This window comes from Marmota monax, unplaced genomic scaffold, assembly GCF_021218885.2.
Source record: "Marmota monax isolate L192 unplaced genomic scaffold, Marmota_monax_Labrador192_F-V1.1 WCK01_AAM20220418_F8-fsc00001, whole genome shotgun sequence".
NCBI lineage: Eukaryota > Metazoa > Chordata > Mammalia > Rodentia > Sciuridae > Marmota > Marmota monax.
The window spans coordinates 46,706,228-46,845,976 of NW_026693777.1; the positions used below are offsets into that span (position 1 = coordinate 46,706,228).

Genomic DNA, 139,749 nt, shown 5'->3' on the forward strand with positions numbered 1-139,749 from the left:
TTGGTGGAACCAGAAGATCAGGATCAGGGGAACAGGATGTGTTGCATATTTTTCTTCCCCTAGAACTGTCCCCTGCTCATGATGTCAGTCTAGGCTTGGGGCACAGAGGCCAGGTGACAGGGAAGAAATGCCCTGGGCAACTGGTTGGGACAGAGGCTGCACTCGGCAAGTCCTGGTTAAGGCCCACATCCCTGGGTGGCAGAGAGGTCTCCACCATCCCCATTTCCATTTATACATCAAATTCTTTAAGGGCTCAGAGAGGAGCAGAATGGAGAAGAGGCAGCAGTCTAATGGCTTGGTGATGAGCTTATGGCCTATGGGAAGTGCCTTCAAGATGTCAATAGATGTTCTCTGACACAGCTGCTGCCATAATGACACCACCCAGCAGCACTCTCACAGCTTCTGCCCCTCCAGCTTTCCTCTTCTCTTAAAGCCCTGGCTGAGTCAGATACTGAGTGTCTCCCCTGAAAGTGGCTCAGGTAGTTACCTCCCAAGATATTGTTCAGTAAGTCTTCTAGTTAGTAGGAGATGCTTGTTACAAGTTGGGGTGGCTGAGCAACCTTTGTCCCCTGAGAGGCAGCATGTTGTAACATTTAATAGGGATTCCTGGGTTCTGTCTAATCCTGGAGCAGTCACTAACTTACCATGAAATTTATAAGTCCCTTCCCCAATCAGCCTGTTTCCTCCCCTTGTTCTGCTTGACCATAGCATCCCTGTCCTAAGGGGTCTGCAGAGCCTAGAGATGGGTGTAAGCAGGTCAGGCTCTTCACTGCCATGGTCATTTACTGGTTTTCTATGCTCCACATAAGGTGAGAGGCAGAGACACAGCCTTTCTGGGTTGGGTCCCTTCGTAGGAAGGAAGGAGCTGTGGGGAGAAGGTAGGCCTTCACATAGGGTGAGCCTGTTCTGGGCCCAACACCACTGGGAGGCATGAAAAACAACCCCTTAGGAGTAAGAGAGAAAACCTCTGAAGACAGCATGGTTAACTTTCAATCTTATGGTGTTAACAGCCACACTAGAAAATTAGGAGATGAAAGTGTAAGTAGTCTTCAAGGCTATGGAAGGGAGGTAACACCCCAAGAGATAGGAGGCTGGGACACTCAGTCTTCTGAGAGCATGTGGTCTGCAGAAATGCCAGTCAAAGCAGGGTCTGCATTACTCAGAAAACAATATTAGAGACTTTCCCAGAAGATAAGGACAATTTCAGTGACAAGGGAAAACATATACATATACTACTTCACCAAAGTGACCCACAGTAATCCTTTACCTTATTAGCATAGTAAAATGCACACCCCTGGGTGGACACTTAGAATAGTAATGAGACATGCGATGCATGAAGAATGATAGAAGGGAGTGTAGGCCCAGCTAAAGCCCCAACTCCACATGAGATGACATCAAGAGATGGAGTTCACCCTATAGATGTCACAAAAGCTATTCCCCCTTTGTTCTTTGCTTGAGATCAGCCTGGGAGCTTAGTCCCTCCTGTGCTATCTCCCTTTTGCTTCAGGTAGAAAACTCCCCCCACCTTTTTTTTTTTTTTGCTGAAGCCGGCCTGGGGTCTCTATCCCTCAAAGCTGTGTCCCTTCTGACTCAAAGTCCTTAATAAAGGCTTGCCCGTGCCTAAATTCATTCTGGGTCCATTGTTCATTTCTACACCTCTGGATCCAAAAACCCAAGTTGGGTAATAGTATGAGTGCAGTTCTTGGGCCAGCCCAGGCTTCAGGTAGATGGTGCTGAAACCGCATGGATTCTACTCGGACCTTACAGACTCATGAGCATGAGACTATGGGCTACTAACCCTCTTGGGCCTCTCCAGTAGTCCTGCCTCACAGCTCTTCCCTGGTGAGAACTGGGAATCTCAAGAGGCTCTTCAGATTCACTGGCGGTAGCCATATTCCCTATCACATAAGTTTGTGCCTTGTAAGAAAATTAACAAAGGCAGATAAGTAAAAAAATAAAAATAAATAAAGAAAAGAAAGAAAGCATTATCCATTCCTCCCATTCCTCAATAATAAGAGTGTGGGATACTTCCTTCCAGTTCTTTCCTATGCATCTCTACACATATAAAACACAAACATGTATTTATGAACATAATAAAAGTGTACTTTTACTACTATTTTTCTATCACCTGTAATAAATGCTTTAAAAATAATCACAATTATTAAATAATTCCCATTATTATACCAATGAAATGAACCATTCCTTCATATCTCATACCAAATCAATTTTCCCTAATTAAAAATAAAGGTTACTTTTTTATACTGCTTTTCTTGGAATTTAAACAAACACCTTACTGGTGATTGATATGGTTCCTTCAATCTGTGATCATTCTCCATTTTGGTTTAAATGCCATTAATGTTGAAGAAACTGGGTCTTTTGTTCTCTTAGATACTATTTTGTAAACCTACCTTTTTTCTTTATTTAATAAATTGCTAAATTTCTTTTTTTTTAATATTTATTTTCTTAGTTATAAGTAGACACAATGTCTTTATTTTTGCTTCATGTAGTGCTGAGGATTGAACCCAATGCCTCACGCATCCTAGGCGAGCTCTCTACCTCTGAGCCAAAACTCCAGCCCTAAATTGCTAAATTTCTATGTCAACAATTATCATCATGTAAGTCACATGTTTAAACCACATCATCATTTGTAAGTTACCATATCCCATTGTATGGGTGTACTATTATTTATAAAGCAAGTCACAGTAATTTGGGCATTTGGATAGTTTGTAGAATTTTGATCTTATGATAAAATTGTGATGATGATCTTTGTGGTGAGACTGTGCTTGTGCTTCTGATTTATTTTCTAAAGTTATACTTTAGAATGAAGAGAGCTGGGTTGGAGGCTACACTCCTTTTTTTGCAGGGCCTCACATATGCTAGGCAAGCACTCTACCACTGAGCTACATCTCCAGCTCTGGAATACATACTTTAAAATTAACCTGGATAGGCAAGAAAACAGAGTATTGATATTGAGACTAAGAAAATCTCTGGGGGTGCCTCTGGCCATGTACAATGTGGGAGGACTCTGGGGTCTAAGGGAGCTCTCAAGGTTTGCTAAAGATGGGGCTATGAAGCCATTGGCTTTCTGGCTTCAGGCCAACCAGAGAAAAGCTGGGTTTGGGCTTCATTATCCAAAATTTGGACAGGTCACTATGTCTTCAGGCCTTTCATTATTGGTAGTATCAGTGGTTGCTTTGGGCTCTGGGACTATTACCAAGATAGGACAATAAACAGCCCCTTTAAAGGGCTGGCATAGGATTCATAGGAATCTGTAGTCTAATTACTGTGGAGAAGTGGGCCACCAGGAACTTGTACTGGAAGCCTCCCCACAACAATGCCAGGAAACACTGGTTAGCATTTGTTAACTTTGATAACATTGTAAGGCTGTTGTGTGTAGAATATTCTTTTTCAGTTCTGGACTCTTTGAAGTAGGTACAAATTCATGTAGCATAGAATGAATTGGACTAGGTTTTAAGCTACACATTTTGGATTCTCCAGGCCCTGAGAGGCCTGGAAATTTATAGGGCCCTTAAGAAATGTATGTTCTGAGTGATTCAAATATAATTGTCTCATGCTATTTTATTTTCTTGCTACATATGTATATTTAATATTTGCCTACATAGCTTAACAATACAGACTTTCAAGTGTGCTTGCATATTTGTGCTACTTTCAGAAACATCAAATTGAAGCATCTCTTGTCACTCATCAAATGGGATGGGATTGGGCTGCCAGCATGGAGTTTATCAAGGGTTGATGATTCTGAAGAACTTCTTGGGAAGACTATTAACAGTAAGTAGGAGCCAGCGAATGATCTGATAGAAAGTGAATGAGGAAAAAGCTGAGAGGCAAGGAACTACTACTAATCCAGGGCAGAGTGAAAAACATGACTCAACGTGACCTTTGGGGGCTGGGGCTGCAGGTTCTAGGAAGCGGCTGGGCTTTCAGGACAACACAGGGACAGACAGGCTCCAACCAGAGTTTCCTGGGCAAACCCCAGCTTGGCTTCCCCTGTACCACAGACTGAATTCCACAACTTACTGCACACCCAACTAAACGAGGTCCCCAGGAAGTCCTTGCTTGCCTTCATCATGCTGCCTTCAGGATGGGGATCCAGAAAGATTGATGATTACAAGGGGAAGAAAGACATTGCTGGGTGATTAGCCAGAAACACCTGTCATCCAGTTTATGTCTTGTGGCCATGAAGCTGAGTGGAGGAAATGCACCCCTGCACTTGGAGGAGGTGGTAAAGGAAGAGGCCACTAGATGTCTGGATGTCTTGGGCTCCACATAGTAAGAAAGAGGTGGGTGCACATTAGGCCTTATGACCTTGAGAGACTCACTTGACTTCTTTAAAAACTCAGCTTTCTCATCCTTTAAATTGGAAAAAATAATACCTACTTCAGGGACAAATGAACCCTTTTTAAAGTAATTAGCATCAAGAGTGTCACTATGATTATGTTTATATGTGTTCATGCCCCTGTCCTCCCTTCACCAAACCTTATCTCTTTTCCTATTAAATGGGCAGGGTGGATGATCCCCAAGACTTTTCCATCTCAGATCCTGGAGCCTGCAAAGGTGCTTGAAACTGAATGAGAGGTCCCCAGGGCATCAGAAAAGATCTAAGACTGGCCATCACCCAGCATCCTCAGCTCTTCCATAAATGTGCCAGGGCATGAAAGATGGCATCAGACCTGGAAGCCAGGCAGTGTAGAGGAAACGGACCAAATAACAACCAGAATCTACTCTTACCTGCCTACCCTCTTACCTGTTTTGGGCAGAAGAACAGGAAGATTTTCATTTTTCACTATTTGGATTCCCCCATTATTTAAAAAAAAATTTTTTGCCATGATCATACATCACTTGTGTAAATTAAGAACATTAATAAGGATGTCAGTGCTCCCTGTGGCTTTCAGGCTCAAGTGCAGAAAAGTAGAATTCCCATTTCCCCCCCAGAAAGCCTTTGGGACCACCCAGAGGAATCCCTGGGCCCAGGAGGCCTGTATGGCTGGCCCCCACAAGACAGGGACTGTTAAAAGCTGTGGCCAAGTCTTACACTGCATTATGGAGAAATCCCTCACAGACTGCCATGGTGCCTAGTCCACATGGAAGGTGTTCTGGAATGTCTGTAGCCTCATAAACAGCCAGCCCTCATCCTTAGCTCCTAGCCATTCTCCTCCTGCCCATCAATCTGACCTGACCCAGAACATCAGGGTGTCTGTCCTTCAGAAACAGTTTCAGTATCTGGTGACTTATTTATAGAGAGGAAGCCAAACTCTGAGGGCTAGGAGTGGCAGGTGCAGAGACCACAGCAAGAGGAGAGTTTACCCGGCTAGCAACCCCTCCCCTGAAGACCCATCAGAGACAGCCTAGGGTCCAAACAAGATGGGGATCTCACTGAAGGATCAGAAATAGGACCAGTATCTCCCTATAACCTCTGGTTTTAGGGAGAGTTGTACAGACCCTGTAGTGTTGTAAGAACAACACTGGATCAGAGGCAGAGTCCTGATTTCTGGGTCCAACCCTTCCAAATTCAGAAGAGACACTTAATTTATGTTTTTGTTGTTGTTATTGTTTTGGTGGTGCTGGGGATTAAACCCAGGGCCTCCCACATGCTAGGCAGGTGCTTTACCACTGATCTGTAGCCCAGCCCTTTTTATTTTGAGACAGGGTTTCATTAAGTTGCTGAGGCTGGTCTTGAATTTGCAATCCTGCCTCAGCCTCCCAAGCAGGATTGGAGATGTGCACCACCAAGCCCAACCTATGTATGTTCTTGACCATCTGCAATGCAAGTCATTGGAACTTCTCCTGCTATTGTTGTCATCTATCAATAAAATACTAAACTGCTAAGAGAAAGAACGAAGGAGTGATTACAACTGTTATTCTTAACAATCTGACTTGCTGTGAACCGGACACTCTTCTGAGATGCTAGATATCTGAACTCATTTAACTCTCACTATAACGCTCTTAGATTGATATCATTCCCCCTATTTTATGGTTGAGAAAATTGAGGTATTAAATAACTAAATAGTTAAATTATTAGTTCTAGATTAAATAATTAGCTCCAGGTCCCATCCCTTCATCCCTGCACATATACATATGTTTGAACATGTAAAATGTCTGCTACAATGAACAGCAAACCGAGTTGTTAACTCTGGAGGAGAGGATTTGGGGGAATTTGTGTTGTCAGAAGGCAGGAGAACAGGAAGACTTTCATTTTTTACAGTTCAGATTCCTCTAATATTATTTGAAACTTATTTTGGTCATGACCACACATCACTTGTGTAAATTAAGACAATTAATAAGAATTTCATAGTTCCCTGTGGCTTTCAGACTCAAATGCAGAAGAATATAAGTGGTGACATAGACTCCCAGGGCAGAGGACCATTTTTGTTCCCAGAAAGCCTTTGGCTGCAGCCCCTGTCTCGGAGCTGACAGAGGGAGAGAACCAGGTTCTCACATTAGAACCCCTGCAGACCTTAGGCAACCAGCCAGTACAGGGCCATCTGCTATGTCACAGAGCCCACAGGCCAGTTGTGAAGCCTCAAAAGCCATTATAAACAATGTATATTTAAAAATATGGTAAAAAGTATGGTAAACAAGTCCCTAAAAATACTGGCTGAAAGGGGTCAGCTGCTTGCAAGGCTGCATCTTCCACTATTTCTTGATCTTTTAAACGAATTTTCTACTTTATTTGCTCACTGCTGAGTAACTACCCACAACAGAGCAGTCCTTGGCACCTCCCTTTAGGTTAGTGTGTCTGCGTTTCTGGACTCAGCCATGTTTTGTGGATTGTGTCACTAAGCTTTGTTTTTAAATCAAGTCAATGATCCTTTTATTTTCGGAGGAATTTGTTTATGGCTGTGATTATGATGTTTGTACTTCTGTCGCCTCTGGACCTGCCTTTGTTGCTTCCTTCTTTTGCTTTCCTTTCCCCTGTGTGTGGTTTCTGTAGAGGACTTCTTTTTCTGGGTCCTTTTAAATGAGCTCAAAAGAAAACTTTACCTTATATTTTTAGTTTTTAAAATTGTTTTTACCATTAAAAAATTGAAAAGATTTAAAACAATGTTTCCTACTATTAATTTTTTTTGCGGGGGGGGTGCAGTTGTGAGGATTGAACCCAGGCCTGTCTAAATACACCATCGAATCTCCCCATTGACTCCCCTGGTGGTCCTTACAATATCATTTCTAACATACCATTTAATTAGCTCTCATATCATTAGACCTATTCACAGTGAGCTTTTCAGATCTTTTTTCTGTATTCATGTTCCCACTTTTCCTAATGATGACTTCTGCAACTGTAAACCCCTGTCAATAGATTTTTCCTGCCCCTGCTCCAGCCCCACTCTATCTTGGAAATTGAACCCAAGGACCCTCTACCACTGAACTATATCCCCAGCCCTTTTATTTTATTTATTTATCTTTTCTTTTTATTTTATTTTGAAACAGGGTCTCACTAAGTTGCTTAGTGTCATATTAAATTGCTGAGGCTGGCTTTGAACTTGTGTTCCTCCTGCCTCAGCCTCCCAAGTTGCTGGAATTACAAGCATGCACCACCACACCTGGCCCAGGCAATGATTCTTTCAAGAATTCTGTTTCTTGAAATATTTTTCCAAAGGGGGAAAAAATAACTGGGATTCTTACTTCATGTTTCTAATTCCTTTTCCTCAGATTGTGGGACTTTTCTCTTTTTCCAAGATTTGAGAAGTGATACCCAAAGATGTTTTATTCTAGTCTCTTAAAAAATCTTTTTCTAGTCATCATCACCCCCACTTCCTGTAATCACCAAATACCACACCCATGTTTATGATCCTATTTGATGGCATCTCTGAATTCAGAGTTGGCAAATAGGTTTGTAGGGAAACGTCGTAGAGGATCATATTGCTATCTGAGCTTTACAAATATATCATCTTACTCTCACATTTGGCAGAAAATTGAGGCTCAGAATAGTAATGGAACCTGAATAAAGACAACTATCATAGTAGGATTTGAGCTCCAGGCTGATGGAGATCCACTGGCCATTCCCTCAACCACAATGATGCTGTACTTTTTTCATAATAGTCTCGGTTATTCTGTTGCCCTGTATCTTGTTATTCTCTTTGATTAGTTGCTAGATGCATTGGGTTTTTGTTTTGTTTTATGAGCAAATCTTTGTTTAAGTTGGCTCTATTTAGATTTTCTATGCTAGTATTCTTGGCATTTCTAATTATTTGCTCTCCTCTACAATAGAAGAATTAAAAGTCCCTACCTTAACCTCAACCCTCTTTACCTAGAGGCCTCCATTGATAACAACATTACATATGTATATACACACTCTACACTTTACATGTACATATATGCATGTGCATAGATTTAATTTTACAAAAATAATATCATATCCTGGTTATATACATTTTCATATCAGTACATATGGATCACATTTTTTTTGATGATAATATGTTATCATAACATCCATTGAATGGGTACCCATAAAATATAATATGCCTTGCACACAACATCCATGCACTGTATATCATCATGCATCTATGCTGAAAGCTATTAACGTAATTATTAAACATCACCCAAAAGCTCCCTTGAGGTGTAGGAGTTATTTTCCTTTATTCTTTCTTTCAGGGTAAATGCTATCACTTCTGCTGGACATGTGTTTGTAATTCTTCAGGACTCCCCCCAATATTTCTTCCTTCTTCAGGTTCCTTTTAATCACCTTTCTGTGTTGGTGATGAGACATTGATTTTTAAAATTTTATTTTGACACAATCAAAATGAAAAATTAAAAAGCAATAAAAATTAGAACTCAACAACAATCATCCCCATAACATATCAACTTTGGGTTTTTCTGTGTTGGCCTTTGCACATGTATAATTATAATTTTAAAATATTTCTATTTTTAATCTATGGTTATGAAAGCAATATATATTTATTTTTTAGTTGGACACAATATCTTTATTTATTTATTTTTATGTGGTGCTGAGGATCAAACCCAGGGCTACGCATGTGCTAGGCGAGTGCTCTTCCGCTGAGCCACAACCCCAGCTCCTATATACTTATTTTTTAAAGATCAGAGATATGTGTAACATAGATAACTAAAGTTACTCTTAGTTCTACTCCACCTCTAGAGATAAACACTGTTAACAATTTACAAATACTTTCACAGTCATAATCAAAACAAAGCTACAATTTATTTTCACGTAATTATAAATCTTTTTTGTTTTTTAGTACTGGAATTGAACTAGGGCCTTACTGAGCTACATCCCCCATTCCCATAATAGTAAGTCTTAACCATTTTTATATGCTCATAAAATCTTTCTCACTATATTTTCTCCAAAAATACTTTTGTTTGTATTGGAATCCATTTTTGATGATTATTTCTTACTTTTTACTATGAATATTTGTATATTTTTGAGTAAACACTACAAAAATATAAAGAGGAAAATAAAATCAACCACATTGTCACCTAGAAATAACCAATATTACCTTTTTGGTGCATTGTCATTTATAAACACAAATATTTGTCTAAATTTATAATTATTTTCCTAAGACAGTTTCCTACAAGAGGAATTAGTGAAAAAAAAAAAGAGGAGGGGCTCAAACATAAGACTTTTAAGATATTTTGCCAAATTTCCTGAATGAGATTGCCCATCTAATAATTTGCACTGTAAATGGTTATATAATATTTCATTTGATTGAATAGTTTACTTAACCATTCTCTTACTGTTGGACAACCAGATGATCATGGCTACCACATAAGATTGCTGAGAGAATTCAATCAGAGAGAATAATAGTAAACCCTACTTGGATCTGACTCAGAAGGGATCTCCACTGCTGTTCTCTTGCTTACTCACTCCTTCAACCACTCCAGGTAGTAAGATTCCTGTCCTCCAGAAAACTCAGCCCTAATGGCCTCCCCTCACCATCTTGGGGCCACTGCAAGATGCCTTCCAAAGGTGTCAATCTCTTTTGAACCCTGATGGGGTGACACTTTCCCCTGTCCCCCAGTACTGAGGATTGAACCCAGGAATACTCTACCACTGAGCTACATCCCCAGTCCTTTTTTATTTTTCACTTTGATGCAGGGTCTCATTAAATTGTCAAGTCTGGCCTCAAACTCACAATCCTCCTTCCTCAGCTTTTCAAGTTGCTGGATTTACAGACATGTGCCACAGCACAAGGCCAGCTCAGACTCTTATTTCCAGAAAGTGGTGTACTGAAGGGATGACCCTTCATCAGGGTTATAATACAGAGGTGTTTCACACCAGGTGTTGGCAGATCCAGAGGTAATAGGAATCCAGAGGTGTTCTTTCCTTCTGAATATGCCATCTTTAGAAAAATCTGGCTGTGGAGGGAGAACATAGTTCAAGTGTGGGCCAGTATAATATAGGCTTTAGCCCAGAAATGAATTTGAACAATGGATCTTCTTTATCCTTCAAGGTTAAATTCAAAATCTCCCTCTTCCAGGGATCTTTTCTGAATTCCTCCAGCCCCTACAGCTCTCCCACTCATTTTGGCATTAATCAATTGCTTATCACATAATATAGCTTATTTACCAAATAGCCCATGAGAATCTGCTCTGTGCCTGACATTATACTAACAAGTGAAGAAGGAACAGTGAACAGCAAAGGCACAGGTCCTACCCTTCAGGGCCTTATAGCAGAAGTGGAAAGAGGGCCATTGAGCAAGCACTGTGCTGGCCAGTCACTGTACTTTCTCTCCCAGAGCTGGCTCCTGGAAAGTTCAGAATGTGTCTTGCATTCCTTTGGGGTCTTTTAGGACTTAGCATGATCTATGTTCACAATAGTTTTGCAATAAGTAGAATCAGAGCAACTAACAATAGAAAACAAGTTATGAAAATGTTTGATTTCTTCTTGTTTTCCTTATGAGTCTGCATTTTTAGAGGTATGAGTTTGGAAAGAGCAAATACTGAGATGTCAGAGGGCCTGGGTTCAAATCTTGATTTTACCTGTTAGTAGCTGATTTTACCTGTTAGTACCTGTTAGTAGTTACTCTCTGAGCCTCATGAGCTTTTTTTGACTAATGGGGGCAAAGTTACTTTCTTTGAAGAGTTATTTTAAGAATTAATGAGGCTATTCATGTTAATATATTATAGGATCTAATACAAAGTAAGCCTGTAAATGTTAGTTTCCTTCTTGCAGACTTTGGATAAGAGGCAATGCAAGCTTTTCCCCAAAATAGAACTTCTACTCATTGGTGACAATGGGCATAGAAGGGAAGTATGAAATTTTAGGTCTAGAGGGGTGTTAGCCAAAATTCTTTATTTTCTTGGTGAGAAAGTTGAGGCCCAGATACCTTGGGGACTTTCCTTAGTGGTGTCAGTAGCCGGGCTGGGAAGAAAACCTGGGTCCCCTGAGTCCAGCATTCAGTGCATGGTGGGCAGTCTTTCCTAGAATGCACTGCTAGCCTCTCACTTGCAGAGAAGGGGGAAACTTCATGTTAAAGTACATGAGGTCACTGTCTAAGAATGAGCCTTCCTCAGAGATCAACTGGAGAGATTCCCAGGCCCTTTGCAGCTTCCTGAGAACTAGGCTGGGAAGCAGACTGGTGTGGAGAGCGGTGGCAGAGAATGGGAGAGCAGTGTCTGAGACTGGGGTCTCTGATAACTTCATGGCTGTGGCATGCTTGATGCCTTGAAAAGTTTCTGTGCAAAGGTGCAGGATGTCTAGCTGCTACAGTAATGCCCTTCATGTGGAAGCTCTGTGCTAGAAGTCTTATCAGCCTTGACCTTGAACTCAGGCACACAGCTCCTGGGAATAAAGAAACTCTTTTGCTAGACCACCACAATGTTTCACCAGCTCTGCTGCTCCTGAAACTGCCCACATAAGAGTAACTTCAAACAATGGACTTTCTTGAGAGCTACACAAAGCTCCTAACATTGCACATTGCAACTATAGAATGTAACTGAGGAATAAACTGCATAATATTGCTAACTCTGTAACTTTCGTGAATACAAAGAATAATGCTTGCATAGTCTTTAATCTGATTAATGAAACAAATATGAATAAATATTGCTGGCATAATTCTTTAGACCTGCCTTATCCATTTGAGAGCAGCGCTCTACCGAATCCCAGCTGTTATCTTAAAAATCTGCTTATGTGAGTCTTTATTTTTTTAATTTCCCATAGTCTCTCACTAGAATCTGCTGGTTTGGCTGTGCTGGTCACAGCAGACTGCTCTCCCTGCCACCTTCCATTCTAGACCAGGCCAAGCTAGGCGGCAATGAATGACTTTCAGATGATGGGTGTGGGGGGTGCTGTCTCTGCGGGGTAGAGCAGGCCTCTTCCTCCCCCTCCATAGAGACAGACCCTGGTGGGACACAGAGGGAGTAAGTAGGGACCTGGTCAGAAAGGGGAATAGGCCTAGTCTAGGATCAATTATCTTAACATCACTCAACACTTCCAGACTCCTAGAATACGGAGTTCTGCCTTCAGAACCTCAACTTCTCTTACTCATAGTAAAATACTAATGACAATATTCCAGATATAGTTAAGGACTGCCCATACATTATCTTTGCCTGAACACTCACAACCTGCTTTTGAGAGACAGGATAAAGTGGTAGCTAAGGGGCATGGTCTTTGGGTAAGCTTTGCAGATTCAATCTGTCCTCTCACATGGGTAACTTTGAGCAAACTGTTTAAACTTTCTTGTGCTTTGATTTTCTTAACTGAAAAATGGTAATAATGATAGTAACTACTTCATAGTTTGTCCTAAGGACTAAGTGAGCTAATACATTCCAAGCACTTATAAGAGGCTGGGTGCACAGCAAGCTCTGTGTACATAGATTGCTATAATCTGATTGTCATCTTCTTAGGGGTCTTCTCTTAATAATTTTATCTTAAGAGTATCCCTTGGGTTGGGGATGTGGCTCAGTAGAGCACTTGCCTAGTATGTATGAGGCCCTGGGTTCAATTAGAAAATAAAAAATCCACCTTTAGTCACTCACTATCATTAGATTATTTTCAAAGTACTTAGAATTGGGGATCTTCTCCTCCTAACTTGTTTATTGTCTGTTTGCTTCCATTAACATTTAAGTTCCATAGGAAGGAACTAGAGAATATCATGCTAAGTGAAATAAGCCAGTCCCCAAAAACTAAAGGCTGAATGTTTTCTCTGATAAGTGGATGCTTATCCATAAGGGGGTGAGGGGGCATGGAAGAATAAAGGAATTTTGGATTGAACAGAGGGGAGTGAGGGTAGGGTAGGGGCTGTGGGAATGGGAAGGACAGTGGAATGAGACAGACATTAATACCCTATATACATGTATGATTATACTACTGGTGTGACTGCATCATGGACAGCCAGAGGAATGAGAAGTTGTGCTCCATTTGTGTACAATGTGTCAAAATTCATCCTACTGTCATATTTAACTAATTAGAACAAATTCAAAAATTAAAAAAATATATATTTAAGTTTCATAGAAGCTGGGCCTGTTGAATTGAGTTGAATTATTTCATTGGATCTTCCCAAATCCTATGAATCAGATACTCAGGTTATTCCCATTTTATAGAGGCACCAAGTTTCCTTTGTTTGCTCAAGGTCATCTGTCCTGGACTCAAACCTGATTTGATTCAAGAGCCCTTGCTCTTAAATACTCTGGTGGATTGGCTCCTCTTACTCAAAGTTCTTAGCAAGTTAAGTAGGAAGGATGCCATGTCTTGTCAACTTTCTCCTCTATGGTTGGGGCACAAGTTTGGGCTGTAAAGTTGGAAAAAGAGACAGTGTTGGGGCCTCCATTTCTCTCCACAGAGCCCAGTGGGTCCTCACACTCTCCTTTCCCACCTGGCCCTAAAGCCTTGCCATCCACTTATCCTAATCCTCATCCTCATCTTCTCCATTCCCAGTCCTATCGTTGTGCTGTTTCTTCTCCATCTCATTCTCATCCCTATCCCTATGAGGCAGGGTTGAGTCGGGCTTTATCCCAGGGCCTGAGACCAACATCTGTAGAGAATGTTTGCTTCCTTTTACACTATTACTATAATATGTTCTGTGAGTCATCCTCCCCATAGCTTCTTTCTTTGGACATTTTTTTGGGGGCGGAGGGACAGGGGATTGAACTCAAGGGCACTTAACCACTGAGCCACATCTCCAGCCCTCTTTTTGTTTAGAGACAGGGTCTCACTGAGTTGCTTAGGGCCTTGCTAAATTTCTGATACTGGCTTTGAACTTTCAATCCTCCTGCCTCAGCCTCCTGAGCTGCTGGGACTACAGGCATGAGCCACTGTGCCTAGCTTTCTGGACATTTTTTCAGACCACCTTGTTTACATATTTTCCAGAGTATAACTTCTTCTCCCCACATGTTTACACAGTTAATAACTTTGTTTTCTCAACCCAAGTGTGAATTGCCTGATGGTTACCTGATCCTGGGCCTTCCTGACTGACCAAGGAGAATCTGTCTCAGGCTCCAGAAAGGATGGGACCTGTTTAGGATTCTGGCAAACAGACAGACTGAAAAGACTTCTATCATCTCTTTAAGGCCTTAACTTTAATCCTGCTCATTTGGTGGCTCTCTGGGAATCAGCATGGTGTTATATAGTACATCCAGGTTGTGAATAGACACTTTGGGCTAATATCTAAAGCCTGGCTGGGAATGGAGCCAGGACTGAAGTCAGGCAGTCTAAGTGCTACCGGAGGCTATTCAAGATCATGGTGGCATGTCCCTCTGTCCAGCTAGATATGCACTTGACATTGCCTAGAGTCAGGGCAAAAGTTGACTAGAGATTCATTCATCAGTGATCACTTCCCCTAACATGGAAGGGAGAACAGGGCTGAGGACAGAGTGTTATAGATTATGGATTATGTTAACATGACAGCCATGTTAGCACCATTCTCCAGTCTGGTAAGGACAAGTGAATTAGGATGGGACAGATAAATATTTTGAACAGTTTTTAGAAAGGCATGGGAGGACACTGATAGGTAAGATCTGGGAATAAAGTTACTGGTGTATACTTGGTGAGGGGCAGGAAGGCTGGAGGCTGGGAGGCATGATGCTGTTCATAAATGGATGGACTAGTAATCATCATACGTTGTAATTAATATATTCCTACACTTTTTCTCATCAATATAATTGTTTGGGACTATTGCTATCTGACTCCCCAATACCCTTCCAGACATTTGAATAAATGAAGAAAAAGGGAAATTAAGGGATTTTTCCCTCTGAAACATTTACAGATAAAATTGGCACTAAAATCCTAGGTCTCTTGGGTCATGATCTGTTGTTTATTCAGCTTTGTCAGAGAGATACTTTTAATATAGAGGGATAGGAACCAGAGACATCTGACCTCTGAATAAATTCAATGAGGAGAAGAACCTGATAGGTTTGTGGAGATGGCCTGATTACAAATAATACTGTCTAGAGAACTCCATGACTCACCAATTCCACTCCTAGATATATCCCAAGAGAAATGAGTGCATCATTTTCACCAAAAGATAAGTATAAGAAGATTCATAGCAGCTTTATTTATCATCACCCAAATACAGAAACAATTCAGGGTTTATCATCAGAAGAATGGATAAACAAACTGTGGTACATCTCTCTAATGGAATACTACCCAGCAATAAAAAGGATCAAACTACTGATACAGCAGCATGAATGAATCACAAAGGCATCGTGGTGAATGAAAGAGAACAGTCTTAAAAGAGTACATTCAGCATGACCCAAACAAAGTGACAGAAATCACATTATAATTAGAGTTATCTGGTCACCTAACTCTTCTGGAATTGGGAAATGATAGAAAGTCTTAGATATGTGGCAGAGAGGCTAGACTCCCTTGGTCCCAGAGCTCAGGAATCACTCCCATAGCTCAAAGGGGCCTGCCAAGGGGTTAGGGCAACCAGCATCACTGACTTTGCAAACATCAGGGCTGATGAGGCATCTTTGTTCCCTGGTGTTCTAAAGGCTCCTGACCCTCTAGGAGTGAGACACGTGGGGGAGGGGTTGCACTTTGGAGCTGGAGGGGAAAGGCCTATGCTGAGCTGAGGCAGTCGGGCTGTTCAGGCTCTCAAGCATCACAGCTTCTGAGTTGAGCTCTGGGAAAATTCTCACTCAGAGGTACACCCACCTTCTCTTCCTTCAAAATGGTTTGGCCAAGAAAATACCAAAGCAATAGAGAAATGGGATCTATCAGAGGTAAATGATTTTGTATCTTTTCACCTCCATAGTTGTCACAAGCAGAGGCTGTCCCCTTCCAACTTTGCTTTCACATGCTGCCATGGCTTGAGCTGGAGGTGTGGGTGGGAGGCTTCTCTAACTTCTCAGAACAGAGGACAGATGGGGCATTGAGGGGTGGGTTCTTCTAGCTCTCTGGGTAAGGCCTGGAGTGGATTCTGTGAGAGAAGTTGCCAGCAGGGTTGGGGAACTGAGGTCCAGAGAGGGAGAGCAGGATACTGGAAGCAGGAACCAGGGAGGTGGGCTTAGAAGTTCTCATAGTGGTGCATGAAGTGGGCTCGGTCCTGCCTGTTGACCAGCTGACAGGCCTTCTCTACATTCTTGGTCATGCCAGGAGGGCCACAGCTAAACACCCCAATCTTGCGCACCTGTTAGGCAATTAGAAAGAGAAGGAGAGGCCTGGAGCCTTGTGATGCTCACTCTTTGAGGAAGAAACTTCTCCAGCTTAGCCAGAATGACCTGAGTTCTACCCCAGGCCCTGAGGAGGAGGCTTGAGCTGTGGGGGAAATCCTCCTCTAACACTTTACCCCATCCTGGGGTCCAGTGGAATTCTCTATTCAGGATAGAGCTGCAGGATGCTTCAGGGCCAAGACGACCAGAGTCCCAGAGAAGGAGGGGTCAGACCAACCTGTGGGTGGACCTCTTGCAGGGAGTTGAAGAAGGGCTCAAAGGGGGGGCGGCCAAAGTGGGTGACAGAGCGCAGGCCCGTGAACAGACTCCGATTCAGCACCTTCTGGAAGTGTCGCTCACAGATGTACTGAGGAGGGAGGGATGGAGGAAGGTCACAGCCAGGCACACCAGGGTCAACTCTTAGCCCAAATGGTGGCTCACCTGGTCTGCCTGGCTGGCCCTGACCTTACCAACATGGTGGTCCTGAGGTCAAACTTCTCAGCCAGCTGGGTGATGTAGATGTGCACAGACACCAGGTCCTGGCAGTCATTCTCCTCTACCTCCCTGATGATGTCAGCCAGCCACTCGAACTGCCGCTGGGTCCGTGTCACCCAGATGAAGTAGATCTGGGGGCACAAGCCAGAGCTCAGGACCAGCTCAGCTCAGGCTCCCTGCATCCCTGGGACCTTCACCTGAGAGGCTGGGAAGCCTCAGACTGCCCACATACAAGAAAGCTCTGATCCCAGCCAGGCTTCTGAGGATCTGCTGGGGACAGATCCTTCTGGCTATCCCCCTACCTTCCCTCAGTTAGCAGCTGGAAAATTGGGTATGAACGCTTTTAGACTTGCACCTAAAAGCCAGGGCCTTTCCCTCATGCTCTTCTGCTGAGACTCTGGAACACAATCAGGATGCCTGTTCCCCATTTGAAGAATGGGAGAGGGACGCTCACCTTTTTACAGAGCATTTGGTTGCCCAAGGCTGATTTAAAGATCAGGTCTTTGAGGATGGAGGCAAAGGGGGTGACCCCAATGCCCCCTCCTACTAGTACTGACACCTCAAACTTATGCCACTCCTGGTGGCCCTCTCCGAATGGTCCATCCAGGTACAGCTGTCAAGAGAAGAGGAAGATGAGATGAGCCCAGCCACTCTCCAGCTCTGAGACCAGAAACAGATGGTGGAGGAAGCAGAAGAAGGATGGGGACAGAGCACCTAGTGTCTTCTGGGACACCCCAGCCCCCTCCCAACCCAACCTTCAAGTGTCTAGAGTACCTATTCTCAGGATAGGGAAGGCAAGGACCTTCTACTGATGGCAAAGGCCTCAAAGTGGGGTTCCCAGTGATGGGTACCTTTGGGTATCTGGCACAGCCTTGGCTTGTCAGGGGTGAGTAGATCTCCCTGAGGCGAGTAGTCCAGGGCCCCACAGCCCGAATGTGCAGGCTGAGTGTGTCCTCATGGGGCGCAGAGGTCAGCGTGAATGGGTGGTATTCATTGGTCCCCAGAGCCAGGCAAGCAATGCGCACCCACTGCCCTGACTTGTACTCAAAGTCCTGGGGCCGCTCAAACTGCAAATGGGTCACTCCTGGAAGTCATGGGCAAGAAAAGGCATAGATGATAAGGCCTGCTCCTAGTACCTGAGGACTGACAGGTATCTGTTCTCTACATGCTCCTAGGCCCAGGGAGTGTTACATGGTCACATGATCTGGGCGAATGGGTTCTTGTGTCTGAGAGTAGGAAGATTCCCTTTTCTGTTTTCTGGTTAACATAAGAGTTGGGCTTCTCTGCTCCCTTGTTCCAGCCCCTCTCTTCCTCTCACTGCCCTCTCCCTGCAAAGGCCCAGGCCCTGAATTCTAGCTGGTGGAGTGGAGGGACCTTAGGCTCTCCAGGGACCATCTCAGTGTTTATCATACCTCCTCCATTTGAGGGTAACCACTGTGATGAGTCCTGTCTGCGTGCCTGCTACGTATCATTTATCTAATGTTTTTCTTTAAATTGACTTATTTTTCAATCCAATTTATCTTGACGAGAAACTTTATCACTAAGGTAAGGTGCTGAGTAGAAAGCCACGTGTTTTATTACCAAATCTCAGCTGGGTACTGTTTGTTGCCTGGCTACAGTTGAGTCTCAGGTCTGATAAATCTTTATTGAAAAAGGAAGCTAGCAAATACTGAAGCATATCAAAGGCATACCTACACCACTTCCAGACTTGGTCCTAAAATAATCTTGATTGAAATGAGATTAATTTTCTTGCAGTATGAGTCTTGAAGGTTAGACAACCTGGGACACCTAATATCATCATCCACCACCCTCCACGGTAATATGAATCCTCACTTAGGCTAACCCTGACCCTCAATAACAGGCTGGCAATCAGGGCCATTTGGCTGTCTCTGAAGGTGCTGTTCTAAGAGGACATATGGTTCCCTGCCCTGTACTTCTGCACCCAGGCCACACATGTGGGGGTTATTCTCATTCTTAAACCCCTCTGCTTCTCTTTCAGGCATCTTTTCCCATAGTCACTTCTCATTGTCTGCAAGTCTCTTTTGGAGATAAGCACAGCCCTTTCTGAGGCTGCATTTCTATCAGGAAAGCTTCAGGAATCCCAAAGTGGGTATCAGAAATGATGATGGGGATCAGAAGGACTAGTGTGCTTCTCCTGTATTGGGGAGCTGGAGTCAAGCTGGGCTGGTACCTGAAGGCAGCAGTTCCACTTTCACCACGCTGATCTCCACCTTCTTCCGGCTCAGGCTCACCAGCTTGTCTCCCCCATAGATAATTGCTGGGACCAGGAAGTAGATGTGGAAACTGGGCAGCTGGATCAGAGCGTAGCTGCCATGGATGATGAGCTGCAGACAGGGCCAGTTAGTATACCTCAAGCCTAGTCAGGTCCCCACCCTGCACCCCGCCTCTTGCCCGGTTACTTCCCTCCCAGGCACCAGGGTAGATGGGGCTGCAAATACTTGAGTCTGGGTTTCAGATCTCAGGGTCTCAGTCTGAGATCTTGGATCTAATTTCCCAGCTCCATCCTTTACTGCCACTCCCATCCTGAGTACTCTCCTCCATGCCTGTTGCTGCCCAGAGAATCCCTCACCAGGGCATAAAGCAGGACATAAAGGTGGTGGGTCAGCCAGAAGCCGCGGAAGCTGCGGTGGCGGAAGTGGTGAGAAGCGAAGACATACATGATGGCCAGGATCAGGAGCAGGAGGACCCCTGTCATACCTGAGAACAAGAAGACAAGTTCAGTGACTAGTCAGTATCTCAGCCTGGGCTGAAAATAGACACAGAATATTCCCCATTCTGCCCTCCTTCCTCTCTCATCCTTAGAATGGCCTGCCTGGAGAGGCTAGAGCCGGGGCTTGTGCAGCAGGCTAGAAAATGAACCAGTGGCCAGTAAAGACCCATGTGTATATAAGGAAATGGAGGCAAAAGTAGAAGCCCTCAGACAGAATCCCCAGATCCCATATAGAGCCCCAGTCCCTACCTGGAACTGTCTCAAAGAACCACCAGTAGTACTTCTGAGGAAGCTTAGACCTGTGGGGCAAAGACACATTGAGCCTCTGAGATACACTGAGGCAGGAGGGGCTCCACCGCTGTCATACACAGTCTAACTGTTCCTGCTGGCCCTGACTGCTGAGGTTACTAGGCCTCCACCTAGATGACAATTAGTATATCTCAAGCGATTCTTCCAAGGAACATGGCACCCAGCCTCCCCCAGTTCTACCCTTTGCACGCTCAGCAAATTTTCCTCCCATGTTATCCTAAATTCTCTTACTGCAGTTGATTCTTGTTTCCTTGAGTGCTCGGTTCATTATTTTGTATCCATAAAGACAGAGATTTATGTTTTTGTTTTTGTTTTAAATTTTGTTAGTTGCCAGTGGATTTTTTACTTTATTTCTTTACTTATATGTGGTGGTAAGGATCGAACCCAGGGCCTCACACATGCCAGGCAAGCGCTCAACCACTGAGCCACAACCCCAGCCCCTAGATTTATGTTTTGTTCACCACTCTATCCCTAGGTTTACAGCTATACCAGGCACACAGTAAATTCTCAGTAAGTATGTGTAGAATGATTACATGTATCTTAACATCCCTACTCTTTGGCACCTGGCTGGATACCCAGGACATGGTCCATAAATGTTTGCCCAATGAATAGATGGTAAGCGGAAATGGCAAGCTGTGTGTCAAGTACATGCACAAAGAGTATCCAATCATCTTCTAAACATCTTTCCTGGCCAATCATAGTCAGCTTCCTTAAGGCAAGGAAATCACCTTTCAGTTTCCCTCAGTGGGATAACTTTGCATCTTCACTCAGTGAGAATCTGAGGATCTTTGGCTATCTCTTTTCTATTACACCTTCCAGCCCACCCAGGAGACCCAGGGAGCACCTTCCCCAGAACTGACCCATCATTCACAAAGACGTTGGGGAATACACAGGCCATCAGGCTGAGAGGGCTGATTGAGAAGATGTAGATATTGACCGCGTGGCCAGCACTGTGCAAAACTGAAAAAGACAATATCAGAGAGAGATGCCAGCCAGGGCTGACTCTACCTTTAGTCCAGAGTGGGAGAGACAGCACCAGAGGAGAGAGAGAGGTATAAAGAGCTCCAGCCTTCTCACTGTTTCCCCCCAAACTAGACCTATGGGGATGAAACAAAGGGGAGAAGGCCAGGAGCCACATACTGGCCAGGATAACAGCACCCATGGCAATCCAACGATGGAAGTCCACAGCAGCATCAAAGGGCACGTATCGATTGAGGAAGGTCTCTCTCAGGAAGGTGATGAGGTTGCGACACATAGTTAGCAGTATGTAGGAATACATGAAGGAGATGCTGGCTGCTGTTCCTCGTGACAGGATGATGCCCACATAGGTGGTCTCTTCAATGTCCGTGGGTGGTGAGGCAAAGGCATAGTCTGGGGCCAGAGATGGGTAGATCAGCATGGCCCAAGATGCATGGTCATGAGCCCAAGTCAGAACACTTGGCCTCTTCCATCCAGGCACTGAGGACCAGGAAGAACAACCAGAGGGCTCTCCATTCCTCCCTGAGGGGCAGGGCCTGCTCCCTGCCCACTGCCCACAGCCTGAAGCTCTTACAGTAGGCACGCTCTGCAAACAGGCCCACACAGATGGCTGAGAAAACTGTGATGCAAACAATATGGCGCCGATAGTTCTCCACAAAGCGCTTGAATTGCTGCAGCTTCTGGGCCAGGAGGCCTCGTGGCATCTTCTCCTGTAGTGCCTCTGTGTACAGCTGGGGAGAGGACCCCACCACCCTGTACCGGTGGGAGGCAGGGTGCTGGTGAGAGAGGAGTACCCTGGCCTTCCCTCAGTGCCTATGAGAACCAGGGTCAGGATGGACAAAGGAAGAAAGGCAGCCTCCCACTCCCCCAACTCTACTTCCATCTTCACTTGCTCTATCCATCCCCTCTTCTGTTTCTCCATAACTCTACCTCTTCTTCCTTCTCCTCTTTCTTTTGTCCTTCCCCTGTCCTGCTCCCTATACAGGCCCACCACTGTGCCCAAGGAGTCAGGAGTCAGGTGACCCCTTACTACCATCTTGGTGTTGCTTCTGAGCCAGGGCCCTTGCCTGAAGAACGGGTATAGAGATTGACACTCTAGCCCCAGTCATCTAGTGGGATAAGTGGAATGAGCCTCAGAATGATCCCTTTTAGTCAAGGAGATGTGGGCAGGACCCAGAGGCCCTGAGACTTCTCTTCATGTCTTTTTGGCCCCAGAGATCCAGAAAACACTCACTTTTTGCCAAACCTCTTCTTTATCCCAGAGCCTCCCAACTCTGGAGCTTCTGAAGCAGGGAGTCCCGGTTCCTGGGAGCAGGAGCTGAAAAAAAGAAAATGGAGCCTGTGTCTTAATACCCAGGAGAAGAAACTGTCAGTTCAAAGCTTGGGGCAGAGGCAAACCAGGGAGCAAGGGGAGAATGACTATAGTCTTCTCATCTGTTCTGTAGGATGACTCCAGCCTGGAGTGGCAGGAAGAGAGACAAAGTCCTGAGCAGTATGGGGTGTGGGAGGAAGCTGTAATTTGGGCTGAAGCTGACCATGGTGATAAGAACTACTTTCAGAGGGCAAATATCTGACCCTGGGGATTGATTGGCCAGCCCTACTTCCTTCATTCTCTGCAGGAGACCTAGTTAAGGAGACCTCCCTGTTCCTTATTCCTGTTTACCATTTCCTAGGATTCCGAGTGATGAATGAGACTCGACAGTTGATGTTTTGTTTAAAGATATCTCCAACACCTGGAAAGGAGAACAGAGGCTGGACTGGGTTTCCCATGAGGGCAGTGGGGTGATGGAGGGTGGAAGACTGACCTCTCCTCCCCATCCCTCTGCAAAGGCTACCAAGGCACTTGCTGGTGACTTAGTCATATCTGACCCTGCTCTGCTCTCTTTCCACATAAAGCACCCGCAGTACATTGGGAAGACAATGTGGCAACTTTGTGCTATCAGAAAAAGAGGGAGCCTCTGGGCAGATGCAATCCTGTATGTCCTTTGTGTAAAAAAAAAAAAAAATAGTGCTTCCTTCACTGGCCAGATACACCTCAGGTCAATGCCTGTGGCTTTAGCAGTGTGTTGCTGGATTTCAGTTGCCCCTTGGCCTCAGTAAGCATCTTCATGCAGTATACAACTTGTATATCCATATATGATGCCCTGAATACATGTGCCTGGCTCAGAAGGCACCAAGGACTCAGAAGAATAAGACCTAGGTACTGTCCACCATGAGTTCTTATTTTGAAGACTGCCATTTCCTAACTCCAACAATTCCTTACACACTCACATACCTCCACCTCCACCTTTGACACAGAGCTGTGTGAAGCGAAGCTCATTGTCATGGTCCCGAAGCATGAAGTGAAAGTCTTCCCATGTTAGCTCCTCCTTGTCCTGGAAGCCAGACTCTCGAAACATGGACTCCACCACCTCAGCCAGCTGTGCCTTGGACAGGCAGTTGTTGGAGATCTCAATGAAGGACCTGTGGAGGACCAGAGACAGAGGTCAGTCCAATGAGGTCAGACTTGGACAGGTGCAGGGTGAGGCAGCTCAAGATTACCTAAGGTGTACTACAAGTGACCTGGGAAATGGCCCTGAGAAGATGCTCATCTGGCCTGAAATTGACACTAATGTGGTTAGGGTGTTCAAAATATAGAACAGAATTGAAAGTGACCTTGACTAGTAAGAAAAAGCAGCCTTTGAACCAGAGGGCATCTACCACTGGGAATAAATATCCACTTAGTGCGTGGACATATCCATTGTGTGCCACAGCCCTGTCTCATGATGAGCTTTCTGCCACTTCCCATAGCTACCCCTGGGCTCCCACTTTGACGTTCCAGTGAAGGCACCAGACAGTAGGGTGGGGAGATATAGCTGTGATGGCTACTGCTTCCTAGGGCAACACTCTAGGGCACAGGCAGGTGTGTCTCCACACCTAATCTGACAGCACCCAAGTGGTAGCTACAGTGGCCAAACTCTTTCCTTAGGTTGTGCTTTGGGACAAAAACCAACCAGGCGAGAATGTGCAAATCCACCAGAAAAAGACCTGGGCTACATGGCAAGAACTGCCATCACATTAAAAAGCATCATCTCACTGAGGCTCAGCAAGAACCATACTGAGTTACAGGGCAAGAAAGTGGGAACTCAGCCCTCGGTGATCAGGGCCTTCTCCTGCATTCCTAGGAGCTGTGTGAAGCACTGAGGGCTGGGCTGGCAATGACACACAAGGGAGGTACAGACTGAAATTAGCTTTGAGAAGCCTACATCTAGTTGGGGTATCTGGAATTTGGCAGGTAAGGGGCATGCTTAAAGAAAGAAAAGAGTGAAAGAGAATAGAATTGTTACAAGATCTGCCAGGCACAGTGGCACATGCCTGTAATCCCAGCGGCTCGAGAAGCTGAGGCAGGAGGATTGTGAGTTCAAAGCCAGCCTCAGTAATGGCGAGGCACTAACAACTCAGTGAGACCCTGTCTCTAAAGAAAATAAAATACAAACTAGGGCTGACAATGTGGCTTAGTGGTCGAGTGCCCTGTGTTCAATCCCCAGAAACCAGCCCCCCTGCAAAAACAAAACAAAACAAAAGAATTATTACAAGAATCTAGGCTGCTGTATTTATGCTATTTATTCATTTACTTATTTCACTTTGTCTTATTTAGTTAACCATGTGTGGAATGCTTGCTATGTGTCAATCTCTGTGTGGAGGAAGCCTATTCAACAAGGAACACAGAGAGATGAGTCTCACCCTATGGCAAGGTATTATCTTCAGAAATGAGAAATCGATGATACTCAAAGCTGGTCTTTATCAACACACCAAAACCAGAAATGGCTTAAGAAACAGGAAGAAAGAAGGGTTCAAATATAGAGGAACTTTCCTATTGTTTCTTCTCCTATTGTGGTGATTGATATTAGAGAGTGACCAAGGTCATCCTTGCATTATTTCGTTGTGTAAAGCAGTTTTGGTTATGTGGTAAAAGAGTTTACAGAGACCCAAAGGCATCTAAAGGGATTAAATAGTCTTCTGTTGTTGTTCATATTGGTATTAGTTGTTTTTTTTTTTTTTGGCTTGTTTATTTGCATGTCGTTTAAAAGTAGGGAGACTTTCCTGGCTGCTGTTGACAGTGCAGGTATAGACCCTGCTTGAGGCAGGTAAACCTTTGAAGCCGGGTGTTCTAAGAATCTAGCATGCAGTGTCCAGGTCACCTTTCAACATAGATGGCCAGCTAGCTGCCTCTCCTGCCCTCCTCTGACCTGACCTGTTTTTCTGTTTAAAATGTCCAGGACGTCTCAGGATTGGAAGGGCCCACCTCGTACCGCATCATGGTGAAGAATTCATCCTTGGAGAGGAAGCCATTCCCATCCAGATCATACATGGTGAACATCAGGCGGGATTTATCTTCCGGGGAGCCTGGGGGAGACAGGGAGATGCAAACCACCTCCCCATGTAGAGACCTTCGATAACTCAGATGGCCTTCTGTCCCTGGCCTCCTACCTTTCATGAAGACCACCAGGATGTCCAGGAACTCCCGGAAGGACAGGTAGCCATTACCATCCTTGTCAGCCAGAGAGAACATGGACTCCACAAACATGTCCTGGGGCTTGAGGCCCAGGGACTCGGCAAACTCAGCCCTGCTCAGCTCACAGGTCAGGGCCTGCCGCACCTTCTGGGATGAGTCCAGGGGCAGGGTCCCTGCATCTGCCTGGTTGATGTCCAGCACCTGCACTTGGGCAACAGCAGAGGAAGGGAGAGAAGGGCATAAGGCCTGGACTGGAAGCAGTTCAGTGACTGTTCACATTTCCCCAGGGTACATTTCAGAAAGGCTGAGCCTAGATGCTTAGATATATTGACTTGAGCCTCTGCTCTCCTATGGTGGGGGTGAGGACTGAATCTCTAGCATCCTGCCCACTTCTCCCTGGAATCAAGCACCATATGATGAGGGTGGTGATGACAGAAGGAAAGTGGAGAGCAGGGGTGAGTGGTAAAGTTGGGAAATGGAAACTGAAAGAGCCTATGCTGGGGACAGATGTTAATCACAGACAGGGTGAACAGGCAGGAAGAGACTGGGGCTATGCTTTCATGCCAGTTCAGATAGGGCTGCCATGTACCTATGATTTTGTCTCTGCCCATGTGCAAAGAGTTTAAAAGTTACATGTAACTTCCATTTTTTTAAACACCTATGACTTACCAAGCACATCAGCTAAGCACTACATATAGAACAGTGTTTTCCAAAATTGAGCTAGCCCAAGGATCAGGAGAGCTTATTAAAACACAGACTGCTGGGTCCCACCCCCAGAGTGCTTCCTTCAGTTTCTTTGGAGAGGGGCCTGAGAATTTTCATTTCTAACAAGTTCCCAGGTGAGGTTGATGCTGCCGGTCCAGGGGCCAACCTCTGAGAGCATGCCATGTAAACTATTTCACTGGATCCTCACAACACCACCAGAGTGGGATGGATACAATTTTAATCACTCTTTCAGAGGTGAAGAAGTAGAGATACAGATCTAAAATAATGTAACTTGTCTATGATCATGTAGCATGTAAGCAGCTCAGCTGAGATCCAAACAAGGATGTCTGTCTCCAGCCCAAAGAGTGGAAGCTAGTCCACTCAAGTGGGGTCCTATCCAGCCTAGGTTGGCCCCATCCCCTGGTCTGGGCCCATCTCCAAAGGCACAAGGCATGGCACCTGAGCAAAAAGGTGTCTGAAGAAGATCTCCAGGATACGCCCACGCTGCTGCTTGGTCACAGCCTTCCTGAACAGCTCACTCTCTCCCATCTCAGCCACGTGGAGGTCCAGAGCCCAGAACATACAGAGGCCTTGCAGTTGCTGCACAAAGACACCCCGCTCCTCTTCACTGGTAAATAGCAGCACCTGGGTGAAAGAAAGACCCTGCCACACTTGGGAGTTCAAGTTTCCTGTCCAGCCTCTCCTTGAAGGACACCGGGTTGAAGGAAGGAGAGAAAAGCTCTTCCCGGTCTATCTGGGCTGAACCAAGTGAATGGCCTAAGGGGTAAAGTTGAGTCTGGGGCCTCTGAAAGGAGTCCCTGTTCCCAGCATAGCCCTTTACAGGTGATCTCTGTAGTTGAGGATGAGGTGGCCTGAGAGGACTTGCTTATGAGAGGAGAGATGTGCAAAAGCAGCCCAGGTCAGGGAGGCAGGACAAGCTGTACCAGGTCATACTCCTTGGGGATCTTGAGCAGCAGAGTGCGGCACCCACGGTTGCTGGACAGGATGAGGTTGACTTGCTGCAAGGGCTGCAGCTGGATGGTGCGGAGCACAGTGAGACGTCTGTCAAGGACCTGTAGGCACCTGTCTGGAAGCAGCTGGATGGTGATGGGACAGCTCTTCTCCTTGGGGCCTGGCCACTCCATTGCTAGGGAAGGGATGATTTGGCAGTAATTAAGCAGACATCCTTAGGCCTATACTGCTCTACAAATCTGAGCAGATACCCTAAAGCCTGTTTTTTTGCCCCACTTTGTAACTTGGTTCTTTGTCTCAGGCCTCCCATCCTCCCATCTTCCTTTATTTCCTTCAGCCTCATCTCACCTGTCACTCCATCTTTGACTGCTTCTATCTCCACACTCTCTTTGCCTTTCTTTTGTAGTTTCTTGCGCTCTTGGTTCCGCAAATGAGCCACCATCCCAGAGATAACCAAACTCACTGACAGGAATCAGAAGAGGTCAGTGGGGAGGAGAACCCTTCAACTACAGCTTCAGTGGGTAAAGAGGGTGCTGCCCCTACTTTCCTAAGAGCCTTTGAGCATGGCCTCAAACTGTGCCCAGGAGCTAGCCCTGTAGGTCAACAGGTAATGAGGGGATGGGCCAGTCTGTGGGGAAGAGGGGGCCAGACGAAGAGAAATAGGGAGGGGCCAAAAAGCTCACCTAGTGGAAAGCAGCAGAGAGCCACAATGATGAGGCCATAACCAGGACCACTGCCCTTGAAGTAGTCAAGCACGGTAAGGGGTGCACAGCGGGGCAGGCCCTTGGTTGTGAGCTGCTGGGGCTGCGGGCAAGGTGAGCCTGGGGAAGAGGGCATGAAGACCTCAAAGTCCAAGGGTCATACTCCTTGGGCAGGTCTCCTTCTCCTCTTGGAAAGGACCCAGGTGTCCTCCACCCTCCCCAGGCCCACTTCTTTAAAACTTGTTTCCTCTGAAAGATCCCTTCCACGTCCCATTTCTCTGCATCCAAATAGCTTGACTGCAGGGTGCAGTCCTCCTAGCAGTCCTGTCTACTCTATGGGGACCAGCCTAATATAGACCTCTCAGTCCAACCCTGGACTGCACCGAGTGATTCTCCCCCACAATCTGGATCCTTCTCTGGCTACTTTCACTTGTGTTCTCCAGGGCCACTGACCATTATGCCAGACAAAGACATTGGGCTGTAGGACACTGGGGTCCACGTTGGTGACGGCTACCAGCACATCCCTCAGGGTGGTGTTTCTGATGCCTGCAATCTCTTCCTTGGTGAACAACCTGAGTTGGGGAAAGATGGAGTTGGGTGGGAAGGGAATGCAGGCCTCCAGCAACCCAGGCTCAAGGACCCAGAAAAGAAAATAAACCCGAAGGGAATGGAAATGGTGTGGTAGGCCAACTGGGAATCAAGGGCCTATGGGAGCATTCTAAGGCCAGGCCAACATGGAGTATGAGGTGGGCCCCGGGCAGGCCTTACCCATTCCTAGTGTTCTCAAACCAATAGCGGTCGCCATCCCGTAGCCGCACGAACTGGCTGAGAACGATGTTACTGAACAGAGGTCCAGGGTCCCCATAACTCTCTAGGAGCCCACCCAGGAGTAGCTCTAGCCGAGACAGGTCCTGGTTGTATAGGGCAGCTGTGGCCTGCAACACCTGGAAATAACGTGTGTGTATGTATGTGTGTGTGTGCTATATTGGAAAGGGTAACCACTCTTGCCCCATCCCTCAGACACAGAACCCCAGAAGCTGCCTGCTACTCAGGCCTGGAAAGAGGTTCCTGTTCCTAGGCAGCCCCCATCAGGTGGTCACAGTCTGGTGGGAGGACCAATGTGTCCCTAGCCATGGTAAGACCCTTGTCAGGAACTTGAGGACCATACCATTACTACTCAGACTGCCTGGCCACTATAATTAGCAGTTTCATGGCCACCAACCTAATGAGGTAGGACCCTGAAGGAAAAGGACTATAGTACCCCACGGAGGGGCCATTCTTCCCCAGTGGTACAGGGTAGTAGCAAGGACCATATTCTGGAGTCAAATGGCTGAATTTAAATCATGCCTCTAGAACTCACCATTATAATGGGAACATTGATAGTATAGACATTAAAATATTCTTATGTGGATTAAATGAATAGCTTATATAAAGAATTTGGAACAGTATTGCCACAGGAAAGCTTTAGCTGCTATTATTATTATTACTACTCCTGACCTTAGGGTCCACATTGGGATTGAGGCCACTCCAATTCTTTGGGGCCTCCAATCCCAAGGCTAACAGGGCCTGGGTATAGCTGGGTAGCCCCATGTCTCGGCCACGTTGGATGCTGCTGGCCACATAATCCGTGCGGGAGAATTTGCCAGGGCCAGGCCAATAATCTGAGGAGAGACAAGACCACACACTCAGTTCTCCCAGTCCTTCTTTTCCCTGCAGCCTACATCTGGCTGTTGAACCCTCTCTCCAACCCCAGGCTCCAGCAGTCTCCTATATGAAGTCTGTGTTCATACTAATCTTGACTTGATGTGGGGCCAATGTCACCATGTGTGATCAAGGCAGTTTTTCTGATAAAAGCCTTCCTCTAAGACTCAAGATGTTTCTAGACACGAAATGGAAAATTCCCTGCCCTATTCCTCCCTAACTTCAAGACAGGGCTGGATTAAAACCGTTAGAGACCTAACTAAACACCAAAAGATTGTGGTACCATCCCTGTCCCCATACTCAGATATAATTAATTTAAAATAAAAGCAACCCAAAACTAAGAAAAATGCTCAATGTTTGTTTTCTTCTAATGACTATTTGAAGTCTGCATGTGTATCTATGTTTCTGCCCTATGGCTACTGTAGGTCTACCTGTTGATCCCTAGTCTCCCTGGCCTCTAGCCCCTATCCCTTCTGGATCTGAGCTTACCCCTCAGGTCTTCAATTACTATCCTGTCCTCCAGTTCTGAAATCTGGGACGCCATTCCCAGCAGCAGCTGATTCACCTCCTGGACGCTGTTCAGATTGGGGTTCTGGAAGTAAATAATACACTCAAAATAGACTACAGAGCCCCTTCCCAAAAGTCTTCACCCTGGACCACTGCAGCACTCTAAAGGCCCTTGGTCAGTTGCAGTCAGAGTCTCTGTCTGTCTGTCTCTCTCTCTCTCCCCCCCTCTCTCCCTCCCTCCTTCTCTGAGATAGGTTCTTAATATGTTGCCCAGGATGGCCTTGAACTCCTGGACTCAAGGTGATCCTCCTGCCTCAGCCTCCAAGTAGCTGGGATTACAGGTATATGCCACTGTGCTCAGTACTCCCAGATTCTCTTGAGCAATTATCCCAAAATAATTTTTCTCTGCCCTTCACCTTCCACCAAACTGAAGCAGCAACACCCGAAAACTGAAATTGTTTTTTTTTTCTAAATGGATGAAGATTGTCTCCCACCCACCATACTCTCCTTAACCCCAAGCTGACCTCACGAGTCCAATAGCTGTTGCAGACCCTGAGAGCTGGAGAACTGCCAAAACCATTGTTCACGACCTTCCGAAAATGACAACTGGAATTTCTGAAATGGGGAATCAAGAGCAAGTTAAGGAAATTCAGGTCAGAAGCTAAGATGGGGTTGAATCAGGTGAGTGGACTCAGTGGGGGTTGGCCAGTATGGAAGGATGTCCCATTAACTTCATTGAGCATAGCAAGGATTTGGCAATATATCTTTACTGAAGACAGAATGAGCTCTGTCTGCCCAGGGCTGGGAGGAAGGAGGGTGACCCAACTGCTGGACAAATCCTACACTCAGCAGCCGAAATTCTGTCATTAGGAAAGCTGGGGAGATTTCCCTAAGACCAAACCTCCCACCACAGGGTCCTGTGTCAGGCTCCCAAATTCTGCTTCTCTTCCTCAGTGAAAAGTGGAGGTGTGTGAAAGGTCCCAGGCCCAGAAGACTGCTCATTTAGCACCTCTTGCCAGGGAACTGTGCTGCTCCCAATGCCAATGCTCCCTCACCTCATGTAGACACCAGGGGGCACCATGGTGGAGAAGAACTGCTCAGAGGCCACAACGAACTCAGGGGAGATGCTGGGGTCCGTGAAAGGACGGTATCCTGAAGGAAACCGGTCACAAAGGAGATAGGATCCTTACCCCCTCATCCTCCAACCACATGCCTGTACCTATTTTCTTTTCCCCACAATTCTTCAGCCCAGGTATTCCCCAATTCCTTCACCTGCATACTCCGGGGGCGTTTGCTGCAGGAAACTGGGCAGCCACTCATACAGAGCGATATTCTGAGAGAGGAGAGAGGAGAGGTGCGTTTTGGATCTGGTGGGGCCACCAGAGAGCTGAGCCCAAGGAAAACAGGTGCAGAGCTGAAGACTCAGCAGGGGCAGTCCCTGGAGAGGCAACGCAAACAGGAGAAGTACCTGGCCTGTGCCCCACAAGGAACGAGAAATGGGGGTGGGAGAGTCGGTAAAAATAATCACAAGCAAAATCTCTCCTGTAAGTAGCACTGGGCCTCCTTATCATTGATAGGGGCTTTTACTAGACATTAGCTCCCAAAGAAGAGGAGCCTCCAGGAAAGCAGCATTTCTGGGTGAGGGTGGTCGCAGGGTGAAAAACTGTGCCAGGAAGCAGAATCTCCAGTGGACTTTCACGTGGGTGGGCAGCCGAATGAGAGGTTCTGCTGACCTGGTAGGTGGCGATGACCTTCTTGCGTGCATGCTGGAACAGCTCCTCGTCCCCCCAGTGCGGGTGCTCCTGGGCCAGCCTCTGCGCGCACAAATTGTGGTAGCGGAACCAGAGCAGGCCCAGAGCCTGCAGGAAGGGCTCCCGGTTTCCTCGCTGGGCTCCGAAGGCTGCATAGACATGGGGGGTGCACACCAGGAGACAAGGCGCTAAGTGACCTCAGGGAGCCGAAACTCACAAACCCCGGCCCGCCCTGGCTCCCACCAACCGCGGGCGCCCCGACAGCTCCACCTAGCACCCTTGCGCGGGCCCCCGCAACCTCACCGTACAATCCCTGGGATCCGCGCTGCCCGGTAGCGGGGTCGGGCGCCGTCCACATGAGCAGCGGGTCCTGCGAGTCCCGGGGGAAGGCGGGGTCGGGCCCTGACGCCAGCTGTCCTCCAGAGAAGCTCCTCAGAGCATCGCTCCAGGAATGAGAGGAGCCATAGATGGCGCTGCCGTCCAGCCAGCCGGTCACCTGGTTGGTCTACGGGGGACAGGGTGGACGAGCAAGAATCAGGGAGTAGAGATGAGCAAGGAAAGACCTGAGGGTGACGGAATGGGAGGCTTCCCCTGCCCTAGATCCAGCCATTCAGCTGGCAGCCTGGCTGGCCTCACCAGGTCCCGGGGATTGCTGGGGCTACGCCCGGTCTCCGGGTCCCAGCGGCTCCTCTGGAAGGGTATCACCACGTTCCCCCGCTGGTCTGGATCGAACACGGGGTCTCCGGGCGGGATGTGGATATTGAGGAATTCAGCGGGACAGCCGGGCATTTCCACACTCACCAGGTCTGACAGCACGTGGTAACCTGGGAGCGTGGGGCCAAACAAGTGAGTTAAACTGTACTCTCCCGCCCTACCCACGACCAGGGAGTCCTCCAAGGGTTCTCAGGAGCTAAAAGAATTAAGTCACAAGTCGGAAAGCAAGCTCTGCCGTCAGTTTTGAGGCTTAGCCCTAGGGAGCCTCAATTTTCTAATACGTCAATGAAAATACAGTATCCTTTCCCAATGTTTTTGCGTGAACCAAATGAAATGATTAATATAAGTGATTTCCCAAGTCAGTCCCCACCCTCTAGTGGCAAAGTAGTTATCATCATCTGGGGAGGAAAGCGGTAGCGAAGGACTCAGTTCTTAGAGCTATAATGGGGTCCAATGGTGCTAATGTGTTTAGGGTAGGATTAAAAGAAAGATCAGGGAAACAAGTATCCCTGCATCGTCACCCCGAATACTTCCAAGATGAAGGCAGACTCAAATGTTGCGGGTAGGGTAAGGTGGGAGACAAAGTAGGAATCTCGGGTCTCCTTCCGACTTGTACCGGGGACCTTCTCCCCAGGCAGAGCTCCCGGTTAACCCCAGCGGGTTTTTGTTGGTGTTTGCACTCACCAAAGAATACCCCCAGCACTGTGCGGTTGCGGAGCGATGCCAGGCCGGCTCTGCCCTGTGTTGCTGCGTTGCTTAGCCTGCGCGGGTTGGGCAACAGCGGCTCCTCCAGAGCCTGATATACCCCGTCAGCGTAATTGGCAGGTACTAGACGCTGCAGCCTAGACCCTGCAAAACGCAGGGAACCGGGCTCTGTCAAAACACTCAGACCCCCTTCTACTACAACCATTTTTTTTCCTTTTCTCTCTCTCTCTCTCTCTCTCTCTCTCTCTCTCTCTCTCTCTCTCTCTCTCTCTCTCTCTCTCTCTCCTTTTCTGCCTTTCGCCTCCCTCAAACTTCCACCTGTACTGATAGGATCCCATCTCCCCTGGGTCTCCTGATCCCAGCAGTGCATAAGTGTGGCGCGTGTCCCGCTTCCAACACTGCACTGCTTTTTCTCACAGGGGCTGCTGCGCCCCTGCGCTCCACCCACCTGGGCCCCAGGACTTACCAGCAGCACCACGCTGGTGGTGCCTCAGATTGTTGAACCAACCATCAAAACGCTGCACTTCCCAAGGCAGTGAGGGTGCGTCCTGGCCGCCTGTGGGCACAGAGAGCATTCTCAGCACTAGCTTTCCAGTGACCTCTCCAGGACCCGACTGGCTTGGCCATGTCGCCAAGCTCCCCAACGGGATTCAAGGGGCGATACTTGCGATGTCCTGGGTATCCCATCCAGCTGGCCTGGACAGAGATCTGACTCCATATTCCAGCTACTGGAAGCCGCTTTGCCTGCACTTCTTCCTTCTCACACCCCCCTGGGTAACACCTCGCAGCTAGAGAAACCCGATACTTACTGGCTGGATCCAGGAGTCCCGACAGCAGAGCTCCCAGGAGCACTAGTGCCTCTGGACTTGCTCGGAGCATACTGACCTTGCAGTCTGGGAACGGGAAGTGGTATGTGAGGGACATTCACTCTCCTACAGCAGATACTGTAGAAGTTCCAGCAGTTTCCCCTTCTGGAGCAAAACTTCTAGAAGCATCAAGGAGGACCCTCATTCTTTACAGAATAACTTGCAACTATGAAGGCACTGAAGCTGTTCTTCACTTTTCACCCCATCGAAGAGCTAACCTCGACCTCGGAAACCATCCAGGTGTGAGTCCTCTGGGACATGTTAGTTACAGGCAGAACAACCCAACCTTCCAGAGCCCTAACTCAAAGACTGGAATCCCCTACCCCCAATCTCCCCATACTGCTTCTCCAGAGGTGATAGGGAAGGTAAAGAGGCTAATGAGCTGGGAGCCCAGGAACAATAGCCCACTCACTCCCTCCGCAATGAAGGATGAGAGCTAGAGGGGGTCCAACCTCTTAGTTTAGGGCCCCCGTCGGTGACAGACGTTTTATTTCTTCTTGGAATCTATAGTTCTCTACTCTGTTTCCTGTCTTCAGTCCGTTACTCCAGCGCTCCGGATCTTCAGCCTTCCCCGCGGCACGCTCTTCGCCCTTCTTCAGGGTCCTCAGTCTCGCCTCTGTACGGGTGTCAGCTCCGGCCAGAACCGCAAAAGGTGTGAGTATCTAGACCTGGGGCTCGCCCTCCAGTTGTAGAGGAGGGGCTCGCATAATTTGCATAATGACCTCCGCCCCTCTCATTTGCATGACCTCTTCCCGCAAGGACCCTGCTGCCAGGCTGGCTACGCTGCATCCTGCCCACGCCCCTATAAAAGGGGTCTAGGTGCTGCTCGACTTCCAAGCACAGCGAGAACACCACAGAGCCAGGAAAATAACTTGCCTGTGGGAAATAATTCCGCTCGCTGGATAACCCATGGGCGCTTCAGGACAGCCTGCCTCAGTACTTCCTTAGAGGCGAGCACGGAGCTCAGACCTGACCCTCCTTCTCTGGGGTAATCCGAGCTCTCCTGCCCACCTGCCGGCGTGAAGTTCTGGATCCGCTAGCAAGATGACTTTGTGGAACGATGTACTGCCTTTTTACCCCCAGCCGCGGCATGCCGCCGGCTTCAGCGTCCCGCTGCTCATAGTCATTCTAGTATTCTTGGCCTTGGCCGCCAGCTTCCTGCTCATCTTGCCTGGGATCCGTGGCCACTCGGTAAATAGATGCTGGAAGCTCGGGTCAGGGGTTGAGGTGGGGGTCTGTCGTGGGCATCATTTCTCTTGGAGACAGAGGACAGGTAGAATTGTAAAGGGGTTTCTAAGAATAGTCAAGCTGAAGGTCAGGTGGAGCAAATTCAAAAGTCTGGTGCAGCGCTTCTCAAGAAAGAGAGAGTTCCCTGTCCAAGACATCCTGGAAAAGGACTCCAGCAAGATCATTTGGAAGGGTACTGCAGAGAACGGGCACCCAGTGTGTTAATCCTAGAGTTGATTGTAGGCTTCACAGTCTCCCAGGGACTCCTACCTCTTCTTGGACAGCAGCTGCACTCCTATCCTGTCCTCTGGGTGATGATGTTTGGGCCAAAAGGACAAACACTAGTAGCTCAGACTGTTGTTTCTCCTTTATGTTGGGTTAAGATGTATGTGCATGGGTGCCTCATCCTAAAGACTCAGAAGATACTACACAGGATTCCAATTTGTAGCATTCTGGGGGTATTTCCTTAGTCTCTTCCCTCCCCCAGAACCCAGGTTGTACATTTTTCCAAGTCTAGAAGGTCCCAGTCTTTCTTTGTCTGGATCTTTGGTGGTTTCTCAGGGAACTGGCAGACCTAGGAATATCTTTATTTCCACCTCCTCTACTTGGCCTCTATGCCCTGGGGCCTCCCACTTCTGGAAGAGGTGACCCCTGCCTGCCTAGTACTTCTGGACTCACTGAGCCTTACCATGCAGTGATTGGAGTAGGAAGTGGGCAGGGACCAGACTCCAGAGAGCTAGGGGAGTGAAGGTGACTGAAGAGTGTGGGGCAAGTTGGACCCGGAAATGGAGCTGGGGAGGTGGAAGCATATGGCCAAAAAACATCAGAAGTATCAGTGGCCCAGAGGGACTTGAAGGAAAGGCATGTTTGACATCAACCTCAAAAGGTCAAGAATGTAATTAAGATTAAGGTGGAGTGAGGTCAAGGGAGGTCCTGGGGATTGGTAAGGTAGTGTGTTGAGAGCCACAGCCGAAGGGGCCCAGCACGCTTCCCAGTAGTGCCCAAGCCTGACCTGAATGTCTGTTTCTGCAGCGCTGGTTCTGGTTGGTGAGAGTTCTTCTCAGTCTGTTCATAGGTGCAGAAATTGTGGGTGAGTGTGTGGTGCAGCCCATGAGGGGAGAAACTGGTGTAAGGAAGGAGGTGGGCAGAGGGCATCTGGGAAAATGGGGAATGGGTTGGTTTTTTGCTCCCTCTTCCCATTTTCCAGCTCTTTCTAATGCCCACTCTTTTGCCCTCACCATGCAACCCCATTAGACCTCTTGACCCACAGTCTGCAGAGTCTCACCTCCCATCGCCTCTCCTATTTCCTCTTTTCAGCTTTTCCCTCCCCTACCCTGTCTCCCCACAGCTGTGCACTTCAGTGGAGAATGGTTCGTTGGTAGAGTCTGGACCAACACATCCTACAAAGCCTTCAGTGTGGCCCGTGTTCAAGCCCATGTTGGTCTGCACGTGGGCCTCGTGGGCATTAATATTACACTCACAGGTGAAGAGGCTGGGGCAAAGTGAACTGTTGGGGCTGGGAGATAACCATGGTTGGGGGTGTGTGCCAGGGGTAGATGGAAGGACGTCTCAACGTCTCTCAGGCTGGGAAAGCAATTGGTCTTCATGGGTTTGAATTTTCCCAACCATCCTAAACCCATTTCTACCAGCCACAGGCGCCCCGCCCCTACTTCCCTATCTGAATCTTTTAGTTTCCTGGTTCCTGGTCTTACACATTCCCATAACCCTACTGCTTCCCACAGGGACCCCAGTGCAGCAGCTAAATGAGACCATTGACTACAATGAGCAGTTCACCTGGCGTCTGGACGAAGACTACACCAAGGAGTACGTGGACGCGCTGGAGAAGGGGCTGCCAGACCCAGTGCTATACCTGGCGGAGAAGTTTACACCGAGCAGCCCTTGCGGACTGTACCACCAGTACCACCTGGCAGGACACTATGCTGCAGCTACGCTCTGGTGAGCGCTGGAACTAAAGTAGTGAGTAGGGCGAGGTGGGGTGAGGTGGGGGTGCACGCGAAGAGAAGGATGGAGGCCTCCAAGGCATGTTCGGAACTGGAGATACAGCCTTGCGAATCAGAAACTCTTCGGGTCCGCACAAACCGTGAGAATGTGGAGAGGCTCAGCCAAGGCCCAGAGCTTGGGAACCCGCCCTATCCCGGGGATTCCCCGCAACTCTGCCTTCCAGGGCCCGAGCTTTCCCTCCGACGCGGGGCACAAGGAAAATCCCGCTCACTGCCTGGCCTCCCTGCTCCCCTGCAGGGTAGCGTTCTGCTTCTGGATCCTCTCCAACGTGTTGCTCTCCATGCCTGCCCCACTTTACGGAGGTCTGGCGCTTCTGACCACCGGCGCCTTCACGCTCTTCGCTATCTTCGCCTTCGCTTCGGTCTCCAGCGTGCCACTCTGCCGGTTCCGCCTGGGCTCCTCTACGCTTATGCCTCACTATGGCGCCGCCTTTTGGGTCACGCTGGCAACCGGTGAGAATTAAGGGGAACTGCGCAGGGCGACTGGGAGTTGGACCAGATTGATGCTGGGTGGTGCTTTCCAGTTTACAAAATGAGTTCACAGGTATTATGTAATTTGCTCCTCCGAGTGGTTCTCAGAGACAGGCACTGTTATGGCTATTTTATAGATGAGAATAGGGAATGAAGAGTTCAGTATCTTGCATGAGAACCCCTGAATTGTGTAATCCGTATTAGAAGTCTTCCTGCGGTTGTAAATGTGAATGTGTGAGTGTGAGTATGTGTGTGTGTGTGTGTGTGTGTGTGCGCTCGCGCGCGCGTTTGTGTTTGCAGCTCAACGGTTGGGCCCCCAAAGATGGACTGAGGCGGCCAGTTCTGGCCTGGAGCACTGACCATCCCCCCCACCATCCCCTCCCCCCGCGTCTGCATCTTGCAGGCATCCTGTGCCTCCTCCTCGGAGGGGCGGTGGTGATTCTCCACTACGCTGGGCCCAACGCTCTTCGCATCTTTCTGGACCAAAGCGTCAGGGACTGCAGTGGACAGGAGAAAAGGCGCTCACCTCTCGTCCTCAACAATCCACTGCACAAGCAGTTCGGGGCCCCAAACTTAAGTATCACTACTAATCTATAAAAGGAACTCGACTCCAGACTCCTAACCCACCTTGGCACCTTGCGGGGGGGAGGGGGCGGGGGTAGTGCCCACCGGGTGTGGGACTTGAGCTGTGGTGCCGAGAAAGAAGAGCGGCCTTGGACATGCCGCACGCACGAGGAAAGAAGTCTCCGAATGAGCTGTAAATAAACTGTTTTTTAAGAAAAGAAAAGAAAAAAAAACCTCTTTCTTCACTAATTTGCATGATTTCTCTGTGCTCTTAGAGAACAAGCCCTCAGGAGGCTTTGCTGGGCTGGAGACAGCTTAGTACTGTGCATTCTGAGTTGCTGCGAAACCGGATTCTCTCCAGCTGGAGAAACCACAGTAACCCAGGCTAGGCTTTGGGAGAGGGGCGCCCTCTAGTGCAGGCCGAACGGGAACCGACCTGCACCAGCGTTGTCCTGAGCCGCCCAAGGTGGGTGGGTAGGTCTGAGTAATTAGGCAGGTCATGCTCCTACCTGGAATCCCCTTTGCTTCCCACCTAGACTGGGAGGGAATAGGAGTTTGGAGTTTCTTCACTAACTCTTACCATTGATTTCTTTTGGGGTAGTATCTGAGGGCCAAAGTAAGTGCCAGCAAAGCAAAAAATATAAATCCTGGGACTGTTTTTTTTTTTTTTTTTTTTTTAATTTTTATTTTTTACTTTTAGTTGTAGTAGGACACAATACCTTTATTTTATTTATTTATTTTTATGTGGTGCTGAGAATCTAACCCAGCACCTCACACGAAGCCACAACCCCAGTCCCCTGGGACTGTTTTTTTTAAGGTCCTTGGTAAACCCTACAATCTCACTTAGCATATTTGAGAACTGAAGCTCAAAAAGAAAGTGGCACAGCTGGTTAATATTAGAAGTGGGATAAGATGTTTGGCCTCTTCTTTCCAATACAGATCAAGGGGCCACACAAGCCAGGAAAGTAAAAGAAGAACAAAGGGGGCCCAGAAAAAAAAAAAGAGGAACCAAGAGTGAAGGGGTCCCTAGGAGAATGACACTATAACTCCTGTCCCTCCCCACACATTCCTTATGAGTGACGTTGGGTTGCAATTAATGGCACCTTCACGAGGCAAATCATCCAGGAAAGGCTGAGCAGAAATAGGAGCTGCCCCTGATTGGTCTTACATGGCAATAGTGTTTATGGGCCCAACATCTCTTCAGCACCTTAAGACTTTTTTGTTTCATTTTTTTTAAAAAATCAATAGGTACAGGCATCCTTTCCCACTCCACCTGCAGATGGGAGCTGGGGACCTGACAGAACCCACCCTGACAACAGTTCTGTGATTTTGTGGGGCACCAATGAGGTCTGGAGCCAGGTTGGAAATCCAGGTGGCCCCCAGGGAAGAGGAGACTTATAAGGCACAGTTAGTCTCTTCAGGGTGCTCCTCCTTACAGCATGCCTCAGAGGAAGCCTCTGACAGAGGAATGTCCTGGGGCTCAGGACTCTCTGCCATGGACCTGTATCGGGGGCTCAGGAGCCCTCCTTCCTCAGGACTCCACTCCAGCATATGGTCCTCCTCTGCACTCTGGTTGAAGAAAACCTTCAGCCTGTGGGGCTGCATCCTGTGAGCCACTGCCATGACCAGGCCCAGCAGCACACACAGCAGTCCTGAGGGTGAGAGCAACAGATGTCTTGCCTTAGTGCTAGTAACACCCTCCCAAGGACATCTTCTCCCAGAAACATCAAACAACTCGAAAGAGGCCCAGAGCCCTCCTTAAGGGCAACGTGGGCTCACAGGGGTTACATGGCTTAGGGTCTTATGGATATTGTGAGTCTGTTGTCCTGACTTTCCAGACTCCAAGTCCAGTGCTCTTTTAGTTGTATTCCAAGAAGGAGAGAGAGAGATAGAGAGAGATAGAGAGAGAGAGAGAGAGAGAGAGAGAGAGAGAGAGAGAGAGAGAGAGAAGAGACAGGAGGAAATAAAACTGCATGACAGAACAATTTAGGGTTGTGTGAAACAGGGACATACAAGTATTCTAAGATTGGGGACATAGAAAAGTGTGTTTGGGGAAAAGTAGAGGGTGGTTGGAAGATTTGCAAAAGAGAGAGAGAGAGTTAGGGGATGAGCAACATGACAGATACAGAAGATACAGGGAAGGGAGCATATGTAAGGAGGGAGAGGAAGTGGCATTGAGGAAAGCAACGCAAGAGATGAGAGATATAATAGGGATAAGAATTAAAGAGGGCAAGAGCATCTTGGCCCCTAGAAAAGGACCCTCAAATCCATCAACATTATGGTCCCTGGCTCCCTCCTGGGCCCTTCACTGTCTGTCTTGGGGTGGGGAGTCTTACCTGTGGTCAGTGTGATCCAGAATGCAGGCCCGTGGTGAGTATGCAGCACAGCAGTGCCCAGGTGCATGGGACAAGGTGGGGTGAGTGATGTGACCGTAGAGAAGAAGAGCAGGGCCAACAGCTGGAAGATGCCTGTGGCCAGCAGCATGTGCCCACCATATACCAGCACAGGCATGGACAGCATCACATTGGTCAGTAGCCAGCAGAGGAATGCCACCCTGGAAAGCCAGGACCCACTGAAGACTGGCTCAGGTACCTCCACTTGGTGGCAAGGCCGGAGGGAACAAGGTGGAGGCCAAGGGACCCAAAGATACCCCAAATATGTGAAGCAGGAATTCCTGCCCATGAGTTTCCCAACCAGGCACCAGGGTGACAGAAGTCAGCCCATCCCATGTGGGATATGAATGGAGAAGAGATGGGTAGAAACCTTATTTCTGGGTCCCTACTAAGCCAGTAGGGACCCCATCCCATCCCCTTCCCATGCTCACCACAGCATGGCTGAAGCATAGTGTCCTGCCAGGCGGTACCGGTGGTACAGGCCACATGGGCTGCGAGGAGTGAACTTCTCAGCAAGGTAGAGCACAGGATCTGGCAGCCCCCTCTCCAGTGCCTTTGCATACTCCTCAGCATAGTTCTCACCCAAGCGCCAGGTGAACTTCTCATTATAATTGATGGTCTCATTCAGTTGCTGCACTGGGGTCCCTATGGAATAAGGCAGCTGTGCTCAGCAGGGACTCAAGATCTCAAGTAGGGAACTTGCCTGGGTGTGTGCAGCTGTGTGCAGCTCACCCTCACTTGGCAGAAGGCCACAGGAGCTGATCTCAACCGAGAGAAGTCAGCTCTGAATCCACCATACCCCAGCACCCAATACCCTCCTAAACCCTGTGCCAGGCATGCTATAGTTCTTTGGACCATACCAAAATAGATCCATGTCAAAGGTACAGAGCATATCCTTCTCCCTCCTTCCCATGTAAGAGCCCTCCCTCACCTGTGAGTGTGATGTTGACTCCTCCTAGCCCGACTTGCAGCCCAATGTCAGCGCTGATCCACTCGGGACTGAAGGCTTTGTATGTTATGTTGGTGCTGACCTGGCCTACAGACCACTCAGAACTGAAAGTCACAGCTGGGGTTGGGGAGTTGGATATATGAAAACTCAGGGAAGTCTGGGCATTATTGGGTTCATCAAAACGAGAGCTACATGTCTCTATTGGTCACAGTTGTATGCCTATTAACTAGCCTGGGATCTGGTTCATAGTTAGCCTGCCAACCACTGATGTAGGATGAATAAGTGGGTCAGAAAATAAATGGGTCAGAATCTAAGACTTCCCTTGCTCAAATTCTGCTCTTCCCCACCTGCATTTAAAGACAGTTACTCAGGCAGCGGAAGGAGGAAGCATTAACCTAAACCATGACAGGCAGACACAGATAACTTTAACATAGAAACTTTTTGCCTAATCACCAAAGGTAAGCAAGCAGCCCTCCCCTGTTTTCTTTGGACCTGTCCCTTGAGGCTTTCTGCCTATGTTCATTATAACTGGGAAAAAAAAAGTTGAGGACACACATCCTGCAGGGTTTCCTGGCTGGCACCTCAGTGGGCAAGGGTAAGAGGAAGATTAAGGGGATGAGGCCATGGTGAGAGAGGGGGTGTGGGCAGGGTCTGGAGGCCTCTGTGGAGAAACAAGGAGAGGAGAAGCAGGCTGCTAAGGGCACTTCACAGGATGAAGGCAGCTGCCCAAGTCAGCGGTCCTTGGCACTCACCCAGGATCACAGCCCCGATGAATAAGCTGGTCACCACCCGCAGCAGCCAGAACAGCCTCTGAGTCACAGGGTGGGTGGGTTTAGTAAGCAGTGCCCTCCTTCCAAGTCCACCCTTCCTCTGTGCACACTTGGGGAGGGCAGGGATTCTACAACTGAGGCCACTTGGTCAATTGGGACCAGAGCATCTGATACATAATAGGTCTGAGTCTGGATTTTGACCCTCTGGATCCCTTATTCTGAAGGTGAGGTCTCTCTGGGGCAGGGTCTCCAGGTCTGTAATTTTTTCTTACCGTCTTGCCCCGAATGCCAGGCAGGATGATGATAAAGGTGACTAGTGCAGTCAGAAAGATAGTGATGATGACTGCCAGGGCGGTGTCCATTGGGAAGGTTGGCTTGGGGTCAGCATAGAAGGGGAATACGTGTCCAAACACAGCCATTGTGGTGGGGGTTAGTGGAGAAGCCAATGCTGTACAAAAACAGTGGACATTTACTGAGTGCTCTCTATGTACCAGCATTATTCTTGATGCTGGAGATGAAGCAAGGAATAAACCAGATCAGATCTCTCTTCTTTCAAGGTTACCTTTTAGTGCCTTAGCAGTCTCCACCATGTACTGACATTCTATTACCCCTCAGCCATCCATCTCCCCATCTTTTGGCTGTGACAGAATTAGGCCACTGGCAATCAGTCTCTGCTGCCCCATGCTGCCTTCCTAATCCCTTGGTCCCCTAAATCAATGTCACCATTACTCTTGAGGCTTCTCTATTTCTTCTGGGACTGTCTTAAGAAATATAATTCTCCTTTATTTCCCTCAGGCCTCTAGCACAAGCTTAAAGATCACAGAGCATAAAAAGAGCCATATTTACTATCAAGTGATGGCATAAGGGTAAAAGATGATACAGATTACAAAAAAGAAAAAAAAAAAGATTTGCTTTGGACCCCAAAGGAACAAAGGCCAAACAGTTCTGCTACATGTATAGCAAAGGACTGATTCTCAGACCTTGCACTGTCCACATCATTCTATCCAGCTTTCTCAAGCATCCTGGCTCCTGTTGTGGTGACTCCAGAACAATTGAGCTTGAGTCCACCTGAATAAGCACCAAAAGGGCATCTGTGCTCTACCAGGCACAGTGCTGGGCCCACACGTCCTTCTATTCCATTTGTCATCAACATTGAGCCTTCTCTTCAATTCAAATTCCCAGGCCATTTCAGCTCAAGATCTGGCTTTGGATTTCTCTGCCTGTTCCCTGATCTCAGAACTTGTTTAACTCCAGATTGTCTCTTTAAGGATATTGGGGAAATGGCACCTGAGCCTAATGTGTTTAGGTCTCAGACAGAACTGGATGCAAGATACATTAATAGTTTATGTACCACAAAAAAAGAAAAAAAAAGTACTGCCAATTAAACCATGATTGCCATGGTTGGTAAGACACACCTCAATTTCAGAGATGTCAAAATGTGTGTGTGTGTGGAACATCTTAGAATTATAAATCCAACTTCTGCTCACTTTGCTGTGATCTGTATTGCGGTCTCAATTTGCTCAGGAGACTCTGTAACTTAGTCTGCCATGCACTATCTTATTTAGTGATATGGTGAAAAGAATAAGCATTGGAGTCAAGCAGCTTCAAACAGTTTGAATTCTGCCTCTGCCTCTGCGTCTTGCAACTTCTTGACCTCTACAGAGATCTGGTTTTGCTGAAAAATGGAGATAATAACATATACTTCACAGGGTCATTATGAGAACAAGATTGTGTATGTAAAGTGTTAAGATTAGTGTTGATAACAAATAAATTTCTGGATTAGGACATTTTTATTACTCCCTTTATCTCTTTCTCCAATTTTTCTTGGAAAGAATCCTGGACTGGAATTATTTCAGAGTTCAGTTTCAGTTCTTTACTCACTAATAGCTTAACAGTAGGCAGGGGATGATCTCGCTAGTCTGAAGGTTTCTCATCTGCAACTGGATATGATGAACTTCAGATTCCTTCTAGTTGTACTGTTGGGATTCTCTTACAATAAATACACTCCAGCTCTCAACCTACCCCTTTCCTAAGCTGGTTACCTCCTTGTGCAGTCTGAGGGGATTGTATGTTGTCCAGGAAAAAATGAGGGACAGACAGCTTTAACCTAAAAAAAAAAGAAGAAGAAGAAGAAAGAAAGAAAAAACTGTATTTTATTTATTTTTATGTGGTGCTGAGGATCAAACCCACATTTGCTAGGCAAACACTCTACCACTGAGCTACAACCCCAGCCCCAGCTTTAACATTTAATCCTATCTTTTGAGCAAGTCATACAAGCTCTGAGTCTCAGTCTTAACATAAAGTTTTTGCTTTTTTCTTAAATGTTCAACTCTCCCATCCCACAGGAGTAGGTGTTACTTTTCTCTCCATTTCTGCAAATCCACCCTTCTGGGCTCTCCCCACTCCTGCTTGCTTTCTCCACCACCTTGATCATCAATTATTCCCTCTCCCCTTCATAACTTTCTAATTTTTTATCTCTGCCAGCTACTTCTTTCAAAGATATGCTCAAATTTCTTCCATTTTAAGAAAACAACAACAACGACAAAGAAACCTTCTCTCTTGTGCTTCTGGGTTCCCTCAAGCTACTGTTATTCCTTTCACAGCAGGCTTTTTGAAAGAATGGTATATGGTGGTATATCCACTGCCTTAGCTCTTCAACCTATTTCAATGTTTTTATCATCCTTGCCTTTTCCATTAAGTTACTAAGTGATAAACTCAAAGGGAAATTCTCACTTTTTATCCTTCTTGAACTTTCTGTGGTATTTGACTCTGCAGAACACATTCTCTTTCTTCATACTTTTACTCCTTGGATCTCTATGACACCATGTTCTCCTTGGCCTCCTGTCTTTGGCCATCCCTCTTGGCTCCTCTGCTAGTTCTTCCTCCCTATTAAATGTTTATGCTCCCCAGGATTCTGTCTTGGTCCTCTTGGGTATTTTCACTTGGATGTTTCTTTGCTGCCTCAAATTTAACAGGTCCCAAATGGAAGGCACCATGTCTACCTGAGTGTTACTCATTTTCTTTGGCAGCATCACCATTCATTAATCAAATAAGCTAGAACCAGGACTCTCTTACTTTCTAAATAGTTCCTGAAACATCCACATATTTCCTTCCCTACTGCCTCTGTCCTAATTTAGTCATGTCCTCTCCCTGGTACCAGAATATTTTTTTCTAATAAATAAATATAATAATTATTTTTCTTCTCTTCTCTGGGTAAATTCTAATCTTCTAACTGTCCAATAGAAAGTACCCTGTGATCTGGTTGTCACCCCCCACAAATCCACACCCATCTTATCTCCATTTCCATTCTTTGCCCGACTTATTCTATAGCCACTTTGAACTGTTCACCTCTCCCCGGATCTGACATTCTCTTTCAAGCTTCTTGCCTTTGTATATGCTATTTCCTCTGCCCAGAATGCTCTCACTCCCTTGGCAAACACCTGGCACATGTCAAGTCTCAGCTTGTTTTATCTCTTCTGTGAAGTTTCCTCTGATGCCACTGGGCCTATGTGGATGTTCCCTATTCTAACATTCTGAGTGCATTTTGAGCCTATCTCCATGATCACAATAATTACAGTGTACCCTAATTGTTTGAATAATGTCTCCCCATTAGACTCAATTTCCTTGAGGGCAGGGACTTAATCTTTCCATCTTTGCATCTTTCCTGCATGTAGCATATACTAATCAGGCTCTGGATCAAAAGAATGAATATGAATGAGTTCTTCTCACAGACCTCTTCTGGTTTCTTACACAAGGGGGAGCTATGCTCTGTCATTACACTATACTCAGTCCACATTATCACCAATGCAGAACTAAGGGCTGGCAAGAAGGGATTTCACTAACTCTCAATTTTTAGTGATTTCAAAAATTTTTCACAAAATCTCTTCTAATAGTTGGCATCTCCCAAACTAGTGAAGACCCAAGCGTAAGTGTTCATGTTTAATTGAATCTGAAAGATACTAGCTGAAGATGAGTGATTAAGAATTTGTGGATTAAGTTGTTTTGTGAAATATGTGATAGGAACTTTTATTTTGAAGGAGATGTTTATGGGTCTGAGAATTTTTTATTTATATCACCTATAAATAATTTATTTATATCACCTAGATGAAAACATTATATTTTTTATGAAAGGATATAGGAGGAAGGGCTATAAAATGTAGAATATCTTGGTTAACAAGATAGGCAGATAAAACAAGGTTATTGACAGCAAGGAATTCATGTTATATATTGGAAGGTCAAAAACAAATATTTGCAATATAAGCAAATAATAAATAATATAATGCATTTTGGTCAGGGGTGCTTATTAGTATTATTCCTGCATTTATTTTAATGAGATGTTATAAATATTTTACAAGAATGGCTCATCTCTCTTAACATGATGCTTCAAAGAAACAATAACAAAAGGTTTTCTATACCTAAAGTACAGAAAGGCATTGTTAATTTATTTCCAGTTCTCCAAAATACCTATTAAAGATGACTAAAGCAAAAAGACAGTTGGTGAATAAAATTTGTCTTGCTTAATCTCTTCTGGTTCTGGTCTTCCTTAATTTAGATAGCTCAGTTTAAAGTTAAGATTTCATGACTCCAATCCTAATTTGAGTTTCTTTATTAAGTTAACAGGGCTCCTATGTGAAGAGGTAGGACTGAAATGAGAAGTCTCTACACCCAGAAATCCTGCTTTTCTTACAAAGTTTGAGATTCCCTTGGGACCATCTTTCTCCCTGACTGACAAGTAGAGTCTGCCAATAGAATTGATTCTATTCTGGCAAAATCTCCCACTTCTCCCCTAGCTCGCCACCATGATTGCTATATAGCCATAGTGTGTATTGATATAAATAAGCAGACATAAGATACAGTCAAACACACACCTACACCTTTATATAAACAGAGACACAGACACAAGAAGGAGGCACCCAAACACTGACATGTTCAGTAACACAGACTTCTATGTTATTCCATTAGTGGTCCCTGTGATAAAATTGGGATACTTTCTCACTTTTGGATGGGCCAATTAGTGCACTTTGCATGAGAGAGGCACCATTCTCTTTTCCTGTACTCCCCTTAGGTACTAAAGTCTTTCCTCATGCTCAGCTGTATTGCAGATGCAGTTATCCAGTCCTTACCTACCACAGGGTGAAGTGGGGTTTTGGTCTGTGTATGACGGGTGGGTACAAGATAAAGTTACACTCATGAAGAAAATCAGTCTAGTCTGCTCCAGTTTTCATCATTCAAAGTCATGTGCTCTGTTACTGCTCTGTGACCTTTCTTGGAGTTTGATGGGACTTCTTCCTGAAGTCTTGTCCCTGCTGGGAATTCATAGAGTAAGAACTACTAATCCCCTAAAAAGGAGGAGTGAATGACATGCCTGAAGTTGCCAAGAGACCTGATTGGCAATGCATAGCTCCTGGAATGTGATGATTTATGTCTCTGGTTGAGACAGACACCAGCTCTGGCTGGCTAAGGGGACCTGTCAGGAGTTCCTGTCCTGTCTTTTCTCTGAAGAAAGGTGTGTGTGTGTGTGTGTGTGTGTGTGTTGTTGTTGTTGTTGTTGCACTAAAGGAGACATTAGGTGGAGAAATAGAACAAGATCTGAAAAGTGGATTGGGAAGATTCCCCAGAAAAGGCTGATGTGTTAAGAAACTCAGGGATGGGGAATCATGCACCCAACCTACCCAGACTCCAGTTTAGAGAGGACAGTGATTCAGTATCTGTAAACTTTGTGACTTTCGTGATCCTGTGAGGTTTTCCTTGCCTTAATTTCTTAGCAGACTTTCTCCTTTAAGAACCCCCACTTGAGGGATGGGTTGTGCCTCAGTGGTAGAGCGCTTGCCTAGCACGTGTGAGGCACTGGATTCAATCCTCAGCACCACATTTTAAAAAATTAAAAAATAAAAACAACCCCACTTAATGTGAATTTGGTTTGGGTGGACTCGAGAATTGCGCCCCTAGGGGAGGGTGAGGGAGCAGCACTTCAAGACCTCTGAACCCACCCGGACTGCATAGACCTCAGCTGCCACATACTTCCCACCCACTCTCCGACCACGGTTCCCTGCCTTCTCCTCTTCCAAATAGCGCGTGCGTGGCATTGCGTGTCGCTCACCTCTTCCTGTGGAACCTCACACGCTGTGCTCCCGGGGGTAAGAGTAGGGAGAAACCTGATCCAGACGTTCTGTCACCAAAAGCGCCTTTCTCCCGCCGTGACTGTCCTCCAGCCCCCACTCCTTTCCTAACTCAATTAAAGACCAAGTTGTGGCCGGACAAACCACCGAGTGTTTCCCCGCCCTCTACCTCAAGTCATTCCCAAACTTCTCAGACCGCGCCCGAGGCTTTGCATTGTTGCCTCCCACCCGGCCTCGAGAGGGAGGGACCGGCGCGCTAGGACTGTGCTCTCCCAGGGTATGTCCCCTCCGCAGCCATCCTACAACCCTTCCTTCTCTACCACTTCCCTGTCCCCATCCCAGGCACCCAGGTCAGCACCTCCGCAAACCTACAGATGCAGTTCTGGCTCTGATGGGATGCGGCTCGCACCCAGTAAGACCCCCCCAGAGATCACACCCCAAACTATGGGGCAAGGTGTTGTAGCAGAAACTTAGAGAGTTTTAGCCTGGGTCGTGCTTTCCTTTTAACGCTTGACCTGATCTGTGGATGGGCATTGGCTGATACCCAGACCTGACGGTGTGGAAAGAATCTGGGGCCAGTGAGAACCTCCTAAAGGCAACTGGAGATTGGAAGGGAGGAGGTAGGGGCTCAGCCACCGCCCGCCCCGCACCCTCTCCGTCTTCCACCCTCAGCCCCATCCGAATCGTAGAGGCAGACATGCCCTTTTCCGCCCACAGGGCCACACTAGTCGAGCCCTGGGCACCAACAGGACATCCCCCACCTGAGCCCAGCGAACCCACGCTTTCTCACCTCGAGCGCCCGTGTCCCGGCGGAGCACTTTGGCTGGTCCCAGCTCGCCGGCTTCTATCCCGCCCCACTTCGCCCCGCCCCGCCTCAGCGCCAGGACGCGTCCCCTCTTCACCCCCCAGCCCCGCCCGCCCCAGCTCAGAGCCGGAGAGGCAGCCAGTCGAGAGCGCAGCGCGTTTCGCTGGCCCAGCTGGGAGCCAGGACGGAGCCAATCCACAGTCCAAGGGTCGGGGTACGACAAGGCCAAGGTCAGATCCAGGAGGACTTCTCCAGCCCGTGGCCCGGTGGCTCCGAGGGAGGGAACTCCAAGGGCAGGGCGTAGAGGGAGGGAGCCCCATCTTGCTATGTTTTTGAGGGAAAGGGAATTCTTGCCTCACTGCGCCTTCCAATCTTATCCTAATGCGAAAATGGACCCTGTTAGGCCTTGTCCTCTGCCCTACCAGAGTTTTGAGAGACAGGGTTCTTCTGGACCTTGGAATGTTGGGTGGCCTAGTTTGCTTGAGCTTTGAGAATCTCCTTCCTGGCACCAGCACATCATACCAGGGAGGGAACTTTGGGCTCTGAGGGTCCAAGCTTTCCCCCTAGCCCCTCTCTTGGGACTAGTTTGGAATCCCTATAACCTTAGCTCATCTTCCTCTGATCTCAGGGCCACCAGGGTTACCACTCTAGGAAGAGTGGCCATGTGGGATAAGAACCAGGCAGGCCTGTGTTCTCTCCCTGATTATGCCACCGCCTGAGGCTTAACTGCTCTGACCCACTACTGGGAAGCTACTGCACCCACGTTGCTGTGTAAATCTTTAAGGGCTACCCACCCACAAAGAATAGTTTTTAAGCATGCCTGCCCTTCTCTCCAGGATGTCCTCACACCCTGGCCTGAAAACTTACTGCAAGCCCTTTGGAATTGAGTGGTACATTAGTCTTTAGTGCCCAGGAGCCTGAAAACATGATGGTAGAAGGGAAGGAGTAGGACAATTTGGATTAGGGAAGGACCAGTGTGGTGACCTTAGCATATCTAGCCATACAGTTCCAACTATCCTGAGCCCAGCTCTTTATATATTATCAAAGGCCAGCTCTGGAAGACTCTGCAAGATGGAATGGATGGAATACTGAGCCTTTACATTGTGGCAGGGCCTAGGTTTCTTCTATTTGTAGGATATGGGAGTGGGGATGAGGTTGCTTCCTGGGTTCTTTCTTCTGACTAGATGACCTGTCCTACTGAGGTTTGGTTGTAGAAGGGGCTTTCCCTGAGCCCCTACCTCCTCCCTTTCAATCTCCAGGTTGCATTTAGGAGGCTCTCACTGGCCTTAGGCATTCCTTGTGCCACTCAGGAGTCTCAGCTTGAGTCCCTTGCTACCTCTGTTTCCCTGTTGTCCCTGGGTGGTTTGTTGGCCTGCAGGGGGAGAGCAGAAAGCCAACCCTGAAACACGAGCACCTGGCACTGTACCCCTCTTCAGGCTTCTTAGAGGAGCCAAGATCCAGCCTACTCTATATCACATTTGCATAACACCTGTCATTTTTCTTGCTTTGAATTCAACCTTAATCTCACATTTGATTTTGGCAACCATGCTGGAAGTAAATAGTTCAGGTATATTTATTCCCATAACTGAAAGAAGAAAACAGGGATCAAGTCAGGTAAGTGGCTTGTTCAGAAGCCCATGTAGCAGCACTGAGACCTCAGCTCAGTCTCTCAGCCCCCAAGCAAGGCTCTGTCCAAGGAACACACACTCTGTAGGCAGCTGGGTCAAAGCAAGGTTTTCCAACTAAGCAGAAGTTAAAGTCCATGAAGGCAGAGTTTTATTTTGTTCTTCACGTATTCTCCAGTGCCTGGGTCAGTTTCTGGTACATAGTGGGTGCTCATGAGTATTTGTTGAATCAAGGACAGGATCTCGGGAGCAAATTAGTCTCTTGTTCTTTGTTACCTGTTCTAGATTCACAGGGGCCTGAGCAGCCTTGGCTTGATTCTCTGAACAGTTGGGCTCATTCTCTTTGTCCTTTCTTTTTCTAGGGTCTCCAGTTTGAGGTATTCTAACAGCTGAATTTCTATTATCATGGGCTTCTACCTGGCTCTTGCATGGACCCTCTTGATTGGGCCATGGACCCCCGTGGGTAAGTACAGATTGGAGTAGAGTCAAGGTTGTGAGCAGAGGAACCCAGCATCCTCTGGGCTCCCCCAAGGATAGCAGCTATGTAGTGATCATGTCTATATCTTTAGGCCCTATTGATACAATGTCCTGTACATGGTAGGTAGGTGCTCGTTTCTAGCTGTTGAATAAATTGATGGATAATGGAATGAAAATTATTACCAAATATACAGAATTAGGGAGCTGATGTGTCAGCACTTTCTATTTCATTTCTTCCAGTTTTGGGGCCTTTTCTCCCTCCTCTATCTTCTCTCTTTTTTCATAAACTAAGGGTCTCTGATTCAAAATAGGAAAAGATTGATTGATACAAGACAATAAAGGGTCTTGGGATCATATTAGGCCCCAAACTGAAGGGGAGTTACTAGTGTTTTCAAACAATATTTAAAACCAAAACCAATATGACCCAGAAGATTTGAATCTTGTAATCTTCAGCCTTGGACAGTTTCTTACTACAATCTGAGGCTACTCTCTGTAGTCTGGGTGTGTGAGGAGGGAAGTGGGCTTAGGGTGCCACAGGTTAGATTAAAAGGAGCAAATCTGATCATTAGGGATGGGAAATGCAAATATAGGAATTGGAGAAAATTTGTGGCTATGGGGGATATATACCCCTTTCCAATTCCCTCTTTTTGCTTTAATAAGTATGTCTGTATCTAATAGTTGTCTTAGCTTTTTGCATTTTCTATCTGTGTAATACCTTACTTGACATTTTCAACCATTTTTTATCTTGTTTCTATCTTCTAGTTTTTTTTTTTTTTTTTCTAAGGTTTGTATTTTTACCCTTAGTTGCTTATTTTCCTCCTAGTTTTTTTTTTTTTCCTTCCTATTTTGTGGGTTTAAAATTCTTGTCTTCCTACATTTTTTTTATCTTTCTACATATTCTTTATCTTTATTCTTTTTAACTTTCTATACTTCTGTCTTTAAAGTTTTTCACTTTAAATTTTTAATCTTCTTTATCTAAATATCTTTTATCCTGTTATCTTCCCATTTTTTTAAAGTAATGCCTTTAAGATTAAGCCTTTTTCCTCCATCATGAAGGCATTTTAACCATCTTCAATTTAACCTTTTAAGCCTTTTAATTATCATCTATACTGTACTTTAAATGTACTTTTTCACCACCTACAACTTCACTCTTTTAAACGAGGCTTAGATTTTGTTTAAATCGCTTCAATGTTAGTTTACATGGCTGTCCTTCAACCAAAGGCTTTTTTTTTTAAACTCCATTGAGAAACTTTGTCTCAATCTGCCATGTACAAATACCTTTTTTTTCTTTCTTTCTTTCTCAAGCTTTTAAAGTAAGTCTAGTTTCCTCAAAATCTTTTTAAATGGCATTTTACAACTTTTTACTTTACCACACAGAGATTATCTCATCTAGAAACATTTCTTTTTCCTTTAACCTTTTATATTAAAATATATTTCCACATCTTGAATCTTTTTCTATCTCTTTTTTAACCATTAACCCTTTTTATAAATTCATATTTTGAAACAACTCTTATAAAATTTCTGATTTAGACAAATTACTCCACTTTAATAAGATGAAAGACTTTCATGTTTTTTATGATACTATAATACTATAATTGAAACCGAACTGAAAATTCTTATACTCTTTGTATATAAATTACACATGATAGAATCTTAACACTTAGTAACCTTGTTTTAGCAAAGACACAGACAAAGCAATATTAAACATTTTTCCATTTACCAATTTATGAAAACACACATAATGTTTAAATATATTACCTTATGGAACTTAATAAGTAAAGAGTACTTGATCTTATATTTAATGGTTGATATTTTAACACTTTAGCTTTGTAAATTAATCAGATGTCTGTAAAAACCAAGATCTTAGACAAATATAGTAAACAGAACTAGCCATCTCTTTCTTGTTGAAGAAAAATCCTTCTACAGGATTTCATGATGGTCTCATTAATATACTTAATAACTCATCTTTAAAAAGTCATTGGCTACATTTTTGTATTGTATCAACATATGCCCTAATTGTTCTTGGTCTCACTGGGGTGCCTCCTTCCTCTAACAATTTCTCTTGCTCAGAGGCGAACAACTTCAAACCTTGAGTCAACCATTTTCCCCAGTTTGGCTGAGAATGATCTGTGCCGGCTGGAGGTGACAAGATGATGACAATGTCCCCTGAAGTTTCTTCCTTGCCAGAGCTAGTCATATTCACCTTCATTCCAGCTGTCTCCTTTCCTTGGCTTTGGGGTTTCCTTTTCTCCTTATCTTTTGCCTCTTATCTCTAAGAAACACTCACCCTGTATGCTCCCCTAAAGGATGTTCTACCACCAGTTCATCTTATTTTAGAGATCACATGTGTGTGGCTGTCCTCGTCTCTGCCCCTGTGTCCTTTGCTCAAACATCAGAGCCTCAGTCATTTTCCTTCCCTGATCCCCTGGTAAGTGAGTGTGCTGTGGTGGGTGGCGGAGGAGGCACACACGTGGGCAGGAGGGTGGCTTAGAGATCCTGTCCTTGGTCTGAGGATAATCAGAGGAATTTGTCTTCTCTGGCTGATGACAGGTCTTTATTCTGTTTTCTGGGATGAGAAATGGTCTGGTTTACTGACCAGAAAGATCTCCATCCCACACCTGATTCTGGACCCTCCCTTTTCTCCCCTTCCCTTTGCTCTGCCCCCAGTAGCTGAGTGCTCCTTCCTAGACCCTACTTTTTGGAAAGTATTATGGCATCAAGAGCAGGAATTTTATGCAGAACAAAAAGTCCCAGAAGGGGAAAAGGGCAAGGTCATCTACATGACCAGTCCAGTTCAGGTCCCACCCAAGAAACTGGTAAAAAGACCAGTAGAGCAGTACTGCACCCTTGCCTTGGGCTCTGCTGAGCTGGAAAGGGCCAGGCTCCTTTCTAGACTGTCCATGCCCAGTGATGGGTCACAGAATGACTTGTCCTTCCCAGGTATGGGGTGTAACTGACTCCCTATTGGGCTGATGGGAGTGGGGGTGGTAGGGGTGAAAGTAGAGGCGGGAGCATGGAAATAATCTAGTAGGGACTCTTCTGGAATTTTGTTGCCCCACTGGCTCTAGGACAATCTGAAGGAAGTTTCTAATTTTAACAGAGGGGGCTCTAAGGAAGTCAAAATGATTGTTCTCTATGGTGTCTTCCAGCCTGAGAATATTTTTTGTCCTGCTATGATCACCAAGGATCTGAAGCATGAAGGGAGTGGGAGACCCCTGCATCCTCTTCCACATAGCCACTGTCCTTCTCTAGCCTTCTCTTCCTTTCTGAAGCCACCTGTCAGCAGGCACTGCATCCAGCTACTCTATTTTAGTGGTAGTATCTTGTCCACTGAGCAACTTAAAGATGGGGCTTGAGTTTGGCCTGACTTTGCCTTTGTCTCTCCCTCTATGCCCACCTCCCACCTCTGGGGTAGGTCCAACTTCTGCTGTCCTGAGTGCCAGATTCACAGGACCCAGTCCCTGCAGGCCTGCCTGGCCTCTCACACACTGACTTGCCCAGCCATCCCCTTCCTTCCATTCTCACCCAGGAGCCCAGAAACCCATTGCGTGGGAGGTGCAGCGTTTTGATGGATGGTACAACAACCTTGTGGAACACAGATGGGGCAGCAAAGGTAGGTGAGAGCCAAGTGGGGACAGTGTCCCAGGGCCAGGCTGGTACTCACTAGAATAGGGTGAGAACAGGTAAGTATCAGCAAAGGCCATCCATTTCTAAGGTTTTAGGATCCATGGTATGGAGGGAAGCTTAGGAGAGATGTCAAGTATGCTCCCTGAGAATTTACCCTTGTTCTTATCTCTCCTCCATCAGGCTCTCGGCTGCAGCGTTTGGTCCCAGCTAGTTATGCAGATGGCGTGTACCAGCCCTTGGGAGAACCCTACTTGCCCAACCCCCGAGACCTTAGTAACACTGCCATGAGGGGCCCTGCAGGGCAGGCCTCTCTGCGAAACCGAACTGTACTGGGCCTCTTCTTTGGTGAGGAAGTCAGCCTCTCAGGAGGAAGGCCACTGGGAGTTAGCTGGACACCTCTGTGTCTGAGGAGGGGTCAGGAGATGGGGATAGAAGTGATGGAGGGGAGGGTCTGACAGTGGGGGTGAGAGATGGAGGAAGAGGCAATGGAGTAAGAGTAAGGCAGAGGGAGGGATGATCCATGTGAGGTGAAGTCTGATGCGGGGAGGCATAAATCTGTCCCCTGAAGGAAGAGGATGGGTGGGCAGAGGGAAAAGGAACATCCTTCCCTTATTGGGCTGATAGAATAGAGGTGCAACTGGAAGCAGGAGCATGAAAATCATTTGGTAGGGACTCTTCATGGAACCCTGTTGCCCCAGTGGCTCACAGGACAGGCTCGGGAAAATGTTCCCATTGTAACAGAGAGGGCTAACAGAGGTATTAGCCAGCAGGGCCTTAGTGATGTGGGGGAGGGGTCAGGTGGCAGGCCTGCCTCCTGCTGGCCATTCAGGTTGCTCTTTCAAGCTCCCCCATCTAACCTCCCTCAGAAGCTGTCAGGCCCTCCAGGGAGGCTCCCAGCTGCGCATGTTGGAGCTGGTGCTGACACCTTCTTTGCCTAGGCACACTCAGTGAGCACCTCCCAGTTACCAAGGAGAAGGCCAAACCGACAATGACAACATCTTAGATCAGGTGTAGGCACAGGCAGGTCTGGAGAGACAAAGGATTGAAAGGGAATGCAAGAAGGTCAAGGCTTGGACTTGCCCATAAAGGCTACTACTGACTCTTGAAGCTTGAAGAGAGGCAGAAGGACTAGATACCTGAGGCAAGAAAGAGAGTGGCCCTCAGCTGACTCTAGCACTGCCTCCTGCAGGTTACCACGTGCTGTCAGACCTGGTGAGTGTGGAAACTCCTGGCTGTCCCGCCGAATTCCTCAATATACACGTCCCACCTGGAGACCCCGTGTTCGACCCCAACCAGCGAGGGGATGTGGTGCTACCCTTCCAAAGGAGCCGCTGGGACCCAGAGACGGGGCAGAGCCCTAGCAAACCCCGGGACCTGGTGAGGCCAGCCAGGCTGCCAACTGGAAGGCTGGGCCTGGGGCAGGTGGCTCCCTGGGGTTCAGGCCTGGCAGGATGGGCCAGGGAGAGGCTCCCACTCCCCACCCGCAGGTCTTTCCTTGCCCATTTCTGCTCCCTGACCCCTGCTCGCCCACCCCGTGCCCCCGCAGACCAACCAGGTGACCGGCTGGCTGGACGGCAGCGCCATTTATGGCTCCTCTCGCTCCTGGAGCGATGCTCTGAGGAGCTTCTCTGGAGGACAGCTGGCGTCAGGGCCCGACCCCGCCTTCCCCCGGGACTCGCAGGACCCGCTGCTCATGTGGACGGCGCCCGACCCCGCTACCGGGCAGCGGGGACATCAGGGACTGTATGGTGAGGCTGTGGAGGCCTCATAGGGGCGCGAAGTGGAGGCGTCAGGGTGCCCCGTGTCGGTGGGAGCGAGGGTGGGCCGGGGTTTGTGTTTGGGCTCCCCGCGGTCGCGCAGCTGCTCATCTTCTGGTGTGCATGCCAACATCTGCAGCCTTCGGAGCCCAGCGAGGGAACCGGGAGCCCTTCCTGCAGGCGCTGGGCCTGCTCTGGTTCCGCTACCACAATTTGTGCGCGCAGAGGCTGGCCCAGGAGCACCCGCACTGGGGGGACGAGGAGCTGTTCCAGCATGCACGCAAGAAGGTCATCGCCACCTACCAGGTCAGCACAACCGCTCATTCGGCTGCCCACCCACGTGAAAGTCCACTGGAGATTCTGCTTCCTGGCACAGTTTTTCACCCTGCGACCACCCTCACCCAGAAATGCTGCTTTCCTGGAGGCTCCTCTTCTTTGGGAGCTAATGTCTAGTAAAAGCCCCTATCAATGATAAGGAGGCCCAGTGCTACTTACAGGAGAGATTTTGCTTGTGATTATTTTTACCGACTCTCCCACCCCCATTTCTCGTTCCTTGTGGGGCACAGGCCAGGTACTTCTCCTGTTTGCGTTGCCTCTCCAGGGACTGCCCCTGCTGAGTCTTCAGCTCTGCACCTGTTTTCCTTGGGCTCAGCTCTCTGGTGGCCCCACTAGGTCCACAATATCCACACACTGCCCAGGGTGTGTCTAAGTGGGAAGTCTCCTTGGGGGAGGGGATGGCTGGGGTATTTTCAGGCACCCAGATCTGCCAAGGAAGAGGAAAAACCTAGGAGAGAGCAATGAATGTAGAATCACACCTGTGCTGCACAGGTCCCACAGTCTCTTACACAGCCCCAAGCTGAGGGTAGAGGATGGACTTTTGATCATGTCCCCCAGACTGCCCTCTTCACCTCAGCCCATCTCCTCTTTCTGACCCTCAGAACATCGCTCTGTATGAGTGGCTGCCCAGTTTCCTGCAGAAAACGCCCCCGAAATATGCAGGTGAGGGAATGCAAAGGGAGGATGATGGGATATATATATGTGTGTATGTATATATATATATATATATATATATTTTTTTTTTTTCTCTCTCTCTTTGTGGGCTGGAATGGTGAATCATTTAAAAACCGAATTCTAGTGTCCCTCCTTCTTCTCTTACTTCAGGATACCGCTCCTTTTTGGACCCCAGCATCTCTCCAGAGTTCGTGGTGGCTTCTGAGCAATTCTTCTCCACCATGGTGCCCCCTGGTGTCTACATGAGGTGAGGGAGTGGGCTCAAATGTTTGTGTTTTGGGAGGAGTGAGGTTATCCATTGGGAAAACTCCCCCAGTAGCCCTCAAGACAGGGTGTTCAGTCTGAAGTGGAGGCAATGGTGAATATAAAGGAGAAAGAAAATAATTTTATGAACTTATACCATTGTTTTTAAGAATATTGACATACATTATCCTGCAATTGGTGTGTAGATATCTGTCTCCCAACTAAATGTGAGCAACTGAGGCTCAAAAGGGTGTCTGTCATAAGGCCCACCATCTGAACATGAGGTCTTGGCAATATGCTGGAGACATTTTTAGCTATAAACCCAGAACATGGGTTTACAAGCTTTTGGAAAGAGCTTTAAAAATGTGTGCAATCTGAAGAAAAATATTGGTTTCAAAATAAATGCAAAGGGAAATTTAAAATAAAAATACATATTAAAGCAAATATATATTAAATGAAGCATGTTAATTTACTGTACTTTTAATAATTGAATTTTAATTTAAAACAATTGATAGCTTATATTTTCTTACTCTAGAACAATATCTGAGTATGCTTGAGGAAAGCCGAAAAATTATAGACAATTGAATTATCCATAGATAAGTAGTTTCAAAAGAACAATTTTAAAATCTTTTAAAAATGTGTATATAGGGCTGGGGATGTAGCTCAGTGGTAAAGCACTTGCCTAGTGTGCAAGAAGCCCTGGGTTTAATCCCCAGCACCACACATGAAAATACAAATAGAAATGTGTACATATGGGTACAGTGGCTTGTGCCTATGTTTCCAGTTACTAGGGAGATTGAGACTCTTTGGCAACATAGGAGGACCTCATCTGGAAAAAAAAAAATTTGCATGCAGACACACTCTAAGCCCTCCAAATTGGCAGGCTCCCCATCCAAGGAGTCAATCAACCTCAGATTGAAAATATTTTTTAAAAAGATGCTTCCCTACTGAAAATGTACAACCAGACTGCATTTCTTTCCTCTCCTTTTCTTTGTTTCATGGGCAATGCTCCAACAAGCCAATGTATAGACTTCCTATGACTTACTTAATTTTTAGATTTGTGGTCTGATGTGAGGGGAGGGAACTTCCAAAAGTCAGATTGTCTATGACCTTTCAAGGTCAGATGGTCACTACCTTAGGGAAGCCTGGGTCCCCTAGCTATAGTATTGGAGACCAGAGCTAATGCCTGACATTGGAATCTTGTATCACAAGTCACCACTCCCTGGCTCATTTCATTTTAGAAATGCCAGCTGCTATTTCCAGAGGATTGTCAATAAGAACACAAGTTTCTCCAGAGCTCTTCGTGTCTGCAACAGCTATTGGAATCGAAAGGTTAGGGCTGGGGGCATATATATAGGTGGGTATATGTGTGTATGTTGTGTCTGTTTGTGTCTGAGAGTGTGCAGGTAAGGAGGGCAGGAGGGCTGGAGCAGGTAGCAGGGATGGGCTGAGGTGAAGGAGGCAGTCTGGGGGACATGATCAAAAATCCATTCTCTACCCTCAGCTTGGAGCTGTGTAAGAGACTGTGCAGCACAGGTGTGATTCTACATTTATTGCTGTCTCCTAGAGTTTTTCCTCTTCCTTGATAGATCTGGGTGTCTGAAAATACTCCAGCCATACCAGACCCTTAAGGAAACTTCCCACTTAGACACAACCTGGGAAGTGAGTGAATGTGTGTGTATGTGTGGAGTTGGGAAGAAGAAGGGATTCTGAGAGTTATGGGGGAAAATCTGTCCATCCAAACCAGGATAGTGGGTAAAGAGCTTTGACCATTGATTTAAAGCAAAATCAGGTATTTTGTGTGAGTGTTTACAAAGGCAGGAGGAAGGCGGGAGAGCCAAGGAGAGAAGATAAAGGTGTAGAATCAGTCCTGCAGCTAAATTGAAAGAAGCCTCAGTGTCTTCCTAATCTGAGTGCCACCCCCTCCCATTGTGTGTGTGGTGCTGAGGATAAAAGCTAGAGCCTTAGATACTTGGGCATCCTACGCAAGCACTCTACCACTAAGTTGCACCTTTCACCCAAGTCTCTTTATTAAGGGGAGGACATTGAGTTTGGAGAGATCCATTTGACTTGCCCAAGGTCACATGGCTGATTAGTAACAGAGCAAGAATGAAGACCTAGATGTTGTAGAGCCTTTGCAAAACAAAGTTAAGTCTGAGGTAGAAGTAGAGTTTTGTGATCCTTTCTGCTTCTAGAGACCTGTCTCCAGCAACATGGGCTTTGAATAGGAACATCACTCACTCTGAGTAGGGAATTGACTGCAGGAAAGGGTTGTCCCACTAGGAGTTAATGACAGGCCTGGATGGGCCCAAGGATATGAAAGTTGTGGTGGAGGGAGCCTGGCTGTTTTAACATCTGATTCCATTCTCCCATCCCCAAAGAACCCAAATCTACAAAGTGCTGAAGATGTGGACGCGCTGCTGTTGGGCATGGCCTCCCAAATTGCTGAGAAAGAGGACCATGTGGTAGTTGAGGATGTGCAAGGTAAGCCTGCGGCTGTCCCCACAGGCTGTGGATCTCAGTTAGACTGGATCTCTAGAGCGGGGAAGGGAGGGATCCAGAGCTGGGAGCCTGCAGCACAGTTACTGCTGAGAGAGCTTCTGACTCTCCCTCTGCTTGGTTCAAGTGCTCCTGGAGTTGACTGGAGTCATCTGGGCTAGAGGCCACATTGGTTGGCCCTGAGTTCCCTCTAACCCTCTGGTCTTTCATTCCCAGATTTCTGGCCTGGGCCACTGAAGTTTTCCCGCACAGACTACCTGGCCAGCTGCCTGCAAAGGGGCCGGGATCTGGGCTTGCCCTCTTACACCAAGGCCAGGGCAGCACTGGGCCTGCCTCCCATTTCCCATTGGAAGGACATCAACCCTGCACTCTCCCAGAGCAATGGCACTGTGAGGAGGGGTCAGGACCCAGAGGGTGGGATAGGAGGACCAAGGCACATCATTCCCAGATATGAAATGGGTAGTGAGATGAGGGTATCAGAAATAAACACCTGGTGAGAGGGACCGGCTTTCCCAGGTCACTTTTCCCAATCTCACACACCAGGATGGAGATTATCAGAGCAGCAGGACTGACTGGCTTTTGACTCAGAATTCTCAGATCCAGCAAATGTTTATTGAGCATATACTGCATCCCAGGCACTTAGTAGACATTACCTCCTTTTCTCTTCCCAACAACCCCCAAGTGGGAATAGAAAGTCCTTTACTTAGAAACAAGCTGTGCTTTTCTGTACTCATACCCCAGCTGCCTTTTGGGAGTCAGCTCTCACTCCCTGAGCTATCACCTGGGCAAGTGGTGTTGCCTGGGCCAACCTACCAGCTTTGGCTGCCTAACTATCTTGGCACAGCAGTGTTTCTACAGTGCCTCTTTTACTGAACTTTACGCTTACTAATTCATAAAGTTGTTGGAAAGAAGAGAATTGGAAGGCCCATAAAGAACTGATGTGCTCAGGGCGCCCACAAACTTTATAATATCTATGGATATATAATTTGAAAATACCAGGAATGGGTAAGGCCTTCACCTCAGACTTACCTTGGATTGGAATGCCCAAAGGAGCAAATATTTGGCTCCCACTGGGTCTCCTTGGAACTAATCTGGACAGGTGTTTATTTACCTTGTGAAGAAAAGAACTGAAGAAAAAAATCAGGTATAAAATGTCAAGGATATATTATTGAAGATAGTATACTGTTAGGGATTTGATTTTTTTAAAAAAACTTTTTTTTTTTCTCCAAAAAAATAGAAACCTTTTATGACATCATTCTATCATTCAACTTTGTACATTCTAATTTTGCCTTTTGAACATTCACACCTTTTAAAGAACAAATTATGTAGGGGGTTGACTCTCTTGTTTTATACCAATTTCATACAACAGGCAGCTGTGAGTTTCTCATAAATGAGTTAACTTATGCAAAGCACTCAGAGCAGTGCCTGGAGCATAATAAGCACTTTGGAGGAGAGTTATTGTTACTGTCATTTATTATTATTATTCCTGGGGCTAATCCCTGGGAGCCACTTCTTTGCCCAAGGCTGAGTGCCCGGTCCCCTCACATACTCCTGCCCCTATTTGGTTCCAGGTGTTGGAGGCTACAGCTGCCCTGTACAACCAGGACCTGTCTCGGCTGGAGCTGCTGCCAGGGGGGCTCCTGGAGAGTCATGGGGACCCTGGACCCCTCTTCAGCACCATCATCCTTGACCAGTTTGTGCGGCTACGGGATGGAGACCGCTACTGGTTTGAAAATACCAGGAATGGGTAAGGCCTTCACCTCAGACTTACCTTGGACTGGGCTCCAGACCCTCTATCTGGCCTTAGGCAACCCACATTGATTCCAGACCCTCCTATTACCCACTCCCCAGCCACTCTGAGTCTCTTTCCTCCTCAGGTCACTAGGCTTGGGGCCTGCATCTCTTTCCCATCACCTCAGCTCTCCACCTCTCCCACCCTCAGGCTGTTTTCTGAGAGAGAGATTGCAGAGATCAGAAACACTTCCCTAAGGGACATTCTAGTGGCCATCACCAATGTGGACCCCAGTGCCCTGCAGCCCAATGTCTTTTACTGGCTTGCAGGTGAGTGCCCAAGGGGCTGGAGGGGTGCTGGGTCTGGAGCCTGTCTCTCCTCGGTTGTGGGCTTGACATAGTATGCCTGGGCAGCAGATCCAAGCAGGCAGTGAGTTATAGTTCTGCCCTAGGGAACTTTGGTTCCGGGTGCCAGGGCTACCATGTACAGATATGTGGGTTCCTTCAGGAAAGGATCTGAATGAAGGAAGAACTGAATGCCATGGAGACCTGGTGAGGAGACTCACATTCACTTGGGAAGGGGCTGGAGCTGAGTGGAGTATTAGGAAGGCCAAGTGCTGTGAGGATTTCCTGCCCATGACAGGATGAGGGAAATGCTGTGTGTGTGTATCTGTGTGTGTGTGTGTGTGTGTGTGTGTGTATGAGAGAGAGGAGATAGAGCGAGCAAGCACATAGGAAGAGATAGAGGTTCACTTTTTACCCCACTTGTTACTCAAGTAGGCAAATGTGACAACCTTGCTACCATGGACAGGTTAAGCAGCCCCTTCTTCTCTGCTACCCAGAACACCCTCGCTCCCTTTCTGCCACCCTACCTTTCTCAGTGATCCTGTGTCAGAGCCTGTGGCCCAACACCCAGGACTGACTCCCTCTGCCTCCCCAGGAGACCCCTGTCCACAGCCAAGACAGCTCAACACGGAGGGCCTGCCAGCTTGCGTCCCCCTCATCATCCGGGACTATTTTGAGGGCAGCGGATTTGGCTTTGGGCTCACCATTGGAACCCTCTGCTGCTTCCCCTTAGGTAAAAGTGATGAGTGGGCAGTTTGAGGCTAGGGAGTGATTCAGGGTGGTTCTATCTGTGACAATAAACCATACAGAGTACCCCCCTGGGCAGGTGAAGGAAATATTAGGGGAAGGGACACAAGGAGTGTCTAAGCTGCCGATAAGTTGGCTCCAGGGAGATTTGCCTCCCTTTCTCCTGGGATCCATGACCCCTGCAACTCACCAGGGCTCAACTTGGTCAGAAACCTGGGGAAGTTTACAACCCTAAGTTGTTTGCAGAAGTCTGGCCCTGGAGAACTGTCAGAGGTAAACTTCCTTTCAGAACCAGAGCTGGGACAGATGGAGTTGCTGGGCAAGGGCTTGGGACTTAGTCTTTGGCAAGGCTATGTCTGGGTGGACCAGCAGTCTGGCATGGTGGGTCTAGCCTGTGGCTTGAGGACTCACTGGAGGAAACTAAGGAGGCTGGACAGGAATCTTAGAAGCTACCCAAAGCTTACCAGAAGATGCAAAGCAGTTCTTCCCACAGAGCTGCACAGTTTGAAACAATTGATCAGTAGATTCAGGAGTGGAGAAAGCATGAGGTTTTGCTAAAGAAAGGAGATGGGAAGGGAACCACTTCCATCTTCCCAGAGCCTCACCTTCCCCTGAACACCTATTACCTCCACCTTCCCAGTGAGCCTGCTCAGCGCCTGGATTGTTGCCCGGCTCAGGATGAGAAATTTCAAGAGGCTTCAAGGCCAGGAACGCCAGAGCATCATGTCAGAGAAACTTGTGGGAGGTGTGGAAGGTAGGTCTGGGGCTGGCCAGGATGGTGAAGGGGAGGACATGACTCAGGACTGCAGTCCTCATCTCTATCCCAGGAAAAGGCCTCCCTCTTCTAGGGCTGTAGGCTAGGCCAGATCAAATGGGGAAAACTACAGTGGCATTAGGTGAAAGGACCTGCAGTCCTCCAACCTCCATAGCTCCTCCCAGTGATCCCAGTGAAGAGAATGTGATAGACTCATGAAAAAGGTGTAGGACTCTGCCTAGATTTTACAGGTTACTATGATTCACAAATCCCTGAGAACTGCTGTGGCATCTCATACTGGAATAATAGGCAACAGAGCAGTGACTAATGAAGGTCTGGTGTCAGACTGGCATTAGAATCTTGGTTCCACCACTATAGGCTGATTATTTGACCTTAGGCAGATGTTTTAATGTCTCTCAGCCTATTTTTTCTTAAAAGAAATAATAATAACACCTACCTTAAAGGTTTGTAATGAAATGAAATAGTTCATGTAAAGTACTCTGCTGAGTAAATAGTTAACACTAGGAAATGGTATTCACTATTCTCCTCCTGGGTTAGAGGCACAGTAGTACTGTTGGGGAAGGGATGACTCTCAGTGCCCAGGAAGGGGACAGGAAGCTGTGGAGGCCTTGCTCTAACCAGCCTTGAGCTGGCCTTCTTCCTCCCAATGTGCCTCTGGTGCACCCAGCTGATCCAAACCCAGCTGACCCAGCCCCATCTCTCTCCCTCAGCTTTGGAATGGCAGGGCCGCAAGGAGCCCTGCCGGCCTGTGCTTGTGCACTTACAGCCTGGACAGATTCGAGTATTAGATGGCAGGCTCACTGTGCTCCGGACAATCCAGCTTCGGCCTCCACAGAAGGTCAACCTCATCCTGTCCAACAACCGTGGTCGTCGTACCCTGCTGCTCAAGATCCCCAAGGAGTATGACCTGGTATGGCCCAGGTGGCCCCTGCCTGCTTGTCCAAAGCTATAGCAAAGGAAGCAGTCAGATGGAGGGGAAGAAGCACTGGGCCAGGAGGTAGGGCTGCTAGCCTCTAGTCCCAGGCTATAGTAACTGACAGGTGAACCTAACACGTTTATCCTGCTTTGCGCCTGCTGAATGACGGGGTTTACCCTTCTCACTCTTGCAGCCACAGTTAGCTTCCTCCTTTTCTAAGGATGCCCTCACAGATCTTAGATGGGAATCCTTGGAAGAGGCTGAGCCTTCTTCCCTATTCCCTTATTTCAGGATCTAGTGAACTTGTAGATATTTTGGAGGGAAGCTAAATTGGAGGCCGAACATGGGCTGTGACTCTGCCTGGCTTATGGTCCCCTCTATCCTCTGGTCTCCCTGTCTTCCCCTCACTTCTTCAGCATGGAATTGAGGGAATAATGACTTTGTACATTTTTTTTTTTTTGGTACCAGGGATTGAACCCAGTGGCACTCAAACACTGAGCCACATCCCCAGCCCTTTTTTGTATTTTATTTAGAGATAGGGTCTCACTGAGTTGCTTAGTGCCTCCCTGTTGCTGAGGCTGGCTTTGAACTCTTGATCCTCCTACCTCAGGCTCCTGAGCCACTGGGAGGTGTGTGTACTGGCTGTACAATTGCTTTTGAACTCACTCTGCACCTGTAAGCAAGCCACTTGAGCCCATATTCTCCTCTGTAAAAAGAGATATGAGATATCTCTTTTGTAAGGGTATGTCTGTAGTCCCTCTGACATAATCCATGTAAAATGTCTAACTTCAAGAGGCCTTAACAAATGGTTATTCTCACCCGCTGGTCCCATAGGTGCTGCTGTTTAACCTAGAGGAAGAGCGGCAAGCGCTGGTAGAAAACCTCCGGGCAGCTCTGAAGGAGAATGGGTTGAGCTTCCAGGAGTGGGAGCTGTGGGAGCAGGAGCTGATGAGGGCAGCTGTTACACGGGAGCAGCGGAGCCATCTCCTAGAGACCTTTTTCAGGCACCTTTTCTCCCAGGTGTGTACATGGAATCAGATCTGTCCATGTGACTGTGTACTTGTGGTAGCATCCTTACCTGCACGAGGTCATGGTGTAGCTCCGGGGAAGTCAACAATTCTGAGTTCTCAAATGACAATCAACTGTTAAAATTTGGGGCAAGTCACCAGACTTTACTGCAAGGAGGTGTCCCTGCCACCACCTGAATCTTGTCCTCAGCTGTAAGACTCCAGGGAGGCAAAGCCCAGGAATGAGGCAGAGCAAGACAGGCAGTGTGGGCCCTTGAGAGTTGTGATTCACTCATCCATAGGGAGCACAGCTGCCAAGGTGCTCTAAGGAGTATTAATGTCTAACTTTCAAACTTCTGAGAGATAGTGAGAGGATCTAAGAAAGAAGAGAGGATGAAAAATTCAAAGACTGAAGTCCATATCAGATACTAAAAATAAATAAATATATAGTCAGCCTTGGATCAGAGGAAGAGAAACATGGGAAATATAAGGTAAATTCAGCATGGTTCCCTCATTGAAGTTTATCATTCTACTGGGAAGATGAGATATGCATAGAAAGAAAGATAACTGGTAAAGGATGAAGGCTACAAAAGTGATCCAGGAGCCAGTTGTAGTGATGCACACCTGTAATCCCAGCTACTCAGGAGGTTGAGACAGTAGGATCATAAGTTCAAGGTCAGCCTATGCAACTTAGCAAGACCCTGTCTCAAAAAAAAAGTACTGGGGTGTAGCCCAGTGGTAGGGCACCTTTAGGTTCAATCTCCATTACTGCAAAAAAAAAAAAAAAAAAAGTAATCCAATAAATACAGGGTCTAGGAGTTCAGAAAAGATAGCAAGCCTTCACTATAAGGTCATGATGGAAATGAGATTTAGCAAGAACTAAAAGATGGAAAAGTGTTGGCTCAGAAGAAAGGGCCAGAAGGTATATGCAAAGGTGCTCCACAGAAGGGCAAAATATTAATGTTTGAGAAAAATCAAAACATTTTGGGGGAGAGGATTCTTGTGGGAAGCTACCATTTAATGAACATTTACCCTATGGCAAATTTAACTCTCAAACAAGTTAAACATTGATTAGACACAAGAACTAAGGGACCCTCAGGTAGGGGGCTCCTTGCCAGGGCCAAAGTGGGACCTAGGCACCTCCACTCAGTCCAGGATCCATCAAGCTATGGAGGTGCTTGGAGGTGGGAGGACTGCTATCTCCCTGGAGGTGGCTGACAATCCCTGATAGCTGCACGGTGCTTTCGGCTTTCCAAATACTTTCCACACACCCTCTCTTGTTGATTCTCATAATAACCCTGTGAGATAAGTAGGGCAGGTGAGGAAATGAATCTCAGACAACTGAAGAGACTTGCCTGGGGTCATGCAGCAAACAGGTGGCAGAGTTAGCACATGAACCCAGGTCTCTTGCCTCCAGCTCTGGGCTCCTTCCACTAAAGTATCTTGTTTGAAGCTGCAATGTTTGCCTCACAGAACCACAACCAGACTTGATCTAAGCAGCCTAGTTGATAGGCAGGAAAGTCAGGTACTGTGGCCTGTGGCTTGCCTGTTTCCCTTACTGTTTGTTTTCCTGCTGGGGCAATCCATGGGTGGGCTGGAGATGGCATGTAAGGAGAATTTCCCTTTCCCAAACCCAGGTGAACCCTTGTCCTAGTTACAACTCTTTTAGATGTAAGAGAAACCCATATAAAGGAACAGTTGTCCCAGAGGATCCAGGTTGTCTTGGGAATTCTACAGGGAGGACTTCAACCTGGCCTGGAAGGCCTGGGGAAAGGAAAGCTGTCAAAAACAAGGTCACTCCTCTCTCAGACTGCCTCAGTTTTCTCTGTGCCTCTACTTTACCCTGTCTCAGAGCACTTGGAAGAAAAGAATAATCCACATCTTCTGAACTTTCTTGTGCTCAGGACAAGACATATCTGGGACCTCTTAGTTCCAATGCCAAATGGCCAGCTTGGGTCAGGTGTGCAATCATAGAAGGCAGAGGTCCAGGACTCCATAGTACAAACATGGCCCCAGGGACCACTCACAGGGCTGTTCTGGAGGCATGCTGGATAAATTCCTTCAGGTCAAGGAAGCCTTGTCTCCTTCTCTCCCTCCCTCTGCTGCTGCCCAAGTGCAGGTGCTGGACATCGACCAGGCAGATGCAGGGACCCTGCCCCTGGACTCATCCCAGAAGGTTCGGGAGGCTCTGACCTGTGAGCTGAGCAGGGCTGAGTTTGCCGAGTCCCTGGGCCTCAAGCCCCAGGACATGTTTGTGGAGTCCATGTTCTCTCTGGCTGACAAGGATGGTAATGGCTACCTGTCCTTCCGGGAGTTCCTGGACATCCTGGTGGTCTTCATGAAAGGTGAGGGAGGAAAAATGATTGTTCAGATAGGAGAGACTGGACAGAGACTGGAATGTGGCTGACCTGTTCCAAGTTGGGAGCACTGGGGCCAGGTCTCCAGCCATGGTCACACCTAGGAATGCCCAGATGCCAGTTAAGAAGCAGAGTGACCCTTACTGTGTCCAACATGGGTCATTACACCAGTGTATGTCCCCTCTGCCTGGCCTGGGGGTTTAGGCAGATGGGCCACAGCCTTCCTCATGAAATCCTTCTCCCAGGCTCCCCTGAGGAGAAGTCTCGCCTTATGTTCCGCATGTATGACTTTGATGGGAATGGCCTCATTTCCAAGGAGGAGTTCATCAGGATGCTGAGGTTGGTCCTCTGGGACAGTCAGAAGAGTAAGCTGGGGCAGGACTGCCAGGGGAAGGAGGGGACATGAAAGGGAGAGCAAAAAGGTAAAGGGTAAGTAGGGACCTACTTCTTACTCCTGAAACCAGAGTGTATTATAACTTGTAGGGCATTTGGGCTTCAGCCAATTGGGGGCCTGGTGGGATGGTCAGCAGGCCCCTGTGTTTGGGCCTGATGGTGCCCTTCCCCCAACTCCAGGTCCTTCATTGAGATCTCTAACAACTGCCTGTCCAAGGCCCAGCTGGCCGAGGTGGTAGAGTCCATGTTCCGGGAGTCAGGCTTCCAGGACAAAGAGGAACTGACATGGGAAGACTTCCACTTCATGCTGCGGGATCATGACAGCGAGCTCCGTTTCACACAGCTCTGCGTCAAAGGTGGGGCTGCCTGGAAGGCGGGGCTGCCTTATCTCTTAGGCACAATGTTCACATACTTTTGGAAGTTCACAAAATTGTTTTCATTTCTTTTGAAATCAGAAGAAAAGGTGACCATAATAATGAATGTATTATAATGTGTCCAGCCTGGATTATATTTTTTTAATACCAACACAAGTATAAAACTTATTTTTTGTTTTTGTGTGGAAAGTGGCCTAAGAAGGTGAAAGTACATGAAAACGATGGAAGTCACGATGCAGCCTTGCTGGTGGTGTGGGTAGGGTCAGGATGGGTGGGAAATGGCTGGAACTCTGCTTCCCCTGCCCCCTGAGCCCAGGGCAGGGAAGAGACAGTGTTTCCTTGTTATAGCCGTAGCTGGGCCAGGACATGTTCCCCTCAACTGAGGTGTCTGGTTGTGGGTGGTAGGGTGGTATTTCTTAGATTTTTTTGCCACTATGTCCTCAGGTTAAGTGCTCAGGAAATGTTTGCTGAGTGCCTCAAGACCTAGTTCTATTGTCCTTCTGCCTAATACCTTCTCTACTGCTCTGACTCAAGCGGGCAGAGGCTAGAAAGAATCTGAGTAAGGAAGGGGCCAGGTAGCAGGCAGGGAAGTCTGTGGCCTGCTCTGAGCTGTTACAGTGTTTTCTTAGCTTGAGAGTCTCACTGGGGCACATTACATTCAGACCAAACCCAGGTCCTCCTGGAATTATGACAAGAGGAGGGCAGGGCAGCCTCCATGGGGGACAGGAGCAAGTTAGACAGCAAACAGATGAACCTCTGGGTAGGGCTTCCCCTGATCCTAGGGTAAAGGGAATTGATACCGGGTGCATGGGGTGGGGGTGGGGGTGTGGGACTAACACTCCTGATTCTTCATCTTTCCACCATTTCCAAGCAAGTAGGGTAGCGGGTACTTGGGCCTGAGGGCTGAGACAAGGAGGGTGCCTGAAACTGAACAAAGCCACAGAATCCCAGGGACATTCATCCCTGATAGGAACAGGCTTGTGGACTGATGAGGTTTAAGTTGAAAGCTAGCATTGTGTATTGTCTTGTCTTGATTGGCTTTTAATCATTGTTATGCTTTATTGTTTCCTCCACATTTTGTTTTATTTTAGGGTGGTACTGGGGATTGAACTCAGGGACACTTGACCACTGAGCAACATTCCCAGCCCTATTTTATATTTTCCTCCACATTTTATTTAAAAAAAATTTTAAACAACAGAAAGGAACAAGAACAGTACAGACAGCTCTTCACCTTTCACCTAGATTTGCCATTGCTTGCTGTTTGCCACATCAACTATTTGCTGAACCATTTGAGAGTATAGAAAGCTATACTTTGTTTTAAACACTCAGATTTCATTTAAATCAGCTTTCTTACTTTTGGCCTTAGCTACAGATGAGAGTCATCTTCAGGGTTGGTGCAACACTTGAAAGTAACCTGGAGATTCGGGGACTCCCCTAAGAACCTGGATCTGCAGCTCAGTCTTGCTCCAGCCTCAGCACTCAACCCAGACAGAAACAATGGGGTGGCCCCTGGGAGGGTTTCCTCCAATATTTTATTATGAACATTTTCAAAAGAAAAGTAGAAAGAATTTTAGAGTAAGTTCCCATATACCTATCACCTAAATTCTACACTTAACTCTTGGAAGAGTTTAAGCAGAAGGGCCCTAAGCAGAGTTTTTGTGGCAGAATGGTCTTAGCAGGCAGGTTACATACAGTTTCTGAACTCTACCCCCAGGAGTGGGACTGAAGGTGACCTACTCTCAGGGAAGCCTGCTTGGCCAACTTAGTTTCAGGTCTTTCTTCTTTCTGCCCACCTATGGTTGGGTCCAGCTTCCACTGTGGACAAGGGCTGAATCTACTGGAGGCAGGGCCTCCACTGGATAGGGATCTGCTATGGTGTCTGAACATGGGAAGGTGGGGTTGCTGTCCATTCGCCATACCCTCTTGGACTCTGGGCTCTAAGCTGCTCACTGGCCTGCCTCACCATTGTAGGTGTGGAGGTACCTGAAGTTATCAAGGACCTCTGCCGGCGAGCCTCCTACATCAGCCAGGAGAAGATCTGGTGAGCCTCCATCTGGGAATGTTGAAGGGAAGTGTTGAGGAGTTGCCATTTCTCTCCCCAGAATGGCCGGGATTGGAGACGCCACTATGTAGCACCTTCATACAAATTAGAAAAAAGGCAACCCTTACTCCAAGTGGACCCAGTCCTGTACCAGGGAAAGCAGAGAGCCTGCTGATTTCAGCACTCCCTTGCTTCCTGGGCCAGACACCCTTGTGCAGGGCACAGGCATATGCAGAGTTCTCAGGTGGGACCTCCAGCTCATTCTCTCTCTGGGTCTCCATGGGAATCCTGTTGCCTCCTCACTGAGTACTCTGATCCTTCCTGGACACAGTGGATTTGGAGGCTAGACAGGAGCTTCAGAAATCCAAATGGTTGTGGTGGCCAAGATCCTATTACTTGCCATTCCTTCCTAGTCCCTCTCCCAGAGTTGGTGCTCGCTGTTCCCGAAACAACATGGAGACTGAGTTGACACCACAGAAACTGCAGTGCCCAATGGACACAGACCCTCCCCAGGAGATTCGTCGGAGGTTTGGCAAGAAGTATGCCTGCTCTTCCTCTTAAGCCCAGGCAGTCCATCTGCCTCCTCAACATGTTATATACATACAACAACATCTATTACTTGATACCAGGCACTGTGCTCAAGGATAGGGGTGCAAGCAGATAAATAGTCCCTGTCCAAGAATGTCATAGTCTGATGAGATAATCTGGTCCACTGATAATTACAATGTCCTGCTGAATGGTATAATGGTGGTAAGAGCAGGGGCTTCAGAGGTCAAGGAAGGTCTCACGTCTGCCTGGAAGGTCAGAGAAACCTTCATGGAGAAAGTTTTCTTGAACCTCCAGTAAAGGCTGACTGTGGGGGACCTGTGGGAACTGGAGCTACAGACTAGGGAGGGAGCTGTCTGAGTGTGAGGAGACACCGGGGAAGATGAAATGACTTGGCCGTCCACTGACACGCAGAGCATGCTAGAACCTTTGGGGTCTGACGTCTGCTTCTGTGTGTCACTGGACACCCCTTCCTGGGAAGTGGGAGTGGAACTGTTCCCTCGCTGCTTGGCGGCTCCCCTTGTGGAAGGGGGAGCCCCACTAGCATTCAGTCAGATGGGGCCAAGGTCTAAGGCTCCCTGTCTTCCAGGGTAACATCATTCCAGCCCTTGCTGTTCACCGAGGCTCACCGAGAGAAATTTCAACGCAGCCGTCGCCACCAGACAGTGCAGCAGTTCAAGCGCTTCATCGAGAACTACCGACGCCACATCGGCTGCGTGGCGGTGTTCTACGCCATCGCCTGGGCGCTTTTCCTGGAGAGGGCCTACTGTGAGTGATGGCCAGCCTGGGGAAGGGGCTGGAGATAAATGATGGCCTTGAAGGTGGAGCCTGTTGTGAGTGACAGACAACCCCTGGGGCGGGGCCTTGGGTTTGACGGCCTTGGGGTGGGGCCTGCCCTGGGCGAAGGCAACCAGTTGGGTGGGGCCTGCTTGAATGAAGACGTCTGGCCGGCCCCGCCCGCCCGCCCGCCGGTGGTGATGGCAGCGGCCCAGGGCCTGTGGTTGATGACCTCCCTAACCAGCTCACTGTCGGCCGCACTCTTCTCCATCCGCAGACTACGCCTTTGCAGCACACCACATGGGTATCACGGACACCACCCGAGTGGGCATCATCCTCTCGCGGGGCACGGCAGCCAGCATCTCCTTCATGTACTCCTACATCCTGCTCACCATGTGCCGCAACCTCATCACCTTCCTGCGGGAGACCTTCCTCAATCGATACGTGCCCTTCGACGCCGCCGTGGACTTCCATCGCCTCATTGCCTCCACAGCCATTGTCCTCACAGGCAGGGCCAGGGTGTTCTGGGGATTCTCTACTGCCCTCCCGCCCCCTACTGGCTTCCCCTCCTCTTTAAGACCCTCCTTTCTACCAGCACTTAACTAATGCAAATCTTGGATGTCCTCCACGAAGATGGAGTTAATCCTGGCTATGGTGTGAAGTAATCCCAGGAGCCCCGTATTGCCCTGAGTGCCTCTTCTCACGCAATTGAGGGCACCTCACAGCCTCCAGCTGACAAGTTACACTCCAGAAAGTGTACATAGCATATCTATCCCAGTTAGTATGTTTCTAAACTTGACTCTGTGAGTGAAACTAAAAGAATGAACTTCTAATGGTATAATTTTGGCTTCATGTGCTGTGTTCATTGAAGTCTTGGGGGAGGACCATGAGATTGATTGCAGGTTAGACAACCAGACCCCTAAGGGCTTTCAGGCCCCTGAAATGTGGTGGGGTTTTCCATCTTGGGCTGACCCTGGCCTCACCACCCCTTGTCTGCTCTATTTTAGTCATACACAGTGCAGGCCATGTGGTGAATGTGTACCTGTTCTCCATCAGCCCACTCAGTGTCCTCTCATGCCTCTTTCCTGGCCTCTTCCATGATGATGGGTGAGTGAGTAGGTGGGACTGGGGGTTGGAGAGGGGAGTCCTTGCAAGTGAAAAGAAACAAATCCTCCTGGCCCAGAGGAGAGTGTCCCCTTCCAGATTCCAGGGCAGACAATAACCAGCATGAGCCCTCAATCCCAGCAGAAGGGTTTACTGGTGGCTGGGTTGGGAGCCTCCTCTGGAGGGTCCCTTCTGGAAGACCCAGAGCACTCTTCTCAGGGTTCTTTCTTGCTGTCCTTTCCACACAGGTCTGAGTTCCCCCAGAAGTATTACTGGTGGTTCTTCCAGACTGTACCAGGTGAGAGCCCTCCCAGCTCTGTGAATTTCTGACCTGGGTTCTACCTGCTACAGGGCAGCCCAGACTTACTCCACTTTCAAGGTGAGCCAGGCTCTGCCCTCTGACCTTGAGGACCCTCCTGGGCAGTAGGAGATTTGGTTGACTCTGCATTTCAGTCCTCCCCTATCTGGGACTAGTTCCTCCCTTAGTAAGGGCCAACTAACTCCTACTGTAGACTAGTTCTCAGTGGAATGGGAGTGGACCCCTCCCTCCAACATACACATCTACTGTGTCAGCAACTTTGAGGAATGCTGTGCCCCAGATAAATGGGAGAGGGATCAGGCTCTTTGTCAAGCCAGACAGAAGCCCACCACTCCTTGTAAAATGTCTTCACAAGGACTGTTTAGAGGCATATTCCTAACTCCCTTAATCACCCATTTTAGAGCTATTAGCTGTGAATTTATTCAAACTCCTCTTGAATCTATTTGTATTTTCAACTGATTCCCTCCTTGGGGAACACATTTTCTATACTGGCTTTACTCTGTGAAACACAGCATGGATTTTTTTTTTTTTAATCCTAAAATGCTCTGCTTTGAACTTCAGAAGTTGCTGGCTAATTCCTGCAAACTGGGATTTGGTGGATAAGGCTGTGTTTATGCTCTCTTCTCCAATCAGGACTTTTACAGGCTTTGGATAGATCCCTTCTTAACCTTTGCTTTCCCATACTGCAGGACTCTAATCTTCCTAATTTCTGCCTCTCTCTCCCTTGATCACCTGAGGGACCATTCTCTGTTCTCCCACCCCTACCCTGGCTCTGGTACTAGCCTCCCATGTACTGCTGGCCTGGCCTGGGATTCTCTATGAAAAAAGAGGCTTCCTACCAACTTGGGGCTAAACCCAGGGGTTCTGGTGATGAACAGGGACAGTGTGGTCCCATAAACACACTAATGGTACCAGTACTCATGCTGTGTGCTATGGCAGCCACATGGAGTGGAACAGAGATGAGGAACAAGCCTTGATCTCAAGAAGGCAGGGCCTGAAATTTCCAGTATCTGGCCCAGAGAGCCAGAGTAGCCTGTGCATTCATTCAGTACATATTTATACAAGGCCTAGGGTGTGGCTGGCCCTGCAGTAGGCACTAGGCTAATGATGAACTAGCCTAGCCAGACCCTTTGATTATGGACCTGAGAGTTAGCTAAGTGACAGACATTTAAAAAAACGTTATGACACAGATGGAAAATGGCCATGGTGACAAGGGTTTTGGAGGATAAGTAGAGTTGAAATGAAAGATTCTGTGATCATTGGTGTGGAGGGAGAAGAACAGAGGAAGATGCTGGGGCTTTCCCACCCCCACTTTTGTTAATGAAATAGAGAAGGAACCCTGATCCTGGATGCCTTAGAACTCTGCAAGTCACTGCTCCTTTGCCCTTCACACTCTTATTCACTTTGCAGGTTTCACGGGGGTCGTGCTGCTCATGGTCCTAGCCATTATGTATGTTTTCGCCTCCCACCACTTCCGCCGCCGTAGCTTCCGGGGCTTCTGGCTGACCCACCACCTCTACGTCTTATTCTACATCCTGGTGAGAGCTTTTGACTGTGAGCCAGGCCAGCAGGGTATGGGCAGGATGTTCCCAGGGAGGCAATGAGGGTTGAGACATTAGTTCTCCACCTCTTAGTTATTTCCAGTATCCTCTTCACTTCTCCACACACCTCTTTGAAGATGGAGATTACAGTATGGGCCTCTCCAGTAGGCTGACACAATTTGCAGCCTTGGAAGATCTTCCTGGCATGGTTTTTGCAGTAGCAGCCCTGCCAAGCTGATTTACATTCCTTGTAAATATGCCCACATCCTTTCTGCCCAGTCTTTCCTTCCTTTAGGTGGCTGGTTTGGACTCGTGGGTAGACAGACTACCTGCACTTTACAGAGCTTCACCATTTCAGTGAAACTTAAATGCATTCTGCCACTTTTGCTTTAACCCTGTTTTGGGGCACATTAGCCATTCCACCCAGATAATTGCCACCATAAAACTCCCTCAAAACAACTTCAGTTGAACTGCTGTTATGACAGATTCTTAAAATACCACCTATCCCCTCTCCTTAACCTGGGTCCCATATCACACTTTCTTTCCATTCCCTCCCTACTCCTGTTCCCTTCACCCTCCCCTGAGCTAGTCACTGACTAGCTCTGCTTACCTGCCTTCCTCAGGGACACAGGCAGTTTCCCAAGGAGCACCCTTAGGGCCTCACTGAGAAGTTAAACCAAGTCCCAAGGCCCCAGCTGTCACCATCAGTTGATGATTTGATTAGCAGCATTCAAGGGGCCCAGAGCCCCTATGACTACCCTCTTTATCTCTAGGCAGAACTACACACAGGGGTCTCCTTTGTTCTGAGACAAAGAGAGTGTGCATCATTGCCTGGGTCAGGCTGGCTCCTGTTGTCTGACCTGCCTCCTCCTAGTAGCTGGGAGGAGGTTCTGTTTCCATCTTGCCTGTGACTCAGCCCTTCACGGTTCTGAGGAAACTACCCAACCTTGACTTAGGGTATTTCTGAGAACTGATGATGTTTGCTTGCCTTCTTTGGGAGCTATAGCTCATTTATTCCTCTATCCCACCTTCCCAGTGATGAGTGGAGCCCTAGCATCCTTGACTACTGCTTCTTAGCTGTGGGGACAACATTCTTGTTCCTGGCAATCAAGCAGTTTCTTTAAACTAGTGGGGAGACCCAGAAGAGTGGCCAGCTTGGCTCCTAAGGCCAAGAACCCTTTCTGATTCATTCCTGGGTTGTGAGCATCACTAGGGTTCAGAACAACCTTTACTGCCAGCAGGAAAGTCAGGGGCTCAGAAAGGCACAGACAGCTCTGCTGGACAGTCCTACTCAGGCAGCTTTTTTTTTTTTTTTTTTTGTACTGGGATTGAACTCAGGGGGCACTCAACCACTAAGCCACATCCCCAGCCCTATTTTGTATTTTTCTTTCTTTCTTTCTTTCTTTCTTTCTTTCTTTCTTTCTTTCTTTCTTTCTTTCTTTCTTTCTTTCTTTCTTTCTTTCTTTCTTTCTTTCTTTCTTTCTTTCTTTCTCTTTCTTTCTTTCTTTCTTTCTTTCTTTCTTTCTTTCTTTCTTTCTTTCTTTCTTTCTTTCTTTCTTTCTTTCGACAGACTCTCACTGAGTTGCTTAGCACCTCACCTTTGCTGAGGCTGGCTTTGAACTCACTATCCTCCCGCCTCAGTCTCCTGAGCTGCTGGGATTATAGGCATGTGCCACCACACTTGGCTACTCAGGCAGCTTGAGAGTGTCTCACCTAGGTGGAGTCAGGGGCAAAGCACCTTCTTGCTTCCCACTTACCCCAGGGTTGGCCACTTGACTTTGGGCAGATAGGACCCTAATGTAGAGTAGGCCCTGAGGAAGAATGTCGGAGCTCCTAATCTGGGTTGTTGCAGGTGGGACTAGCATATCAGAGTAGAGGTGCTCCATCTACCACCAAGGCCCTTTGGCCAGCCAGGGGTCTTCAGCACTTTATGGCATAAAAGGAAAACCAACACACAATGGGGTGTATAACAGGAGGATGAAGTCACCCTACCATTGTACTGAGCCTGGTTGGATGTACAGAGCCAAGGCTTTGGAGCCTTGGGGCTGGGTGTGTGCTCCTTGATGAAAGAGGAAGTTGGAGAAAGCAGAGCCGGTTCAAAGAGCTCAGAGAGGGTTAGTCTTATGGGGGAAGGTTCAAGAATTTTGGAACACTCAGCTGGGGGAAGGGATTCCTGAGTGAGAGACCAGAGTTCAGTTGAACATATACCTGTGGGAGGCCCAGCAGAGGAGGAAATTCTAACCCCTACCCTTCAGAATTTAGGATTTGCTGCAGAGGTAAGTGCCCACACTTGAAAGGATTAGAGTGAACACACAACAGAGGATTAATTGCTGAGCCAAGTGTTCCCAACAATTAGGAATGGGAACTCAGGGAGGAGAGTTTCACTTGGGCTAAACTGATTAGGGAATACTTGGGGGAGAAGCTTGGACTTGGGCCAAGGCTTTAGGAGAGATCATCTAAATGGTGACAAGGCTGAGTGGAAACTCAAGAGTGGCTCAGGTAGAAGGAAAGGCATGAGCACAGGTGTGGGGGTGGGAATGGTGACAGGGTATTCAGAGGCAGCAACAGGCCTGGCCATGGATGGCTGTAGAGCATTAGGTGGTAGGACAATGTAGTGACATGAGGTTGCTGTGGCTCAGCTCAGAGGTCATGACATATATGCTAGAACACAGACAGAAAACAGCAGAGGATGAAGAAACCAGGCTTGGGTAACACCCATGATGGGAGTAGCAGAAGGAACGGAGCCAGTGGAGGAGCTGAAAATTAAGTGACTTGAGAAGCAAAGAGGGAGAACCAGTAGAGCATTGTCACAGAAGTGGTGGAGGATGGGGGGAGGAGCGAGGAGGTGTGGTAGACAGTAGTGCCACAGGCTGCCAAAAATGGGAACAGACATGGTCTGAAAGGATACCTTGGAGTTTGGCCATTTGTGGGGCTGGTGAGCCCTCAGTGAGCAGATCTTAAGGACAAGTGGATGTGGAGCCACACTGACCCAGCCAGACTCAGGAGCAAGTGAGTGGGAAGAATGGGGGCACATAGTGTCTAACCACAGAAAAATTTACTAGGGAAAGGACCAGAGCTGGACAGTAACTGCCAGTCATTTCAGGGAAAGTAGGGGACCAGTTAGTGTTCTTAGTGTCTAAAGGGGGGTGGGTAACCGGGCATGGTGATGCATGCCTGTAATCCCACCTACTCAGGAAGCTGAGGCAGGAAGATTGCAAGTGCAAGGTCAGCTGGGTAATTTAGTGAATTAACAACAACTTAGTGAGACCCTCTGTCAAAAGAAAAAAATAAAAAGGACTGGGAATGTACTCGGTGATAAAGCTTCCCTGGATTCAATCCCCAGTACTACCAAAAATAAAAAATAAATAAATAAATAAAAAATACTTGAGGATGTAGCTCAGTGGTAAAGCTCCCCTGGGTTCAATTCCCAGTGCCAAAGGGGTAAAATCTTTTCTCCAACAGTTGTTGAGTACCTACCACGTGCCAGCCAAAATGCTAGGAGCTAAGAGTATACTGGCAAATAGTCACTACCCCTTCAGTCCAGTGGGGAAAACAACAGTAAACCTATAAGCGATTGTGGATGACTGTGGATGATGACAAATGCTCTAAGGGAGTTGGCAGGGAAATGTGATGGTGAGGACCAAGGGAAGGCCCTAGAAGGTGGCATTTCTACTGAGACCTGAAAAGACAGATGAAGGTAGTCATGGGCCAGGGGAAGGTTAGCCCAGGCAACAGCACAACAGGAGTGAAAGTCCTGAAGCAGAAAGGACCTGCTGTGTTTGAGGAACCGGGCAGGGAACTGACTGGCAGGCAGATATAGAACACTGCAAAGCCTCAGAGTGTAGTGGAAGGTCACTAAGGCTTTCTAAGCTTTAGTGCATTCCAAAAAGTCACACTGGCTGCCTTCAAGAGAGTGGTTTGAAGTGGGGTAAGACCAGTTAGGAGGCTACTGCGTTTGTCCAGGTGGGAGCTGATGTGGTTTGGTTTAGGGTGGTGACAAGGACATGGAAAATAGTCTCATTCCTATGGAATGCTTTGGAGGATGGAATTGGGAGTGTTTGGGTTTTAGAAACTGGAAGGAGTGTGGCATGGTGAGGTGGGATTGGGTGTACCAGTATTGGCTGTACCAGGGAGGGATGTGGGGTCTAAAGCCTGAGCTGGCACCATACCCTGTTGTGGAGATTGTTAGGTCTGAGCTATGCTCTTTGCTCTCTCCAGCTCATCATCCATGGCAGCTTTGCTCTGATCCAACTGCCCCGTTTCCACATCTTCTTCCTGGTCCCAGCACTTATCTATGTGGGAGACAAGCTGGTGAGCCTGAGCCGGAAGAAGGTGGAGATCAGCGTGGTGAAAGCAGAGCTGCTGCCTTCAGGTACCAGCCTGGAAGCTGTTAGGGGACCAGATTGGTAGCACTGAGGCAGCCAACAGGGCAGGGGTAGATCCTGAGACACACAGTCTCCTGGCCAGGCCCAGTAAGGGAAGCAGGGAACGGGGGTGAGAGTAGGAAGAATCGGGTGAGAAATGCTCTCTTCCAGGGGACCTGAGCCTCTCTCACCATAGAGTGGACAAGCCCAGGCCAGGCTGCCCCTTGCCTTGCTGACCCCCACCTTCTCTTCAGAGTCATCTTCATGAGGGGAAGCCTCCTTGTCATATTCCAGAAGCAGATCTGAGACAATAATTGAGGAACTCTGGAGGCCACATTGTCACTGGGCTCAGAGTAGCAGCCTCTTATTTCCATCCCTCCCCAGGAGTGACCCACCTGCAATTCCAGCGGCCTCAGGGCTTTGAGTACAAGTCAGGGCAGTGGGTGCGGATTGCCTGCCTGGCTCTGGGGACCACTGAGTACCACCCTTTCACACTGACCTCTGCGCCCCATGAGGACACGCTCAGCCTGCATATCCGGGTGGCCGGGCCCTGGACCACTCGCCTCAGGGAGATCTACTCACCCCCAACGGGTGACAGCTGTGCCAAATACCCAAAGGTGCTCAGACCCAGGCCAGATGTGCCACATGTTCCCATGTCCCTTTAGGTCCTGTAGCACCAGACTCCCCACTGTGTCCCTCCTTTTCCCTAGATAATGCCACAACTGCCCCCCCCCCCATTCCCCTCATTCCATACCCTATCTGCCTTTCCTTGCTTACCATTTCTGGCTTTAAAACCTTTTGAACCTACTACCCTCCCTACAGCTGTACCTGGATGGACCATTTGGAGAGGGTCACCAGGAGTGGCATAAATTTGAGGTGTCAGTGCTGGTGGGAGGGGGCATTGGGGTCACCCCCTTTGCCTCCATTCTCAAAGACCTAGTCTTCAAGTCATCGGTCAGCTGCCAAGTGTTCTGTAAGAAGGTGAGTGCCCCTTTCCCACAGCTACAACTCCCTCCATCATTGGGCCCATCTTTGCTTCTCTCTCCTGACTCTCTTCTTGGACCTCTTATTCTTGGTATCCTCAATGAGCAAGGGCAAGTTGGCCTGAATCCAGGGGTTGATGGTAGGTGGGGAAGTGGCAGAGTATCCCCAGATCCTGAAGGACAGAATGGGTTTGCTGTGCTTGCAGGTTCCTGCTTGGTTTCCAAGGACTCCTCTCCGTTATGGGGTGATCCACATAGGATTTGCTTCTGGGAGTTTCTCTCCAAGAAGGACTGGAAGGGCTTAAACAAATCTATTCCTTCTTACAAAGGAGGCCAGCCTTTGGAGCATTGTTAGCTGGGAGAGGGAAGGACATGTTTGGGGTAGGGCATAAGTGAAACTGACTCAGCTCTCAAAAGGAAGAGGAGGGGGAGTGGCAAGGCAGGGCTGGTGGATGGGATTGGCCCCAGGAACACAGCCCAAGCCCTAAGGCCCCCTCTTCACAGGCCTCTTCACTCCAGGCTGGACCCAGTGGCAGGCTCCTGCTTGTCTCTCTGGGCCTGGCAGGTGAGTCAGGGGTGCGGGAATGTGGAGGGCAGAAGCCCAGCCCATATGCTGTCAGCACTCAGAGAGTGACAGCTCCCTTCCTCTATTCAGTGCCAGCTCTGCCTCTGCTCCTAAACTCACACCTCTTAGCCCAGCTTCTACCCCTCAGAAGCTGGAGTGAGCTCCCCCACTAGAATGTCTTTGAGCTCATTCCTATTCCTTTCAGGCAGGTGGGCCTTCCCTGAGGCAGCTCTGTGAAAAAAACAAACAAACAAACAAACAAACAAAAAACCCTCAGCTGGAAGCTCTCCCTCTGGGAAACCTCTGGTGAGCAGCTTCTGGCCAGAGCAGGGCTCACTGGAAGGAGTGCTAGGACAGGCTCAGTCTGAGACTGCTGCTTGCCACTTAACCGACCTTCAGCACTCAATTGCAGAGGGTCCTTTTGTCTGGCTCCAGGCTACCTCTTACTTCTACCTCTCCATCCTTTGGGGCAACTCCACCTCTGACCTTCAGAACCCAGGCTGTCTGGGAAGAGGCATAAGCTGACTAAGGCTGGAAGAGTTCTGTCTATGAGGAGAACCTTGGCATTCAGGGATCCTGAGCTGAGGTCCTGAGCTCCAGCTTGTGCCCCCAGATCTACTTCATCTGGGTGACACGGACCCAGCGGCAGTTCGAGTGGCTGGCTGACATCATCAGGGAGGTAGAGGAGAATGACTGCCAGGACCTGGTGTCTGTGCACATCTACATCACCCAGCTGGCTGAGAAGTTTGACCTCAGGACCACCATGTTGGTAAGGTCAGGGCCAGCCAGGCAGGCCAGGTGAGCCACCATTTGGGCTAGGAGTTGACCCTGGTGTGCCTGGCTGTGACCTTCCTCCATCCCTCCCTCCCCAGTACATCTGTGAGCGACACTTCCAGAAAGTGCTGAATCGGAGTCTGTTCACGGGCCTGCGCTCTGTCACCCACTTTGGCCGCCCCCCCTTTGAGCCTTTCTTCAACTCCCTGCAGGAGGTCCACCCACAGGTTGGTCCATCTCATATCCAGGTTGTATTCACCTTTATTGTCTGGGATCTGAGCAAAGCTCCCAAACCCCTACTGTATCAGGAAGAGAGTTGGCTATTGATGAGAATCTATCCCCTGGGATGGGATAATGGAATGGAAAAGGACAGATGTGGGGGTCACCCTGAATGCTAAAGGAAGGATTCTGGAAATAGGGACTTAACCGACTCTTAAGCCAGATTCACTGTCCTAAAGCAAGAACTCAGTAATCAAGCTAGTCCTTGGCATAACCTTAGCGATACTTTCTCCATTAATACTGAGTCAGCCTTCATCCTGGACATAGCTAATCTTTACCATGAACACTGGGCTAGCCACTGCTCTCTTAAATACTGGGCTAGACCTCAATGAGACACTGAGCTACCATTCAAGTTGAACATTAATTAACCCAGCCCTTCTTAGAAACACTGGTCTGGCACATACCCAAACCAAGCTGGATTTACAAACATTTCACCATGCATGGTACAAAGTAAACCTTCATCAGGAGCACTGGAAGGGCTCTTGCTGGTCTTTAACCAAAAAAACCAGGAACTAGCCTGCACCATGAACATGAACCTAGCCATTCCACTGAACACTGATCGGGCCCTCCTTGTGAGCACTGAGCTGTTTTTGCCTCTGAACAATGTGTTAGTCTTCACCTCTTCCTTCTGAAATAGGTTCGGAAGATAGGAGTATTTAGCTGTGGTCCCCCTGGCATGACCAAGAATGTGGAAAAGGCCTGTCAGCTCATCAACAGGCAGGACCGGACTCATTTCTCCCACCATTATGAGAACTTCTAGGACCACATCCCCTGGGGCTCTGCCCACTGCCCAGCGCAACAAAGCAGAGGTTTGGGCCTGTCTGCTTCTGGATACTTCAACCCTCTCCTCATTTTGACCTCCCAACCTGGTCCAGATGGCTCAGTCATCATCACATGCGTGCTGTTTCCCTAGGCTCAGGAAGAGCCTCAGCCTGGAGAATCAGGGACACTATCTAGGAATTAGAGGTTGGGAAGTAAGGGAGCTATTGGTTTGGGGCAGTGAAGCCTCTTCTTCCAGACTAAGGAAAACAAAACAAAACCACAACTCAGAAGACAAGCTTACAAGGAGAGAGAGAGAGAGAGAGAGAGAGAGAGAGAGAGAGAGAGAGAGAGAGAGTGTAGGGGACTATGAGTCAAAAGATGAAGTGGGGACACAGATGCTGGCATCTTAGAACCCTCCCCACTCCTGACCTCCCCCTCTTCTAGGCTCTCCAATTTCAAAAGGGCTGGCAAATGCCTTGAAGGTGGTAGAGGCTGGATCCATAGCAAGAAATTTGAAATTTACAAACTTTCCCTCAGCATCCCAGCCTAACAGCACAACTGACCTTCTCTCTCAAGTTTTAAAATATGTAGTGTAGTCAAACCCAGGCCTGATACCTATCTATGCAGTGCTCTTCAGCCCTCTTCTCCCAGATCCAGTAGTCTCTGTTTTTTAAAAATAAATCACTTTTCCACATTTAAGATTTCTTTATTCTGCCCCAGGATAGGGTGAGGCACAGGCAGAAGAAAATCCTCACCCAGCTGGCTCACCAGGCTGGTCCAGATATCTCTCTGAGCTAGCCAGTATCCACTGAATAAAGGAACCACTTAAGGCCAAGTACCAGTCAGAGAAACCTATCTCAGCCCAGGGGTGCCCTTATTGGTTTGGGCTCACAGGGAGGCTGGTGTGAAGTTTCTGAAGCCTGATCAGGAGGAGCAGAGAAAGGCTGTGGGGTTTCTGGAGGAGGTGGGCTTGGCAGAGAAGGAAGGGGGACGGGACACAATCTGACCCTATAGGAAGCCAGAGTTGGCCTGGCTTGCTCTAAAACCTCATCTTTCCCTGCTCCTCTTTGAGCAACGGATAGTGGGGCACCTGTGCCTACATGGATCTTCCAGGCAGCGAGATGACAGCTGGGAGACAGATGAACCCATCACCTAAACTCTTCAGGACTCTGTTTTCGTATGCAAAATGACTGATGCTCTCCAGTCTACCTCAAGATAGGGCAGCCTTCTATGAGGGAATTTCTGAAACAATGCCCAATTTCAAGTGATTCTTTTCGTCTCCACGGATTTCCTACTTTTGACAGATCAAAAGAATGAGAAACTCCCAAGTTCTGTGATTCACAGCACACTTCGGAGCTGCATGTTTGGGTTGTGGAAGAGGTCCTCAAATTGCCCTCCCAGGGAGCCCTTTCCTTAAGGTGTTTGTCCATCAATTTCTGTTCAGTTGTCTTGTGGAAACTGAGAGCCGGCCAGCAGTTCCGCTCTGCCCCACGGCCCAGTGGGTATTCTAAAGGTCCGGGCCCACAGGCGTTGGCAGGTTCCAGAAGTCAGCGCGGGCAGGGGCGTCGCTAGGGTAACTTGTGGGTGTGGGTGGCACCACGTCGCGGGCGGATGGTTCGAAGCACGACCACCAGGGGGCGCCCACGGCCAACCCCGCGACAAAAGCCTAGGTGGGGAGCTTCGGGCCGAGGCCCACAGGCTGCCAGGCACTGCCCTGTCAATCAGGGGCTAAGGGAGGTGCGGCCAGCCCCAGAATACTGCGGAAAGAATGCGAGGCTGGACCCCCGCAGCCCGCCCCGCCGCCTTCCCGCCTCTGCGGGCGCGCGTCTTCCGCGTGGCAGGGCCGCCCCTGCCTGGCGCGCTGCCTCTTTGTCTCTGCGCGTCTCCCCTCCTCCCAGACAAATGGCTGTTGGCAGGAAATTGGACGCGCTCTTGGGGAGCCGCGCTGGGCAGTGCGGCGAGGAGGGGTCGCGGGCCAGCGGGCCCTGGGAGCCCCAGCCCGGGTAGGGGCGGAGGGTGATGTTTTGACATCTCGTCAAAGGAAGGAACTTGATGTTTCGAAAGTGCTTTTCACAGCCGGCCTGTGTCGGCTCCAGAGCTGATTTATAAACATAATCTGTGCTCTCTTCCCGTTCCCTCCCCTGTCAACCCGGGGGCAGCGCCGGAGGCGCGGACGCGGCTGTGCCTGGCAGGATCGGGTTTATTTATTGCCTCTGGCCGGGAGCCGGGGCGGCCCAGGGACTGCACAGTTCCCTCTGGCCCTAACCCTTCTCCTCATCTCTCCCTCCCACCCCCAGGCGTCTCCTACCCAGGCGTTTGCCTTTCCCACTCCCGGCACCAGACTCTGGGCCGATCCCTCGGGTGCTTGGGGTAGGGGGAAATGGAGGTGGAGAGAGGGTCTGCGTCCTGTTTCACCCCGCACTGACCCAGTAGGGAGAGGGTGGTGAGAAAGGTGGCTACCTCTTCCATTGGGTTGGAAAGGGGCCGGAAATGCCAATCTTAAAACTCCCCAGGAGACCAGCAGCTCTGGAGTCTCTTTCCTCCAGGGGTTATCCTTTCTCTCCAGGGTTTGCTCCAGCTCCAGCTCCAGCCAACCCCTTATTCAAAGGCCCCAGTAGCCTTTCCCCTTTAGAATAAATTAAGGAACCTCCAGCGTCTACTAGATCCCAGGGCAAGGAGAAGAAAGGTTTCATGTCCCTGGGAAGAGACACTGCCTTCAGCCAGGTGACAGGTCTGGGTCCAGGTCCATCATGGTGCCCTGGCCTCACATCTACAGAGTCCGGATGGCCACGGGGTACAGCAGGGACATGTGTTCGGCCCCCTTAATGGGCAGCTTGCGGCTGGCATAGTGGTGCACGATTTCAGGGACGCTGCTGAAGGGTGGGCTGTTCTGGCCCAGCACATACTTGTGTTCCTTGGTCCGGGAGAGCTTCATGTGCATGAAGCCCTGACTGCTCCTGGGAAGGGAAAGACACCCTGGTGAGTGGGGACTCTCCTCAGTTTCCCCACCTGGCCATCCAGTAACCTTTCCCAGTCCTAATGCAAGCCAGCTGAGGGTGGGAGATGATGGGAGTCTAGAAAGCAGGGGTGTGGAGGGTTTCTTGCTGGTATGGTAAGTAGCATTAGGCACTGGATCAAGGTAACATATAAATGTTGTGTATAAAGTGAGTGTACAGGGTGTGTGCAGATGCAAAGTGGAGTGACCAGTACCCCCAGCCCTGGAATCCAAGCACCCCTGCTCTTCAGATTTTGGAACCAGGGCCAATTTAGCCTCATTCTTCCTGAGCTATATGGCATGACACCTGTGAGGGCTCCTGATGACTCATGTGGAGCCACAGATGCCCTTGGCAGGAAGGTGGGTGGACAGATGTGGTAACCAAATCTTGTTTGGGGCTCTACCTTGCAAAGACTGGGGGAGAAAGCAAGCTGATCTGGAAGTCCCCTCCCAAATCTAGGAAGGCTCAGCTGCCTCCTCCTGGGGACATCCCTTCCCCCTCTTGCTATCTGGGCCTTAGGCCAAGGCCTCAACTCATCCATCCAGCCCTTGGGCCTAGAATGACATCACCTCCAGGCTGTAGCTCTGTTCCCTTTCTTAGAGAGGAGGGGCTCCACTGCCTTTCTCGTGTCCCTGTACCACCCTGGAAAACAGCATTGGTGCTGGCCCTGCCCTCCAGACAGGGATGTCATTGTGCAAAACTTTAGCCAGCTCTAAATGTCCAGGTGGGCACTCTGAGTTTCAGAGAGATTGCAAAACCATGCCAGCAAAAATGTTTGTCTAAACTATCACAGACTTGGTCTGCTGGGCACCAGGTCTGAAACTCACCCACAGGCAATGGAATGTTTGGGGGAGTCCTGAAGCTTGACTTGGCTGCTGCTGCCTACTCAGAGACCACTTGGGGAAAAGGACAGGGCTAAGAAGCCAGTGTAGGAAGCAGAAACATCAAGGGGATAACCTCCATCCTGAGGCCTTCACTCTTTGAGAGGTAAGGATTGAAAAGAATACCGCTTGCCTTCTCTGCCTGGGTGCAAAGAAGGCTCTGCCTGGACCCTTTTCAATAGGCCTACAAGTGAGAAATCAGGGAGTGGGGAGACTGAGGAGAGAAAAATAGACCCCTAACTCCATCCCTGCCTCCTCTCAGTACTTGAAGCCTTAGAAGCCTGCTGGGAGAAGGCTGGGGGCCCCAGGGTGTGTGTCAGGTCATCTGTGGAACTGCAATAATGCCTGGGGTTGACTAACTGCACAAGCCCTGGAGGGGAGGAGTCCTGAGGCTAGTAGAGCCCTTGTGAATAGGAGAGGGAAGGCAGGGAGCAGTCACCCTCCCCTGTGTGCTCCATGCCAAAGTCCAGGCCTTCCCTCACCTTCTCCCAGTTTGGAAATGACCCCCTCTCCCAGTCTACTTGGGGGCCTCTCCCCAAAACTGTACATTATATTTTCTCCTCAAGGGACAGATTTGCCAAGAAGGGCAACAAGTGGCCAGAGATCTCAGCTCTACCTGCATAACCGACCTCACAGGGAGAGGGGTGACTATGTTTTCAACCTTCCAGGACAAGTCCCAAGAGTCCATTAGGACCTGGAGCATACCCAAGCCCTTGCCAGACACTCAGGGGTGGGGGTGGGGCTGGGGTGGGACCAGCTGACCACAGGGCTAAGGCTAGCAGGGCTTTTTGAGGAAGCTGTTTAATTACCAGTGAAAGCCCTTCCATTAGGGAGAGAAGAGAAACCATAATTGTATTTCAGAGAAGCCATTTATATGCAAACGAGGCTCTGGCAGACAGACGCTGGGGGCTGGAGTAGGAGTCCAGGAGGGCCTCTTCTCTTTACTCCCCAGTAAAAGGCAGCCCCCTACTCCTGCTTAGCTCTACTCCTTAGTTCCACTCCAGGGAGCCAGACACTGGTGTCTCTCCCTGCACTGGACAGTACAGACTGCAGGCATACAGCACTTGATGAGGGGTGGAGCCATTCAGCCCAACTGGGTTTTTTTTTTTTGGGGGGGGGGGAGGGGGGTACCAGGGATTGAACTCAGGGGCACTCGACCACTAAGTCACATCCCCAGCCCTATTTTGTATTTTACTTAGAGACAGGGTCTCATTGAGTTGCTTAGCACCTTGCTGTTCTGAGGCGGTCTTTGATTCCCCTGCCTCAGCCTCCCTCCTGAATAGATGGGCCTATAGGTGAGCATGACCATGCCCTCCCTGTTGGGGACCTTGACCAAGTCACAAACCTCTTGAATCTATGTGTATAAAAGAGATCTAAGTGGCAGGATGGTAGTTGGTTTGGAGATGGTATACATGCTGCTTGGGTATGCTCCATAAATTTTAACTATAATTTTTAAAGAAATATACCACCTAAAGTTATGTGTATCAAAATCTTGACAAATGAATTTTTCCCAAAGTGCTCCTTTGGTTTTGTAATCTGCAGACCTCTAGAATATGACAGCTTTAAGGAATCTGAGTGTTCTAAGACATTTGCAAAGGGAGAAACCAAGGCCAGGAGGTTAAGTGATTTGTCTAAGGTCACACAGTTTTTATCAAACTCAAGAAGAGAACTCAGGTTACTTAACCATATTTTTGTACTTTTTCCACAATCTTTTAGTAAAGTTAAATAATCATCCCCTAAATGTATAAGGTTCAGTAATCCCACATTTCCACAAATTGGATTTACTTAAAGTTGGGAGGCGTGGGGGTGGTGTTGGTGGGGGAATAATACCTGTTATCTAATGCCTCCAGAGAATGCAGTAGGAAGTGGTGTAGGTGTCTGCTGGTGAAGCAGGGAAGCCCTGGACAGCGGCCTTATGTAGGCTATAGTACTCCTGGTCACCAAGAGGAAGGTTGGTTGGTCCACCAGGGAACCTGGAAGGCTGAGGCTGGGCTGTGCATATCTGCTCCTAGGGAGCATGGCTAATGGAAACGGAGGGCCCAGCCTTTGTTACCTCTTCCAGGACTCTGCCCCAATTTGTTACCTCTTCCAGGACTCTGCCCCAAACATATACTTCCTCAGAGTAAACAGGAGTAGCTCTGTGTCCACTGCTCTGCCCTCCTCCCAAGCCCCAGCCCCCCATCTTACCCTTGAGACTCCCTCAGGCAAAGCTCTTCTATCTCCTTGTCTGTGCTTCTGGAACATCTCGTACTTCCATTAACAATGGTGATGGTGATAATTTATTGAGCACCATGCTAAGTGCTTCTCATATATTATTTCATTTAATCCTTCCCTATAAGATGAATATTATTATTCCTTTTTATTATAAGGCAACTGAGGCCTGAAGAGGTTAAGGGGGCCCTAGGCCACACAGCTAGTGAATGACAGAACCCTTCTGAACTGGATGCTGCAGCTTGTTGGTTTCCTCCGAGAGAGCAGGGAATGAGTCTCAGACATGTCAGGATGCCTGCCATGGAGTCAGCAGTTGTTCAAGGGGAATAGGAACCTCTCCAGCTTTGCTGGGCATGGGGGGAGAATATTGGAGTCTCTTCCTGCCCCACGGGTTGTGCCCCCACCTGCAGCATCCCCTACTCACTTGAGGGAGAGAGAGAAGTCATTCTTGCTGGTCTCACTGTTGCGCACCAGATAGCTGGCCTCTTTGCATAGCCGGAGCAGGTTCTCGGCGTCTGTTCGGCTGATGGCCCCGTGGTACCAGCTGAGGATGAGAGAGAGGAAGGGGGGCATCCCTGCTGGGTCCCTCGCTGTCCAGGTCCACCCATTTGTGGGTGTCCCCTGCAGGGAAGCCAGTGACAGGAAGGGAGGAGAGGTGAGGGAGTCCCCAGCTGGACACAGACACTCACACCTGGTTTTCCAGAGGCAGTGCTGGATCTGTCCACTCCCCCAGAGGGCTGCTGGGCTCTGGGCCTAGAGGCTTGGCTGACTTGGGGTTCCCTGCAGAGAGTCGGGGAGGTAGCCGCCCTTTCTCCTCCCGGCCAGGTGACAGGCAGCTCTTCTCCGATCCTTCAAATTGGGCTGTAGGGAACACAGGGGTCATGGCTTCTGAAGACCCTAGAGGTAATGCCCTACTGAAAAGCCACTACCCTGCCCCATTTCTTCCAAGCCTTTAAGGAGCCAAATGCATGTTCTGGAAGGGTGGTACACACTCACAGTCCTGACCAGTTTTAGGGACATCATCCTGGGCCCATCCTGGGTGGGTGGGGGGAAGGTGTAGCCTCTAGTGCCACACAGGGAGGTGATAGAGGGGAGCAACACGAGAAACCACTCAGATGCTCTCCCAGGAGTCTCTGACTGCCTTCCCCTCTTCCATCCCCCTCAGGGTGGCTTCAGTGCTGATAATATTGTTTCTTTCTTCTCCTCAGAGTTCATTACCGTTCTCCAAATCACCCTGCCAAGCCATTCTGTAGAAATGACTTATCGATCTGAGAACAATTATCCGATTCCCCTTGGTGCCATCCTGACAGGCTAATCCTGCCCAAAGCCACCAGACAGCCTGCCCTACCCGCCCCAAGGTCGCTGCCCACGGGCTCCCCTCCCCCACCCATGGAAACCCAGGGAGGTGACTCTGCCTGTCCCAGACCAGGCAGTCTGACCGCTGAGCCTGCACAAGAGAGGGCCACCCCAGTGGGTCATATGGCCACATGAACACATGCACCTGCATTTACAAAAGACCTCCAACTCTCTGGCACAAGGGTACAAACAGATGCTCACACTTGTGTGCATACACATATGTCCATACCCACTCTTGGGTGCCCATTCTGGGCAAAACTAAACACAGAAGGTAAATTCAGTACCTCGCCCACCCCCCCTCGTTATTTAGGCTCTTTCTCCTTGTAGCACTTTCAAGCCTTTATTGTCCTTCAGTCACCAGATCCTCTGCTTTATTCAGTTAGAGCTTCTTCTGCCAGCACCTCCCCCATGCCTCATAAGGGTCTGCACTATCAGGCAAAGCTCTAACCAAAGAAGCCGACTAAAAAACAGTAGATCTTTGTGGCACAGTTGGGAACATATTAGAAAGGGGTCTCCCTAAGGAGACACTTCACCACAGATGCTGAGGGAGGAGGGAGGAATATGCATTTTATCTTTTCCCTCTCCCTCCAGGGCAAGAGGAATTCTTCCTGGATTCTCCATACCTTGCCCCACTTCTCAGCTCCTCCAACCCAAACCCACAGGGTCTAAGAGGTGAGGACATGTCACCCTGGCCAGAAGCCCCCACAGGACCCACCGCTGCTGTCCTCCAGGCTGGGCTCAGGGTGGGGTGAGGCTGGACCGGAGATGTCCCTGTCCCCGTCAGGCAGGGAGGGGCTGCTGTCCAGCTGTCCCACAGGCGGAGGCCAAGGTAGGTCTTTGATGACCTTTATGTCAACTGGAGCCAGTAGCAGAAGGAAGAAGAGAGACAGACAGTGACAGAGACAGAGAAAGAGGCAGAGGTTGAGACCAAAACCCAGAGCTAGGATATAGGACAGCCTAGAAAGGAGAAGGGGGAGAGCAGAGGCAAGGGCAGCTTCTGGGGAGGGAAGAGGACTCACTTAGGGGCTGGACAGAACAACTACGGACCACATACTAGGCTGCCCTGGTCAAAGCCTGGGAGGCTTTAGTGGCAAGCAGCAGGACATAGTCTTTCTTTGCCAGCCCCATGGGCCCCATTCATTTGAACTATCTAAACCCCCAATCCCCAAAGGGACCAGAAAAGGAAAAAAAGTGGTATCAGGAGCTACCCACACCTCTGGTACTATACGCGGGGTTCCACATCCTCCTGACATTCCCAGCCTTGCTTCCCCTTCTTCTTTCACCCCCAGCCTGAGAATTCTTGGGCAGTGAGAATGTGACAGCTTAGCTTCATGTTGTCAGAAACACTCAGACTTGGGGGCAGATGTTTTTTGAAATGTAATGCCCCTCCCAACCTCAAGAAAAGTGACGCCACCTTCGGCTGCAGGACTGCTAACGAGGTTTCCTAATGATCAGCATAGATTTTCCCATTAAGCAATCCAAACAGTATTGATTCTCCAAGGAGACTTCTGGAGATAAATGGCCCATCCTCAATGGTGTGTGCTTTACAGGAAGCAAATTAGAAAACTGAGGTTTCCCAGTCTGGCTGCCAGGGTGGGGAGGGCAGAGTGGAGGGCTGGGTCCAGCTCCAGGATGAGCCTCTTGTCCAAGGAGGAGTGAGGGGACATGGGAACAAGAATGAAGTCTAATGGTGTTTAAGCCCTCAAAGGTTCATGAATGAAAGCCCTTTCCCTACTGGGGGTATTTCTCCACCCACCTCTGTCCATCTCTGACAGCCAACCTGAACTTTTCCATGGTGGAATCCCAACTGGGAACCAACAATGGTGTGGTTAGGACAAGAGAAATCTGATCTTCATTCAGCAATCAGGGGATTTCTCAGAGCCTCCACTGCAGCTCAGAGATCCCTCTGGGGCTGGGCCTACCACTGGAAGACACAGTCCTAGAATTCAGGTTACTTTGCCACAGCTATTTTCATTGTCTGAAGTATTAAATGCCCTCTTTTGTTAAATGTATTTAATATACACCACAAGCTTTATAAGCTTTGTATTGAAATTTCTTTATTTTTAAGTATATCCAGCCCCTAAAAGATGGAAATGGCCTTGTCCTCTGAGAGATGGTGATGCAGGGAAATGCCTTCATCCTTTTCCCATTCCATTCCCTGACCCTGTGCTCAGTGTGTGTCTACACTGCCCAAGTCCTCATTATCCTTGGTACAGAACTCAACTCTGCCCTGAAGACCCATTCCTGGACCTCCCTGGGTTCCTGGGATCTATTCCTTTCATTCTCCTGAGTCTGAGAAGCTGCTCAGAATCCCCAGCATATCTGCCTTCCCATCAAGACTCACCTGCAAAGGCTTTGGAAATCCGCTCCTTCTTCCACTCCCAGGGCTGGTCATACTCCTCGGGGGGCCTCTCATCATCTTCAGGCAGGCGGGACTCCCGGGGCCAAGTGGCTCCCTCACCCTCTGGGGAGGCCCCCTCCTCCTCTGGCTCATAGGGTGTATCATACAGAGGCAGGGGCTGAGCTGCGGTCTCCTTGGAGCCCCGGATTTCTGCCAGGGCAAGAAGGAGGGAGAGATGCAAGGAGGAAGAGATGCCTGTGACCAGGGCACCTCTCCAGCAATGCTCCTCACCATGAGCCAGGTCTCTTTCAAAGGAGATGTCCTGGCTCTGGAAGAACTCAGGAGTCAGAAATCCTGGGTTCCTCACCCTCAAAATACTTCTGGAATGCATGAGGCCTTGGGCTCAAACCCTAGCACCAAGAGAAAAAAGAGGGGGAACCCTCCAAGTCAAACAGTTCCAGGGCTCTACAAGCAGGGGATCCAAGAAAGACAGAGGCACATAGGCATCAGACTGAAAGGCAGAAAAAGGATCCCATGACAGTCAGCAAGACTGGGCAGATGAAGTTGAAATGTTTAGGAAACTGGGTCATGGTCCTCCCCTACCTCATCTTCTCCTCATTGCCCAGCTCCATTCATTTCCTCCTATCCCAAGTGACATTATTTCACTAAAACCAGGAAACACTTCTTTGTTACTCAGGCACTGCTGACCAACCCCACTGTGAACTTTCCTCTTCCACAAATCAATTTCATGGATTGTCTTTTCTCTAATCGTTCCCATTTGGACTCTTCCTGGATCCTCTCTTGGTCTGTTTTCCAAGACAGTCAAGTCTTATTCATTTTTTCCTGCCCTAACTTTTAAACTACTTGTCTCATGGCTCCCACTGCATCTATAATCTAGTCATATACCCAAGGCCAAAAAGATGTTTTGCTTTGACATCATATCATTTCAAACTCACCACCTTCCTCCAAACTAGTCAATCTCTTTTCAGGATCACTGACCCCACTGAAAATCTGATTTTAAAAGCTACATAGCTACTATCAAAAAATATGTATATAGCCAGGCGTGGTGGCGCATCCCTATAGTCCCAGTGTCTTGGGAGGCTGAGGCAGGAGGATCATGGGTTCAAAGCCAGACTCAGCAAAAGCAAGGCACTAAGCAACTCAGTCAGACCCTTCCTCTAAATAAAATTCAAAATAGGGTTGGGGATGTGGCTCTGTGGTTGAGTGCTCCCGAGTTCAAACCCCGGTACCCTCCCCACCATATATATATATGAGCATTCATGGTCCACACCCCTCTGACTTCAACGAGGTACCACCTTCTCACTTTCTTCATTTCTGTCCACTATACTATTTTCCTTGAACCTGACCCATCATTGTCATTATCTAAATCCCAATGGTTCATTGCCAATTCCTGATGATTTTCACCCTCATCTTTACATATCTAGATTACTGCCAAGGTGAACCTCCACTTCACAGGCTTGTTTTTTCAGGGTTCCTGGGAACAATACTCCTGGGATAACACTCCAGAGGCTCTCTGCCTCCTACCTACCTCTCTGGAGGAAGAGCAGTTTGATTGGCTAATAAATTTTCATTCTCTTACTTATATCTGCCTTTGGCTACTTTTTCCTTGCAGTGAGTGGCCTGCCTCCATGTAGAGGCTTATGGCTGTCCTTTGTTGCCCAAGTCTGAGTGGGCAAGTTTAATTCTGTGGCAAAGTATTAAGGAGCCCATTGTGATGATTGTAGTGAGGTAATATTCTCCAATCAACTTTATCAGTAATAGACATTTTAATCTCCATCTGTTTCTTTAATCTTATTCCTCAATTATTCCCAAGCCCAGGAAAGGAAGAAAGAGATCTAAAGTATTGGTCCTTAAAACTCCAGCAATTTCCATACCAGTTTGCTAACTTACTTTGCTCAACGTACTGATGTCAGTTCTTCCAGTTCATTCTGCACACTAAAGCCTCAGTAATCCCAATTTATCCCCACCATTTTTTTTTTTAGTCTGGGAATTGAACCCAAGAGTTCTCTATCACTGAACTATATCCCCAGCCCTTTTTAAATTTTTTTTTTTAGTTTTCATCTTGAGATAGGACTGGCCTCAAATTTGCAATCCTCCTGCCTCAGCCTCCTGAGGTGCTGGAATTACAGGCCATGCACAACTGCACCATAGTTTATCTCATTTCTTTCTTGCTCAAGAATTCATAGTGACTCTATTCCCCCTTTTGAACCAAATCCAAGCTCTTCATTCCTACCTTTGAAGTGCTTCACTGTCCTTTTGGTATCTCATCTTAACTCCCAATATGCCCAAGGACTAACAGTATTTTCCCCTAAATCAATATTCTCTCACCCTGGCTTGAATCTTGGTTTAGATTGATCCATCATTGTCTTTCTCTCTGATCACTCCCATTTGGACTCCATCTCCAGATCCTCTTTTGGCCTCTTTTCCCCAAGGCCAGGTCTTGTTCATTTCTCCCCACCCTAACTCTTTGCCCAGCCTCATGGCACCTACACTATATTTCTAGTCATGTTTCCAATGCCATAAAGATGTTTCACTTTGATATAATATTTTTCAAACTCATCACCCTTCTCAAAAGCTCATGATTTTCTTTTCAAATCTTTTTAGATTCCTTTTTGGAACCTTGACCTCCCACCACTATCTTGCCCTTCCTATCTCGAATGCCTCTATCTGACCTTGGGTTGTATGGCCTCCTCTATGGCCTCAGAGCCAAAAGTCACAGCTCCTCCTCCAAAAAAGACTACCTTGAAGGCAGTAGCTATCACTCCTAAGGACCTGGCAAAGGCTTTCTCCATATTTTCTAGGGACCAAGGAGTCCTTAGACTTGAGGGGCCCCAGAGCCTGTTTCACAGAGGCCAGGCTTCAGGGAGCACCTCCCCTTTCCCTCTGTTACTTACCAGCCATCATCTTTTGGGCCTCATAGGGCTCCATGTAGCCATCATTTTCAGGGACCTTCTCTGGGGCTACTGAAGGTCCTGCCGAACCTTCACCAGTTTCCTGAACATCAAATGGGTCCGCATAGTCTTCTAGGATTGCCAACTGTGGGAAAAGGGCAAAGACAGGGCCTTCAGACAATTGAGGCAGGTCTGCTTCTCCCGACTCCATCCATTGATGCTAGTCCTGGGTAGGCTGCCTCAAACCCAGAGTCCCAGCTACCAAGAGAAGTTTCTGAGCTTAGATAGGGATTAGTTATCACTCTTCCTTTGCAGGGTCCTAAAATAGGCTGCCACAGTGATGCATCTTTCTTTTCTGCTGATTTTGTACCTCTGGACCATGTCCTAGCCTAAATGGTCAGGGTGAGGTTATTGTGCCATACCTTAGGGTCCAAGCTGGACAAGAACTTAACGCCAAGTGGTTCAACAGAGAGAATTTAATTCAGAGAACTGGTTACAATGGTATTAGAAGAGTTTAAAAAGCAAGCAGGGAATGGTGAGGCAACTCAGAGATTAGCATGGTCCATGCCCACCACTGCACTTCCAGATGCTGAACAAATATAAATAGATGCCAGCCCTCAAGGAAGGAAAGCTGAATATTCACTTTGCCACAGTTCTATAGATTGATCCTCACAATGTCCCCGTCATGTGGGTATCATTATCACTGGAGGCCCAGGGCAGCTAGGGAGTAACATGTCCAATACCATTTTGCGTAAGTGGGGAAATAGATTGGAACTCATGCCCTTTGTGCAAAGGGCCACCAACCTGACATCAGTGGGCATCTCAGCTGACCTAGGAGAGAGATGGCTTGGGGAAGCCCTGAGGCTATGCTGAAATTCCCTTGGTACTAAGGGACAGAGATAAGAAAGTCCCCACCTTATCCCTCTACTTTTCAAGCTGCCCCTCTATCCCATACAAGTGGCTCATGGCCACATCTCTGTCCCCATATCCAGTCAAGGCAGAACAAACCAAAAGCTACACACCCTGCAGAGGTGCCCAAGGTGCCCAAGATGCTCAGGGCAGGGCACAGCTAAGGACAATAGAGTCTTTCTCCAAGCTAGGTATGGGCTTTTCCTGATGGGCCAGCAGAGGTGGAGACAGCCCAACCCACTCAGGGCTGTCAGCACTCTAAGAGTACCACATCACTGGGTTACACAAGATGGCTCTGTGGCCTGTGCTACGAGGAAGGGCCACTCCTACCTTTCCCCAAATCACAGAGTAGACTTTAGTTCTGAGCTGGATCAGGGATGTAGGAGCTAGCTGAGCTGGAAGTCCCTCTGGATGACCACCCTGGCCTGGGTGAAAGGATATAGGAATGGTGACCCCTAGAAAGGCAGAAATGGAGAAAGGAAACTCCCAGAGACCCCTTTGGCAAGTTCCTTCAACCCCTGATGGCCCCTCTAAAGGATTCTGAGGTTCCCAAAGACTGCTAACATGTCATCCCTCAGGTCTTCCACTCCCACCTTGTTCCAGTCAAACCTCGGCTCCTTTACATCCCCTGCGTTTCCGCCTACTTCTGGAATGACCCCATCTCACACCCTGCCTCTGCAACCACCACCACCAGATCATCCACCAGCATGGAGCGCTTTATCATTTTTGTCTCTTCAGCTCCAATAAGCAGCTGGCATATAGTAGGCACTAGGAAAAACGTCTTTATTCCTTCACCTCCTATCTTCCCTTGTAGCTCTTCACCCCTAGTCCGATTCTTTCCAGAAAGCAGAAATATGAAATCCACTTACCTGTCACCTGCACCCTATTGCTTGCTTTTTCCCAGGCCAATGGCACCCACAACCCCACCCCTGACCAAGGGCGCTCTAGAGTCAGCCCACTGTTGGTAACTCTGCCAGGCAGCACCCAGCCTCACACTCATCTGCGGCAGGTACTCAACAGGGTCTGAATCATCTGACAGGTTATCCTTAGACCTTATAATAGCTCTCTTGCTTTAAGAAAAATCCAGTTAACAGAGATGTAAGATTCCACTTTCCTTTGTGGTTTCTCTCTACCAACCCTGGATCACTGTTCCCTGAACGCTCTGCTCTTTTCTACCTCAGAGGCCTTCCTTCTGCCTTCTGGCATGACCAACCCTTACTCATTATTTTCTTTCTTTAGAAAACTCTTCCATGCTCACACAGGCCTGCCTGTGAGGTGCCTCTGTGCTGGGCTATTGTCACACTGTGGTAAATATTTGTTTTAATAGACATCTTCCTGAAGACTGTGGGCTTCCTGAGGGCAGGGCCCAAGTCTATTGCTAAATATCCAGTGCCTGTAAAATCTTAGTAATTATCTGTTACATCCATTCACATAAAACAGGAAGAAGGGACAATGAAACTCTTTTCTTTGTTCATTCAGAATAGAGAGGAAGCATAAATCTGGGTGGAGTCATAAAGGAGGACTGTCTTTCCAAGTGAAACTGCACCCCTTGGTGAACAGAGGATCCTAGTGCAAGCCCTCCTACCCCACCACTACACAGAGCCCCTTCACCCATCCCTCACTACATATGGACAGAGCTGCAGCAGCCAGCTTCCCACTGGAATCCTGGGCTAGTTCCTGGAGCTGCGACCCCTCCCAGGCTGGTGGGGGCCTCCCCAGTGCCTGTGGGCAACCAGGTGGCAGCTCTGCGGGCAGCTCAATGGCTCCTCTGTTCCACTCCTGGCTCCACACCCTACTCCAGGAAGCCCTGGCCCCTCGCCCTGGGCTGGAGTGCCCAGAAGAGCCACCCACAGGGCTCAGAAAGGGAGCAGCAGCAGAGATGCCAGCTGGGAAGGCTAGCAGGATGTGGCAACCACAAGGGCACCAAGGAACCCAGTAGAGCCCAGGCTACTTCCACAGTGTTTCTAAGTCTGTGAGGGTGAACTGCTCAGTGGGAGAACCCGCCCCCTAGACTTCAGATCTACCACAATTTGTTATTTTGTTTGTGGCCCCTCGGCCCCCTCTGATGTCCCCACTGCTGTGTCCTTCATCCAACCAACCCAGGGCCCTCCACACAGAGTATATTCAAGACATAATTACTGGCTGCCTAGAAGGCCTCCTTCTCCCCAGGCGACATCCTCTGGAGTGACATCAACTTCCAGATCCCCATTCACTTTGACCTCTGACTGACTAGTAATGGCTGCAACATTAGGCTCTCAGGAGAATAGGATCAAAGCCTCTAGCTCAAAGGCAGAGGGAGGGACAGTCAGCCAAAGGTCTTTGGGAAAGGTACACAACACCAGGATTGATATTTAGGCATATATCCTCTGGTATAATCAGAATGTTATTCAAATGCTAACAATATTTTCAAAGTAGTGGGTAACAACAGCTCCTACCCAGAGGGCCCTATATCCTTCTCCTTTCCGAACCCAGCAGGCTATTTCCAAGACCTACTCTTCTGTTCAAATGGGCAGTGCCCTTCCCAGAGCAGCTGTCTACTTTGCATCTTTCCTGCCCATGCCTCTCCTGAGGTAGCCAGCAGGCCCACCATCTGGTTCTGTCTTCCACTCTGCAGTTGGGATGGGAACATGTCCCTACCCATGGGGCTCCAGGGGATAAAAGTCCAAGGCAGAGCAAGGAGCACATGTTTCAGGATGTTGGTTCTGCACAGTCCCCAAACTACCCACACTGCATTTCTGTCACTTCTTTAGTGAACATTATATTATATTTAGTGTCTGGAAACCTGTCTTTTTTATCTGTTGAATGAGAATGACAATCATACCTATATCAGAGGGTAGGGAAGAGGGAAATAAGTTTGTAACAATTCATAGTCCACAGGCTGGCACGTGAGTGAGGTGAGTGTTCCATAAGTGTTAGCTCTGATGATAATCTTTTATATTCTGGTATTAAGGCCTTACAGTTTAGGTGCTTCCCAGGGCACACAGCTTGACAGCAGTGCAGATGAGACTACAACCCAGGTCTCCTGACTCTCAGTACCTTGTGATAGATTTTCTAAAACTTTGAAAAATGTAGCATCTTTTTTTTTTCTTTACTTGTAGATTTAAATTTTAAGTTAAAATTTAGGGGCTGAGAATATTGCTCAGTAGTAAAGTACTTGCCTAACATTGCAAGGCCTCAGGTTCAATCCCCACACAGAAAAAATGAAACAAAAAAACTTTACCTCTGAGAAGTTCTGCAGCAAATAAATCAATCTAATTTTTGTTTAACTTAGTATTTCCCCTAAATATTTAATCATGGGAACCCTTCCTTACTGTTAACCAATCAGTTTGATTACTTTTCCCAAGATCAAACTTTTTGTAGCTGATATTCCTACTTCTTGGAATGCCCTCTCCTATTTTATTTCTCTGTGAAACTCCTTCACTGTGAAAGAGATTTGTTACTTTCCTTTTCTAATTCTAAGAGCAATGCCATGCTTACAAAACATTCAAACGTCACAGACGTGACTGATGCTACCAACTCTTAAGATACTTAGGACCATCTCAGGATTGGTAATCTCCAGGATTCAGAACATGGTGAATTTATCACAGAAAATGCCCCTCATCTCTTCTCTAAGGATCCTCTCCCCTTGTTCATTAGCATATGCTTCATGAACAGTTCTTCTCTGTGGGGCACCTGGTGATCAGTACTGAGGACCTAGGCATAGTGCTCAGTTTGGAGTCAGTCCTCCAGGCTGTGAAGCTTGGTTTTCTTCCTGCTAGCTGAGAAATCATGCATTCAAATTCCTGTGCTGCATTCCTCTATATATAACCCAGGGATAGTAATAGAGTCTTCCTTACAGGATTACTTAACCACTAAGCCACATCCTCAGCAACACCCCCTTTTTCAATATTTTTTTGGGGGGTTGTAGGTGGACACAATACCTTTTATTTATTTATTTAAAAATATTTTTAGTTATAGATGAACACAATACCTTTATTTTATTATTTTTATGTGGTGTTGAGGATCAAATCCAGTGCGTCACACATGCTAGGCAAGTGCCCCTCTGCTGAGCCACAACCCTAGCCTCTCCCCAGCCCTTTTTTGAGACAGGATCTTTCTAAGTTATTTATAGCCTCACTAAACTGCTGAGGCTAGCTTTGAACTTGTGATCTTCCTGCCTCAGCCTCCCAAGCTGCTGGGATTATATGTGTGCCACTGCCCCAGGCCTAGGGTTGCTGTAAGGATCAACTGGTCTAATACCTATCAGATGCTTCAAAATGGTACCGCACAAAGTAAGTGCTCAGTAAATGTCAGTCACTGTATCATTAAAGAGTAATAGACCATATTTTGGAGTCCTCAGGAGCTCATACAGACACAAAATAAACTCCAAGAGATTAAAGAGCCTCAGGGTGCTCTGAGAGAACCCACAAGCCTACAGCATGCAGGGTTTAGACCCCACCTTTACTCTCACATAACATCTTGCTGGTTCTGGGGTGAGGGCAACTGGAGTATGCAGTAGGTACCCCTTCAAGTCTTGGACCCCAGCCAGGGCTTGCTCGACCCAGCCAGCAATTCATGGTCCTCAGGGTCCCAGCTGTTCCTAGCTCCCAACAGGCAGAGTGCCAGGGATGAGGCACGACGAGTCACTTATTAGCCAAGCAAACCAGTACAGATGTCTTCCAGACAGAATGAGAGCCAAAGTGTGATGCCGCAGTACTGGGTAGAGTGGAAGGGCCAGACATAATCTCTCAGTAGTCCACAGGTCTCAGCCATCCTTGAAGCACCCATGGTAGCAGAGATGGCCAGCCCAGGCTACAGAGGTCTGTCTAACCAGTCCTCAAACGTCTCTCTACCTGGACCTCTACCATTTCCTCCCTCCCCTTCCTACAATTTTCCTCCTCTCTCTATTTCTATCAGAGAATGCATGCAAGATAAGCAGATCAGACATCTAGACTATACGGAGGCCATAGAAGGCAAATGAAAGCAACAAACTACAAAAAGGCAAGGACCGAGTTCTTCTAGGTGTCCCTTTAAGCATCTAGGTCAGTGTCACGTAATGACATAGTACACCAATGAACACTGGCTAATGGTCCTACATTGCTGGCCTCTAGCCACCCTCCTAATCTCGGAGCAGGACTTCAGACACTCCCGACTGCCTCCCTCATTTTTCTCTTTCTACCTGTCTGCTCGCTTCTTTCTGAATTGGAGCCTGGAGGATCCAAATCCATGTGGACTACATCTACAAGGTATATCTGTTTTTAAATGTTAAGACTGTATTTTTGGGAGCTATAAACCCCTAATCTGAGAGCTATAAGCCTTTCCCTAGAAAAATGGGATATACTTACACACAGTTGCTAGAGGGTCATGAACCCTAGGACCTCTGCCATAAGCTAAGAATAAGAGCACTTGTTTCAATATGGGGTGCATGACCATCTTATTGCCATGTTACTCCCTGCCTGCCAACCCATACATCTCTGCATGACAGAGGCAAAGGACATACTGTGCAGATGATCATAGGCAGCTCAGAGCTTCATCCATTTCCATATCCATCCCTTTTCCTCATTACACCAGATTTTTCCTATTGAAGTTCAGAGAAATGTGAGCAAATCAAGGGAAGGCCCCGATCTCGTGTTCCTCTGCCAGAGCACCTCCTGGAGGCGGGACAAGGGCCCAGCACCAGAGGGAGAGTATTTCCTGAGGCCAGATGGTGAGCCCTGCCTGCCCCTTGCAGGGTGCCACTCCTGCTGCTCCCACACCTGCCCTGCCAGGCTTGCCCAGATGGTCACCCTTGCACACCTGCCAACTACAGCAGTGGATTTCAGGGTGGGCCGGGAGCCATAACCCTGCATGGGAAGAAAGGTTATGGTCCTGAGCCCCCTGGGTTTCTCAGGGTCTTGTCCAGGTCCCTGTTCTCTCCTGCCCCCACATGCACAAGGCTCCTTTACCCTCAGTCTCATCACAGAAATACCTCCACCCATTTCATCAAACCTCATGACCAACCCCTCTCAGAGTGCTGATCCCTCCCATCCTCCAGCAGTAAGTAGCCAGGCTTCAATAGAAGGACAGGAACAGGCCAGTCCAAGGCACATCCAGGTCCCCAGTCCCCATCTCACCTAAGGAAAGATCCCAAAGCAACAAGTCAAAGGGCTCTGCAGAACTGAGAGGAGGGAGAAAGCAGCCACACACCACAGAAACACTAGCTCATTAGGGGCGGGGGGTGGTGGTGCAGGGAGAGAGGGGTGCTCATTATCCAGGGGAAACATCTTGTGTGCGATCTGCAGGTCACTCAGTAGGCCTAAGGGGTGCTTAGACAGCTGGGGTTACTGTAAAAGCTTAGGAACCCTGTTTGGGCTCTTCCTAGGGAAAGACTCTGGAATCCCCCAAACTCCACTCCTTAAAGTGGTGGGAATCCCGAGGTCAGGGCCCACTGAGGCAGTGTCCTTGCCCTTAGGACAGTTCAGATGGTATCCTGAGTCCTTCTCATCACACCCACTAAAGAAACAACAGACTGTGTGGCTCCTGGGAGAGCCTGCTGGATTTCATTCCTGTCCTTGTGGTTGACAAAGTAGTCAGACATCTCTTGGCCCCCCCAGGTCTGAACAGCCCACAGATCACAGAGCTGACCCAAGTGAAGGCATGAAGAAACCAGGGGTCTGTCTACATGACTGAGTGGGTACAGTCCCTTATTTAGGGATCTTTGGGAAAACATGCAAGGGTTGCTACTAGGCAGCCCCTGACCCTCAGGCCACCCTGGTAGTGTATAGTCACCATTCAGGACATATTTATGTACCCCTCTTTATGCCAAGCATTGTGTCAAACACTTGGGAGATTCAGATATTAGGAGAACACAGTCCTTGTCCTGGAGGAACCACAGCTTGGTGGGTAGCATGTCAGGCCATTCTAAGCCACTGCAGAGAGGAGAAGGGCCAAGGACAGCTTAGGCCCACATGCCAACAGGCAGTGGTCAGAGAGGAGGAGACTAACTGATCCACGGTAAAAATAAGGCCTAGTACTCCAGTCTGCCTCACCGCCACCAGCACATCACACAACGACAGGGACAATTAGGAAGGAAACAGCATAGCCTGGGAAAAGTACCCTTGAATCTTCCTCTGCAGACTAAGGATCCTGGCCCACGATTGGCAGTCATGCCCCATGGCAGGAACTACAGAAAAAATTATTCACATTCCTGAGGCTTCTGTTCTGACCCTGACACATCTCTCTCATCCAGGAAATTGGGCAGAAAGGCACTTTCTCGGCTGAAAGCCTCAATCCTGGAGCCAGTGGATTTAGACAACAACTTTGCTCTCCAATCAAATAAAAATAAAAATGTTCTCCTCTGCTGAAAATAGGGAAATAAGCCCCAGAACTGAGTTCCTAGGGTTTAACAAAGAAGGACAAGAGGGCCAGGGTGGCTCACGGAGTCATGGTCCTAGGATTTAGAGCTAAGAGACCTGGGCATGGCTTTCAACTGTTCCTCTGTCAGGGAGGGCCAAGGCCAACGTTGACTGGGTAGAAGGACTCTAAGACACTGTAGATGTCCTGGGGCACAGTGACTGCCCTGCTCTCCTTCCTACCCCAGTGCCTGCAGATCCATAAAACCACTCCAGTCTCTCTCAGAATGGACTTGGATAGAAGGAGGGCAGGAGGAGAGAAAGCATGGACTCAGCTACTTGGCCCTATCTGGGCAACAGGTCCTGAAGAGGGACTGCCCTTGGGGAACAAGAGAAGGAGTGGGCCTGGACCCCAGTGGTCAACATCATTGGTAAGAGCTGCACAGTGCCCATCCTGGCCTCTTGAGAACAGCCCGTCCAGTTCCAATCTCACTGGGTAAGGCAAAGAGTCCACAAGGAGAAACCCCAGCCTTCACCTCTGTTCTGGGGTTTCAGCACCTGCAAGGATGCTTGGACTCTAAGGAAAGAAAGGAGAGAAGGAAGAGGGGGAGGAGGAGAAACAGGAGGAGAAAGCTTTGTGCAGGTTTTGCCCTGGGGGAGAGGTCAGAGATCAAAGGGCAGTGAGCTTCTGCTCTGAGGGGCAGAAAGGCCATAAACCAGCAAGGAGGGTGGTGTGCTTTTCAATCCCCGTTAGAATAAAAGCTCAAGGATCAGGCTCCCTGGGGGCTTCGAAACCAAGAGCAGAACCCAAGAGGGGGAGGGTCACTAGTCCTGAGGTCTCATCAAGGGATAGGAGCAGAGTTCGGGGGGGCCCCCATCTCGGATTAGCAGGTCGAGAATTTGAACAAAGGTGGGTTAAGACTCTTGAGCCCCAGGGTCAGGGACTAAGCTTGTGTCCGCCAGGAGCCGTGACAGCAAGAGACCCGGCCAGGCCACCTTTGTCCCTCTCACAACCTCCAGACCTCCAACCACTCCCCTCCTGGCCAGCCCCTCCCGGCGCGGCACTCACCCTATCGCTGCTGGATGGGGGTCCAGAGATCCGCTCATCGGGAGGGGGAGCTGGGGGCCCAGGGGTCTCAACCCGAATAAGGCGGTGGGGGGGCGAACCGTGGCGCGGGGGCGGCGTGGGGCCGGGGGCTACCGGGGTGGCAAGGGCTACGGAGCCGGACGATCCCCCGGAGTAGGGGTCTTCGAAGTCGCGCTCCCGCTGCAGCCTGTAGGCGGCCAGGATGTCTGGGGGCGGCGCGGGGGGCGCGGCCGGGGAAGGCGCAGGGGGACGGTAGTCGGGCTCCGGGGGCGCCGGCTTGCCCCCACCTCCTCCGCCGCTCCCCCCGCGGAAGCCCAGATGCTCCCGAAGCCACTTCGCTACTCCGCCGCTGCCGCCCCCTCCTGGGCCTGCTCCCGCACCTCCAGCGCCCCGGCGGGAACCCCCCGGGCCGCCTCCAGCGCCCCCCTGAGCCCGCGGCCCCGGGCCGGAGCCCGCAGGAGGAGCTCCGCTCAGTAACATGGGGCCAGCCAGACTGAGCGAGAGGAGCACTGTAGCCGGGCGGGGGGCGGGGGCGGGCGGCAGGGAGGGGGCGGAGCTGCGCCGGGCGGCAGGAGGGGGCGGAGCTCGTCAATAACAAGGGAGGGGCGGGGCTCCGCTGTCTAACGGAGTCGACCTCCCTCTGCGCGGGAGGAGGTCGCGGGGAGGTGGCCGCCAGCTCCCAGCCTGTGTGGAAGCTAGAGAAGTGAAGTGGGCAGTGGGAGACCGCAGGGCGGAGGTTGCGACTCTTGGACTGAAAGCGAATCCTCCACTTGTCACCACGCGTGCTTGTGGGGCGCGCACCCGTATCTATCCGCGCCCCTTCCTCTGCTTCCAGCTTGTGCAAGACGCAGAAAGGGGAGCCCTCAGGCCCTCGGGCTCCTTCTGTTCTGCTTCTTCCTTGGCTCAAAGCCTCGCAGGGAGAACAACCTTCTAGAAGGGAAAGTCTAGGGAGGGCGAGAGAAGGAGCTGTTTCCTAAGATGTGTCTATAACTGCCCCACCCCGGGAGCCCCACGTACCTCCTCCTATCCCATTGCTTGAATTACATTTACCCAAATCTACGTTGTTTTCCAATTCAGGCAGACACTTCGCACATCATAATCAACTCCTTAGAAACACCCACTTCTTTCCTGTGGTTTCCACATATGCCCTTCTCCCAAGCAAACAAGCCTCGCACAAACACCCCCAACCTATCGGCGCACCTGCCCCAAGAAGGCCCACCCAGCCCCTGAAGGCAGCATGCGCGCTCGCAGAAATCCCTCAAGCCACATTCTGGGTTTCACTGTCAATCAGATTAGTGAAAGAATGGAAACAGACAAGTCAATAAATCAAGTCTGGAAACAGTTCCAATGTTGTCTATCACAAATCCCTTATCCTCTCGAGGCTCTGATACTTAAGTGCTAGGCATTTTTGTCTTAGGAATAAAGCCAATTTCTCACCAGAAGTGTTGTGCCCTAAAGGCAACAAATATTTGCCTCACCTTACCATAACCTGTGCTAAGTATTGCCTCTGTGTCTCCCCACTCTTAGGCTAATGTCTGCCTTATGAGGGAGCAAAGAACCAGGTGAGGTCCCAAAGGGAAGGAATTCAAAGCTGGGGGAGAAGGATGTGATAGGAAAATTACAAATTTTCTAGATTTCCTTGGGCTCCAAGTCTCAAAATATTTGTCACATTCTAGGGCATGTTGTGTATATATGCTTCTCAATCTTTAATGTGAACATAAGTCTCCTGGGGATCTTGTTAAATTGAAGATTCTGATTCTGTAGGTCTAGCTTGGGTGCAATCCCAGACTTTGTAGTTCTGACAGGCTCTCAAGTAACACAAATGTTGCTGGCTCCAGAGCAAGTACACTTTGAGTACTGGACTGTAGAAGATAATGAAAAATCTGGTATTGTGCTTTGTTCCATGAAGTACAACAGAAAATGTAACATGTACAAGTTTCTTAAATGTGCAGTTTAAAATATTAACTAATGATACAAAGCTGGACAGAGATGATACCAGAATACTATTCTTCTGGTATCATCCATATGTGAGAGTCTCCACAGTCATCAAGTGTGAAGGAATAGAAAGATCACTGATAAGGAGTCAACAGTTGTGGGCTCTAAACAGATATTTGGTCAAGCCCACTCATCCTTTCCTGGAAAGGGAAATAGTGATTGTTATTAAGGGAGATGATGGATATGAACTAGCTTATAAAACTGTAAAATATTTATAATGAAAGGTATCACATGAGGCCACATGTTTAAGTAGTAGTACAGAGTTGGGTACAGTGGCACTTGCAGCTCCGGAGGCTGAGGCAGGAGGATTGCAAGTTCAAAGCCAGCCTCAGCAATTTAGCAAGCTCCTCAGCAATTTAGCAAGACCTGTTTGTAATTTAAAAATAAATAAATAAAATTAAGAAAGGTGCTGGGGATGTGGATCAGTGGTTAAGAGTTCCTGGGTTCAATCCCTGGTATTAAAAAAAAAAGCAGAACAGAGTCAGACTGATGACAGCTCAAAGGAATGGAATCCATCAAGTCTGCAGACTTTCTGCAGGAGGTAGACCTGAGCTGTGAAGGATTTGGACAGATGAAATAAAGGGGTGCCAGCTTTGAGCTGAATGAAGGCATAAAGGTGGGGAGCAGCACTATAAGGAAGCAGAGTATTCCTGGTGGGGAAGAACAGGAACAAAGTTAAATTATTTCAGAGGGAAGGAAAAAGTCCTAATGATAGGGCTTAAATGATAATTTTAAAATTACAATGTCTTGTGTGCATTATACACTTACTGTTGTTTTAAGTTACTAATGAAACTTCCTCCCCTGAAGAGTGTGAGCTCCTGGAAGCTGGTAATGTTGAGCACCTCAGGCGGGCAGGCACTTTGATGGGAACCAAGGATTCAGAGAGGAGACCATGACAGCAACACTCCTCCAAACACTTACGTTGTGTTTCACTGTAGAGTTGGATTCTGTTGGGAAGCAGGAGTAATTCCTACCATTTAGTACAGAGCCTGTAACATGGTACTGGCTTAACAAAGTTGAAATAAACAAAGGTAATTTCTCTTATTCTTAGCTTTATATAGTTGTAATTGTGGTATACACACAACTTTATGTTCTTTTTTTCCCTTAACATTGTATTTTGATTTCCCCATGTTATATAGCCTTTATTTCCTTCCATTTTGGGGGGAATTATTTTATTTGGGGGTTGGTGGGGAATTTTAAACCTATAAAGAAAAGTTCAAAGAAAGTACAGTGAAGGGCTGGGATTGTGGCTCAGTGGTAGAATGCTCACCTAGCATGCAGAAGACACTGGGTTAGATCCTCAGCACCACATAAATGTAAAATAAAGATATTGTGTCCACCTAAAACTAAAAAATAAATATTAAAAAAGTACGTAATCCAAGTGACTTGGGAGGCTGAGGCATGATGATCACAAATTTGAGGCCATCCTCAGCAACTCAGTGAGAGTCTGTCTCAAAATGAGAACAAGATCTGGGGATGAAACTCATAGTGCCCTGGGTTTAATCCCTGGTCCCAAAACAACAACAAAAGCCCACAGTGTAAACCTGTACATGTTTTTCCAAGATTCATTGAATTTAGATATTTGCCATATTTATTCTTTTTTTCTTCTCTTCTGATTCTCTCTCTGTGTGTGTGTATGTGTGTGTGTGTGTGTGTGTGTGTGTGTGTGAGATATTTCTTAAGAATAGGAATTCTATAGGACCACAAAACCCCTATCACGTTTAGGAAGTTTAACATTTATTTAAAAGTGTTGTTCATTATAAGGATTATATGAAAGTTTCCCATTTTTCTCATGTGTCTTTTATAGTTTCCTGCTGCATTTGTGAAGTTCCTTTAGTCTATTTTAACCCTAAGCAGTCCCCCTTTCTTTTGTTGCTGGTTTGCTTTTCATGACATTATTGTTTTGAAGTGTCCAGGCTAATTGTTATGTAGAGTGTCCCACGTGATTTTGTTCATTCATGTTTGTTCATGATTTAATTCAGATTAAACATTTGTGAAAAGACCACTACATAGGAGATGTTGTAGACTTCCCAGAGTGTCACATTAATAGTCCTGAAATGCCCACTTGTCCCTTTATTGGTGATGCTAGACTCGATAATTTGGTTAAGCTGAAGTCTACCAAATCACTCCAATTGACTTTATTTCAAGTGAGCTGTGGGGTGATGTACTGAGGCTTTTTTGGCTATTTGCTTCCAACAACATTTTACCTAATATCTTAAGCCTTCCCTGACGATCTGTTTATATTTGTTACTACACTGGGGACTGCAAGATGGTGACTCTAGTCTATCATTCCTTTTGCCCTTATTAGCTGGCATTCTGGCATTTTTCTATAAAGAAGATCTTTCTTATCACCATCCCTGCCCGCTGTCTTTCCCTTATCCCCATAAGTTGAATTTTTTAAAAAAAAAATTTATTTAATATCCATTGCCATCACGGTATTATTAGTAGTAGTAGTACTGCGGATTGAACCCAGGGATGCTTTACTTAAATTATTAGGGCCTTTCACTAAGTTGCTTTTACTTAATTATTAGGGCCTCACTAAGTTGCTGAGGCTGTTCCCAAATTTGCTATCCTCCTGCCTCAGCCTCCCCAATCCTGGGATTACAGGCACGCACTACTGTGCCTAGCTTATTATTCTTTCTAATCCTCAAATTGTTACAGATTTGGCCGATAGGAGCCTTTTCAAGAGGTTCCTGTGTCCTTTTGACTTGGTATAATCAATCTTTAAGTAAAACTTTCTTTCTCACACAAGATTTTCTAGACTCACTTCATACCTTCTCTGTTTCAGACCTGGATCAGATATTGCTTTAAGGGAATCTTACTCATTGTAGTTGGAAAGGCATTTAAAACTTGACTTTATACTTTTAAAATGGCTATTTAATATGTTGCCCTAATGAATATGCTTTGGTTTAATACAACGTTACCTAATTATTACTATTTTTTTTTAACATTTAGGATATTTACAATCTCCTTCTTTCTAAATAACTCTGTAATAATCATATTTATGCAGATAGCACTTCCTAGTTTAAGATTTATTCATTTTATGGGATTCTCAAAAGTAGAATTATTGAGGAAAAAATGTAATTTTTTTTTTTTAACTCTTGATACATCTAGTTACTCTCACAGAAGGTTTTAGAAGTTAGCAGTGGTGCCAGATATGGTGGCAAATACATAATTCCAGCTACTCAGGAGTCTGATGTAGGGGGAATTACAAGTTTGAGGCCAGCCTGGGCAACTTAGTGAGACCCTGTCTCAAAACAAAGTATTAACAACAACAACAACAACAACAACAAGTCAGCCATGACTTCAGTCAAGCCAATAATTTTCTCATTTCTTTTTCTCCTTGACATCTTTGTAGCACCGGAATCTGATCTCCCTTCTTTGTGAAACCTTCTTCACCCAAGATTTCCTTAGAATGATATTCTCCTGATTTTCTCTCCTCTCATTTTCTTCTCTAATCTCCCGACATTGTATACTTCTTGAGGCCCCCAGTCTTGAGCCCTTGCTTTTCTCACAGGGCACTGAGCCAGTGAAGCATCCTCACTCCCTGTTTCCTGACTTTGGATGCCCTTATTTAAGCTCTTATTTCTCCTGAGAGTTGTCTTCTTCTAAGTCTGGTCCTTTTGCTTCCAGCCTTGTCTGGGTCTGACTCTGTTCATCTCCCTGAGAGGATAACCACATTCACTTCACTCTGACCTATGTACTCTGTTCTTTGAGAGTCTGGATGTGGAGCTGGAACTTCATTTGTGCCAGATTTTGTTTGGCCTACATAGTTTCATTCAACCTAATGTTTAAAAAATTAATTGAATAAGTTGCCAATATTTAAAAATTTGAGAGCTCACACATAACACTCAAGATTGCTGTTTTCTCCTGAAACATCAGAAGATCTGATGCATTGAACTCATATTCCCATCAAGCACAACTGGCAGAAGATGAGTAGCCTGGGTGCCTTCAGATGAGGCCATATCTCCAAAGACCATCCAAGGCCTTACGATTTCATTGAAGCTCCAGGTGAGTTGATTTTGTCACCAACTTTCACTTTTTTTCCTGACTGTAATATTAAGAGGAAAGTAAAATATTTTTCCAGAAATGTTTCTGTTAAGGATTGAAAAAGAAAATCAGAAACAAAACAAAAGGGAAGAAAGACGGAATGAAGGAAGGAAAACACCTAGAGGGCTAAATTTCACTTGAAATATGGGAGAGCACATTTTTCTTAGTGGAATCACAGACTATTCCTATATGATATGAAAATAACATGGTTCTGTATTGAAAGAACACAACTTAATATGAAATCATAAAGCAAACCTGGTTGGGCATAGTGGCACATGCCTGTAATCCCAGCGACTGGGGAGGCTGAGGTAGGAGGATTCCAAGTTTGAAGGCAGCTTACGCTGCTTAGTGAGACTCTGTTTCAAAAATTAAAAAAAAAAAATGTAGCTCAGTCATAGAGCTCCGCTGGTACAACCCCCTGCCCCCCAATAAAAAGCAAACCTGGTCACTTTATATACTTCATTTAAAAAACTCTGTCCAAATATTTGTGGGGAGACTGTGTGCTTGGAACACAAACATGTGCAAGACTTATTCAGTTCTGTCTTCAGTTCACTTGAAAGAATATCCTAACTCTATTTTATTTGCTCCCCCGCACCCTTCCTCCAGTGCTGGGTACTGAATTCAGGGTTTGGTGCATGTCAGGCAAGTGTTCTACCACTAGGCTAGGCTAAATTTTATAATTATAGTAGTTTGTGACTCAAGTTGGGTCTTGGGAGTGGAGGGTCTTCAGATGGACTGTCAAGTCAATATTCTCTTCCATACTCCAAACTCAGGCTTCTTCTTTGTCCTTCCAACCTGAAATCAAAATAGTGCTTCTTGTCATCAGGGCCCAGGTTTCCATCCAAAGGTTCTTATGGATACAGCAAAGAATCCCCTTCTTCCATTTTGCCTGAGTCCAGGCCTGGGAAGGAAAAAGACAAGACCCAAGATGGAAGGAGATTCCTTTGCAATAAACAAAGAGGAAAGTATTTACACAAACATAAATACATAATTATTTACACAAGGACTGTCATGGAAAGATACTGAAAACTGGCAATAATTGGTGGGTGACCACAAGTATGAGGAGCTTTACTTCTCACTAGGCTTGTATATATATGTATTCTCTATTCAAAAATGAATGAACCAAGTTTTAAAAATGCTTGAAGGGGGGCAGGGATCACAAGGTCATGGGGGTGCTGTTTTGTCAGTATCGAATAATTCGGACACGAATTTTCCGGAGCGTGATTTTAAAGCTGTACTGGGAAAACTGGAGGTCTACGAAGTAGCTTGAGTTTCAAAGGTAGAAATACTGCAGTTTCTTTTCAAGGAAGTGATTTACGGTGTATAAAATGTCTTTATACAAGCAAAAGAAAGCGAGCCCCTTGCCGTGCCATTGTTCCCACAATGCCGTGACTCGGATTCGAACCGAGGTTGCTGCGGCCACAACGCAGAGTACTAACCACTATACGATCACGGCGAGCTACCGGGGACCTGTAAGACTGGCTGTCTGATTGTCCTCTTCAGCAGTCATAGGCCTTCCCAGTCCGCGCGTCACTAAGAGACCCACCTATGGGGCGGGGCTGCAGCCTGACGCTGTATCAGAATGCGCAGGCGCACCGCTGTGTCTCCAGTTGCTCAGGTTCTGTGTGAGATTTTGGTTCTTTGGCCAGAAAATATGATGATGAGCTTCTGGTGGTGGGCTACTTGTGAGTGGGGTGGGGAATGGAAGGAGACCGCCTATGCATCCAGGGACTAGGCTGACCAGAGCTCAGACCGTCCTTGTGAGAGGTCAGTCTCCTGTGACTTGGAAACTCTATCGGGATTCGCCTGCCTGTAGGGGGCCATTCTTCCTGGGTGCTCCTCGCTGCTTGATTCCCGCAGCAGTGATCTGACACAGCCTTTGTGGAGGGTGTGGACGCCCCCAGAACTGTGTTGGCTGCGTAGGCTGAACTCAAGGAACCCACCTCACCCTCTCAGTTCTCCCGAGCCCAGCCGCTCCTACAGTCCCTGGGCTCTGACTCCTCCCTCCTCAAGGCTTCCGGCGCGCGAGGCACCCACCCTACGCTGTGTTCCTAGGTGGCAGCAGGGATCGAGTCTGGTTTTTATTCTTGTCCATCAGTGCTTGCGCCCTAACGGAGCCTAAACTGAGTCGCTATACAGTGAGCAGTGGCTGTTTGCTAAATGGAATGTGCTAGTGATTTCCTGACAAGTGAATTCATAGTGACCACCCGCCTCTCAAGTGTCATTCGTCCCAGCAGAAGGATCTTGCTGAACACGGATTGAATCCTTTCACCACCCTCACCCTCGAGACTGCAGTAAATTCATCTGCTTTTCCAGCTCATCACTTGGCCCTCGGTGTCGTTTCCCACTCTTTAATTATTTGCACTCATTCACTCAACAGGTGCTTGAGAAGCGTCTACAGTCAGACCAGGGCCTGGGGGCATTGTGGGGGTGGGGACTTCATAAAGAAGACATAGGGAGAACACTTATGAGAGGAATTATGATAGTGCCTTTTCAAGACTTCGTTCTAGCCTTTGCACATTAAATTATCCTGGCTGCTTGACGAATTTCCATTCTACTTTTAAGAGCTGCCTCAAAGGTTACTTCCCTTGAGGAGCCTTTTCTTCCAATCCCGTGGAGCTCATTCCTGTATTAGGGAAATTTGCACAGATGCCTATTACACTTTGTAGCCTGGCGAGTTCTCTGGGCTGCCTCCAAAATTGAGCGTAAGCGCGTAATAATCGAAAGCCTATGCCCTGCAGCAGACCAATTTAGCCAGAGCTGGTGTAAACATCGTTCTCAACTGTCACAAGGGAATTGGAATACATTTTTTCCAGAACTCAGGGTAAAAATGGAAGAGGGCGATGAGACAAAACCCTGCTGCCGAGCCACTGTCCCCCACAATGCCATGACTCGGATTCGAACCGAGGTTGCTGCGGCCACAACGCAGAGTACTAACCACTATACGATCACGGCGAGCTACCGAGGACCCAAAGAAGGGTTTCTTTTTCCTAACACTTCTCTGTTGAAAGCTCCACCTTTTTGCACGTCAGGAATTTGTCATTGCTTGTTCCCGCCTCTCCCCTTCGTGACTGCACGCAAACGCGCTAGTTTCCTCTGCTCTCTTTTGGGCCAAAGGCCAGGTACCCCGACCACGCCACCGTGTGGGCTGCTCTTGGGGTCCCTTTCTCCCATTTCCAAGGAAGTTGTGAGGGTGGATCATAATTCCTATTCGTAAAATTTAAGAGTTCCTTCAGAAAGCGTGACAGTCGGGGTACGGTGAGCGTGAGAGGGACCCCGGCCCCTGTTCGGGTGACCTGGGGTTTCACATTAACAGAGACGTGGCGTCATAAAAATCCTTTAGTTTGCAAAGCTTTTTCATGTCCTGTCATTTGCTATCGGTACAGACAGTCAAGCAGACTTCCGGGTGGGAAGTTCATGGTGCTCGTACCTCTCTTCGGGGTCAGTGTGAAGGTCTGGTGGTTGGGAGAGATAGTTTAAAACAGGAAGCTTACGAAAGCCAGGACAGCGGCCTTCTAGACAAGAAGAGCCACACTCAGTCACCCGTGCAGTGTGGCGTCCTGGTAGCTCGCCGTGATCGTATAGTGGTTAGTACTCTGCGTTGTGGCCGCAGCAACCTCGGTTCGAATCCGAGTCACGGCATTGTGGGAACAATGGCACGGCAAGGGGCGTCTTTTTGGATTTACCAAGTTCTCTGTGTTTAAATCATATTCTGCCACGAATGAGGCCCGGGCTGGTATTATATAACGGACTATCGTGTGTATACAGAAAGTTGTATGGCTCTCCTGGGACATTTCTTTCTTTTAAATTCTTCATCTGCTATAAACTAGCCACCTTCATCTTTCCTAGTATGTGATTGCCTTGTTTTGGATGATTCCGTGTGGTACCTTTTTTTTTTCTTCCTCATTTGGTCCCTGGCAATGGTGGAGTCATATATTGGGTCCTTCAAAAAAACTTCACACTTGCTAAAACGTCAACACTTTGGGGATATAGACTATAGGAACAACGTGCAAGCATTAAGGATTAGAATAAATTTGACAACCATTTTTCGTTCAGATCCTGTGACAAAGAAAAATATGACCTGCTGGAGAGCTGGTTCTTATAGTCACTGAGAGGGGTACTAATGAGAGATCTGTTAACCTCATCTCCATAGACTCATAGGTGACAGAGTGTTTTCTCTTGAACCCACCATCCCCACTCTACCTCAGGTTTAAAGCAAATTGTATTTGTTGGTTTACTTTATGTGTACTTAAAAAATCCAACTCAACAAATTCAGGTCTGTCATTTGGCATTAGGTAAAACAGAAGTGAGTTTTGGATTTGGCTTTCAGGCTGTTAGTGGCAGCTGGGTTGTTGTCAAGGAGGGAAATGAGAGAGGCCTGAGTGAGGAATAAGCCTTTCCAGCTCTTCCCAGAGGGGTGGGTGTTGTTGGTGGCAGCAAAGCAGTCAGGGAGCATTCCTGGGAGAAATGGACATTGTAATGATAGTGCACCCCTTTTACCCATAATCCATCAGCACAGATTTACTGAAAGATGCAAAAAGCCAGGACTGCAGCAGGCTGTCATTTCCCTGGGTCTCCTAGCTCCCAATTCCCTAGATTTGGTAAGTTTAAAATCACAATAGGACAGCTCAGACAACAAGAGTGTTCTGAGCTTGAACACTCAGAATGAGGAAAGGTGAGCCTGAGAATTTGCCAGGGTTTAGATGTCTGATATAAGAATTATATATTTAGAAAATCAACATCACTGACCAAAAAACTAAACCAAAACAAAACAGAACTATTCAACGGGAATGTTACCACTCTATTCCTTATATCCTTCAACAAATAACTACACTGAACTTTTTTATTCTATGAGCTGGAATAAGGCATGGGGGTGGTATGGGGGAAGCAAAGAAAGATCTGGCTTTCTCCTTAATGGACCTGCTCCCAGCCCCTCATTACTCTCTGTGGGTACTTCTGTGCAATGGGTTATGAGCTGATTCCAGAACTTTGGGAGAAAGTCAGGAGTATTCACTCTCTATGAGTAAAAACAACCAAGAAAACAAACCCCATAAATGTCCACCATGTGAGGTACCCCACAAACCATTCACATCTGAGGTCAAGAATGCTGGAGAAAGCTGAACTGAAAGGGTTGAAGGTTGACCTGGTTGTAGGAAGAATACAGGAGGGAAGGGTCCTCTCCTGCATTTCCAACTATTAGCCTTTTTGGCAGGTATATAGTCATCCTGGCCATGGGTGCATCCAGCTGCCAAAATTTCATAACACTGTCTTTTGAGGTCACTCTGTCAATTCCCCTTACTCTGATTTCAGGCCCATGAAATAGACTTGATGATGATTTGACTGTTCATTAGACTTTCCTGCAGTGAAAAACATTGCTCTGCATTAGCTTCTGCTGGCACTTGTTCTCCTTACTGTGATATTTTGGTTTAGTCTCTTAAGAGTCTAGTTGGTATGATTCATTTTCCTCGAGGCTGCTTATCTCTGGGTACACTGATACAATGAAGTTTCTAGGCTGCAAAAACTGAGAGCTAGAGACCCTGAGGCCCTGGCCTGGGAAGACATCACCAAGACTCTGCTGCCCTGGGAGCCTCTCTAAGCAGCAGCTAGCACCCCTTCTCCTTTTGGCCTTTAGTTTTTGAAACCATTTTGTGATTTCCGATTTTGGGAATGTGGTCCCCATTTTCCCCCACTTCCAGCTTGAGGCCTAACCTCTCCTTTAGGTCTGAGATCCATGAAAGAGGCAGGCTGTGTAAGAGCTCTCTGTACACACATTCTAGCTCCAGCTGTTTCCATTTTGGTTGGATTTATTACTTTCTGCCGATTTCCAGTCTTGAGTCCAAGTCTTTCTTTCTTTCTTTCTTTTTTGGTACTGGGAAGCAAACCCAGAGCATTCTATCACTGAGCTACATCTCCATTTTTAATTTTGATACAGGGTCCCACTGAGGCTGGCCTCAAATGTGCTCCTCCTAACTCAACCTCTGAAGTCACTGGGAGTACCAGCGTATGCAACCCAAACCAGCTAACTTTGACTTTCTTTATCCTTTTTTTCTGATAGACACTGAGGTGTAGTAGCTGACACCCTTCCTTTAGGCTACTCCTAACTCACATTAAAGGGTAGCATAGGTTAGTAATGAAGTCTTTGGCACCTGGAAGTACACTGCCTAGGATTTGAATCCTGACTCATCCATTTACTAGCTGGTCAACCTTGGGCAAGTAACATATCTCAATGCCTCAGTTTTCTTATTTGTAATCTGGGAGTGGGGGAAGCAGGCTTATTATGAAGATCAAATAAGTAAATATTTGTAAAGCAACAGTGCCTAGAACTTATTAAGCCATATTCAAGTTTTACCTAAATAAAATAGTAGGTGAGAAAATGATAAGGAAACCAACTCCTTAAAAATGAGCACGGTGGATCTTAAGCATCTTAACTTGCATTGTTTCCAATTCAGCATTACACTCTCTACAATAAACTGCCCCAAATACTTTTTGAACTCTTGTTTGGGAATTATCTTCAGGGTTGATTTATAAGCCATATGCATGAATCCACCTCCATATATATATAATCACATTCGTTTGAAAGGATTTTTGACTGCTTTTAAATCTGCCTTCAAAGAAAAAGACATCACCCCTTAGTCTTTTAAGGTGCAACAAGTTTCAACAATTTAAAATGTTTTAAGTAACAATGTTTTTAAAAAATATTTTAAGTAACATTCCAGCAAAATATGTTTTTGGTATAAGTATATAGACCTAAGGAGGCAACAACAGTGATTTATAAGCTCTGGATTGTTTGTTTAAACAATGACCCTATGGCTTCCTTGTTACTCCTAGCATACCTGGGACTGTTGCTGTCAGCCACCAGCAGCATGTTGCCACTGATAAGCAGACTGGACTAGGAGCCGCCATATTACCTGGAAACTTGTTTAAAATTCAGAATCTTGATCTACTTGTACACAGAACTACTGGATCAGAATCTTCATTTTAACAAGGTCTCACCACTTGACTCATCAGCTCTCAAAAATTTGCTGTATTCTAGAGCTCTAATGGAGCTCTTCATTGGTTACCATGTGAATTCTTAGGTTACTATAAGAAGCTGAGTCTACTGATCCTCATCAATGTGGTGGGGGGGCATTGAGATTTTGTTGTTGTTTTGTGCTGGGGATTAAACTCAGGACATCATATAGGCTAAGTAGGCTCTCTACCACCAAATTACATCTCCAGCATTGACATGAAAGTTTTGAGAGAAGATGGTGATCTGGAAGGGAGTTACCACCCAGCCTGTTTGCAGGGACATCTAGGGAAGAGGCAGCAGACTGGATTTCCACTAGAAGGCACTCCATCCCAAGAAGTAGGTGTGGAAAACTGAGGTTGGAAAAGTTTCACTTCTGATTTATCTGAGCCCAGAGGATTTTATTCCTGGGATATCTTATATACTTTCTGAAGGCATTTGAAAAAAAAATATGTATTCTGCTGTTAATGGGGGAATGATTATCAATTAGATCAGATTGTTTTAAAGTAATATTCAAGTATTTAAATCCTTGATGGTTTTCTTTCTACTTGATCTATCAATGATTGGGAAGGGTTGTTGAAAAAAAATCCCATCGTGAATTTGTCTATTTCTTGATTTTTGTTTTTGTTTCATGCATTTTGGATTGTCGTGTCATCTTAATGAATTGATCTATTTATTATTAAGAATTCTTTTTTTAATCCATGGAAATATTCCTTGCCTTGAAATCTAATTGTCTGATTATTTATATAGCCATGCTACCATTTTTTTTTCAACGTTGAAAATCAAACCCAGGGCCTTGTGCATTATAGACAAATACTCCACCACTGAGCTGCATCCCCAGCCCCCAACTTTCTTTTGATTAATGTTTTACAGTATATCTTTTTCTATCCTTTTCCTTTAATCTTTCTGTGTCTTTAAAGTGTTTTTTGTAGAAGAAATTCATTAATTTCTGTTTTATTTTTATCCTATTGACCTCTACATTGGTTAGTTTAGACTTCTCCATTTAATATGATTCTACAGCTGGCACGGTGGTACACACCTATAATCCCAGTGGCAAGGAGGATCACAAGTTCAAAGAAAGCCATCTTCAGCAATTTAGCTGAAGCCTTAGCAATATAGCAAGACCCTATCTCGAAATAAAAAATAAAAGGGGTTGGGGATGTAGCTCAGTGGTTAAACACCCACTGGGTTCAATCCTTTGTATCCCCCCAAAAAGGGAATGTATACATACATACACACACACACACACACACTTATAGTTTGAATCCTATGTTGTTGCTATTTTGTTTCTATTTGTCCCTTCTGTTTCTCCTTTCTCATTTTCTGCCTTCTTTTTGACTGAGAATTTCTTTTTTAAAAATATTTTTTTAGTTATTGATGGACCTTTATTTTATTTATTTATTTGTAGTACTGAGAGTCAAACTCAGTGCCTCACATAATCTAGGCAAGAGCTCTACCACTGAGCCACAAACCCAGCCCCTAATTGAGCATTTCTTAAATGGTTTTATCCTTCTCTCTCTTTTTTTTTTGACCATTACCATTCTCTATTTTGTTTTTATGAAGTATTACTAGAAAGCTTACAGTAAACATCCCCAAGTTATCACTATCTACTATTAAATAACATTGTACCAATTAATATTAGGAATAAATAACAGTATAACTCCTCTCCTGATTAAAAAAAATATTTTTTTTTGCTACTGTAGTTAAATGTTTTACTTTTTTTGTGTGTGTTGTAAACTACACAATACTTTGTTATTTTTGTTTTATTTATTTATTTATTTATTGTACTGGGGATTGAACATAGGGGTATTTTATCCTGAACTACATCCTCAGTCTTTTTATTTTATTTTATTTAGTCTTTCTAGTTTGCAGTCTTCCCTAAGTTGCCGAGGCTAGACTTGAACTTGTGATACTCTTGTCTCAGCTTCCCAAATTGTTGGGATTATAGGTGTTTTGCCATTGAGCCTCCTCGCTATTTTTGTATTTTAAAAATAATGTTATTGTACTTTTTACACTTTATTTTATTTATTTACTTTTAAGTGGTGCTGATGATGAACCCAGCGCCTTACATGATACGCAAGCACTCTACCACTGAGCTACAAACACAGCGCCCTGCTTATTATTTTTGTTTGAATCAGCCAATTATCTTTTAAAGAGAAATTTAAGAAAAATATATTTTATAATTATTCTCTTGACTCTTTGTATAGAATTATATATTTTTTCTGATATCGTCTTCCTTCTGCTGAAGGTCTTCTTTTAAATTTTCTTGTACTGCTTATCTGCTGTTGATAAATTCCCTCATGCATTGGAAGTCTGAGAATGCCTATTTTGTCCTCATTTTCCCTGTATAATACTATTATTATTATTATTATTATTATTATTATTATTTTGGCAGTGCTGGAGATTGAACCTAGGGTCTTATGCATGTAAGGCAAGCACTCAACCAACTGAGCTATATCCCAGCTCCAATACTATTATTATTGACAGCTTTTTCTTGTACTACTTTAAAGATGTTGCTCCACTGTCTGCTTGCATAGCTTCCAATGAATCTGTATCTTTGTTCCTTTGTGTGTAATATGTCTTTTTCCCCTGGCTGATTTGAAAATTTTCTCTTAAGATGGGTGAAGTTGCTCACACCTGTAATCTCAGCAACTCAGGAGGCTGAAGCAGGAGGATCAAAAGTTCAAGGCCAGTCTCAGCAATTTGACTAGATACTACGCAACTTAGTGAGACCCTGTGTCAAAAAATAAAAAGGGCTGGGGATGTAGCTCAGTGGTTAAGCATCTGTGGGTTCAATCCCCAGTACCAAAAAAAAAAAAAAAGAAAGAGAAATTTATCTTTATCATTGAATTCTGGAACACTAGACCACTGAGCCCCATCCCCAGCCCTATTTTGTATTTTATTTAGAGACAGGATCTTACTGAATTTCTTAGCACCTCGCCATTGCTGTCATTTAACCGGCATTTCATTTCTGCTTTAACAACTCACAAGTACATGACCCTTCTTCCAAAAAAAAAAAAAAAAAAAAGGATTTCCCATTCTTTAGTAATGGCTTCTGCAAATTTCTGTCCCCTTATAGATTACCAGTGTTATCATCTTTAACTTGCTTGGGTCTCAAAAAGTCACAGTGCTTTTGTGACTTTTGAAAAGGAAATTTATTGGAATGCTTTGTTTATATAAAACCATATTTGTAAATATGGTTATACGAATGCTGCGGAAACACCAGCAATTTTCAATGGGTTCTAAAGAAGTCGAGTCTGTGCTGAGTGATTTAGGGGCCTACTTTCCTGGAACCACATAAGGCAATGAAAGCTTAGTCACCAGGAAGGACAGAATCATTTTGTAATTTTACAGAATATAACAGAGGGTGGTACTCCTTTAAATATTTCCAGAGGCCCAACATTTTAATGAGGCAGGATTAGGCAATATATCTGATAATAAGCAGTTTCAAAGAAAAACCCTTGTTGACAGTGGTCTCTTTTCTACTTCCTCTCCTAACAGTTTGTTGTATTCTTGTTTGGAAAGGGCAAGAATTTGTGATTAATGTCTTGCACCAAGACCACTCCAGGGCATGACTCCGATAAACAGAATTGTCAATCAACTGAGTCTGTAGCCACCTAGGCCTGGACGTTCATTGTTCCCCTACCCCTCACCTCATCTTCCCAGACAATTCTAACAGGGCTTCTTCCAGTTACAGCTTCTCCAATCTAGTGCTTCCCACTCTGACCTCACCTCTGGCTTGTGTAACTTATCTGATCAAGTCCCTGACCCCTGGAGCCCTGTTCCTTAATTTGAAAGATAATCAGTTAATCATTGAACATTTTATCTTAAATACTTTAAAATTATTTATTAACCTTTGTTAAAGTTAATGCTGTACCAGCATCAAGTACTTTAGTTTTCTATTTCTGGGGAGATGTGGGGAAAACTATCTATCTAGTCAGCGAATTTATTTGCTGATTTCTGTTTCACATTATAGAGACCAGCCCTGGTCCCTAAGCTCCCCACCTTCCCCAGGGCTCTTAAACCTTCTTTCTCCCTATTAAATATATCTTTTTATCCATTCCCTTGCTAATCTGCTCACTTGTTAAAAGGTGCTAAAATATTGTCCTCCCACTCAAAAGTAACATAATCTGGTTCATGGAGATCCTCAAGATAACCTCCTTTATAGTGAGAGCCTGGGACCAACTCCGATCAAAAAAAGAAGATTCTCTGATATCACCAGGGCCTCATTGGATTTTTTGTCTCATTGAGACATGGCAAAAGACCAATGATGTGCGGGTAAAGTGTGTTCGCTGATGTGCAGTAAAGGATATTTGGCTTGAGTGAGAGTGGGCTTAGACGGTATATCTACCCATTTGAACCTCTCTTGATTATAAATCTTAAAGCATCAGAGAGGAGGCAGGTGTCTTAGTACACTTGGGTTGAAATGACTAAATACTACAGCTTGGGTGGTTTAAATAACAGAATTTATTTCCTGACTGTGCTGGAGGTAGAAAGTTCCAGACCAAAGTATTGAGTTATTCGGTTTCTGCTGCTCAGCTTTCTACCTGCCTCATGTTCTGACACCTTCTCACCGTGTCCTCACATGGTATAGAGAGATCTAGAATGATAAAACCTTCTGGTGTATCCTTTTATAAGGACACCAATCCTATCAGATTAGGGTCTTACCCTTGTAATTCCATTGAATTTTAATTTCTTCTTTACTCCAAAAATCGTCACATTAGCGGTTAGGACATCAATGTATGACTTTTGAGGGAAACATAATTCAGTCCACAGAACAGGGAAGGCTTAATCCAGACCAATTGCACAGCAGCCCAGCAAGGTGGGAAGCTTACCTTCCAGTGCTAGAGCCAGCATATTATTGTTCTGGAACCTGAGTTGGAGGTAAAGCTTATAAGTCACTGCTAGGACCGGCAAGGACACCTGTGGGACATATAGTAACACAGTGTTTAGTGTTAGCTTTAGACATTTTTTCTGCTTAGGATCCATGCAGGCCTTAAATCTTTTAGCACCTGAAGTACCTTTGCTCAAAAGCTCTGTCCTTGTGGCCCATTGGTCCACAGGCTGGCCCAATAGATTGATGTAATTATGGAATTCTGAGAAGGACTTGTTAACCTCCAAAATTTATTTATTCTACAATTTTTTTTCCATTTTAAAAATTTGTGTTAATTAGTTATACATGGTAGCAGAATGCATTCCGATTCGTTGTACACAAATGGAGTACAACTTTTCATTTCTCTGGTTGTACATGATGTAGCGTTACATGTGCAGTCATATATGTACCTAGGGTAATGATGTTCATCTCATTCCACCATCTTTCCTGCCCCATGCCCCATGCCCCCTCCCCTTCCCTCCCTCCTACTCTACAAATTTTAAGGAGCCAGGTATTAGGGGAAATAATCCTGAACAAACCCAAATCTACCTCCCTCACTGGCTCACTGGTTGTGTTTGTGTATGTTTGTGTATGAGTGTGTGTGTGTGGTGCTAGGAATGGAACACAGGCCTCATCCATGCTAGGCAAGTGGTCCACCACTGAGCTGAATCCCCAGTCCTTTTAAAATTTTTACTTAGTTTTGAAATTTGTTTTTGTAGTTGTAGATGGACAACTATGTGGTGCTCACACATGCTAGGCGAGCACTCTGCCACTGAGCTACAGTCCCAGCCCAGTTTTAAAATTTTTGAGACAGGATCTTTGGCTGGCCTTGGACTTGTGATCCTCTTGTCTCAGCCTCCTTGAGTTGCTGGGATTACAGGAGTGCACCCTCACATCTGACTGCTCACTGATTCTTAAATATCTTTAAAAGGATACAGAAAATACATGTGCTACTCTTAGACTTTAGTTTCCAGTGAGGCAGTTAATTTCAGATCATTTCTTGAAGATGGGTTTTTATCAGGCCAGAGACAGAAAGACAGAGGACGAAGAAAGGCAAAGGGAGAGGAGGCTTGGGCTCTGAAGACCCTCTGCTGACTTCCCATTTATCTGTGCTATCCATCTTCAGTACAGATGCTGCCTTGGCCATGTCCCTTTCTATCCGCTCTCCCATCTGACCCATTCTCCTATAGCTCTCAAAAAGAGTGTGGCCCGTGATTTCCTGTGGTGAGGTAGGGAGTAGTGATGTAAGGAGATGGCAGCAACCATTCCAATCCAGCTTTCTTGCAGGCAGCTTTCTGGTTTTGCATGCCAGAGTCAGCAGATCCTCCATCTGGAAAAGCTCTGGAGAACCCAGCCTGTGGGTTGTGGTGTGTTAGTCAGCTTTCCTAACAGTGAACAAAACACCTGAAAAAAAAAATTTAAAGGAGGAAAGGTTTATTTTGGTTCATGGTGTGAAAGCTTTCAGTCCATGATCAGCTAACTATTGCTATGGGCTGATCAGCTCTTGGTAGCCATGGAGGAGAGAGAGAGAGACAGAGAGAGAGAGAGAGAGAGAGAGAGAGAGAGAGAGAGAGAGAGAGAGAGAAAGAAGAAGAAGAAGAAGAAGAAGAAGGAGGAGGAGGAGGAGGGGGGGAGGGGGAGGGGCAGAGGCAGAGGTGAGGGACAAGATATAATCCCTAAGGGTGCACACCTAGTGACTTACTTCTTCCAACCAGGCCCTACCTGCCTACAGTTTCCACCTTCTCCCAGTTGTCCATTCATATTATTAATCCCTCAAATGGATTTAGTCAATGGATGAGGTTAGAACCTTCATGATTCAATCTCTTCCCAAGTTCCAACTCTAGACATTGCTTCATTGGGGACCAAACCATCAACATATGAGGAGATTTTGGGGAACACTCTAGATCCAAACCATATCAGGCAGTGTTTGCAGATTTCAAAGCTTGTGCCAGCCTGGTGGCACTTTCTTATTACTAAAGTTTTCTTTATTCATTTCAGGAGAATATTAAATTGCACCTGTTGGTTGCAGGTTATTTAGAGTAGGCTTTTGCAGGAATTACAGAAACTTCCTGTGATGTGAAGTGAGGGGCTGAATCAGTCCCCCATTTTCAATGTCTTCTATCAGTGTCCTCTGGGGCTCTAGAGGTTCCAGGGGGAAAATTTAGAACCAACTACTTAAAGCTTATGACTTGGAAAATACTCAAATGTCTGGATTCATGGCTAAGATTTCCACTCAATAGCAATTGAGAAAGTGGTTTCACCTCTCTAAGCCCCTTTTGGTAAATAGGGATTTGAAAAAGTAGTAACTACTCCACTGAGATTTGGTGAAATGATATATAAAAAGGCCCTTGCCCCAGAGCATAGTATCTAGTAAGCTCTCAATAAAGTTTAGTTGTTATTATTAATAATAATTTGAATTTTTTGGTAGTCATGTTAGGACTGTGTCTCTGTATTTCTTCCCTTCCCCTTTAGGCCTTTTTCAAGTTCAATGGAGGCTAGTCAGTGCTCTGACATAGAGCTTGACATCTCACTGGTGCCCCTATACTCTTGGCAGAACCCCACCATGCATGGGGCCCCCAGCTCAGGTGCAGGGATTTCTGGGTAGGAAGCATTCAGCTCACCAGAGCAGGGAGTATTTTTTTTTATTTTACAAAAATAGATTCTTTAGCATGCTATTCATTGTCTAGCATTTTCTTTTCATATTCTGCAGTGTTCCTAAAAGATAATAATAATATTAATATATGTAATACTTATCAAAGGCTAGTGTGTGATTAATAAGGGCTACTTTCAAAGGCAAATGATATTTGGAAGAATTTAAAAAAAAAATCCTAGTAATTTCCTTAAATAAGAAAAATGTAGCACTTACTTTGATGATGATGATGATGATGATGATGATGATGATGATTTGGTACCAGGGATTGAACTCAGGGTGTCTTAACCATTGAGCCACATCCCCAGCCCCCTTTTTTTGTATTCTATTTAGAGACCACGTCTCAGTGAGTTACTTAGGCTTCCCTAAGTAGCTGAGGTTGGCTTTGAACTTGTGATCCTCCTGCCTCAGCCTCCTGAGCCACTGGGATTAGAGGTGTGTGCCACTGCACCTAGCTTACTTTGACTATAGTTATTAAGGAATAAATTAATGTTAGCTTTTTTGATCTGAACTTTATTGTTATGTGGCAAAAAACATTATTTGCCTTCTTTTTTCATTGTATTTGCTACAATTAAATTAAATGTGCCCATTAATATTTTACATAATGTGTAACTTATTGTACAGAGTATACCTGTAATATATTATGCAAAATGGATCTGAACAGCCATTTTCCTTGGGAACTGTGCTGAATCATCCTGTAGGTTTTATTAATCACAAACAGATACCCTTCTTTTGATAAAGAATTCCAATCTAGAGCTTGTTCCTTGGAAAAAGGAGTGCCCTGTAATTTCTCTTTATAGGACAGTCAGTATCTCAGACATAATGTTCAGTTCCCTTGAGGAGATAACTGCTCTTGACAAGAAATAAGATTGCAGCAAAGAACTTGCTGCTCCAAATTTGTTTAAAAAACCAACAGATAAATATTTTGTTTCAACTCTTATATCAAATATGCGAGAGGATACTTTTAGTTTCAAAGGATGAAAATAATCTGTAAGCCCAGCTATTCAGGAGGCTGAGACAGGAGGATTGCAAAGGGCAGGCAGGGGCAATTTAGCAAAAACCCTGTCTCAAAATAAAATGAGAGAGGACAAAAAGGACGGGTATGTAGATCAGTGGTAGAGTGCTTGCCTAGCATGTGCAAGGCCCTGGGTGTTCTCTCTCTCTCTCTCTCTCTCTCTCTCTCTCTCTCTCTCTCTCTCTCTCTCACACACACACACACACACACACACAATTTAAAGATCTTAATTAACTATATTATTTTTGATTCTAGAATCAGGCAACACTTTCTTCTGTAAAATAGAGTAATAGTTCCAATGAGCCAAGCATAGGTGGTTGGGTTTTAGTCAGAAAAGGGCTGAAGAAAGCAGAAACAAAGGACAAAAAGGAGAATGGTCATTTCAAAGTTACTTTCCTGAAGCGATAACTGGAGGAATGGGAGAAAAAGAATTGCAAGTCATACATCAAATAAGGGGTTGATACCCTTATCCTATTTATTTAAGGAGCTCAAATAATTCAATGCAAGAAAACAAAGACCCAAATAAAAACAATGAGCAAAAAGACCTGAACAGACATTTCTTTTTCTTTTTTTTAAAAATTTATTTATTTGTATGTGGTACTGAGGATCGAATCCAGGCCTCAAGCATGCAAGGCAAGCGCTCTACCACTGAGCCAGCCCCTGAACAGACATTTCTTAACAACAACAAAAATACACAAGTAGCCCATCAATACAGGAAAAAATTATCAGAATCATCAGGGAATGAAAAATTAAAACTGAAAATTAAAAACCACAATTTGACTATTATCTCTTTAATTTTTTCTTCTTTTCCTCCTTCTTCTCCTTCCTGGTGGTGGTGGTGCTGGAGAGAGAACCCAGGGCCTCACATATGCTAGGCAAGTGCTCTACCACTGAACTATATCCCTAGCCCTTCTTATTTTCACTTTTTAATTTTGAGACAGGGTCTTGCTAGGTTGCCCACATTGGTCTCAAACTTGTGATCCTCCTGCTTCAGTCTCCTGAGTAGCTAGGATTGTAGCAATTGGCGGCACTGCCCAGCTTAATCCTGATTTCTTAGAAATAATCCTGAATTCTTAAAAGAAACAGCTTGCTGACATGAACTTTAGTGTGAGTGACTCCGTTTTGATTTTTTATCTGGTCTGTGCAGGATCTTAGTCCACAACAATGGCCTCTTGTAATTTTTATTTAACATAGTATTTGTGTTGACACTGATGACTTAGGTGCCCCTTGTTCCTGGTTCTGAAGTCACTTTTTGGACCTGAGAGCACATTTGACTCCACGAGTTTGGACCATTGCCCTTGTAGTTTAAACATGGCCTGGGGTCTAGCCCAACCCTGGTCCCACCTTTCTGGATTTGCCTATGGCCCCTAAATAAAAGAGCAGATGATCAAATATGTGTCAGGAACTCAGCAGGTACAAAGCAAACAAAACTAAACAAAACAAGGAACTTGGTATAATAGGATGATCATTGAGCCTAAATTTAGGGACAGAATAAGAAGAGAGAGCCATGCAGAAAAGAGAAAGAATATTTATTAAATATCTGTCCCAGACAATATGTTGAAGGCCTTTGTTCATTTCATTTAATAAGTGAATTTGTTTCATTTAATTCTATTGCCCTGTAAAGATGCCATTGTTATCTCCCTTTTAAATGTTAAACTAGCTTGTCCAAAGGTTTGGCTTAGGTGGTAAATGTGAGATTCTTTGGGGAAAGACAAACACCTCCCTGGAGCTATGGAGGATGTGGGTTGTTGAGTGAGCGTGACTCTAGATGGTAAGAGGGAAAACAGTATGGAGAGCTGGATTTCACCTTGATGATATAGAGCCTCCTGCATCCAGTTTTTTCCCACTCCCCCAGGCTGGCTGGCTCATCCTTAGCTCTGTAACATAGGCACAACCCTGAGCTGCATTGTTGCATCTTGAAATTGGGGCAATGTTGAAATGGGGGCTCAGGCAATAAAAGAGGACAACAAGTGGAGGTACCAAACTGAAGTCCAAAGGCTTGCAGGAAAAGGGAGGATCCTGAGTCGGATTTTAAAAGATAAGCAGTGTAGAGCCAGGAGTGGTGGCGCCAGCCTGTAATCCTATTGACTCAGGAGGGAGGCTGAGGCACATAGCGATCTCAAGTTTGAGACCAGCCCAGGAAACTTAGACCCTATCTAGAAATAAAACTTTTAAAAACAGAGGGTGGGGGTGGGCTGGGGCTAGGGATGTAGCTCAGTTGTAAAGTGCTCCTGGGTTCAACACTTAGTGTGGGGGAGGGGAGAGGATGAGCAGTATAGGAAAAGGAGAAGAGGACAGCTTGGGCAGCTGGGGCAGGATGAGGACTAGAGGGTCCTGGGTAACAACAGGGGGATTGAGCTCAGGCTCAACTCTGTCATTTGCTTACTTGGTGATTTTGGCCAATGACTTCATGTTGCTACACCTGAGTTTCCTTATTTGGAAAACTGGGGTAGCAATAGAATTTTCCTCAAGGATTTGTGGTCAAGAAAAAAAACGAGAAAATTCAGGTAAAAATTTTGGAGTGGTACCCGAAACATAAGAGAACAATCTAGTTTGTGGGGAGGGAGAGCACCTCTATTAACATCTTTACACTTAAATTAGTTATTAAAGTAATATTTGGAGCACTTCCACATTTATACCAATGTTTTTTCTTTTCCTTCTCACATTGGCTCTAATTTGACGTTTCTACTAATCTCATAGGCAGACATAATCATCATCACTTCCATTTTGCAGAAGTGAAAATCAAGGCTTATGGAAATTCAACTTTCCCAAAAGACATTAGGTCACTTTGCCCACAGAGTCTCTGATACAAATCTTTCCGTTCCTGCCTTAATAGTAAAACCTGAGGGGGGAAAAACACCCACAAAATAAAATGAACAAACAAAAACCCCAAGAGGGATTAAATCCTGAATTGCTTCATAACAAATAATTTGGACAAGGATTACTTCCTTATAACTTGTTTTCCAAATTAAGGTAGACTTTCACCAACTGGATATAGTCAGAGTATGAAGGGAAGGTTTGAGTGGGAATCAAAACGAAACTTCTTAGACTTTGTCCTCTTCACACTTGGGCCATAATCAGCAAACTATAAACCATTCAGGAATACTAGAGGTCAACCTTTTACAACCAGAAACCAACCCCCAACTCTCTTCAACAGAGAATAAATCCTGTTCTAATGGATTTTAAATTCTAATGCACAGTTCAATAAGACTGTGATAATGGGAAGTTGTTGATATCAGATTTCTAGAACCCAAGACCATTTTCACAAGTCCTCCTGGGACTCTCCATTCCCATCACAAAGCTGGGACTGCCCGTTCATCCACTTCCTCGAATGCACATGACCAGTGCTCGCCTCCTTTAGCGTTCCCTGCCAAGGTCGCCAGGCCAGCTCAGCTGGAATGAGGTGGCCCCCACAGGCATTCTGGAGCTGCTGTCTTCTCAAGCTCTCTGTAGCACAGCTTCCAGCAGAGCCCTCCAAATTGTAAGAAGGAGAGATATGAAACAGAGAGGAAGGACTGTGAGAGAAAGAGAGGAGAGAGGGAAGGAGGTAGAGAAAAGGAAATAGAGAAAACTTAGAAATAAGCAGAAGAAAGGAAAGAAGGTAGAATCCCTAATACCAGGGCAAAGAGATAGTGGCTCCTTAGGATTTGCCAGATTCTCATTTTTTTTCCCCATAGTTAGATAATACTTAGTTGGTTTTAAAATTAGTTCTTTTTAGGAACTCTACACTAGAAAAGCAGGCTAGTCAGCACTTGATCATGGAATTGTCCAGGACTGGTGCTGCAGTGTGAAGGGGTATCTGTTATCTCCCTCCTCTATTTCCACATCCTTTACACATACACCGTCTCACCACCCTAAAAGTAAACTATCCTATGGGACAAAGCTGGTGAGGAAAAGATACTTCTCACAGGCAAAATTCAAGAAGCCTACAGTTTCATTAGAAATAGAAAGCATTTCAAAAGATAAACTATAATTGGATATATAACAAATTATAGCTGAGTGTGGTGGTGCACATCTATAATTTCAATGACTCAGGAGGCTGAGGCAGTAGGATTGCAAGTTTGAGGCCAGCTTCAGCAACTTATCAAGGCCCTGTCTCAAAATAAAATAAAAATTTATTTGTTATTAATAATTTATTATTTATTAATTCATTAATAGTATTACTTATTAATAAATTTATTTATTAATCACCCCTGAGTTTAATCCACAGTACAGTATATATATGTGTGTGTGTGTGTGTGTGTGTGTGTATAGATAAATATATGGGATCCTTGGAAAACACTTGTTGTCATCATCCCTATTAAACCTACTTCTTTAACTACCTCTGGTATTTCAAATGGCCTGGTATTCAGGGTCAACCACATCCAAAATTGTGAAGTTGGAGACATGCTTCCCTCTTTTTCTCTTTCACCAGCTCTTTCCTAAAGGAACTCTCTGCTGGTGAGAGGGCAAAAGGGCCCAAATCATAGCTCTACCACCAGATCAAATGGGGAACATCTTAATGGGGTGATTTACTCTGCCTAAAGGTCAACGGGAGGGGATTTGAGCTGAAGTGACCTCTGAGAAGATAACAGAAAGGTTTTTATTTGTTTGTTTGCTTTTTGTTTAGTGTGTACTGTTTTTGTGAGAAAGGGTCTTGGAGTCTCAGTATGTTGCCCAAACTGACTTTAAACTCTTAGACTTAAGCAATCCTCCTGCCTCCTGAGTAACTGGAACTCTAGGTGCCCGCCACTGGGTCCAGCAACAGTAGGTTGTGGTTTAGAACATATTGACTCTGGGAAATGAATAGATCAGGTAGGTGGAAATGACCTTCATGTTTTTGCAAAAATAAGGAAATGCGTGGAAGGTCAGGAGTGGAGAGAGGGAGTGGATGTCATCTCCATGAAGTGGGATCTGTGTGAAAGGTTTGTTGAGGGCCTGTGTGTAGGACCAGCACAGAATCCTTGTGACATGCCCACCAGGACTTGATGACCCACAGCTTGTGATGTTAGCAGGAAGATTTGAAAGGTCTATTTTGCTCTAAGAATCTCTGCTCCACACCCATAAAATAGATAACAGCTATTTTATGATACTGGCTGGGGCCAAGGCCAGTAAAACTGAGTAAGGAAGGGACACGTGAGTCTCCAAAGGACCCCTCCTCCTTGGTACTTTGATTTCTTTGGTCATCCTTTATGAAGCAGGATGATTTTCAAATCTGTTCTATTTCTTAGATGATAACAAGTTATTACAGTATAATACATTAGATTAGCCACTAATGAATGTAGGATCTTTTGGTTGGTTGATTCTTTCCTTTTACTTTAAATATAATTTTTCCATTTTCAATATTTTTTTCTGGATTTTATCCATAGACTGCTGGATGGCATTATCAACACTGCATTAGCATTAGAAGACCCTAGCTTAGGTCCCAAGAAAGGATCATCTGTGTGGAGACTTTAGGAGTGCCAGGAAGGTCCTGATGTCTAAAGCTACCTAGCTCCTTTTCTTTAGGTTACAGCATGATTTCTTCTGTCTTCAGTGTTCATTATCCCACAAAAATTGGCTAAGTCCCTTCTTTGTTGCAGCCCTAGGAAGGATGCATTTGATTTGAGCTGTGGAAGCTCAGTTCTTTTGGCTGGTTGGTTCGTTTTAACTGTGTCACTCAGGCTGCTATCAAGGCTTCCTGTTTGTCTAACAAATGGCTGAGGGTATCAGAGAAGACAGAAACTTCTCTGGAGGTGAGATGAGGCAAGAACAACTTCACAGGCATGTGACCTGGGCAGTCACATGAAACCCACTCTTTTTTTTCTTTTTGGTACTGAGGATTTAACTCAGGGACACTTTACCACTGAGCCATATCCCGAGCCATTTTTTTTTATTTATTTATTTTGAGACAGGTCAAAGTTGCTGAGGCTGTCTCAAACTTTTGATCCTCTTGTCTCAGCCTCCCAAGTTGCTGGGATTACATGCATGTGCCACAGTGACTGGTGGGACCCCACTCTTAGAAGGGCCCTGTGCTTGGTTTAATGCTCTGCTGATGCTGTCTTGAAATTTATAATATGATTTTTGGGCAGGAGGCCCACATTTCATTTTCTACTGGTCCTGAACAGAAAGTATTCTTTTGGAGAGAATTCTGAACCCTAAGGTAGAAGACAATAGGAAGAAGAAAAAAAGAAAGAAAGAAAGAAAATAAAAATAGGAATAATAATAGAAGTTATATAGGAATGAATAGAAAGGCACTAAACTTCCCTGAGATGTGTTTGAATCTACAAGAATTGGTTGAACCTAAGTGAAATAAAAAGCATTCTATACTGAACATTGAGCTAAATACTACACCAACTTCTTAGTTTCATAATAGACACAATAGTTGCCCAAATTAGTAGATGGGGCTCATTATGTTGCCTAGGCTGGCCTTGAACTCCTGGGCTCAAGTGATCATCCCACTTCAGGCTCGCTAGTAGTTGAGACTATAGCCATGCCCAAACTGGTTCTTAAGAGAATACAGTTTTGTTGTTATTGTTTTGCTAGCCAAATAAACATTCTATTTATATAATTGTAGGCAGTATTTTTTTATATTGGTCTCCCCACCTAACCACCACCCTCTCCTCCTGTGCAACTGGCAGAAATTAAAACGTGTAATATGTCCATTCCCACTATCAGACCCAATACTTGTCTTCACATGCTTTTATTTATTTGTTTAAAATTTTTTGTGGTACTAGGGATTGAACGCAGGGCCTTATGCATGCTAGACAAGTGGTCTACCACTGAGTTACATTCTCAGCCTTTTAATCTTATTTTTATAGAGGGTCTTGCTAAATTGCCCAGGTTGGCCTTAAACCTGTGATCCTCCTGCCTTAGCCTCCCAAATAGCTGGGATTACAGATGTATGTCACTGCCTTCAGTACAGATGTGTGTCCCAAGCCTTTACTAAAATGTGTCTTTCAAGAGTACAGAACCCTCATCTGTCTGGATCACTAGTGTTATCTTTAATTTCTGAGGCTGTGTCCAGTACAATAGTTAGCACTTGGTAATTATTTATAAACTTTAACTTCTGGCCAAGATAGAGTGACTGGGACCAGATTTACTCCTCACCTTAAACAACCGAACAGTTTTGACAAAATACATGCAACAGTGGTTTTCAGATATGGGACAACAGACAGTGCAGGATGGAGATCTGTGAAAGAAGGGAAACAAAACGAACGCTATGGTTGACTGGGCTTACTGCTTAGGAGAATTTCCAGGCCATAGTCCAGGGAAGTGGGTTTGAGGCCAGTGGTCTCACAGAGAAGTGGGTTTGAGGCTTGTGGTCTCAGAGAGGTCCAAGTTCAGGGAGCCCAAGGTTGCTCAAATTCACAGGGCAGAGTATAGCGGAGACAACTGCACAGAGAGAAAGCTGATGAGCCAGCAATTGCACGTGGGGGAACCACTGAGTCCTGAGAAAGAACTACAAAAAGAGTTGGCAGAGAAACTCAGAAGAACTGATCACAGTGGTGTGTGGTGTATGGTGTATGCCTATAATCCCAGTTACTTAGGAGACTGAGGCAGGAGAATCACAAGTTCAAGACCAGCTTGAGCAACTTAGTGAGACTCTGTATCAACATAAAATAAAAAAGGTTGAGGATGTGTGTCAGCAATTGCTTGGCTTGCATGAGGCCCTGGGTCCTATCCCTAGCACTATAAACAAATAAATCATAATTAAATAATAAAAAGAAAGAAAAGAAAAATCCTAGAGCCTAACCAGTACTGGGAACCTAGCCAAGGTGGAAACAACTAACTCTTGGAGCATTCTCAGAATAGAATTGCCTATAGAAGAGCCCAATTAATCCTAGACTGAAGACTGTTCTGAACCTGCCTAACAAAGTGTGCAAGGAAGCTCTATAGATTCAAACTGTTTCCAACTAACTTAACCACATTCCAGAATGAAGTCCAAAAATATTTAAAGATATCCACAAAAATCTATCACGTAACCATGTAAACTCATATTAACGATCATCTTCCTTTAAATTACCCAGCGTGTAATAAAGCATAAATGAAGACTAATACCAAGGGGGGAAATTTATTCAATAGAAACTCAGAAATGACACCAGTATGGCAGCATACACTTGTAATCCCAGCAATTTGGGAGTCTGAAGCAGGAGGATCACTAATTGGCCAGCCTGGGCAACTTATTATTGTTATTCTTTAGAGGAGAAAGGTTTATTTTGGCTCATGGTTTCAAAGGTTTGGTTTATGGTTGACTGACTTTATTACTCTGGGTTTATGGTGAAGCAGAACATCATGGTGGAGGAGCATGGTGGCAGAAAGCTGCCCAGTTCATGACAGCCAGGAAGCTGAACAACCTGGGCAACTTAGTGAGACCCTGACTCAAAAATTAAAACAACAACAAAAGCCTTAGAAACGACACAGATGATAGAATTAAAAGACAAGGGCTGGAGATGTAGCTCAGTGGTGGAGCCCTTGCTTAACATGTGTAAGACTCTGGATTTGATCCCCAGTATTACCACTGAAAAGAAAAAGAAAAAGAAAAAAAAAATTAGAAGACAAAACCCATTGCAACAGGTATTTTAGTACATCCCATACATAGTAAAATATATTTAAGAAAATAGAGAAAGTAATAAGCTTGATGAGGAGAGAAATACCATATATACAAACACGTTTTAATTTCTAGAGACGAAAAATAATATTTGAATTAAAAGGTCTACCGAATGGGATCAATAGCAGCTTAGACGCTGTAATTTTCTTTCCTTTTGGGTACTGGACTGGGTCTCTACTGAGTATATCCTCCAGTCCTTATTTTTATTGTGAGACAGGGTCTCTCTAAGTTGCTGAGGACCTTGCTAAGTTGCTGAGGTTGGCCTGAAACTTTCAATCCCCCTGCATCAGCCTCCCAAGTTGCTGGCATTACAAGCATATGCCACAGCACCTGGCAGCTTAGACACAGTAGGAGAAAAGATTAGTGACCTTGAAGACATAGCAGTAGATATTATAAGATATGGAACATAAAGAAAAAACAGCACAAAAAAAGAGAACATTGTTAAAGATCTTAGAATATCATTGAGTGATCCAGTGTACGTGTAATTTGAGTCCCAGAAAGAGAAGTGGGGAAAACTGAAAAAAAAAATTGAAGATGCACTAGTTAAAAAATTTTAAAGTACATTTCCTTAAACTTCATTTTGGGTACAAATATATTTGATTTTTTGTTGTTTTGTTTTTGTACACTCTTGAGGAAACCATTCCTACCAGCAGCGTATGCAATTCTAATTGCCTTGGAAACACACCAGCAACTGGTTATTTCCTTCTCTCCTTCCTCTCTCCTTTTTTCTAGCTCTAGCCATTTTTTGAATGGATATGTAATGGTACCCCATTTTTTTTTGTACCAGGGATTGAACTCAGGGGCACTCAACCATGGGCTGGCCTTGAACTTGTGATTCTCCTACCTCAGCCTTCCAAGTAGCTATAAGTTTCCTTTTTTTTCCCTAGTTTGCTAAAAGTTTTTATTGTAAACAAATGTAGGACTTTAAAAAGTATTTTTCTGTATATGTAATAATATGACTTTTCCTTTTAAGTCTGTTGATGAGGTAAACTGCATTGACTTTCAAATATTGAACAGCCTTTAGTTTCTGGGATACATCTTGATTATGATATACTTTTATGTATTGCAGGGTTTGATTTGCTAGTAATTTTGTTGACAATTTTTTCATTTATGTTCTTGTGGGATGTTGGTCTGTAGCTTTCTTTTCTTATATGTTATTATTTGGTTTCTGTATTGGGGTAATGCCGGCTTTCTTAGTGAGGCATTGGTGGTGTTACTCTTTTCTGAATTTTGGAAGAGTTTATGAAAATTGGTATCACTTTTTCTTTACCTATTTAGTAGGATTTGAACATCTGAAATGTTCAAATTTCAGATGTTGTAGGTTTTTAAGTATAGATTCCAATGTTTAAATAGATATGGAACTCCAGTGGCTATCCATTTCATCTTCAGTGAAGTTCATTCCCCAGTACCAAAGGAGAAAGAAGAAAGAAAGAAAGAGAGGGAGGGAGGGAGGGAGATAAATGAGAACAACTCTGGTGTTTCCCTTTCTCCAGGATCACAGCCCTTAGGTCCCACCTCCACTGCTTGCTCTTCAATGCCATGATGCTGACATTTTATCTAACGTTTTTAGTTGTTTTCAGCTATTCTATTAAGGCCAAAATTAGAAGTCCCTACATTCTCCCTAGTTCTGCCTGCTTCTATGAGCAATCAAAGGACAGGTAAAAGCAGGAAGTATAGAACAATCAATTATTTATGGCTATTTATTTTCCAGATGAGTTTGTGGCAGGTCACCTAGTTTTCCAAGAGTAACCTCTAGACTTTACACAATTATAAGGTCTAGCTTCCATGGAAATGACCAGAGTAGTCCTTTCGTCCTCCTGGCTTTGCCCTGAGTAACTGTGACTTTAGACAAATTGCTCATCTTCTTTAAGCAAATTGGTTCTTCTTCTTCTTCTTCTTCTTCTTCTTCTTCTTCTTCTTCTTCTTCTTCTTCTTCTTCTTCTCCTTCTCCTTCTCCTCCTCCTCCTCCTCCTCCTCCTCCTCCTCCTCTTCCTCCTCCTCCTCCTCCTTCTCCTTTTTTTTAACCTAAAATAGAATTAGCAGTTAATTTCTTGTCTTACAGAAATATTGTGAGGATGAATGGATGAATAGTGAACATATAGGAAAATCTTTTGAAAGACTATGAAATCCTGCAGAAACAGAGGTATCTCTTACTAACTTTTAAACTCATAGTCCAGAAACATCCCCAGAACTGGGAATGAGTGTCTCAGGGTATGGAATTGGGTGAGCCACAAACTAGCTGTTGATTTTTGGTAAGTCACTTAGTTCTTCCTGATCCGTAATTTGAGAGTTTTTAATGAATCAATTTGTATGTGATGTGACAAAAAGTAAATAAATAAACCATTGAGTCTAAGTCAGTTAATTGAGAGGAAGAACCTTCCAGGTTAATTCTCTTCCTTTTGGCAGTTGGGAATCAGAATCTTTTGGAAAAATGTGCTGAGGCCTGTACTGAGGTGATAAAGATGTGTGTTCTTACATCTTCTCCAGAGGAGAGAGGGTCAGAGAAGAGGGAGATGTGATCATTGGCTTCATTTCACCTGCACAGAACACTAGGGTCTGTGCCTATCATTATGCCTGGACCTAGTTACAGAACTCACAATTACTGAAGATAAAAATGAAAGGGGGCAGGGGTATGGGGAGAGAGTGTGAGACAGGATGAGCGAGGGACAGTTCACAGTCCTCCTGAGAGTCAGACATCAGCTTGGAGATATCTGTGAGTAGGCTTACTTTCAACACTGTTGCCTCATTTTCCTGAATATCTGACAGTAGGACCCTACAATTCTAAATTGTCCAAGTTCTTTCTTCTATTTAAACTATTTAATTTTCATCATAAACTTACGAGATAGTAGTAGGTAGAGCAGGAAAGGCAAAGGGGCCTGAGAGGTGATATAAGTTGCCCTAGTCCCACAATGTAATATATATTTACTCTGCAAGGGATTGTGTGTGTGTGTGTGTGTGTGTGTGTGTGTGTTCATGTGCACTCATCCATGTGTATGCACAGAACTTGGGAAAGATAAATATTATTATTATTTATTTTTTGGTACTGGAATTGGACTAATTGTCTCATGCATGATAGGCATGTGCTGTACCACTGAGCTCCATCCCCAACCTCTAGACAGTTTTGAAGAACTATCTTCCCTTTTTTTTTCACTCATTTTCTCCATATCTGATCAATCTCCAAGATTTTTCTCTTTTTATTCATCCTCTTCTACTGCTTTAATGAGAGCCTCAGTCCAACCTGGACAGTTGCTTTCGTCTCCTGACTAGACTCCCTGTCCCCACTGTACATTAAATACACCCTCTTCCAGCATCCCTGTTCTACTCAGAATCAGCCCATACTTTCAGCCTGGCCAACAGAGCCCCTAGCTACCTGGTATTTGACTATATTTCCAGACTTATGTCTTATAAACCATCCCAACCCACTCACATTTCCCCTCTTCATTTTGTAGCTAATTTCTTCCTTTATTTTATCCTTCCTTAATTAATTTGTCAATAATTTCCTTCTATTCTTAAATTCTTATAGCCACTTTAGCTTGTCAGAGTAGGTCTCACTTCTGTGCCTTAGTCAAAGCTTCTTCCTGACATGGTGTATATTTCCTCTTCCTTCTCCATCAGTGATTCACTACTACAATTTTTTTTTTTTTTTTGAGACAGTCTCGCTATGTTGCCCAGGCTGGTCTCCAACTCCTGGGATCAAAATACAGGAGCATCTTTCAGGGCTCTGGACTCAAGACAAATGCTTTCTTGACACATCTGTCTTTCCTCAGTGATTCTTATGTCCCATGATGGCAGAGACGTTGTCTCATTCATCTTTGTGTCCTCAGATCCCTAAACAGCTGCCTGTGTGATAGTGGGTACTTAATAAATATTTGGTGAATGGATTAATAAAAGAATTCCTTGCCACATGTGGCACTGAATCACGTGCAGTCCTACTTTCTGTCATTTTCTAGGAAATGTTTTTCCAGTACAAAATTATGTACATTTCTGAGTGTAGAGACTTTTATACCTTTCTTTTATCTGCTGTCCAATGCCTTGTCCAGTGCTGGAAGATGTGCCTGTTAGGAGATACTTTAGCAAAGTAGTCTTCAAAATCTATAAATATTGCTGGAGGCAGTGGTACAGATCTGTAATCCCACC

The 139,749-nt window shown here is 46.6% G+C and overlaps 5 protein-coding genes and 3 non-coding genes across 20 annotated transcripts; 3 read left to right on the forward strand and 5 right to left on the reverse strand.

The window, feature by feature from the left end:
- Nucleotides 1–15,435: 15,435 nt before the first annotated feature.
- Duox2 (dual oxidase 2) lies at nt 15,436–34,838 on the reverse strand. Its single transcript, XM_046461002.1, has 34 exons — nt 34,646–34,838; nt 34,137–34,220; nt 33,794–33,883; nt 33,307–33,471; nt 32,545–32,732; nt 32,212–32,413; nt 31,891–32,057; nt 31,430–31,490; nt 31,213–31,309; nt 30,682–30,772; nt 30,140–30,242; nt 29,447–29,610; nt 28,718–28,893; nt 28,403–28,521; nt 27,932–28,069; nt 27,597–27,710; nt 27,221–27,423; nt 26,736–26,921; nt 25,547–25,772; nt 25,369–25,462; nt 23,352–23,539; nt 22,740–22,809; nt 22,311–22,394; nt 21,651–21,829; nt 21,239–21,469; nt 20,959–21,058; nt 20,039–20,088; nt 19,649–19,776; nt 19,250–19,403; nt 17,910–18,142; nt 17,513–17,671; nt 17,034–17,189; nt 16,802–16,930; nt 15,436–16,541 (listed from the first exon to the last, which is right to left on the reverse strand). The coding sequence occupies exons 2-34, from the start codon at nt 34,204–34,206 to the stop codon at nt 16,419–16,421; spliced, it is 4,638 nt and encodes a 1,545-aa protein (XP_046316958.1). The 5' UTR covers nt 34,207–34,220; nt 34,646–34,838; the 3' UTR covers nt 15,436–16,418.
- A 181-nt stretch (nt 34,839–35,019) lies between these two features.
- Nucleotides 35,020–38,537, forward strand: Duoxa2 (dual oxidase maturation factor 2). The gene is made up of 6 exons (XM_046461922.2): nt 35,020–35,384; nt 36,453–36,510; nt 36,769–36,903; nt 37,163–37,376; nt 37,680–37,894; nt 38,316–38,537. Exons 1-6 carry the CDS (start codon nt 35,238–35,240, stop codon nt 38,507–38,509), a joined length of 963 nt encoding a protein of 320 aa, XP_046317878.1. The 5' UTR covers nt 35,020–35,237; the 3' UTR covers nt 38,510–38,537.
- Nucleotides 38,538–39,169: 632 nt separating this feature from the next.
- Nucleotides 39,170–49,597, reverse strand: Duoxa1 (dual oxidase maturation factor 1). 10 transcript variants are annotated; one of them, XM_058584768.1, is made up of 9 exons: nt 49,498–49,530; nt 48,689–48,814; nt 44,631–44,695; nt 42,861–43,036; nt 42,571–42,628; nt 41,801–41,935; nt 41,301–41,514; nt 40,813–41,030; nt 39,173–40,128 (listed from the first exon to the last, which is right to left on the reverse strand). In XM_058584768.1, the coding sequence occupies exons 4-9, from the start codon at nt 43,005–43,007 to the stop codon at nt 39,872–39,874; spliced, it is 1,029 nt and encodes a 342-aa protein (XP_058440751.1). In that variant the 5' UTR covers nt 43,008–43,036; nt 44,631–44,695; nt 48,689–48,814; nt 49,498–49,530; the 3' UTR covers nt 39,173–39,871. The 10 variants fall into 10 exon arrangements, with proteins under 10 accessions (XP_046317869.1, XP_058440751.1, XP_058440748.1 ...); XM_058584765.1 differs by having other exon boundaries at nt 44,611–44,695; nt 49,498–49,528; XM_046461914.2 differs by lacking the exon at nt 48,689–48,814 and having other exon boundaries at nt 44,611–44,695; nt 49,498–49,572.
- Nucleotides 49,598–49,618: 21 nt separating this feature from the next.
- Duox1 (dual oxidase 1) lies at nt 49,619–84,732 on the forward strand. Its single transcript, XM_046461534.2, has 34 exons — nt 49,619–49,742; nt 51,500–51,600; nt 55,144–55,227; nt 55,422–55,586; nt 56,431–56,618; nt 56,788–56,989; nt 57,138–57,304; nt 57,937–57,997; nt 58,160–58,256; nt 59,494–59,584; nt 60,634–60,736; nt 60,968–61,140; nt 62,323–62,498; nt 62,694–62,812; nt 63,423–63,560; nt 64,215–64,328; nt 65,060–65,259; nt 66,100–66,285; nt 68,392–68,617; nt 68,875–68,968; nt 69,203–69,378; nt 71,368–71,437; nt 71,851–71,976; nt 72,573–72,751; nt 73,038–73,268; nt 73,768–73,867; nt 74,113–74,162; nt 75,594–75,721; nt 79,943–80,096; nt 80,473–80,705; nt 80,911–81,069; nt 82,250–82,405; nt 82,509–82,637; nt 83,327–84,732. The coding sequence occupies exons 2-34, from the start codon at nt 51,543–51,545 to the stop codon at nt 83,447–83,449; spliced, it is 4,656 nt and encodes a 1,551-aa protein (XP_046317490.1). The 5' UTR covers nt 49,619–49,742; nt 51,500–51,542; the 3' UTR covers nt 83,450–84,732.
- A 901-nt stretch (nt 84,733–85,633) lies between these two features.
- On the reverse strand, nt 85,634–105,962 carry Shf (Src homology 2 domain containing F). 4 transcript variants are annotated; one of them, XR_006855460.2, is made up of 8 exons: nt 105,437–105,962; nt 96,152–96,293; nt 93,240–93,446; nt 91,611–91,751; nt 90,229–90,400; nt 89,964–90,083; nt 89,516–89,660; nt 86,291–86,408 (listed from the first exon to the last, which is right to left on the reverse strand). XR_006855460.2 is itself a non-coding variant. In XM_046461535.2 (7 exons), exons 1-7 carry the CDS (start codon nt 105,932–105,934, stop codon nt 86,222–86,224), a joined length of 1,467 nt encoding a protein of 488 aa, XP_046317491.1. In that variant the 5' UTR covers nt 105,935–105,958; the 3' UTR covers nt 85,634–86,221. The 4 variants fall into 4 exon arrangements, 3 of the variants coding, with proteins under 3 accessions (XP_046317491.1, XP_046317492.1, XP_046317493.1); XM_046461535.2 differs by lacking the exon at nt 89,516–89,660 and having other exon boundaries at nt 85,634–86,408; nt 105,437–105,958; XM_046461537.2 differs by lacking the exon at nt 86,291–86,408 and having other exon boundaries at nt 89,527–89,660; nt 90,231–90,400.
- Nucleotides 105,963–112,883: 6,921 nt separating this feature from the next.
- Nucleotides 112,884–112,955, reverse strand: Trnah-gug (transfer RNA histidin (anticodon GUG)). Its single transcript has one exon. It is a non-coding gene; the product is annotated as a tRNA-His (tRNA).
- Nucleotides 112,956–114,382: 1,427 nt separating this feature from the next.
- Trnah-gug (transfer RNA histidin (anticodon GUG)) lies at nt 114,383–114,454 on the reverse strand. The gene has a single exon. It is a non-coding gene; the product is annotated as a tRNA-His (tRNA).
- Nucleotides 114,455–115,069: 615 nt separating this feature from the next.
- On the forward strand, nt 115,070–115,141 carry Trnah-gug (transfer RNA histidin (anticodon GUG)). The gene has a single exon. It is a non-coding gene; the product is annotated as a tRNA-His (tRNA).
- The last annotated feature ends 24,608 nt before the right edge of the window (nt 115,142–139,749 follow it).

Excerpts from the sequence above, each read along its gene's own strand:
- Duox2 (XM_046461002.1), bottom strand. The coding sequence starts at position 34,206 with ATGCTCCGAGCAAGTCCAGAGGCACTAGTGCTCCTGGGAGCTCTGCTG. Across the intron at positions 27,711-27,931 it reads TCTCTGCTGCTTTCCACTAG|TGAGTTTGGTTATCTCTGGG; the intron begins GTGAGCTTTTTG and ends GATTCCTGTCAG. Across the intron at positions 25,463-25,546 it reads CCTGGTGGTCTTCATGAAAG|GCTCCCCGGAAGATAAATCC; the intron begins GTAGGAGGCCAG and ends TGTCTCCCCCAG.
- Duoxa2 (XM_046461922.2), top strand. The coding sequence starts at position 35,238 with ATGACTTTGTGGAACGATGTACTGCCTTTTTACCCCCAGCCGCGGCAT. Across the intron at positions 35,385-36,452 it reads CTGGGATCCGTGGCCACTCG|CGCTGGTTCTGGTTGGTGAG; the intron begins GTAAATAGATGC and ends CTGTTTCTGCAG. Across the intron at positions 36,904-37,162 it reads CATTAATATTACACTCACAG|GGACCCCAGTGCAGCAGCTA; the intron begins GTGAAGAGGCTG and ends TGCTTCCCACAG.
- Duoxa1 (XM_046461912.2), bottom strand. The coding sequence starts at position 47,779 with ATGAGTGTAACTTTATCTTGTACCCACCCGTCATACACAGACCAAAAC. Across the intron at positions 42,629-42,860 it reads CTGGCATTCGGGGCAAGACG|AGGCTGTTCTGGCTGCTGCG; the intron begins GTAAGAAAAAAT and ends CCTGTGACTCAG. Across the intron at positions 41,936-42,570 it reads CATCGGGGCTGTGATCCTGG|CTGTGACTTTCAGTTCTGAG; the intron begins GTGAGTGCCAAG and ends CCCCAACCCCAG.
- Shf (XM_046461535.2), bottom strand. The coding sequence starts at position 105,934 with ATGTTACTGAGCGGAGCTCCTCCTGCGGGCTCCGGCCCGGGGCCGCGG. Across the intron at positions 93,447-96,151 it reads GGCCCAAAAGATGATGGCTG|AAATCCGGGGCTCCAAGGAG; the intron begins GTAAGTAACAGA and ends TTGCCCTGGCAG. Across the intron at positions 86,409-89,963 it reads GACTTCTCTCTCTCCCTCAA|GAGCAGTCAGGGCTTCATGC; the intron begins GTGAGTAGGGGA and ends TTCCCTTCCCAG.
- Duox1 (XM_046461534.2), top strand. The coding sequence starts at position 51,543 with ATGGGCTTCTACCTGGCTCTTGCATGGACCCTCTTGATTGGGCCATGG. Across the intron at positions 68,969-69,202 it reads GAGTTCATCAGGATGCTGAG|GTCCTTCATTGAGATCTCTA; the intron begins GTTGGTCCTCTG and ends CCCCAACTCCAG. Across the intron at positions 82,406-82,508 it reads ACCTCAGGACCACCATGTTG|TACATCTGTGAGCGACACTT; the intron begins GTAAGGTCAGGG and ends CTCCCTCCCCAG.